The sequence below is a fragment of the Erpetoichthys calabaricus genome, chromosome 16 (assembly GCF_900747795.2).
Source record: "Erpetoichthys calabaricus chromosome 16, fErpCal1.3, whole genome shotgun sequence".
Lineage (NCBI taxonomy): Eukaryota > Metazoa > Chordata > Cladistia > Polypteriformes > Polypteridae > Erpetoichthys > Erpetoichthys calabaricus.
Window position 1 is genome coordinate 61,042,434 of NC_041409.2, and position 144,179 is coordinate 61,186,612.

The following is a 144,179-nucleotide window of genomic DNA, read 5'->3' on the forward strand; positions in this document are numbered from 1 at the left end:
GACCGGAGCAAACATCTTCATCTGAGGAGACTCTGGCTCCGGTGGCCCTCCAGGATTTCAGTTTGACACCTTCACTTTGGAACCTTTTGTTCTGCAGAGCCTGTTGCTACCAACCTATAGACTCTGTACGGTGTTTTTAGATTGATTTTCTAATTTAGGGGGTTGTGGGCAGTCAGATGGCAGAGACAGCAAAAGGACACCCTAGTGAATTACATACGATTACAGCAATGAGTCAGGACTGAAGAAGTGGTCAAAGCGGTTAAATGCAGAAAAACTGAAAACCGTCCAGACCTTGAAAAGGTGTATACACCAAGTTCCGAATCCTGCACAAATGGTAAAATGAAATTCTTATCATTCATTTCAGTGATCTACACCAAGCAAAGCGTCACCATCATCACATCCAAACCCACTGAATCCAATTCCAGTGTCACGGGGGACTGCAGTTTATTGGCTGTTAAGCCACAAAAAGCCTACAAGGTGCCAGTTCATCACAGGGCAAAATTTGAAATCACCAATCGATCTTTGGAGACACGGGAAGAATGTGCAAACGCCACATGAATACTCATCCCAATTAGAAGCAGCACAGGAGTTTTCATCAGGGGGCTGAATCTTTGAATAGATGCATCACAAGCAGATATACTTCAGTGGAGACCCTTCAAGTTATCTTGCAAGATGAAGCCAAAAAGCACCACAACCCCAACTACGCTACTGGTATCAATGTGCGCAGTGAGGTACATGCCAGTTCACAGCGGCGGGCCGGCTCGTGCCATCTTTCTGTATTTTTTAATAGGTAGGTGTGGTAATAGGAATGGCAAGAGACCAAGTCTACCACCCTCACAGAAAAGAATTGGGGATTAAGCAGTGATGAGTAAAAGAGCAGAGATTCAGTTTGCATACCGTGTCTCAAAATTGCCACTAAGATCCATTTCTCATGTGATGTTTGCAATTGTGGAACTCGCTAAAATGAGATTTCATAGAGTTTTCAAGTTTTTTTTTGGAAATTTCGCTTCCTAAGGGTTCCTCTGCAGTTGAAATCATCCTCACGTTCCTTGGCAGCTCCCACATGCCACGGCTCCCCACAATATCATCGCACGGCCTGCCTGCAATTTTTACGTTGCCAGTTCCACCTCACACCACTTATCTAGTGGCAGGTAACACCATCTGTGGCCCTCAATTTCTCCAGCTCTGTGAGCCGATCACTGGTGGCCACGTACTTAGACCAGTGCTTGCAGCCATGCTGCCCTTCATGCGCTTTACATTATAATAAACTCTTCCAGGCTTTTACACGAGGAGAATAAGGCAGGAGATTTGATGAAAATTTCATGCATCCATCCATAATCCAACCCGCTATATCCTAACTACAGGGTCACGGGGGTCTGCTGGAGCCAATCCCAGCCAACACAGGGAACAAGGCAGGAAACAAACCCCAGGCAGGACGTTGATGAAAATTTCACGGCTCAGATATTGTTTATGGCAAAGCATAATCTGATCTGAGAAAAGTATAATGAAGTAACTCTAATCGCTTTGCTCCTCATTAGAGTTAATGTGGTTTTGCACTCATAATCAGTTTGCTCAGTGCTGAGTGTCATGGTGGTGCAGCAGGTGATCATCTCCCGAGGTAAGCAATGCCACTCCGCGACAAGAGGGGGCACTCGCACTAACTGTCGCTCCTTTTCCATTCGCAGCTCCGAGAAGCCACTGAATGAGGGTAGCTGGCTTGGCCACAGTGTCCAGAGCTGGCCTTGTCAATAACATCAGTTGGTCCCTGGAGGACGGTGTGTCCTATTGGACCTGAAACCCATCCTGAAGCTCATTAGAGCTTCCAAATGTGACAAGCGATTCCATTTATTTGTTTAGTTTTACTTTATTAAACGAAGACACCCAGCTGGTGGCCCAACATTTCAAAGCGACTCGTGCAAGTCTGTCCTCCAGTCACATGAGTCAGGAGACAAGTAGTTGGTTTGCTTCAATCTGCAATTAGTTCATTTGCAGTCAAGTAAAGCAGAAGTGACGACAAAGACCCCGTTGTGGACGAAACAAGCATTTCCTGGGAAAAGACATCATGAGGGTCAACCCCTGTTGTGCTCAACTACATTTTCAAAAATTTACTGATCTCAATGCAGTGAGCAGGGCGCTTTACATCGGCGTCTGATCATTTTCATGAATTCTTCTAGTTAGGTGCTTCTTTGAATGCTATTGAAATAACACATTCAATCAGGGTGACGCCATAGAATTGGACAAGTTCCACCGAGAGCATAAGGGGATATGATTCAATTTCATTTGGGTAGTAAACATAATCGGGCGAAGGGCGGCATGGTGGCACTGCTGCTGCCCTGCAGTAAGGAGACCAGGGTTCACGGCCTGGGTCCTCCGTGTGTGGAGTTTATACATTCTCTGTGGGTTTTATCCCACAGACCAAAGACAAGCAGGTTAAGTGAATTGGTGATCCTAGATTGGCCCTAGTGTGTGGTTTGTGGGTGTGTGTGCTCTGCGATGGAATGGCACCCTATGCTAGCTGGGAGAGGGTCCAGCAGACTGTTCAGGACTAAGCAGGTTAGAAAATGACTGACATATCAGGGGAGTTTTGTTCCGCTATATTGATGTCGATTGCCTAATAACCGACTGCTATGGCAAAGCACATACAGTACATATTTTACCCATAATGCACAGTATTTCCCATACTAGATCGGTCTTGCATCAAATCACATTGGTAAACTTTAGAATTCACCCATAGTCTGCTGGTTATGGATGTTTTTGTCAACATCAGAGTGTGATTGGTGGGTTCAGACTAAATAAAACAGGCTCCACACGAAATCCACAACAACTTGGGTGGCGTATTAAGAGAGAGAAAAGGCAGTCGAGTTCCTGAATCTTCGCTTGGCACGCTGATCGGGCCTACCTGCATGCGTCTGGCTTCCATGAGCGAAATCACCAAAGCATTTTACGGAGCAGAATAGATGAGCACATCTCATCACATTTTCTCTCCTTTACTTTGTGAATACTTTATGAAAACCTTCGTAGCGCTGTGATGAGCTCCATGTTGGCCCATTTGAGGTGTTTTTATTAGCATTCCATCATTTTCCTTGCTTATAGAAAAGCTAATTAAGTACAACAAAAAAAAAAAAAAAAAAAAAGTGAAAATGAAGCAAAATGTGTGGAGAGTGGCAGGAAACCTCTGCACATGAAAAGGTGTGAAAATCATTTCCTGCAGAATTTCAACCCACACTGAGAGAACGTGGGCAGAGTCATGCTATGGAACTAAACCAGAGGATCGGTGAAGGAATCTGCAGGAGAAGACCAGGGCCGATTATATGGGCGCTCGTAGAATGAAGACAGATAAGGACGAGGCCAAAAAGAACCCATAAGGAACGCAAAAGGTGCAGGACCTGAATGAAAGGGAACATACTGTACGTTAACATCGTGGGTGTCTGTCTGGGTTCAGCCTGTACAACAAAGCACAGAGTGACCTAGAGGGCATAGACGGTGAGCGTCCATCCACTCATCCTTAAACCTGCTTAGTCCAAGCGAAGGCCCTGGAGTCTCGGTTAATCTTGGAAGGAATGAGGCACCAATCCACTTTAGAGCTCAACCAGTCAACAGTCTGATTAAACAAAATGGCTTCTTCAAGCTCCGCCAAATTACACAATTTTTTTCAGGGAACTTCAGTTGCAGATTGAGTTTATCAAATGTTAGCTAGTCGGAGGTAGTCTTGGCACCCTCCTGTGACCAGCAGGCATGTAGTCCAACATACCCAAATGGCTCAGTCCAACCAGTCTGTGACCCTCACAGATGAAATGAAAGAGGTAGAGGTGGGCTTGTGTGTGTGTATATATATATATATATATATATATATATATATAATTGTCCACACACAAGAGTGGACAACCACTGAGCACTCGGCCAGAAGCACAACGCATATAAAAGCAGTGATGAAGAACAGGAAACATTGGCGTTTCAGACTTGTCTGTCTGAGGTCCTGCGTTTTATGGACCACAACCAAATGGAAAAAACAAGAGAAAAGACTGTGGGCTGAACTTGCCATACCTGGAAAGCATTTGTTTGGCACTGGCATGGTCAGGTAGTACGTTATTAGGTGCGACAAAAAGGAGTGAGCTTGAGATATCTTGGAAAAAACGAAATTATGCATCACAGAGTCGCATAATGTAACATACCCTGCGATTTTGAGTCATCTACTCAAAACATCCAGAGGTGAGGAGGTCACCAACTTTAGTCATGTACGGCATCCCCTCCGACTAGAAGTTGGTGGCTTTAGGAATCAAATCTGGAATAGTGGCAGTGTTGTACGTGCCAAGTACAGCAACACCAGCACTAAACACATCACACCACTGTCTGGCACCAGGACAAACTGCATTTAACTGTACAGAAAACACAAACCCACTTACCAGACAGTTAGCTACTGTATGCTCCCAGTTCATGAAGCTTTATGTTAAAGCAGTGCAAGTAAAATCAAAACAAAAAGAAAAGAAAAACGTTCAAATACATCTAAAGTGGAGGTGCTCACAGCTGTACAAGCATGAAGGGAAGACATGCACATTTAAAAACAGTTACTCAACGAGTGCAGATTTGAGGAAGCAGTCAGAAAATCACAATGGTGGATGAACGCTGCCCATTTACTATCTCCTCAGGGGTTGCATTAGGTCAGAACATGTAGGGGAGCAACGAGAATGGCACAAACGCTGACAAATGGCAGGCAGTGTGGCACAGAGGTCAAGGCTGTGGACTTCAAACAGAGCTAGTGACACCCGTATGACCATGAGCAGGTCACTTCACCTGCCTGTACTCCAATTGAAAGAAAGAACGAAAGAAACGGAGCCAACGGTATCTCGAACGTTGTAAGCCACCTTGGGTAAAGGGGTCAGCCAAATACAAAATGGGTACATGCGGTTCTGGGTAATAATGACACGGGAGGCTTTTCGATAGCCCTCACTGGGCATCTTCAGAGCAGATCTGGTGGGCCGACCTCCATCCGAGTGCGACAGTGAGCACCGGTCGGCATTCCGGGTGAAGCCAAACCCAGCAAACGCATGCGTCCATCGCTCTCACGGTTAAACGCCACGGACCTCCGAACAGATCAGCACACGCAGGAGTGACATTGTTATAAAATGCTTTAATAAATATTTTTTCTTTTTCTGTTTGTTTTTTAAAAAGAATTTAAAGAACATTTCAAACAAAATACACTAAACGAACCAATGACTTCAAAAAAAAAAAAAAAAAAAAAAAAAAAAAAAGCAAGTATCTTTGTACAAAATAATTACAATTTTACACATTCAGTTTTCTTTACTATAAATTCCCATTTTTTGTTTTCAGTTTTTATGGGAAATTTGTTGAATCAGCGTTACTGCTTTGGGGGGGGGGGGGGGGGGGGGGGACAGGAGGAGGGAAGGAAGGAAAAAAAAAACAAAACAAAAAAAACACATTAGCTCTTTTATAGTGGTAATAAAAAAAAATATATTTTTATATAGATATTTATGTATAAAAAAAAGCAAACTCCATATCATTTCACTACCACTTCTTATGAGGTAGTTCATTTTTGAAGGATCCTGACCCAACTTCCTGCTATCAGAAAAAAAAAAAATAAATTAAAAAATAAAAACCGTTGAATGATTGTTCCCTTCATTATCAACAACAGTGATTTTCAAATACACAGTATCACATTTGACAAAGTCAACCACTTGCCCCTAAGCCCCCCCAACCATGCCCCCCCCCCCCACCTCCCCATACAACAACTTATCTATAAAAGTGAAGCAGGACTAGAACATGAGATATAAAGGCCAGTGTGAAACACACATCTGTGCGAGTCCTTATATAGTAAATATATAACCTCACACATACAGTCTTCCATGCACACGCACACCCTACAAATGGAATACAAAAAATGGCGGATCATTGATTATATGTAACAATAGCTTGCAAAATTGGTTTAACTGAACAAAGGGTAGAAGTACGGTTTAAATTCTCATAAAAACTTCCTTAACAAACATACATAAATAAAAAGGAATGACATTAAAAAAAGTGAATTGACTTAAGTTAGTAAATTCAAATATACACAGCGATTCCTTAAATATATACACATATATATATATATTTACACACACACATACATACTTGCACGCGCACACACACACACACTGGACCCCCCCACCCCCCCGCCCTTTGTTCTGTGATGAGGAAGGCAGTCGCTAGAGAAACTGTAAACCTCAAGGCACTTTGCTACAAGCATAAATACTGCGAGTTCTAGTCAGGAATAGCTCTTTTTGCTTTAAGAAAAAGAAATCAAAGGTCACTTTTGCTTCAAAAATGCAGTCTCCACTGTGGTCAGACTTCCAACAGGCACCCCACCATAAATAAGGCAAATCCAGTTAAAAGACAGTAAATACACAAAGTGCAACAAAACTGCTCTGAAGCTCTGAGGAGGTTTCAAGCTGCTATATATTTAATAAAAATATATATATTTATATATATATATATATGTATCTGTAAACAAAAATTGCAGGTTTAGTCTATACCGCAGGTTTCACGGCCCCTCTTTTCCGTTAGGATACATTGCGACATGAGGGGGAGGAAAAAAAAAAAAAAAAAAAAAAAAATTTCACACTTTACCTCAGCCTGTGAAAAATAAAAATAAAGGATGACCCCCTCATGGCCTCATCAACTAGTACAAATAAAAACAGACACTGAAGACTTGGATGGGGTACAGCAGTGAGCGGGCATGTCGGAAGTCCTCGAAGAACGGAGGCCATCTGCGGTGGGGCCTTCTTTTTCTTTTCTTTATATAAACAATTTTAGTAGGCACAGAGAAAGTTTGTGTCCCCCCCCCCCCATTTTTAACCCCCTTTCATACATAAATGTCTTTTACGTTGTCATTGACAGCTGCATTTACATTTTTACATCTATTGTCCTTGGAGCCGTAGGTGGTCCGATGGGGCTGCTTGACTGGGCTGCTGCTCGCAGTGTTCACCCCGTCCCCCTTTGACGGCAAAAAAGTCTTAGTGCATTTGTAGGGGGGGCACTTGTCAACCTGCACGCCCCCCAGCTGCTCCCCCTCTTCCTCCTCCTCCTCCTCGTCACCCTCTCCATCACAAGTTCTGTTCAGAGGGGACATGAGCTTTTTACATTCATGCTGAATGTCTAGGTTACTGCATGGCCCATCAAGTTGGTTCCTAATGGGATTCAATGCCGCCAATTGGTTGTTTGGACCCTCCTCCATCACTGGCGGCCTTCTATTCCTCTTTCTCCGTTTTCTGATCCACCAGATGCAGATTGCGATACAGAAGATGCACAGAATGCTGAAGACCACACAGAGTGCAGAAACCAAGTAATCTGGAAACAGGAAGACAAGAAAATGAAGGAAATGCCACAGGCCTGAGAACACAAATGACATTTAGGCTGCTAGATGTGTTCAGGTAAGCTATGGTCCAGCTCGATTTCTACAATACAAGGTGGTGTAAGAGCTTCCACCAAAACCCAAGCCAAGCATTGGGACTGCAGGAAAATTTGTGGCAGATAAATCCTCTACACCTTGGAAATGAAAATATTTGCAAGGCCCATCAGCTTAACAACTTGACCCTGGTACATGGTTAGATGCGTCCATAGAGACTTGAAATGCAGAATCACAGAGAAAGGCCATGGACACACAATTCTCATCAATGGCCCAAAAGGACAGCAGAAAACAAAGAGCTTTAAAAACAAGCCCCTTACTTGTTGAAGTCCCTTGGACCTGCGTCTCCACCTTCACCTCCACGATAGCCAGCATGACGGTGCTGTTTGGTCTTTTGGACAAGTTGTTGATGATGGTACTTGCGGCATCCTGAATGAGTGTGGGATCTTGCTCCTCGCTCTCAAAGGACTTGGGGTAAGCAAACACAAAGACAAGGGTCACGTTCAGCTTGTGTGGATACAAAACGCCAAACCACAAAATTTTTCCTTGGCGGCAATAAATAATAGACCTGATCTCAGGGTTGTCATGATAAGACAAACAGAGGTGCCACAAAATTGAGAAGCACACTTTGGTTTACTACAAGTTGGATACTTCGGAAAAAGTCCCACCACAAGAGTTAGCTCAAGACGACTTACTATGGCAACTTCAATGGCGTTCTCATTTGAGTGGGAGAGGTTACACAACATCAGCAGTGACTTCTCTGTAGCGAGCATCCTAGTTTCTGGCAGATATCGTAACTCTGTGCAGATGCCTTCCACAGTGGTGCCCTGTTTAAGACACAAAGGTCAACTATAGCAGTCCGGCCAGTGCTTGTCCTCAGCAGGCCCAGTGAGATATGAAGGAAGGCTTACCTGCGGAACCTTTTCCTTGTTGAAGATCAAAGTGATTCGTGCACAACTGTTGTCCAAGTAGCCAGTATTTGTGCGGCACTTTGTGTTTACGACATGAAAGGGGTCTGGAGCACTGCAGACACCCCAGTCATGGCACGGTGCAGAGAAGCAAACAGGAGCTGGTGACTCGAGGCATTCCTGACCCATGGGACACAACTGACTATCCTGTCCAGCTCGGAGGCGTAAAAGGCACGGCTTTCTCCCGCAGAGAACCTGGAGATGAATGCATGGAGGGAACATACTGAGGAAAAGAAAGGCACAAATGAAGGGTCACAAAGCTGCCCACACTTGTGCTTAAACCACTTTATGTTCACTTATCAAAATAATTGTGGTGGTTAAGAGTTTGGTGGGGACCAACAGGTTAAGAAATCGGCGACTGCTTTAAAAAAGTGTCTGGGCTCAGATTTAAACAACCAAGCTTTGGACTTCCATACAAATAAGCTTTCCAGTTTTTCAGGACCATGAAGCCTTCAAAGAGAGAGAGAGAGAGAGAGGAAAAAATAAATAAGTAAAAAGTATCAAGGCTTGCACCTCCTTCAGTCACCTGGACGGGAGAAACTGGGCACAGTCGTCCAGTGGTGAGACACCCTAAGTCTGCCTTCCTGCCTCTTCACGAATAAATCCAGTGACGCATGTCCAATTGCAGGCACAAACCTCAGTAACCACAGCGGCAGCAGTCTGAGGCGCCTTGTGAACAAGCCAAGGTGGGGGCCTACTATTTATCTGGCAGACGCCTTCACCCAAGGCGGTCTACAAGATTAGGATACATTTTAATTGTTAATATTTTTTGACATATGAAGTACAAGGTGGGGTGGGGGGGTTAAGTGATTGGCACAGGGTCACACAGACAGCTGGAAATAGGATTACAGCCACCACACCACAGTGCCAGCACAATATATAGGCTCCTTTGACTAGGAATTAAAACGCAGCTCTTCTACGTGGCAAGGGAGAATTAAACCACAAAACCACCAGTTCTAAATGGCCACTTGGCGGTACCTGAAAAATGGCTAGCAGTATCTGCAAGCCATTAGCTTTTTTCATATCGGTGCCAAGGCAGCACACACACACTTGTTCGTTATTTCATAAGGAGGGGCCCCTGATTTATCTCAAGCTCAGTAACTAATAAATACACACTTTGTAAAGCTGGCCAAAGCTGTCATAACCACCTTGGCACTCGGTCTTGTATGAACATGCCATCTATTCAGATCTTTTGTTTAACCCTTCAACGAGGGAAACCCACCCCCCAGAACACTCACACTCAAAGATTAAATTGTTTGGCTAACACTGTGGTGTCAACCACCGACAGAAATGGCACCCAAGCCAAGGTGATAATGGCTTTGTGTAAGGAGGTGACACAATGTTCTACAGAGCACTTCTCTGCCCTTAGTCAGAAGCAGAAGGCTATGATCAAGGCCTGGCCACAAAACATGTTCATTAACAGCGTTGACAACAGTACCAGTAAGTGACATCCTATTCTCATTGCCAGTGGACGACGACCCCCCCCCCCCCCCCCAAACTATAGCTCCACTACAGGGGAGTTGTGCAAGTACTACGAAAAGTCCAGTGCCACCTGCAAGAGGAAAATAAAGGCAGAAAGGCAAATCATAAAAGCAGCCGGCCCAAATAGGAGGAGAAGAGTTGCATGCTCTTTACATTTCCTGAAAGGGCACTACTCACCTTGGTGCAGGCCACATTGCCATTGCCGCACTTGCATGTGTTGCACTCCTGCTCCCACCAGCTACCATGGAGAAAGTGTAACCCAGCATACCAGCATGGCTTTCCCGTTTCAACAACTGCAAGAAAGGAAATTTTGGTCATAAATTTGAAGAGGGTGCGATTGTACTCATGTGTACTTCAGTGGAAATTAAGGTGAAGTGCATTTAAGCATGACCCCAGGAAGCACTACTTTACGAAAGAGTTCTGGGAATCTGAAACAAATTACCGAAACATGTAGTTGAAGCAGAAACCTTGACAACCTTTAAGAAGTGTCTGGATGAGATCATTTGGCAGCTTAGCTTTTTGCTAAACACTTGAGCCTGATGGACTGAATGGTCTCCCCTAGTTTGTCAAATTTCTTATGTTCACACACAAGCAAGGTGCTCTCACACTGTCCCACTCTGGCTGCTAAATGGATAATGAAGTTAAACTGACAAATTTAAATAAATAAAATAGCTTTATGGGTTTTGATGGTAGCAGCACCAATAGTGAAGCAAAAAGCTACTGAGACAATCTGGAAAAGCAAATTTAGTGGTTAGGAAAGAGAACTGTATCAGATTAAGTTGTATAGCTCTTTTTAAACTTTAGGTCACAAATTATTGCTCCATAATAAAATGTAATGTCTACATTGTCACTACTTGACCATTAGTGTTGACAAGGTCTAAAATTGAATACGTTTGTCCAAAGAAACACACACACACACACACACACACACACACACACACTTCAAGTAAATAAAACTCTGCTGGCCTGTTCATAGCCACAGGATCTAACCTTCTTGGCATCGAGGACCTGCTCTCCCAGGAGGACAGATGCATCTGAATCCATTTATTTCATCAATACAAGTGGCTCCTGTGCCACATGGTGAAGACTGACACTCATCAATATCTGGTAAAAACAGAAAAAAAAACTCATTTATTGAAACCAATGCGGCATGGTGGTGCAGTGGGTAGCACTGCTGCCTCGCAGTTGGGAGACCTGGGGACCCGGGTTCGCTTCCCGGGTCCTCCCTGTGTGGAGTTTGCATGTTCTCCCCGTGTCTGTGTGGGTTTCCTCCGGGCGCTCCGGTTTCCTCCCACAGTCCAAAGACATGCAGCTTAGGTGGATTGGCGATTCTAAATTGGCCCTAGTGTGTGCTTGGTGTGTGGGTGTGTTTGTGTGTGTCCTGCGGTGGGCTGGCACCCTGCCCGGGATTGGTTCCTGCCTTGTACCCTGTGTTGGCTGGGATTGGCTCCAGCAGACCCCCCGTGACCCTGTGTTCGGATTCAGCGGGTTGGAAAATGGATGGATGGATGGATGGATTGAAACCAACCTCAAAAGTTTTTGTGAAGCTCGGGCAAAACCACCTGCCGCACTGGTTCCTTAACTGGAAATGAAGAAGAACCCCCATTGAAGAGCATACTCATTCACATATTCTGGTATAATTTAGAAACACCAGTTAACTAAATACCGTATTTTTTGCACCATAAGACGCACTTTTTTTTACCCCAAAAGAAGGTTGGAAATGTCTGTGCGTCTTATGGAGCGAATATTGCGTCACAGACCATGATGTGTATTACCTGACAAAAGTCGACATCCAGGGGTAGAGGGCGACAAAACTCACTGTTACGTTACAGGCATTCCCTCTGTGCTTGGAGGAATGTTAGACTCATTGACTCGGCATCTAATCCTTGCGTGTGCGTGAGTTGTGAAATGTAAACAAATGTAAACAATGGCAAGATGGCATCGACATCTCACGAGGGAGCGAAGCGAGTGCAGAAAACAAATGTTTTGCGCATTATCACTGAGTCGGACTTTTGTTGAGAGTGATCAGGAGATCGAACAAGAGAGTGAGGAACTGGCATCAGCTGATCGGGACACAAGCCGATACCGCCCCAGCTGAGCGCATTCGTGCACCTATGGCAAGGTTCGTGTGGGAGGATTACCTAGACATTTATCTGTGGGAGCCAAACTGGCTACCGGATTTCACAAGACAGTATGGCTTGCTGTTGGACTCGACAGATTACCAGCCGCTGGACTACTTCAGGCTGTTCTTTCCTGAAGCTGCCTTTCAGCTACTGTCAGACAAGACAAACAGGTATGCAGAGCAATTTTTTGAATCAAGGGCTGTGATTGCACCACATTCTCGTTTTTCAAACTGGAAACCCACAACAAAAAACACGAGATGAAGGGCTTTGTGGCATTACAAATATAGATGGGACTAGACTGGCGATATAACTTCAGGAAGCATTGGTCCAAACGTGCTTTGTCCCCTGGTGGCTTTGGACAGGTTATGCCGCGTGATGATAGGTACGTGCTCCTGCAAAGTGATTGTGAGCAACTGAGCTTCATAAATTCTGACACTAGCGATGAGGAGTTCTTGGGGTTTCCATAAAACTAGAAGAGTGCTTGAACCTTAAAGTCTCTCCTTATTTGTTAATGACAGTGATGATGTTTCTTAATACCGCTGTTGAATTTACATGGTTGAAATATTATTCTGCTATATTTTATTAAACGGTGTATTAGTACACCATTTGGTTCAGAATATTTTTCTTCTCGTTTTCCTCCTCTAAACCTAGGTGCGTCTACTGGTCAGGTGCGTCTTATGGTGCAAAAAATGCGGAATGTACATTTTTGTGTTGTTGGAAGGAAACCCATGCAGTACCACAAATCGTATCAAGCTGGGATTTAAAGTCAGTGTCCTGGAGGTGCGAGGCAGCAGTGCTAACCACTGAGACAACCTTATTGACAACAAGCAAGTTTCACTCGGATGCTTCCTCCAATCCCCTGGACCATTTAAAAAAAAAAGCCACACACACTCTTCACATACCACCTTTCAAATGAAGGATAATAAATAAGTTTGCTTTGTAAACTTATGTACTGCAGAATACCTTCCATTGCAGCTCATTGTTTGCTTGTGTTATAGTTTTATATTATATATATATATATATATAATTTTTATTTATTTATTTTTAAATCAGAGCACCATGGAAGGTATCCTCTGTTATTCTGCAAGTGTGGTATACTAACCATACTGCTGCCAATCAGATATTTCTACATCGCGGTGGTGAAAGCAGCCCAGGGGGTCATTAGGACTGAACTGCCAAAACCTGGATGATGGGTACACTCACTGACTACGTAAGGCAGCTTGCATCGCCAAAAACCCAATACACCCTGGGCACTGTATGATGTTTGCTCCTTTGCCATCTGGCAGAGAGAGTACATCCTATATACGTAATATGCTGTCAGTGTGGTGTTGTGGCTGGTGGCCATCCACACTTCCACTCTATGCTCCCAAAATCATAAAGAACTTTGAATGTGCCTCATAATTCATCATCTTTCTTTCCAATGCTGTTAAGGATTGCTTAATGTGCATTTTATAGCGGAATAAGACCACAGAGTTTTATTATTTATTGTTATATTGGATTATATGCATTTTAGATTTATATTTCTTCTATATTTAGTATTTTATAACTATTTTATTTTGTATTGGAGTGTCTTCAATTTAGTATATTGTGTTTTACATTTTATTATTCTTTTAAAGGTCTGTTGTTGCATATTTTTGCACTATAATGCATTCGATGAAAATGTATCTATCTAAAAATAAATGAAGATGTGAAACTGCTGCACATCTCTAAGCACTTCATCAAACATGATGCATCTTTCTTCAACTGAGCCTAATGTAAGCCAATTACAAGTGGCTAACCACAAGGTAACTAAACCCACATTGCCAGGGGTCAAGCTTCACATTTCACCCTGTAACTAATGGGCTGTTTTTTGCTCAAATACTTTTTTTGGGTAAAAATTGTACACTTTGCACCTATGAACATTTCAGACCAGCTGGTCAACGTGATAACTTACTGATTCTACAGTCAGGGCCAGCAAATCCTGGAGCGCATTCACATCGAAACCAGTTTATGCCATCCACACAGATGCCACCATTGTAACTGCAAACAGAGAAGTGATTTCCGTTAGAAAGAGTGAAAGAGACACTGGCAATGTCTGCTAGCAAGTAAGAGCAACTGGATCACCGCTTGAAGGAGGTAGTACTATCATGATGACCACATCTCACACCAAGTCATTACATGTGTCCAAAGTGGACAGGGTGAAGATCAACTACACCCAACAGAGAGCGAACAGAACAGACTACTAGCAATTTAGGAGGAGGGGGTCCACTAAGCACATCACAGCTCTGATCCACAAAAATACACAAATGACTCTTAAGGATACATTTCAGGCATCTGCATTTCTAAATGACACTCGATACTTGACTTGAGCAGAGGCCATTCGTTTCTACAAATACAGCTGCATACCTACAGATATCTGCTCGCTCTCACATCAGAGTCAGCCACTACAAGCAGAAGGCTGCTTCTAAAATAAAGGTAATAAAGCTGTCCCAGATCTATTTTAAGGCAAAAACAACCAAAACACACACGTCGCTGTATTACAGAAGAAGCAACTTACCAAGGGTATGGATTGCAGTCATTGGTGTCTAGAAAAGAAAAGTGGAGAGTGATGTGAGTAGGGTGTAAAACAAAGGCAATCTAGACCATCATGGACAGTGGGGTTCAATGCAAATTTGAGAAAACAACAACTGCACCAATTAAAAAGAGCCTTAAGATGACAGTTAGAGGGTGTGTGCTGGGCCGTACTTTAGTGACTTGACAGCAGCAACATATTTACTCCTCTTGTTGCCTCATATCCTAAAAAAAGGTGGGTGGGAGGGGGTGGAGGGCAGAGATAGATTGCGGCTCCCGTCTCATCATGAATGACTGGTTGGAATAGAGCAGCTTTATATTAATCTCTGGTCACCTCCTTAGAATCAAGTTACCTTAATTGGCTTGAAACACTATTCCCATTTCACAATCTGCCCCTCACCCGTACGACTTAAATCCCTCCTGTAATTTAGTGCTGGTTTAATTACTTCACTGCACGATGAGCAGACAGACTTTAAGGAAAGGGACTCAACCTTCCTAATGTATGCTGTAATACAAATCTCCATTTCATTTTCCTTTTAAGGAGATGACCAAAGTCAAGAGCTCAAAATAAAAATGCATCCTTATCAAAAGTCAAAGGTGCTATGACAAGGGCCCATAAACACACCCTCAAGCAATCCCTGAAACACAATGCTGACTTCACAGCACATGTGGTGACGCATCTGCCTTGGACTATAAAATCACAAAGGGAGCCAATCGGACAGCTGTGCCACTGCTGAAACTGTGCGTTTTCACTGAATGTGACAGCTCAGTTGAGGGCTGGAAGGGAAGCTTTGCAGACAGTTTTCACAGGCTTGACACAAAAATAAGAACACTCCTTATTACTGGTTGGCAACACCAATCAAAAAGGGTGTAGGCATTACTGTATTTACAGTCTTTATGGAGGATGTGTATTTGAAGCATCTCCATCAGGTGATAAGGCAAATAATCGTTGCAGATACTTCAGTGTGACACACATAGGTTCTCCCCATTTTTTGTGGGTTTCTTTCACAGCACCCAAATATGATCAGAACCTCTATAGAATAAAATAAGACGGAACAAAGCTGTGCCAGTGATGGGCTGCTGTCCCATCCATAGCTGGGTTCTCAAGTTGTCTCACTGAGACAGTGATGCTGCACCAGAAACTACAAGCTCACAAAATAAAGTTAAAAAGAAGACTTCATGGTCTAGGCGTACATGCTCTACTGGATTTCTCTTTCTATTGCTCATCATAACACGAAGATCGCAGACACGTTTCCCGTTAAAAGATTTTCATGGCAATACACCATACATTAATTCAGAAGGTCAAAGCAGGAGTCTGCACTTATACTCATGCTGGTAGGCACCACTTTCAGTGGACATATACAACAATCACTGTCTGTAGAGACAAACCCACCATAGAAAGCAGGGTGAAGGTGAGCAAGCAGAAAGCAAAGGGGCCAAAAGGTAAAGACATGTCAAACTGCAAGAAACTGTCAAGGACTAGGAAGGTGGCCACTCAACACTAACAGACTGGATTTATATTATACTTCCTAACTCTAGCATACTGAAGTGTAATAAAAATCCCAAAACTTGAAGCCAAGACAGAAGGGACTCTTACTCTGAGTGCACGTCTGCCCTTCCCATCCTTCTTTGCAAATGCAGGTGAAGTTGTCGCCACCACCAACACACGTTCCATCATTGTGGCAAGGATTGGGCATGCAGCTGTTGTTCTTGGCTAATAAGAAAACAAAATTGGTGACATTTTAAAATAAATTCACAATGATCAATGACTTAAAGTGCTTAGTAAAGATATCTGCAAATTTAAATAAGGTGTACAAATGCCACTGTGAAACTGAAGTTGACAACCATTAACTTAAATAAAGACAGGAGAAAACCTTACCAATGTTACAAGTGCTCCCTCCCCACTCAGGGGGACAAGAGCAGCTGAAGGCATCACCCTCATCATAGCAGGTCCCACCATTGCTGCAAGTGGTAGCATCACACTGATTTTCACCTAAAAACAAGTGGAAGGTACCAGTAAGAGTTATAAAAGGCTCTTTACAGCAGGAAAATGCTACCATGCAAAAATATCCCGAGAGAGAGAGAGAAAACAGCATTTACTCACGAGAATGACAGGTTTTGCCTTTCCAGCCATTCTGACATTCACAATAGAAGCCATTCACCAAATCCAAGCATTTCCCATTGTTCTTGCACGGATTATGGCTGCAGTCATTCACATCTGTTGAGGTTAAACATGTAAGTAAAGGCTTTACGTTTCACACGACTTCACTCAAGAGGCAGTAAAGGCAAGTGTTCACTTACTGAGGTCACATAACACTCCTTCCCACCCATCAGGACAGAAGCACTGAAAGGAGTTGACACCATCGATGCACGTGCCTCCGTTCTTGCAGGGTCTTGAGATGCAGTCATCCACATCTGCAGAAAGTAGACAGAAGGTTAAGAAAAGCAGCAGCAGTAGAATTCGAGACCAGGCACTGTGCCCATCAGTTAAGCTCATTATGGTCACATATGTCTGTTAGCAAGTAGGTCAGCAAGAGAAAACAAGTTGACTCTAATGCGGTAGGCAGCTAGACACATCTACGGCCTGGTTTTACCGCTTCTGACCCTGCTTTTCAAACAACACACACAGTGGTCAAGGAGGAGAGGTTGGGGCACAAACAGCCACCACCCCCCATCAGCCTTCCCTGACTCACATTCCCCAAATGTTGCTCAGGGCACACGTTTGGCTGCTTACTCTCATGACAGTAGGTTCCAGTAAATCCTTTTGCACAAGCACAAGTGAAATTCCCTCCTGGCTGGCTGACGCAGCGTCCATGTGGCCCGCAGACACTAGATAAAATAAGACGTTGTCCATCCTCAGAACCGTTGGTTGTCACCGCTATGGTGCAACTGTCAATGACTACAAGACAGGGAGAGAGGAACATGATGGGAAAAAGGAAGAGGTTAGTTTTGTGTTAGCTGGGAAATGGTTATAAAAATGTCCAAGAATGGCAAAATCTATGGAACAAGCCAGAATGTGAGGAAACATGGCAGAAGGGCAGTAGGAGCATTGCTTCAAAAGGCACCATTTGTGCCTACATTTTATTCTAATTGCAACTTAAGAGTTATGAAAATAAGAGTATCTAAAGAACAGAAATTTAGTTTAAGCACTGATACTTGAACATGGGATTTTGTGTAAGCAAAAACAGACCCAGAAGTCATAAGGCAGTTAATGGATTCAGCAGCAAGTCTGACCTTTGGTTTAAGCAAATGTAACTAAAAATCAATCATTAAATGACCAAATAGAAAACAATGGCTATTAAACATGTATCTATACAATAATAAGTTAACATGATGAGTTAAATGTACAGTTGGATGGAAAAGGAGACTACAGACAGGAAAAGATTTTGTACAGAACAGGGATCACCAAAGACCTAGATGACAAAGAAAAGCAGCTAAAGGCAATGACAACATGTCATACCAGTACAGGATGATTCCTTTCTAAACTACATAGCACTCTATGGGACAAAAGGAAAGATCGTCAACACATGTGGGAGAGAGCTGCATACTTGGGTGGCGGCATGTAATCTCCTCCAAGATGCTACAAAGCAGGCAACTAAACAGGCTGGGGCATCTCATCTCCTAAGAAAGTGATGAACGCAAGAGTGGCTAAAAGACACAAGGGGCCTGACTGAAATATACAGCCATTATGCTCTCCCTCTGACGCTGCAGACAGCTAAGGAGTTGCTTTAGAGCTCTAGCCCTTAAAGACGCCAAAATACAGAGAAAGAGAGGTGGTTGAACAATATTTTCAAATAGGCCATCCCACCCGGTAGAGTTAAGCAAGAGGTGGTGGTTTTATATTCAGTTTTTTTACTTTCCATTTTTTTCCCACCCCAACCTTGTTATTTTGTAATGTATTTTTGCTTGCTTTGTTTAACTTGGTGGACATTCTGAGGAAGGCACCAATAACTCTGGAATAACAAGAAAATGTGCAAGTGTAACAAAAACTTTCTGTATAGTAATGTGTGAGGGATTTGAACCCTCCTACATCCTGAAAATGTGGTGAGCCCTCTAAATTTGAAACGCATCATTATATTCAAAAACAGTGTGTGGGGTTTGGGGGGTTTCATTTTGCATTCCCAACACACTGCCAATAAGCCATCAACACAACCACATTAACGGGAGTGGAAGAGCAAAAGAGAAAGAGCCTGGATTTAAGTGGTGTGAACCAATCAATGGGAAGAAAATCAAAACAAAATCTATCAATAGTCAAAATAACTGTTCAAAATAATAGTTTTTAAAAAATGTAACAATTGTATTTAGTCCGTGCAAGGACTTCCATCACTCTGCCTCCACCCGACTCCTAGCCTAAATCCAGGTATTAGCTGGCGTTTCCCTTCTAAACGTCTTTCAGGCATTCAAGATGTCAGAGTGGCCCTCACCTTCACATGGTGTGTTTTTACAGTGGTCTTTGAACTTGGAGCAGTTTTTCCCTTCATAATCATCTGTGCAGGCACAATAATAGTCCCCTTCAAGTTTCAAGCAGGATGCTCCATTCTTGCAGGGATTTGGGAGGCACCGGTCACGTCTCTCCTGTATCACAAAAAGCCCAACGGTTAGCTTTACAAATTACACACATTTTCTGCATGTACTTTGTGTACATGTGTTTGCTTTTATTTACCTTCCTGATGTACTGCTACTGAGAAAATGCCCACAAATATCAGAACTAAACGAACTCACTCGGATGTACAAGCACAGCACTTGAAAAGCTTTGTCCCATGTGGCCTGTGTGCCATTTTAATTATTCTACAAGTAAAAAGACCTCCTTTTGGGGAATGGTTTGGAATTACCCTCTTTCACCAGGCTAGACGCATACTGCCATATGCTTATTCAGTCAGACTCAGACACTGAAACACATGTAAGGCGGCACAGAGAAGGGCAGTCGGCCAAGCAACTCTCATAAAACCTTTACCTCCTGCAAGCTGAAGAAAAACCTTTGCAGGTCACCTCGTTAAAAAGACTACTTGTGTTACAGCCACAGATAAGTAGAATGTCTCTGTAGAGAAAACTAGTGGCAAGATGCCACCTTGAAAATGACACATACCGTAAATGTGAACAGGGAGGCCACAGATGACTAGATGTGCTTACTACTAGGTAGGACTGAACAGCTCAAACGTGTTTTATGTAGCTTTCAAAATAGATTGTTACCCAAAGGGACTATAGTCTATCAGGTGCAAGGCAGGCACAAACCTAGGATGGCAGAACAAAGCTATACACTACACTACCATTACACACTATGGAAGACTCTGATACCCTAAAGAAATCCACTGCTGACAAAAATGCGTGGACTCCAAAAACAGTGACCAGACTCTAGAGTTGGAAGGGATCACTGCTGATAGATGGATAGATAAATTAAGTTCTATCCAAAGGGGGAAACAAGGCTTTTAGTTGCAGTATTGTAACAAATGAGGTGTATACAAAGCGTGATTATTACAAGCGAAGTCAAAGAGATGAACAGTCTGACAACAACAACAACATTTATTTATATAGCACATTTTCATACAAAAAGTAGCTCAAAGTGCTTTACATAATGGAGAGAAGAAAAATAAAAGACAAAATAAGAAATTAAAATAAGACAACATTAATTAACATAGAAAGGAGTAAGGTCCGATGGCCAGGGTGGACAGAAAAAACAAAAAAAAACTCCAGAAGGCTGGAGAAAAAAATAAAATCTGTAGGGGTTCCAGGCCACGAGACCGCCCAGTCCCCTTTGGGCATTCTACCTAACATAAATGAAATAGTCCTCTTTGTAGTTCGGGTTTTTCACGGAGTCACTTGATGCTGACATTTCCAGATGAACATTATTACCCATACCTACTCATGCTCACACTGCCACAATAGCCTTCTATAGCATTTCTCAGTGCACATAACAGGACACCAAAATATTTTCCAATAGTCCAATGCAGGGTGATACTTGCTTCTGGACTGCAGCCTATTCAAGCAACATCACTTGTAATGCAGTAATCAATCCTGAACTAGCCACCATTCTGCTGCAAGGTTCACTCCCCCACATTCACACAGGGCCAATGTGGAATCACCTCTGAACATGAGAATATGGAGACTGCCGACAAACCACTGGGCATGGAAGTCGAACCTTTTATCCTTGAATAAATCTTAACAAGAACTCTTCTACAGAAGTGTTTTTCAGCCAGTGGGTCACGATTCACTTTCAAGTGATGGGCTGTTGCCGCTGGGTCATGAGTTGCTATTGTTTATAATGGATGATCTCACTTGAATCACCAAGGGAGACAAAGGCTCTGAAGATGAGGTTCAAATCATCAAGGGGTGGGGGACCTACCCGTTTGGACAACCGTGCTCAAATCACCAAGGAGGACAATCAGTAGGTCACAAAAACACTAGTGTTGTGACCCACTTTTTCCCTATATTAAAGGTTGTACAGTATATAGCAAAATGACCCAGCACACCATTTTGAGACCGGAACAACAACTTTTGCAAAGACCGTGCACCAGCAGGTGCTGGATAGTTAAGTGAATTGGATTGTGTTACAGATCCGCTGTTATTTGCTCAAGAGATAGGAATCTATCATGTTAAGTGGCTGGCAGGCACTTCATGAGCTGGGTTCTTTAAAGTAATGGGTGCGCAACACACTCAACTCATTAAGATATTTTAGACATAACCCCATTATTGGGTAACAATGAAAAGTGGTCATCCCAGTAATGAAGATTTAAGTGATCAGCCGTTGACATCTGTAAAGCACTCCTCGCCCACACTGCATAACAGACCACCTTCTTTGAGACCAACAGCCAATTTTACCGGGCATCTCTTACCTCACAGAGATGTCCCATGAAACCTTGGGGGCACTGACAGTGAAAGCCATCCTCGCTAATTAAGCAGTGCCCTCCGTTCAGACAAGGGCTCTCAGTGCATTGGTTGGTCTGGATCTCACAGTGCCTGCCAGCATATCCTGGAAGACAGAGGCAGTGATACCCATTCACTTCATCCTGCTAGAAAGGAGAAAAGGGTGTGGGAGAGAGCAAGGGGAACAGAAAGGGGGGAAAAAATATATATTTAGAGGGGGAAGAGAAAAAAAAAAAAAAGTTACACGATAGGTGGAGTGTCTACCACCAAAAAGCCAAAGGGAAATGGTGATCTTATTCATTTTAGCTGAGAGTCTATGCAACAATAGCCAAGAGTGAGGGGAATTTAATGAAAAGCAAAGAGTGAAAATCTAAAATTTGGGATAAGAAAATGTTTTGGGGAAGACAAACAATCCACTGCACACAACTTGCTGTCATACTACAAGTACACTGAAATGAATATAAAAAGCATGCGAGCTCCATTAAAGCCAATACTTGAGCAAGGCAGATAGAAGACTCCTGCATAAGGGGAAAAAAGAGCCGTGTCCCACCTAGCACCAACACAGAGTGGAAGGGGGCAGCATTTAGCTGGCACCCACCTAGTTAGACCCACATCACATTTCCCCAATACTATACTATAGCAGCTCTGATCTAGAGGGGGCCAGTTTTGTACATTTAAACTTCCAAATGTAACCTTTGCCTATCTGACGTCTCGGATCACAGACTCACCTCGCATGACCCTCCGTGCTGGCACTGGTTGTGGCAGATGTTAATGTCTAGGGAGAAAGTGAACAGAAAATACATGAAAGGTGTCATTTTATGAGGGCTTAAAACAAAAGAAAAAAAACACAAAGCCACACACAAAACACAAAAGCAATCTGTTTCAAGATGCAGGCCATCTGCAAATGTCACCATGCAAAGAAATGACCAAGAGAAAGCACGTCGGCTCTTAGTAAAAGTGGAGTATTTTAATATGGGTGACAAATTAATGAAAAAAAAAATTTTTAAATGTAAATGAAATGAATGGTGTTATCCAATGGTGAGAGAGAGGAAACTGACTCCCTACACCAGAAAGGAGGCGAGAGAGAGAGGAGAGTCCCGTCACCATATTAGGCAGAGTGTAAAGTGAGCTAGAAGGGTGATAGAGAGGACCCCTCCCAAAAAATGAAAGTGGGTTAACCACCCCACCAAAAACAAAAAAGGGGGTGGGGGGGGCTCAAAAAAGCACTTTCCAGCGAGCGGGAGAGACAGCAATACTAACTCAAGTCACAGTTGCGGCCGAACCATCCTTGAAAGCAGTCACAGTAATATCCACCAATAAAATTTTTGCATGAGTAAGCATTAAGGCAAGGTTTCCCCAAACATTCATTAGCATCTGTAAAGTGAGAGGATGAGAGAGACAGAGAGGGGAGGGGAATATTAGAGAGCAACCACCACCAAAACTGTCACTCGACATGCGTAAACAGACTCAAAAGGCACGGCCATGGCAGAACGTGCAGGGCACACCCTCTGGTCACGGCAAAACCCCAGGGAATTCACCCTCAGCCCCATGGATTTTCCCCCCAGCCTTCCTCCCACAGGCTCTGAATATTTCAGGAGAGGCTGTAATCATAGAGCTCTATCAATATGCAATGGGTGCTGCTGAAGTGCACCTGTGCTTAAAAGAAACTTAACCTTCTCCCTCAGACATTAATTAAAAAAAAAAAAAAAAACACACTGCCAACAGGGGGTGCGGCACTGGTGAAAGCCACCCTCCTCCAGCACAGCATTCACCCTGGAAACAGCAGCAGCCCCCCAGTCAGCAGCAGCACATTGCTCCTCAGAGTTACAAGGAAGTGGGCCAGGCTCACACAAGCCAGCGGCTTACATTATTCATACGTCTCCTCATGTCACTAGCATTGAGTTTCATTGCCTGTGTGGCTCTCCCTGTACACAAAGGCTCTGAAACCAAAAGCATACATGAGGGCATTTGCGTTTAGCACAAAAGTTGAAATATGCACATTGGAAGGGAGTAGGAAGAATCATGCAGGCCAACTCTATCATGAACTTAAAAAGGCTTAAGGTTCATAAATCAATGATGATGCCCCTCACTATGGAAGGAGCATACTCTGGCAGCTTATCTTCACAAGACTCTGGCGGAGAGGATTACCGATCAAGCAGGTCTTCCCGGTCCACTGAGCAGGGCACAAACATTCAAACCCACTCACACGGTCGATGCACCTTCCTCCATGGGCACAGGGGTTGGAGGCACATTCATTGATATCTGAGAAAAGAGAAAGGAAGAGGATGAAGATTTAAAAAAAAAACAAAAAACACTGGTGCCAATTGTTTGCAGAAAGCCCCCTTACTACTACCTACTCATCTTTAATGTCTAAACCATTCAGTGCTTCCCTACAGGCAAACTGTGCAGTTGACACATCAAAATGAAGTCATCTCTCAATGAGCTCAGGGGCAGCTAATTCCTGGCTGCTTGCGATGGCATGCCAGCATTCATCACAGGATATCCTTTCATGTGACGCTTATGTTTGAGGGCAGGTTACAGCAGTTAATGATAAAAACACCACTCACCAATGGCACACGTGGGTCCGCTCCAACCAGGTGGACAGCGACATTCGAATCCAGATGGAATTTCATGGCAAGTACCACCATTGGCGCAAGGGTTTGATACACAAGCGTGCTCCGCTTTAAAAAAAAAAAAATTCTGGTAAATTATCTGTCCATTTTTTAACCTGCTTTTGTCAATACAGCATTGCAAAGATATGGGGTGTAAGGCAAGAAGAAACACTGAACAGGATGCCAATCTTTCATTGGATTCAATTAAAAAAAAAAAATCTTTATCAAATACTACAAAATTCTGTGTAAACTTTTCGATTAGCATTGTTTAGCTTGGTTAGTGGTTAATAGGGGCTTCTAAATCAGCCCCGTCAGTGACTGGGCTCTGTAGAGCTACAAGTCCTGTCTTGTGCCCAGAATAAACTCGGAGAACATCATATAAATGTAATGAATTGATTAGCGGAAATGCAATGATGATGGGAGAGCAATACAAACAGGAATATTAACAGCTTTTCATTTTAATCTAAAAGTGAGAAACTGCAGTTTAATATGTTTAAAAAATAAAACAAAATACTGTGTCACACTTCAAAGAACACTAGCATACTAAAAACGCAGGACGCAGTGCAGCTGCCTTGGAATTAAGAAGGTGGGCTTAGTGTGTAGTAGAGTTCTACAAAAAGAGCAAAACAACAAAAATAAAAAACGCAGTGCAGCCTATGAATTATTGGGAAGGAAACGGCTAGGCTTAGGTGATGGGGTGGGGGGGGGGCCTCACTGCTCTTCAACTGTGTGTTGGTCTAAATCTTAAGAAATGAGCCTTCATTCAACAGATTTCAGGGCCTCACATCAGGTTAAAGGGTGCAGACAGAAGAGTTTGGACCATTCTGCAATTTAATCAAACCTGGGAAGTTTTATTTAAGATTTACAGGTCTGGCTGTTAGAATAGGCAATAAAGCAGATGTGTGTTTGTGGGTTGCGACACTATAAAATATACATACAGAGGTCATATACAGGGGATTATTTTAATGAGGTCCAGCACACTGCAAATTTAACGAAAGGAAATAATTACAAGGTAAGTTGCCAGAAAATCGTTTTTTTGGATGATCTCTCAGAACACAAACCCATCTTGACAACTAGATCTTGTTGAATGTGATGTTAACTGGCATTTCTAAAATGGCACCGTCTGTGGGCATAAGTGTGATACCTTGAGGTTGCATTTTATGAAGTGGAATCACTCTGGTTTTCATTCTTAATGAACAGCTCAGTGTTTGTTGCTGACCCCTACACCAGAAAGGAGGGGAAAGAGACTCCTATCACCATGCTTTTTGACAGGTGGCTACACTGCCATTTTCTAATATAATAATTCTTTACATTTATATTGCGCTTTTCTCACTACTCAAAGCGCTCTCCACACAGGGAGGACCCGGGAAGCAAACCCACAATCTCTTTACTACAAAGCAGCAGCACTACCATTGCACCACCTGTGAGGATGTGTGATTCAACTCTATTTCATATTCATACTGGATTTAGGAAAATCTACCTAGCCAACTTCATAATCAGGTATAGAGCTACAGGTGGAAGCTGCTGCACATTGGTGGTGGTTAAGATGGCTCCCCACTCTCTACGTAAAGAACAATATAAAAATAATTTCTTCTAAAAGAGGCGAGCCTATCCCAGCACAATCAATAAAATTCAATTTCTTTATAGCGCTCTTCACTAAGCACTACAGCACTTGGCACAAGACAGCAACCTAACCCAGATGGGCCACTAAACCCATCACAGGTACCACTAATACAGGACCTATTTACAGTTGTCAGTTAGTGCTCAAACACAGCAAAACTCATATTTTTATTAAATATACAGCAGTCTACAAGTCATCGTCTACAAGGTGAAGCAGGAATATTGATTACCAGGATAAAATTCACATGGATGTGAAGAGAACAAATCATAAAATTTAACATAGGTCAAGAAAAATGCTCTATTAGCCCCCTGATGATTGCCTAAAATGCAGGCATGCAAGAAAAACAGCCATTCTGTTCTGTTTGTTTGCCTTTTGCTATTCAGGACCGCCATACATACTGAACACTACAAGCAGAAGTCCAAAAATGGTGACCACTGGCATAGAGGTTTTCCAGTGCCTTCTCCTGAAGAGTCTACAGATGCTACCTTTTCCATTTGACTGAACAGATTATTTAGCCCACCATGTTCTTTGCAAGGTTCCATTTTGCATTTAAATCAAAATTTAAATTCTGGCCAGTCTCTTACCGATTTCGCAGTTCTTTCCAGAGTAGCTGTCCGGGCAGGCACACTGATATTCGTCAGGTTCAGTATTCATACACGTGCCTCCGTTCACACAGGGATGATGAGTCCCACAGTAGTTCAAATCTTGTCAAGAGATGGGGGAGAAGGAGGGAGACATTAATATCAAGTGAAGGGGAAAAAATGATGTGTGCACAGACAGACACTCTCAATCACAGAGAGCTCAAGCTGTCAGCACCAGGCTCGCCGGAGTGGAGACATAATGTAGTCAATGCTAAGTACGGGTGGCTCAAGTCTTTGGCAGCTACAGTCTTTCAAAAAATAAATAAAAATTGTTCTCTTAAACTTGGCAGGACCTTGCCTGACTACACAAATGTATCTATCTATCAATCCATCTTTATCCATCTATCTAAATTAACCCCAATCCCACCTCAGAACTGAACTGCATTTACCAAGAGGCACCTGGAATACCAGAAGCGCACACATACCTTTGTTGCACAGCAGGCCCCCCCAATTCTTCTCACAGTTGCACTGCCAGGGCTTTTCACAGGTCCCATGATCACAGCCTGGGTAAGGGAGACATTCATCACAGAATTGGCCTTGCCATCCATACTGGCACCTGCAGAGAGACAGCAAAGATCATAGTGGCTCAAAATAGCAGGTTCAGACTGGAAATACCACGCTGCCCCTTCAGTTCCAAAGTCGCCTGGGAGGTAGGTGGCTGGAGGTTAGCAAATTTGTTGTTGTAGGGCGGCAGACTGTTATTTCAAGGCCACAAGTGTTCAAAGTCACAGCTGCCCTTGTCAATTCTTCCTGGGTTATTTTAAGCCACCTTTCCCACAGAACAGAGCTATTCTGCTCCAGTTGTTGAAGAAAAAAAAAAAAAAAAACAGCAGCATTCAGAAGTCCACCATTCCAACAGCAGCAGCTTTAACTGCTTAAAGTGGTGCTTAAAAATGAGGCCGACACGGCAACCACCCAAAACTCACCACACACTGCAGATGCAGCAGGGAGTTCAGCCACTTGCCAAAATGGCAGATACATAAAGGACCAGTTTTTCACATTTGAGTAGATCGAATACCACCAGCCGGGATACACGTGTGGGAAGGCAAACAAGAAAATAATCATACAAGTCTTAGCCCACTCACCAGAGACCAGCTCCAGAAAGTGGTGGTGATCTCAACTCTTTACAGTACCTTTCATGATGCACACACCCTGAGATACTTCACAAACAATTCACATTAATGCACACGAGCAGGTGGCGAGGTTCAGCAGCCGTAGCGTTGGAACATAAAACCCCTTACTGTCACAGGTTCGGATTTCACTGCTCTCTCACTGTGACACACTGAGTAAGTCACTTCACCTGCCAAGATATTTACTTTGTGCAGTGATGCAGGAAGCAATTTACGATGGCATTCACAATGAAAGGCATTATTAAAACAACAACCTAAAGCCAGGGCGGGTTGAGGGATTTGCAGTGTGTGCCAGTGGGGAGGACTTCAGGTCGTCCCCATTAGACTTCACTGGAGCAAAATTGTAGTCTGGACACAGAGTGCTACTCTGCCCCAAGGTCTTTCCCTCAACCTGGGACAGTCGGAAGGCCGCCATTATCAATATTGCTACATAAACAGAATGAACTCATCCAAGATCCATTTTTAGCAACTGGCCTTTGGTCACTTCCTGCAAGGCCGGATGTCCTAGTGGCGGAAAGCTTGCTTCACCACAGGATTTCAATTTTGGATTTTAGTAAAATTAAGAAGAAAAAAAAAAAAACTAAAAAAAAAAATCTAAGCTGGCATATAACAAAACATCTACAAAATTCCCTTACATACTTAGATATTTACTCAAATGGACATGTCAGATGCAATGTTGCACACAATAAGGAATCTGTGACAGGTTCAGCATTGCTGCAGGTCACAGGGATTTGACAGTGGAGATCAGCATCATAGTCATTTGAAACTGGCCGCTAGGCCATAGATGGAGCGAATACATCTTCAGTGAGGTTCCTAAGGTGTTTCAGGTCCAGGTGACCCATCTGAGGTTGATTAGGTCTCCGCTTGTAACCAGGTAGCAAACAGGCTACTTCAGGCCCATAGATGTCCTCTCATGAACCAGCTACCTAGAGACTTTCTCAGCTGTTTGGCAATGTTGCAGACGGCTCTTCTCCTCCTCTCTTCTTCAAAGCCCCTTCATCCTACCACTACCAGTAAAGCACCTTGGTCTCCAGCCGTCTTATTTGCATTCGCAGTTCCATGTACTTGGCAAGTTTTCTTTCATAGGTCTCATCTACATGATCTTCCCACAGGGCTGTGAGCTCCAGTAGAACAACTTGTTTGGTGGCTTCTGATGCGAGGACAATATCTGGCCTCAAGTTAGTGAATGCTTTATGCTACAGCAGAGAAGAACTTATGAGGTCTTTAAGCACAAGAAGGGAAGACTTGCTCAGGTAGTCTTGGCAAGCATTAAACCAGCATCTGGGTAATTTACTGACCAAGCCATAGCCTCCAGGCCACATATGGTGCTTTTTTTTTTTTTTTTTTTTTTTTTTTTACGGTGACTGCCACCCACAGGCCCTTTATTGTACACATGAATAATTCATAGTGGGAGCACAGGATGGGTGTACTTGCCCACCTGTAAACTGAGTCTATAAGGAGGATTAAACAGAACTTTTTATGGTTAACAGTCTGCAAGCCCTAATCTTCACACCTTGGACAACTGACCCCACGTCTACCGGGTAGTAATCCTTATTAAATATGGACAGATCTTCTCTTACATGTATAGCAACTTTTAAAGGTCAGAAAAACAATTCATTTGAACATCACTGATAGGTCAGAGGCAGAAGGCAACTGTAGGGTTACACGGCATGAAAAAAATGTGCCCATGACATATTCCCAGGGGAATTCACCCCTTCAGCCAAGACAGTGTGTTTACTAGGTGGGATGCATGTTGACGTCCTGGGATTCAGCGGAAGGGCTGAATCTGGCCTTCCTGTGCAAGAGGAAGTCTTGTTGAATCCACGATTAACAGGTACTAAAACATCCAAGTTCATGCTTCCTGGCTGCAGTAGCTGCCGAGAAAGCAGACAACATTTATAGCTCAGAAGCAGGCAGTGACACCCCGCTGGCTCCCTGGGAACAGAGAGATGGGGTGGGGGAGGGAAGCAAGCGCATTGCCTGCACAACCATCTAGCTTGAACATCTCACTTTCAATATTTAATGATCAGCTCTCTTTGCCTGTTCCTTATTTCATTCTCTTGACCCAACAGGGATAGAAGAGGGGCTTGCGGGGAGAACACACCTGTTTGAAACCAAATAGATACAAACAAAATCTTCTGTAATGCCACCAAGGTTGAGTACATAAATGCTCAGACAACAATGCACGTCGTATGCTCATATAGCCGAGACAGAAGCCACCCACACACAATTTGCCGGTTACGCTGGCAGACTGCAGCAATTTCTTTTCTTCAGCCAGTCAGCTCTTATATACACACACACCAACTGGCAAACTAGCAGACATCAGTACATGCAGTTGGCGTCAGCCTCGTCTCCCTCATTTATACTCAGTCCATCACTGTATATCTTATACAGGGCACTATATGAGGCCTAATTAGTTCCTTTTAGTATCTCCATTACTAACTGCTTCTTCCCCATCACTCAGCTAACAGCCTTTAAAACTTGATGAGAACAACAACATTCTTAGGAGATCCGGAGATTAATTTATTTTGGAGAAACGCAAGATGTTCCACTCCTGACTGTACCCAGTTTACAAAGTTTAAAAAATAAATAAATAAATAAATAAATAAATAAATCCAGCAGCTGCTAGGAAAGATCACAGACTTTAAACATACAAGAATGTACAAAGTTCTTCCGGTCCATTAATAATAGGGACTTCCTCCCTTCAGGTCCGCCTCCAATCAAAGCAGAAGCCAAAATAATTGCAAGACAGGAAAAGAAAAAAGTTCAGACATGGAGATACAAAAGGAAGGCGAATGAGGGGAGGAGGGAAAATGTAAAGAATAAGAAACAAGAGATGGCTTGTGAAAACAAACAGAATGATGTCAGAGCACAATTTTTTTTTTTTTTAAATGGGCTGCATTTCTCCATTCAGGACCTTCCTCAATCAGTCGGACAAATTTAGTTTAGACACACAGCAGTCAATGAGATGAGGAGAAAGAGAGACTACACACAGCAGTCCAAGTCCTACTCAAAGGAGCTTACAGCACCATACAACACATCATGTCTCTGGCCCTCGAGTTAGCTGGGCAAGAACATCCCCTCAACTGTATTACTAGATAACTTCAAAAATATAAAATGCAAAGTAAAATGTGGCAATGCTTTCCTATCCCCACCACGGGGGACTTCATACAGAAACAAACAGCAGCAGCACATGCAGCTACCATGCAAATCTCTTTACTAAACCTGCATGACTAATAAGGAAACTAACTTGGAATGATGCATAAATTTGGGAAGTTGGGGGACCAGGTGGTGGTAAGGAAAATGCACTTTCTAGAACAGAGGACAACGCCCATGGAAGCACTACAAACTGCCTGAGCACCCTACAACTGCTACTACAGCCACCATTTTAATATTTTTTCTGCTTCACCATCTTTGTTACATACTCTGAATTCTCCTGTCCTTCATTAAAATTGACCAAAACAGTACAAACAAGAAGAAAGGCAGCGGAAACAGTCGACCCATCCAATTCACAATGCTACAGGAATTAGGACAAGCTCACCAGCAGGTGCTGTACCACTAACCACCACATGCAAATTACTGTATATTACCTGCTTCCAACACATTAAAGAGAGCCCAATTAATCAAATTCCTTTCCGAAGAATCAGAAACAGAAAGTAAACCCAAATTAACCATTCATTTTAAAAGAAAATAAGCAAACAACCAACCATTACTACACTTAGCTGCTTTATGCAGAGGTTGAGTAAGCCAACAACATGTAAAATTGCTTTCCATGCTTCAATAAACCCACCACAATTCTATGCTAGTCCAGCTAAGTTAATACCCAATCTGTCCACAAAGACCGGGCAAGCTGGAGACTCCACTGGAGACACTAGAAAAACACTACACACTTACGTGCACTCGCCAGGCTTGGCGCAGGAACCGTGCATCATGTTGCAGCCTTGCTTGCAAATTGCTAAAAGATAAGAAAACCAGAAGAGACAAAGGTTAGAATCTTTAAGTTTATAGCTGGAAATAGTTTGTGGAGGAGGAACACACTTAACCACTCCATAAAAAGACCCTTAAATGCCACTGAGCAGTGGAATCTAGTAGGCCACCTATACTTAAAAGTCAAAATTACCATGGAGGCTACCTGCACTTCAGAACAGGTAATCGACCTGAAGGTAAGCATGTGGAACTTATATGAGAGACCAACTAGGAAAGCTTGAATTGCTGCAGGTAGGGGTGTTGGCGAGCCCATCAGGGGCCACTTACCCTATGGTCTGGGGAGATCCCACTGTGCCATTACAGTGATGGGGACACTGTGCTGTAAAAACTGTAGTCATTTTTTAGATGAGAAGTAATACAGAGGTCCTGAACATCTGTGGCCATAAAGGATCCTTGGGCATCCTTCCAAAAAGAGTAGGGTGTACCCCAATGTCCTGGCTAAATTAGCAATACGCCCTTGTCCTTTCTGACCCCTAATTATCATTAGCCTCCAACTGGCTTCATCTCTCACTCCTTCATCATCTGACAGTTCATTTGTGGCACGTGTACTGGTGCATGAATGGCTGCTGTTGCAACATCGAAGTGGATGCTACAGAACGGTGGTGGTTGAAGTGGCTCCCCACCGTCTATGTAAAGCACTTTGAATAGCTACAAGTGCTACATAAATGCAAGTAGTTATTATTATGACATCTTTGGGAGTTGGCTTCAATGTACGCTGCCATTTCAAAACATTAAGCTACCATAATGCATTTACATGGGTGAAGACAAGAAAGAGAAACCGTGCGACACAGGTGGTGCCAGGAGTCAAGAGGAAGACAACTAACTCAAGGCTATTTAGGTGATTCTCGCACCCACACATTTCAAAATGGACTCCTACGTACTTTGAGAAGTGTATAGTGATGGTGAAATCTGAGCAGCACAATGTTATGAAGGAGTCAAATCTAGCAGGTAATAACAGAGCTTCTAAACAACACGAGACCAACAGGAATAGTGCAGAATGAAGAAGTGTCAGCAGAAATCCTGGTAATTTCTAGAAGGAATGGGCCATAGAAACAATTCAGTGTGCACTGTTAATTTGCTTTTGTAAGAGGCAAGAAAAACGTACCATATTAGAGGGGGCCTAGATGGAGACTGTCATATAAAGCAAAGACACAGTTGATATACATCGAACTAAACATCACTCCATGTGTATTACAATGGGTGGAATGCGAGGGAGAGGAGAAAGACACCACTTTACTCTAATCTGTGTCTTTTGCCACATTTAGCAGCATTAGCGGCTTTAGGGAGTGAACACAAGACAGATATAAAGAATCAAGCTCAAAGACTGCTCCATATTTTTGGTTCCCCTTACCTTGCTTGCAATCCTCGCCCATCCAGCCTTCCATGCAGGCTTTGTTTCCATTCAGGTCACAGACAAAATGGCCAAAATAATCATCCCTGGGCTTGCAGTGCTTTTTGCACTGAGATCCATAGTAAAACTCATCACACTTGACCCGAATTCTGTACTCAAAAGCAGCCACAGTTCCAGGGTGCCTTAAAGTATGCCCATCATCACCAGGGTTGATCATGCCTGTGTGGGAGGAACGCTCAATGAGGAGGTCTGGATCTATTAAAAAAAAAAAAAAAAAAGGTGAGACAGACGCATTAGAAGGTACCAAAACTAAGAAACACAGGAAAGGCCAAGGAGGTGAATAACGGCAACAGGGAGCGACTACACAAAAAAAAAAAAAAAGGTAACACACAAACTGGGCATCTCATCAATGGAGGAAAAACAGCAGTGGTAAGACCCTCCCCTGTAGTTAATAAGGAATAAAGTCAAAGATCTGAGAACATACTATATACTGGCAGATAGAACACCATTTAGGATATTATAAAATCTATACTTGTGTATATAGACAAAGATACAGCACACGATAGGACTACCTGTATACCACAAAAAGCATCCAATTATGAGAAGCAGGCATATTGAATCATCCTAGGGAGATGTTTTAAGGTTTAACTCTGAAAAATGTCAAATCTTAAATTTTAGTGCCCTCCACTTCTCACGTACTGAATGCCACTAGACACACATGATTCTGCACTTTCATCTCTCCTAAAGCAAGAAACCAACACAAATGTGAAAGCACAAGGCAAAAACTATTGATTACACAGAAGGAGCAAATTGTGGTATTAATGAGGACACAACCAGGCTGCCACCTTCTGGTACCCACGGTCTCCATCATAAAAACCTGTTTGTCCCTGCTGCCCCCCTAGGACTAACCCAAACTATCTGCATTTAAACAAAAGCAAAACTAAAACTCCTACATTATTTACCATGCCATAAGGGCAAGATGATAAAATTCTAAACTCCTGCCAACTGGTACCAGACTCCTTTATAGTGCCTTTTCACATGATCTTAAAATGCTTCTTTTCACTTTCTTGGCAACTACACTGTGACAAAAGTAACACACTGTATGGTACATTTTATTCCTTCTTCAAATCATGGGCAACATCAAAGAAGGGTCCCTTGGCAAACACTAAAAGGTCTGGACGGTCAAATTTACATGACAGCAGGGTAGAACAACAATCAAATACAGGAAGTAGATGAAGAGTAGCAACACAGATAACCAGCACTGTGTTCACAGATCTTCAAGCAATAAAACTGCTGTTTACGTCACAAAGTGTGCATGATCTTGAGGATTACAAAGTTCACACATTCAGAAACTACGGTTCTACAAAGCAAATTAAAACCATAGACACAAAGGGGTAGTAGACCAAGTAGAAAAACAAGGAGATGGCAGTGAAGCAATGAGCTGTGATGGCAGAAATCATGAAGGAAGACGCGAGTGTCAGAAAATATCCCAACTAACTTTAGTACAAGCTCCATATGGCAGTGAAAGAATAGACATTTACTGAGGTGCACATGCAGTCCTTAAGAGGATTTCAGAGACTTGGCCCTCCTAAGCACCATTTCATTATTTATCAACTAATGTGGTTGGATGTCTTCAAGATTCCATATTTAAAAGAGGTAACAACACCTAAAGTGGGGATGTTTTGTTATACAAATAAGGAACCTTCTTCTCGTAAGCTGGATCCATCCCCTCGGGTTAGGATTCCTAACCCATAGTCAATCCCAATTCAACTGATGAAGTAAGAACACACACAAACCGGCAACACTGTGGTAGGACAATGTGTGCCAAGCTGCATGTGGATTCTTTTCTCTTCGGCTGCACAGTGTAACCCCCCCACCCCACCAACAGTCCTTCCTGCCCTGTAAACAGTAACACAGACGTCTTCCTGCTCGTCGCCACATGCCGACTTACTTAATGGCTTCTGCACAATTCTAACTCCCTCTTGATTTAGAATAAAGAAGGATGCAACATCCAATACCATGGAGAAGAAATTTCACCTCAGAAAAACAAGCCAAAAAGAACAGGCAGTGGGAGGCACAGCAAGAGCAAAGTCCAACTTTCTTTAGTGCCATCCCACTACTAGAAGCAGACAGGGTGACATGTTCACTGCTATAGGGTGCATTACCAAAATAGTCCTTACTGGTGACAGAGTCCTGTGGCACTGCTTTTAGCATGAAATGTGCACTATGCTGACTGGATCAAGAGTGATAATGGGGTTTTGGACATCAGTACCTTGTTCACTCTAGGCAATTAGCATGTGCTACACCAGGAGTAGTTGTTATCAAATGCAAACAGCAAGGTTAAAGCAAAAAAAAAACAAACTATGGGTCCTGCTCACAAATACAAATGTTTGCTCTTGCTATAAGAAGGCAGCCCTCACATGTTGGTGCATTTCACAACCATGGCAACTGAAGTAGTTCCTCAACACAACACTAACTGGACACAATTCAAGTAAAGAACTCGCCAGATCTGTAAGCCATGCAGATACAAGTGCGCCACAGCAGACAGGCCGGACTGGATCCCCGGGGTAGAGGTGGGGCTAGTGGCTCCCAGAAGGAATTGCCCGTCTAGATTAACAAGCCAACGTGTTGACAAAGAAAACCAACTAGTGGTCGCCAAGGAGAAAATTGGTCACACCCTTTACCAGGGTCCCCAACAGTCAAAAGAGGATGATCCAGGTATTGCAGATGAGCCACTTCACAATAAATTCCACCCTTGACACCACCAAAAAATAATTCCAAGCTTCAGTTGACACCTGATACTCTCCTAACTGTTGCAAAGTTTCAAAACAGCAGCTACCTGTCGTATATACTGGAGGAGCCGATTATTTTTAGCTTTGAAAGCAGCTGCTGGTACTGAAGTAGTCTTAAACCCCCAACCCTTCAGAAACGAAGGACAGCAAATCAGACTCCCCTCCGTTTACACAGCCGTTACCATGGCAACATCAGAGAAGCACTTTTGTTAATGCAAACACCTGAGGCTGCCTATCAGAGGAGTGTGTCGCTCATTCACCAGGGAGGCGCTCCTCTTCAAAACAGGGAGGTCTGCATCTGCACCGTGCACGAGCCACAAGACTGCAGCACTAATTTTAGCATCTCTTTCAAGGCTAAAGGAAATCTGGGACACGGCAGACACAGCATATTTATGTTGTGCGCCAAGATGGGAGGGGAGAGGAGCTTCCCCTCAACTCCTATTACTAGCCATGTTTGTGGCGAGTCTCAGCTTTGGGTGGGGGCTGGAGGGGGTTATACTGTTGCTGGTGGGGACTAGGCAGAGATGGCAGCAAGCAGACATTAGTGGAACACCTAGGGAAGATGACAGTTTTCTCCAGAGCATAGCAGTAGCCCCTGTCCAAGCAGCTCATAGGCCACTTCTGTAATAAAGCAGGTGTATAAATCACAGGCCTCCCGGGCTTTCCCAGTTTCACCCTGGGGTGTGGCACAGCAACAAGTTAGCAGGCTAAATAGTTTTAAAATATTCACTTAGGAAACATCTAAAAAGCTACACAAGATCCACCGCAGATTACGGATTTCCAACGGTTTAAAGGATTTCCCCACCCCACTTCATGCCTATAACATTCGGGAGTGCCTCCAACCTGAAGGAGGATTAATCCTCATCCAAACAGTTGGCTAGAGTGAAGTCAGGTCAGCAGCTCCCATTACACAGGCAGCATACTAGGACGCTGTGCTAAAACTGATTGATGGCGAGGGCTGCAATTATTAAAGGAGGCCGCACACAGCCAAGCAAGAGCTTTAGTGTTAGGAGGTTCACAGGCCAAAAGGGTTCTCTGGGCTTTTAGAACAAGAGACGCAGTCTTGCAAAGCTCTTGTAACAGGTGAGCAGGTGAAGTGGTGGAAGGGATGTACGATGGGCAGATCCTCTGATAGCAGCTGGAAAGCCCACATCTCGCTTTGATATTAAAACTACTAAAAGTAGGCGACCCTTATGCAATCCTTCTGCAGTGACACTCATTCACAGACAGACCAGCTGTTGCATGTGGGGGCACCTGCTCTGCACTATTTTAAGCGTTTAAACGGAGAAGTCTAATCTTACAGAGACTGCTAGTTTCACCCAGCCAAGGTGTGGAGGATTTGCTAAAGCATACCTGGAACACTGCTAAAGAACAGAAATGAAGCTATACGCAAGCCACCAAAGCAACAAATAAAAATCGCTGTTGGGGGAAATTTCAAAGACCTCAATAGACCAAGTCAACATGATTGATGTACCCATCAATTTCTTAAACAGTATAATCTCAAGAAGCAGGAATCCACATCAGGGTAACCTTAGACACTCGCACTAGGCCGGTGAAGTCACCAATGAACAAATGATGCACTATGGAAGGAAAACTAGACCACACCAGGGGGGTGAGGAGGGTGGAGGAAAACGCTTCACAACAATAAAGACCCTTAAGGCCTAAACTGTCAACACTGCTCTGAACAAACTATACATTTTTCAAGAATCATCACATTCTTGATAGGCAAAAAGCAATGCGATACCACTGCCAATCATTAGTTCGCCTCCATTCAAAACATGGACACAACAGTACATTTTCCACTTCTAAAAATATTTTGTTGCCACTCTCATTTAGTGAGCACTGTAGCAAATGCACCTCAATGCACCAAAGCATCAAACTAGTAATTAACACCTTGCAAAAGATTTAAGTTGAAGCATGCAGTCCATTGGATCAAATGTTGTATCAGATCTGGCACATTTTCAAAATTGGTGCCCGTCATCAAATGATAAAGGGTTCTGCAGTAGTTTAAACTCCAGGAACATCAGCAAGGTCCTACAAATTGTATAAATGTCCAATGATTACAGGCAGTATTCCACCCACTGCAAACATCCTAGGGTTGAAATTTAAACTCTCGATGCCTCTGTCAAGTGAGAGTTTCCTGCTAGGTAAGGTGTCAGGCAAAAACACATTCAGTTAGATATTTGTAAAAGAGGTGCGTCTACAAGGTTTATTTAAGGAGACAGGACACATGCTGACCCAGCAGACTGCGCCCAACAATGGCCCGCCGCAAATCTACATTCATCTCATCCTATTCCAGCAGCATTAACAGTTAGAGGTCAGCAAGCAACCCAGTCTCATTCAGAGCAGCACCTGCGAACATCCAGTTACACGTGCTAAGCAGACGCCAGCACACAGTAACAGGGATGTTCTGAAATAACATATCGGGTATCAGGGATTCCACTGATGTAACACACACATCCCCCCCACAGTGATTTCTGTGTGCATATTTGCTGGAGTTGATAACACATCAGTTTAGTGCCATGATCACCAGAAGCTTTGCAATAACAATCAAACCAAGGAAAGACCAAGTGAAATGGTAAAAGGCCCTCACAAACTACATTTCTTAGACACTAGCATCGCACTGTACCAGATGGATCACCTGGGTACCAGTTAGAATGATTAGGGTACTTAAGTATTTGTACATCACAGGATGCAATGATGAACATGGACATTACAAACCAATTTCCACCCCTTTTCTAGTCCATTTACTCAAACTCTGAAGATGAGGAGTTGAAGCATATCCCAACAGGATTAGGAACAAAGCAGAAAACTCCGGATGGCACACCATTGCATCACAGGACACATGTACACATGACATTAGAACGTTACAAAAACAGTGACAAGAACAGACTATTCAGCCCAATAAGACTGTACATCCTATACACCTAGGTTGTCCAAAATAGTATCAAGTTGAGATTGGATGGTCCCCAAGTCCTACTTCTCTACCACGCTACTTGGGAACTTATTCCATGTGTCTATGGTTCTTTCTGTAAAGAAAAACTAACAGTTGTGTAATATCTGCCCTTAAGTTTCCATCTGTGTCCCAGTCCTCTTGATGCAGAGTTGATCTTTAAAGTAACTGGGATCTACTGTACCAATTTCGTCCATTATTTTAAAACTTCAATCATTTCCCCTCATAGTCTCCATTTGCTTAAACTGAAAAAGGTTCAACTTAGGCCCAGAATCAGCCTAGTCACCTTCTTTAGTGCTGCTGTAAGGGCTCGGTAGTATATTAGATAACGTAACCTCCCTTAATGTCTACAATACCCATTGTGATATACAACTAGGTATCCTATACATCATATAAATAAATAGTCAATACTACTACAACAACAATTCTACCTCCAAACTCATCCTCAAAACTACACCTATGCCATTTTGATTTCAGCTACCAGCCTAGCCCCACTTTCAAAAATGTGACAGTAAACCTGAGAAACCAAATCAGACAAGTGGATTGCATGCAAACTCTGTATAGTGGGCATCCTGAATTTTAAATTTTCTCCTCCTGAGACATGGCAACCCTAAGGTTAAATGTTGCATATCCAAGTGCCTTGTGAGCATACTTTTTTGCACTCCTTCCACTTTTCCTCCCACTAAGTTTACTATTGCTTATAACTACATTTGCAAGTTTTCACTCACTCACATAGTAAGAAGTTCTCATATTTCGTTCTATTCCCACACTGGAATCACTCATTGCAAAACATACACACTCTCAACTGAAATAGTAGGAGCATCCAGAATGTTACAACAGCGGTGGATAGTGGTTAACCACTCCGGTCTCAGTGTCATACCCAAGCCAAAATATCAACAGCAGGGCCCTGCAAGCTACTTGGAATAAACACTCGAGTGGGCAAACCTATTACGGTCTGGCTGCACAGCTTACTATCTATGGTCATATTTTGAGCCATTTATCCAAATAATTGGTTTTGGATGGTGGGCTCCTGGGGAACCACACCGCCTCAACATACATATAGGCTCTGCTACTTGGCATATTCCCAACACTTCCATGTCAGTCATTCCACATAGTGCAGCAACATAAACAAGCAACAACTACCCTCAATGCTCAAAAGTAAACCCAACGTAGTGCACTATCATGGCAAATACAAGAACTGAAGAAATCACCGACAAGCATACATTTCACAGGCTGGAAAAAGAAAGAAAAAAAAAAAAAACCTTCAGCTCTTCTCACATGACAAGCTTTACTCCACTCAAGAATGAGATTATATCATTTGTGTCACAACCACATCCACCACCTCTAACTTGGTTGTGGGCTACAGATTCAACCACCTTCACAAACAGGGAAGCATAGTGCCACACACACGTCCTGCTGTATATGTGACCATGCTATGTGTAAAGACAGAACAGAACTGTCATCTAAATCTTTTCATCTCTCCACCAGCTTCATAAAATATAAAAATCTTCCCCACCAAGAAAGATGTCTGCACCAGTCTGGGGCGTTGTACAGTCGCTGAATAGTGCACTATAAGCAATAAATCGCTAAAAATGTGTCAAATCTCCACCAAATAACTTTAAATATGCTGACATTCTGAACACACTATAAACTTTGGAAGGACTTGTTCAAGTTAGGACTCAAATGCTCATACAGATAGCAAAACTAAAAGACAGCAGGGAGGGACAGGCCTAAAAAACAAAAACAACCTAATCAAGGTCTTCACGATTTACTCTACATTCATAATGGCTGACACGGTACAACACCCTAGTACTACAAAAGACAACAACAAAGCTTCTGTACCAGAATTTATTTTTCCCCCAATTTAAACCAATATTCAAGGGCACCTAGTGGAAATCTATAGAACATTGCATTTAATACTGAAGGAGGAATCATATCCTTACAAAAAAAAAAAAAAAAAGGGTGTGGGAATCTGCAACAAACAAATGAGCTGCGAAGATGAAGCAAAAACACACAACTTGAAAAAGGAGGAGGAGGAGAAATTGGGACTATTAGCTAACCAAACACACACACACCAGACTGTATGGTCTCCTATTGCTGGTGAAACTTAATGCTACTTTCCATCTGACCGATGCTTTATCCAAGGCAATATACAAAAAAAAAAAAAGTTTCAACTTTCATTAAAGCCATACTTAAAACTGGTTTTCTCTGTGTGTGTGTGTGTGTGTGTGTGTGTGTATATATTATATTATATATATATATATATCTATATATATATATTCTGAACACTCACGTACAACAGCAAAACTAAAATTGACATACAATTTTTGTATTTGACAACAAAATGTAATGAATTTTGTAAGCACATTACACACACCCCATGCACACTTACTACATAATACAAACGCCACACTATTACTTTATGCACTTGCATCCGCATTGAAATGTGTACATGTGTGTATGTGAGGCATCATGTGGAACATTAACCACTCTTAACAGTACATATACTTTATGTATCTTAGACACATATACTGTACATTAAAATATTTACACTTTATAATGAAAAGCTCATATGCACAATCGAAACAAAGACTTTCTCCAATGAAACACATTGGCTGCATACGGAAACATCTACATTCAATACTGCCGTAAAACGGGGTATCCGAATACACACATGGGGTTTCGACAAACGTACAAGTCTGTTCTTGCCTTCTGTGGATTCCACCAAGAGCGACAGACCCAGAGACTAAAATCTCTCCTTGATGAGCTATAAGCGAGTACTAAAGCGTGATGAGTGACCAGGGAAAAGTGACAAATGATATGGGATATGGAAAAATGTTGATGATTCAAGACCGTGAATGTGAAAAGTGTCATAACTTGGAAGCCAGAAGTCTACATTTTACTGTTAGGTGTTTCACTATACAACACACACACACCTCAGTATACAGTATAGAAGACAAAAATCTCACTAAGCAAGTAAGAATTCCACTGTATAAATGTTCCTTGCAGACAATAATCAATACAAAACATCAGGCTCAAAGCAAAAGTGCAAACTTAAAATCTAAGAACCACAGCAAACAACACTAAACACAACATTACATACACTAGAATCACAGTAAACAAGACACTTCAACTGAGTGAACTATTACATAGAACAGACGAGTAGCCTTATTACCTGCAGGTAGAAACAATTCTTAAATCTCACAGTATGGGTGTTAATAGTGCTATAGCGCCTGCCCGATGGAAGGAGAGTGAGAACAGGGTGACCAGGGTTCTTTATGTATCATTTTGCCTTTCTTAGATAGTGCTCGGAAAATGTGTCCAGCAGAGATGGTATCCGGGTGAAAATGATAATCTGTGCAGTTTTCACCACTGCAAGCAAGGCCTTGTGGCCTTTAGCTAAATTGTTGCCATACCAGCACACTTTGCCACCTGTCAGGATGGCCTATATAGTACATTTATAAAAGCTGAGGAGTTGCTGCTGGTCATCAGATGCTTGAGGCAGCACAGTCGATGCTGAACCTCTTTGATAACCGCCATAGTGTGTTCTGTCCACTGAAGATAAGTGATGGAAACCTCTAGGAACATAAATGTTCACTTTTTTCACAGTCAAGCACAATATAAACAGGAGTGTGATTTACATGCTGCTTCCTGAAATCAATGATCATCATCTTCGTCTTGTGGGTATTCAAAGAGAGGTTACTGTCCCAGATTCGCTCTGACAGGAGCCTAATCTCCTTAATGGTAGATATCTCATCATTGTCCATGGTCAACCCTATGACTCTAGAATTGTCAGCAAACTTTATGATAGTGTTGGAGCTATATCTGGCCATAGAGTCATGGGTGGCCAGAGAGTAGAGCATGTATTTCAGCAGACCGTATGTGTGTAACAGTATAGTGTGTATGTACTGTTAGGAATGATTTAAGCCTCAGTCGGCATCACAGAGGAGCCTGTATATTTTATGTGTGTGTGTGTGTATATTTAAAACCCCATATTTTATATAAAGCGTTTATATTTGTATGTACAGACCACACACTTATGCACACACAAAAATACATATAAACTGTTTATGTATGATGAACACACACAAAAAACATGTAAAACTTGTCAATTGTTGAAGTCCGCACACAACATTGAGTGTATACCAAGTGTATAAAGAGAAAACTAGAAAAGCCAGCTTTAAAGACTGGGATGCTTTATGTTTCTTGTATTTTCTCAGGATCCTAATAGGGTGTGTGCTTTTTGCTGAAAGTTTTACTAGAGACCACAAAATAAATGCAAGCCTCTGCTTGTGGCATCAGCACTGTTTTATGTTAAGCTTTACATGCATTTATTTTTTTACTCTCATACCCATGAAAGAAAAAATAAAAATAAAATAAAGTGGTCCATTTATTGTTGTTGAAAATGTGTATGAAACATAGAATATTTATATTCATCAATATGCGGGAATGAAAAAGTGATGGATTATAGTCAGACACCTGATCACACTAGCGCAAATTCCTAATGGTGGAATAATGGAATGTGCTGGCAGACAAGACTGAAAACTGCCATTGAAGGATAAAAGCTAGTCAAGATACTATGGCTGGATTAATGGTTGGCTAGCATCTTCAAGTCATTAAATTATCCTGTGACATATTTTTGGTAGAACTGAATGCAGACTCAATAAGATGTACCCTTTTAAAAGTTAAAAATCATTGGTGCCTTCTTAGTATACAGCAGTGCTAGTGGGACATGAAGATCATCGACATCCTCAAAAAGCATGCAGTACATACATATCAATATGTAAGCGTATCAATTTAAAAGAAAAAAAGCCCCACAAACACATCAGATACAACAAGCAATAGAAACAAGGCGCTTAATGTCCATCCATCCATTATCCAACCCGCTATATCCTAACACAGGGTCACGGGGGTCTGCTGGGGCCAATCCCAGCCAACACAGGGCACAAGGTAGGAACAAATCCCGGGCAGGGCGCCAGCCCACCGCAGGACACACACACACACAGCAAGCACACACTAAGAACAATTTAGGTCCATATTTTGTTCATTCCATCACCTTAAAAGAACAGCAGCATGCAGAGAGTTGGTTTGCTGCGATATGCCAGGATGAAGGTTACTGTGAATTGCTATTCCTCAGAATTCACAAAAAAAAGAAATCTTCCAATTTTCCATTCCTTTTGCCAAGTAAACCCTTTGCCCAGAGCTGTTATGCCAGGGCTTAACCACTCAGTTTAAGAGTTTCATCGTTTTTTTTTTTTTTTTTTTTTTTTTTTGAGGCCATCACTTTTCTTTGTATCACAGGGATGGTACTGCCATATGTGATGCATTAGGGGATTTTTTTTGCTATGTAGACTACCATAGCTGCTCATCAACAAGGACGACATTTGTCAAAAGTCTTTTCTTACGAGTAAGCTCGCTCATGCAGACGTTTGCATGCACCCATCTTTTAAAACACTAATTTAAGCATGGCTGATAAACTGTGGCTCTGGCTTCTGGCATTCTGCACTGCAACACGAGCAGATGTCAGCATCTCCTCACACAACACTTTGTCTTTAGGGATGCCCAAGTGTGCAGTGACAAACCGGTGGCACATGGGACAGGCCTCAAGTGGCCCATTCTCAAGATAGCAGATTAGCAGGGGTGAGATTTGAGTGGGTGCGTGGTTGCGTGGTTGCCAACACAGCTGCACAACACCTCAGCAGAGGGAGAGAGGCAAAGAGAGACAGAAATACCAGAGAGGAGATATGGGACGCCTGGTTAAAATCAATTAAATCTGAATAATGGAGGGAGAGGTTGTATCTAAACCGAAGACACTTCATTTGTTGCCACTGCCATTCAGCACCTGACCTCCCAAGACCAATGACATTCTTAAACTTCAAACCTTCACCTTTTACTCCTACTCGACCCTGTTATTTGCACAACATCAAGCACCCCTTTGAAATTCACAATTTTTACAAGGCGTCCTAAACAGCAAGGCTGACTTGGTTTGTACAGTCTTTAAAATAATCTAAATAAATAAAAATTGTAAAAAAATTATTCAAACACCACCCCCTCCCACACACACGAGGAGTACTCACCATTCACAACTGTCCCGTTGATATAATCCAGGTCCCAGGCTTCCACAATTAAGGTGTACGCCCGCTGTGGAATACAAGAGGAGAATACATAAACTACAAATGCCAAAACTCCAAGTGGTTACCATGAGAGCAGGTGACATGCATGTGGTATGGTGGTGTCCAGTGGCACTTATGGCAAACTAGTACAAGACACCAAGAGTACCCACACTCACCCACCTGTAGCTAAACAAGATACCTCCTCTCTTCCTCTAGAGCCCGAGTAATAAGACCCCTTCATCTCATCTTACCTAAATTATGCTTGTACTTCTCAAAAAGGCGCATAAACTAGAATATTTGACGTAGTGCCTTTGAACCAACATCACAGGATTCTTTATAAAACAAATAGAGCTACACGGCATAAAGTAAAAGACCATTAGATAACAGAGTATCCAGTGAACACTTTCAACAGAAGGTGCTTGCCAAAGCCACGTTGCACTGGCACTCAAGCCCAATGCTAGGGCCACACTGACATCTAAGCATTTTATGTCAGACTACCAAAAACTGTTTTTTTTCTTCCCCTAAGCAAGTCTGCTCTGTTCTATGTCCACTGATAGAGTACAGCTGCCACCAACGCCTTATATTAGTTTAGAAAAGGCACCTACAAGTGTTTAAATTGGGGCACCATGACAGCTGGTGACCAATTTGTGGCCTTTCAAGTTAAATCATTAATGGAAAAATAAAGAGGTTTCACAACATTGACAGAAGGTACACATTGTCTGACACATTCCTCCACTAGATAGCTCAACAGCTCAAACTTCAGGACTATAAACAGGCGATTCATTCATACAAGATAGGCACAGACTTTCTCCCCTTGTCCAAAATATACCATTGAGGTGACCTACATGACTCCATTTCTTCAATCCCACATTCACATCTACTTAATATCAACAGACCACCATAAAATTAAGCCCGTTCTAAAAACTTGTAAATATTTGCATATTGTGCTTTTTTGGATTCAAATCATATCTGCCAGTGTTAGGACTGCGTAACAGATATCAAGTAACAGGTGGCCGAACATGCTATCAGACTAGTGGTGGATCTCCTATACAAAACATGCTAGAAGGAAGCCAATCTACAAGCCAAACCAATCACCAGTCAGGATGGACCATAAGTTCCACAGCCATCATGTTGAGCCTCTCATTCTCATATCATCTACCATGCACATCTGCACTCTGCATAACAGCAACTCTCAAAGGAAACAGCTTTAAATCTTACATCCCTCCTGCAAACAAAGCATCAACCATCAGTAGAAATATGCAAGCCATCTAGGTTTTCAGAGAAAAGAAACAACCTTATGAAATCTGAATTAACACATATTGTGAACTCATTTCTTAAAATGAAAGTACAGGAATCACAAAGTTTTGTGTCTGACTTGGTTTAGGGGCCAATGATGTCGGACTCATCTGGTCTTTTAAAGGACCTACATCTAAGTGTAAAGGGACAACATTTTAGGACAACACATGAACTAGGTAATCATCTATTCTAAAACTGGGGCAGACTTCTCTACTATATATCCTATACAAAAAAAAAATTATACATGCATATCAATACCATAAACATGTTACTTTTGGATATTTATAATTTTACAACCTACACTATGCAACAAGCAAATATTTTTAAAATTTATATATTATATATAAAAATTAAAAGGCTTGAGAAAGATTAGTGTCATTGCCAGCCTTTGCCACATTTGTAAAGATCAGAGGATAGTCTCACTCCATCCACCAACACAACTAACCACAATTAAAACAGCTAGGTGGAGAAAAACAAAAAACAAAAATTATTAAATAAACACTGTCCATTCCGATGTGAAGTGGGCTCAAGAAAACTGGGCAGCATGAGAGTTTATGCGAGTGTGTGAGTACGCACGTGCGTCTGGAGGAAACAGAGCTTTACTTTTTTGGTCTTCACTTGGCCATCACACTCCACAACCACCTACGTTAAGGGATCTCTGCTACAGATGCCTTGGACAGGAGTGAGCGAGATGCTCCAAGGGGCCGAACAAGCTGGTCTTTCCCTAGAACTGTTGGATTCTGTGCATAGCGGCTATTGTTTATTAAGTGCAAAAACGCTGAAGACTTGAATGCCCATGGTTGAGTACTCAAAAATCCAAAATCATGCCTCAAGTACCGAGTGTTACTGCAAGAGCTCCTCTGGTCACACCTGAGATAACAAATGGGTACAAACCTGTTGCTTTCTTATCTTAGGCATGTCAAGCAACCCATCAGCACCAGAATTCCAAAAACTCCTTTGTGGCCTTAAAATGTTCTCCATTTGTATATTAACATTTGGAAAAACCTAGGGTCTTCCAAAGCTCTCTCTCCAAGTCTACAAAAGCCACACACATTCCCCTACCACACAATACAAGTCCCCACAAACCAATTTGTTAATCTTAACTAAGAATTTAAGGATATTCCCGACTCTCTCTTCAGCTACCCTCTGAACAACTTGAGAATTCCTTGTTATTTTGCCATAATGGCACCTACAGGCAATCCAACTACCCCTGCAAACAATTTTATACTCAATTTTCAAACCAACATGTAGACTTTCCCTGTTGTAATCGTAACTGTATTCTCACAGACCCTTAAAGAAAAAAGAAAAAGAAAAAAAACATCCAATCCCTGTAACAATGAAGGCCTATTACAGCATACTCACGCGTGTGGTAGAAAGCTGCGACACTATCCTGTAAGAGATTTCAAAGCTTAATCTGAAAAACACACAGCAGATGTCCTCACTAACAGAATGTGAGCTACTGGGATTTAACGAAAAAATGGAACAAAGGGCCAGTTGCTCAAGATACTTGGATGAACACACCAAAGAGAAGATTCCTTTTTAAAAGTAAAGAAAAAAAAATCTGGTATCCTGAAAGATGAGTAAAATGAGCTGGGGTTTTAATCCCATCTCCCTGGAAATGGAGGCTAATCTTTAAGGGCTGTGATCACAGTGACTGCACAGTCAACAATTCTCAACTCTGTCGATTCCCAAGACTAGCTAGTGCCTTAACCACATGCTAGGTACCACTGTGATTGTTGGATTTACAATATTTTCAGCTAGTTCCTTAATTACAAGAGAATTCACTGCATGATGGGAACAAATATGCACTTGGCTAGCAACAATTACTGGCTAACTTCCAAACACAAAACTTTGTAAAAGGTGTTCAACCCCCCCCCCCCAAAAAAAAAAAAGTGTTCTTGGATCAAAGAAGATGCTTGCGCAACTCCTCGTCATTATTGCTGATGAAAAATGACAGTGAAAATCTGAACGTCAAAGATGGATTATCTGTTGTTTTCACAGGTATTCAGATGCATGAAACCCTGGTAAAAGCAACCCAGTCTTCACAAATCTCTGGTGACAATGCAAATTTAAAGGAAAGGTAAGGACGCGAAGTCTAAAAACAATGTCCTTAAGGAAATCCGAAAGTTTAAATGAGCTGTTTTTCCTAAACTACTCAGAAGTCAGTGAAAGTTTGGGTCTGCTTTGAGCGGTTTGCCATGAAAAAAAGGAAACTTCCAAACAACGCCTAGAAAAGGATGTTCCTCAGTACTCAGCATCCAACCAAGGACGAGAGCTGTGGTATCACCTTGTAAGACCTACAGATTTCAGGGGCTGAGAGCGGAGTAAAGAGCAGACCTGTATGAGCGTGCATATATCCACACATCACTTAAGGCCAGGCTGGGGTCTGTGCAATGGTAAACCTCATGCAGACCATGCTCTGTAATGCACTGCCCTTACAGTTACAGTTGGTGGTTGCAGTGAAGGTGTGGCAAATGCTTATCTACAAGGACCCTTACAGCAGAAAGGAAAATGGATGGAGCATTGTCATGGAAAATAAAGGCGAGCTTATTTCATCCAGCTAAAAGTTGAAGTTTGAGCATAGGCCAAGGAGTCTAAGCAGAGGGTCAGTGAATCACTAATGAAGCAAAGAAGAGTTTTTTTTTTTTTTTTTTTAAATATAAAAACACCACAACCCAACACCACCACCAAGGCAATAATTTCAAAAAGTATGCTTAATAAAATCCAGGAAGTTGTATATTTGAAGCAGAAACCTCAGCAAGACTTTAGCTGGAGGAGTTCGCTATCAGACTCCTTATCTGATTGGTTCTTATCGGACCTGTCAAGCTCTTGAAATCAAAAGTCCTTCAGCAACACAAAGTTCTGCCCACATCCTACCAAAACTCTTAGTTTAAAAATACCCGTGCATACAGTAAGCATGGTGTTAGAAGGCTGAACCTGTCAAGATAAATGGGCTAAAGTCACTCCTGATGAGTAGTAGACCTCAATCTGGAACACTTAAAAGGTGCGACTATGGCTCAACTAAATATGAAAGTGTGGGTCCCGAAGTCGTGGGCAGTTTTAGACTTGATTCTTGCTGAAAAATTATCTCTCTGGTCTGCAATCAAAAAGACAGTTTGGAACAAGCAGTAATAAAACCATTTTTCATGTTAAAGCGATATGGAAGGTTTTGCACAGTTGTAGATTTATACAATGTTGGGTGTACAATTTTTGATTTCATAGAGTATCTTTTCTGCAGAAAGAGCCTTCCTAAGGTGCTTTATAGGTACAGAACTTGAGTATAACCTTCAGAATAACAAGCGGCATTCCTCAAGCTACTTGGCCTAATGACACAAAGTTAATAGCACCACTGTTGGCTTCCTTGTTAACTGGCAGCTGGTGAAACCATTAAGGGCTTTGACTCTTTACAAGCAAGTGAATGGAAATGAAACAAGACTGAACACCAGCCTCAGGGGTACCGAGGCCCTGGTCTGCTTACAGAGAAGTAAAACCCATACTGCTGGTAATCTATCCTTCCAGTCTGCACTTTCAGAACACATCACGTGGATCAGCGAAGCTTTCAATGAGGCTACATAACCTGCCAGTGAGTCATAAAGAAAAATTCCATTTTTAAAAGTTTTACATGTTGGTGTTAAATGTACTATAGTACTCAACATGCAATTAAGAAGAGAGGCTAGCTTCTCCATAAGACAGAATGAAAGTCTACTACCACTGTCATTCTACCCCAGAGATCAGGGAGGGACAGGCGCGGGGCGGGGGGTTATTGCAAGAGTGAGCCCTCCTGTCCTTGCCTTAGAAGTGACTGAAGATGGTATAGATGCTGGAAACACTTCAACAGCTTGGCAAGGTAGGCACTGCGCAGAGCACAAGCAGCAACAAGCGCTATTTTCTGTACCGTGTGAACTTTTACGATAAGGATTACAGCAAATCCCTAAACCCCTGGCAGAGAGGCAGAGAGAGAGAGAGAGAGAGAGACTGCCAAATCTATTAGTGGGTGTCTCTGAGGATACCTTATCAGCCGACTAGAGTCGAGAACCTGACCAACACAGATAAGTGGATTTCTTTCTTGCCTCCAAGTGGCCATCACCAGAGGCAGAAAAACAACACTTTGACAAGTCGCTGCCCCAGTGGCCCACTTAAATGAACAAGCCTTCACAGATGTGGGTCTCCTTTCAAGTTTCCATTACAGTAAAGTCTGGCATGTACTGGACTATCGCCTAGTCCATCAGTGACTAGAACACTAGAATGGTGTAAGCCTAGCTCTTTGCAGTATGATGGATTTGCCAATTAGGGTAGGACACAAGTCATACCTACATATTACATTGAAATACTCCAGGGCTGTGAATTAAAAGTGCTAAACACTACGCCACTAAGCTGCCCATCTGTGTGGATTATGAATATTCTCCCTAGACCAGGGGTAGGCAACGTCGGTCCTGGAGTGCCACAGTATGTGCAGGTTTTTGTTCCAACCCAGTTCCTTAACGAGAACTCAATTATTGCTGATGAAGCACATATTGCTTAAGTGACATTTTGATGCTTCATTTTAGTGGTCTCGCTTGTTAAGGTTCTCCAACCTTAATTGCTTATTTCAATCTTAAACTGCTGCATTCAGTGTTTTAATTGGTCCTTATTAGCAATAAGATGTAAAAGACAAAGCAGCCAGCAGTTCTCCAGCTAGCTTTTTTCCAATTACATCTGTGTGTGTTCATCATGCACTGTTTGATTTAATAAAACACTTAATAGAAAAATGTGACAGACTGAAAATGATCTGTTTTAGGCTTCAAATCATTTGGATGATATCCTTGGAGAGGAAAAAAATCTACGACATAAGAGCCTTTCATTGCACAGACTAACAAGCCATAAAATTAAATAAGGTCTGAGATTGGCAATGATTGGTTTCTAATTAAGCAATTGGGTTGGAATGAAAACCTGTAGCCACTGCGGCTCACCAGGACCGACATTGCCTACCCCTGCCCTAGACACTCACTTCCTCTCACATATCCAAGATGCTCCCATTGGGTTAAGTGGCAACTTTCAACTGGCCAAGTGTTAATGAAGGCCACACAACCAAGAAATGTTGTTTTTCCCCCTTTGTGGAAAGAAGTAAGGGTTAATTCCATTCTGGACCAGTGTTTTTGAGCTCTGCAGAAGACTGGTACCTTGGCTAGGCCCATTTCTCATTTTTTGTCCAATGCTAAAAGGACAGGATTCTGACAAATCAGTGACCCATGACTGGATTAAGACAGACTGACAATGGATAGATTGACACACCGGTTTCCATGATGCACTTCTAAATGTTCTGAAGTAACCCTAGAAGTCACAAGGCACAGCAAGACACTCTTAAATCGAGCCAATTAGTAATTATTCCTACAAACGCATACGAGATATCATGTGGCAGGTTAAGAGAGGAAAAAAAAAAAATGGCTTTTTATCACCAAAACTTTGATGTAAAGATTAAGGAGGGACCTCACTTAAGAAACTGAGCCAAGCTTCAAAAGGCAAACCTACGTACAGACCTTTACAACAGAGCAACTCCTCGAAGAGAAAAATCACAAGGAGGATGTATAATGTTTTTTTTTTTTTAAGGTTCAGATGGAATTTTAATTTTCCTATGCAATCACAGTTTCAGAATCCAAACTGGACTTTAATCCCTTTAGCAGGAGGGCATACATCTCAAAACAAGATGGACAGTTATGCGCCAGTCTACTGGGGACTTCTAAAAATTCCAGAAGCACACAGCGCGGGACTTGGGAGGATCATCTGCACAGGAGCCAGCGCCAGGAAGGCTTCTCTTTCCGCAGATTGTCATGTACTAGCTCGTTTGGCCGACTGAGGTATTTGCTCTACATTTTTTGATTTACATCAACTTGAGACTTTTTTTTCCCCACCTCTCAGGTCTGCCTTTAAGAGAGAAGGCATATGTCAAATGGCAATCCAGTTACCCTGTAGCATATCAATTCTGGGGCTTACACTAATGGTTGAAAATTTGGAATCACACAATTAAGTATTGTTTATAGAAATTGGTCCTTTTTATATATTTAAAAAAAAAAAAAAAAAAAAAACACATCAAGGTTCTATTAAATTTATCATATAGCCAAAGCATTACTAGTTTTGCAAATGGCTATTATTGCTTGAAATTTGTAATTTGTTCACATATGACTGCAAGCCCAATTTTCATTTATTTATGACTTCAGTGCCCTAATCATTTAGCTAACCCTTAATTCTGTTTAAATGCTAACTGGTTATTAGAGAAACCCTTTTAATTGTATTAGCCCAGTTAAAACCCATTATCATGTTCAATAAAGCAAGTAAATGGTCTTTCCTTTGATTGTAAAGTACCAGCATTCCTAAAGTTTAGCTCGGAGTTCAAAAATGCCCAAAACAAAACAGCCGTCTGAACAAACATTAGTTGTCTGTTTTGTCTCTCTTTTTTTTGTAGAATGAAGATTATTTCATGTGACGCACTGAAAGAAACTGAAGATTTCATAAATTAGAGGATGAGGACATCAGAGTCTGTTTGACAAAGAGACATTACAGGTGCTCAGCTGGCTGCATTCGAAAATAGTTCACTCGAAATGCAGGTGTCATCTGCAACAGTGAAAAGACGAGTCTGGGATGCTGGCTTTAGAGGTGGCTCCTTTACTGAAGCTCTACATCTGAAACTTGCAAATAAAAGGAAACTGTCACAATGGGCAAAAGTTTAGAATCACCCAGAAATCCCCCACACCAAAGTCTGCATTAATTTTGCCCACGGAGGACCTATAAGAAGTGTCTTTGTCAAACTACACTCTGATGTTCTTAACCACTTGTGCAGTTACACACCCGCACCTTCCCCTTTTTTTTCCTACCCTGGTCAGGTCCAGTTTGCTCTCTTCTCTCAAGACTGCACTAGACACCTTTGCATGAAATATTCAAGTAATTGGCAATCTGCTGTAAGGAATACGAATCATTTCATAAAAATTGAACAGACTGACATGGTTCCTGGAAAACAGTTTTATTTTGACCAATTTTGAACCCAGAACTGAGCTTCGGGAATGCCAGTACTGTGTAACCCAGGAGAAAAACACTTTATTGAATAGAATAATAACCGGTTTCAGCGGTGCTAACACAATCACAAAGGTTCCTCTAATAACCAGTTAGCATTTAAACAATTAAGGATGAACTAAGAGATTAGGACACTGAAACCATGGCTCAATGAAAATGGGGCTTTGCAGTCATATGTGAATTTTCAAGCAGTAATAGCCACTTGCAATGTGTTTAAATCATTTTAATGGTAAGCAACAATTTCTATCAAATGCATGAAAATGTCTGGAGTGATCAAAACCTTTGAACACTAGTGTGTACAAATATATGAGCATCCCCAAGACTTCATGGAAAGCTGAACTCACACACAATTACTTTTATCCAGACATCCATAAAGAAAAAAGCCCCTAAAAAATATTGAGAGGCAAGACAAACAGCAGAGACAATTTGCTGACAAAGTTTGCTATTGGCTGGATTGCATCATGCAGGTTTAGGTTCCTAGCTAAGCCACTCCTGGGGAAATCAAAAAGACTGGATTTGTGTTGGAGGAGAAACGTACAGAATTTCTGTGGGAGGATCACACTGCGTTACCATTTTATACAGTGCTTTGGTGCACAGGTTTTAAAATGTGCAAAAAAATAAAAATAAAATACAAAAGTAACCCTTTCTTGTTTAAACAATTTATTGTAATTTATCTATCCATGTTCTAAACTTGTGGTCCTCAGTAAAGGACCACGAGGACCTGAAGTATAACATAAAAGGCAGAACCAAAGCCTTAATGGGTCTCCAGTACATCAGAAGGAACATTCACATCTATATTCCAATCAACCTAACCCATGAACATATATGCTACCTTGGAGGCAACCAAAAGTACGTACACATCCATCCATATCCTGAACCCAGTCAGTCAAATTATAGCACAGTAGATACCCAAAACCTATCCTGGGAGCACTGGACAAAAACAGACACCAACCCTATGGGAGCACAAACTCACTTTTCAAGGAGGAGAAGCAGCTGAAAAGTGTCAAACCCCCTTTACCGTCCACCGCACCCCCACACATAAATACAGGCATAAGTCCACATTCCTGAAAGCCAATTCAGCCCTTAGCAGTGGCCAATCATGATAAACAAACCTGGCTGGCATCCATAAGATTGACTCTCCATCGCCGAATCTCTGCACAAGTGACCTCACTGCTACACAAGCTCTCGTTTTAGAAATGCTCAGTTAGAGAACTTCAAGACGATGTTCACATTATATCTGACTTGGAGAGTCCGGACATGGAATGTGAAATACCAATATTCTTCTCCAGTCCTTACTACTTAATACCAAAACAGTCTCTCCAAGATAAAGATCAATTTGTGGAGGCAGCATGGCATATTCAGATTGGACTAAACGCTACCTATTGGCATTTCCTTCAGATAAAATATAAGCTGGCAGTGCAAGACAAACCGATCTCTGCAAAAAACGCCACCCTGCAGGTTCACAGCTCATTTAATACACTTGCACTTTATGGCGTCATTGGGACCTTGCATAAAAAGGTCATGGGAGCTGACCAACAGAGGGGGACTGATGGCATTTCTAGATATCTACAGTATCGCAGATCTGATTTAAGCAAAGCATGAGCCAAAGTCTGCTGCCTTAACTCGGCTAGTCAGTTCCCCAAACCTGCAACGACAATTGCAAGCAATGTGCAAATGCATTCTTTTTTTGTCCGAGTATGTCAATGCATTATACAAATTTACATGCACACACACTAGATTTTAAACTTGCCTTACAGTGTATATACAGTGTTTAACTGTACACATGATCGCTATCATTATTATTATTATTATATATATTAATTATATACACACACACAGAAACAAAACATACTACATTTTACACATCCTACAACAGTATGACATAAAATATACGTACACAATAAGAAACCAGGCAATGCTTGGATGCTCATCACCACTGGGGTAGGGACTCTGATCCTAACACTCACCAGACCCCTAAGCGACCCAAGCAGCCACAGTCTAGACATTAGCATGGTCATCCTGTGCGAGGGCAGCATGGTCACTACATTATAATAGGCTGGCAAGCATGAAGACCATCAGGCCTTTCGAAACCTATGACCAGAGATCAAATTACATTAGTTTAAGGGTGGGATCCCAAACAGAAAATGGGACCCTCCAAACTCAAAACAAACCTCCAAGGCCCCTGAGTCAGGTATAACTGAAGCTGGCAGTCACTTTGTGCTTGCTTTACACACATGCCATTCAAGTTTTCTCAAGTCCAATTATATAGACACTGGCGGCACAGACACCATCAAAGTGGGGCAGACCAACCATGTGCCTGCAGATTTCCTTATAGCCCCAAAGATTTGACTCAAGCGGCTGTACATCCAACATACAAGAGAACTGGCTGTTCACAAAGCAAATGTCATCACAGGTTTTAATCTCACTTTGCCTAGCCTCAGTTTCACTCGCCCAAAACTCAATTTCACTGTCTTGGCAGCAGCAAAAAATAATTATTAAAAAAAAAAAAAAAATCCATAAAAATCACACATGCTCCATTTCAAAGTGGAGGAAGAACAAAAAAGGCTTGTACATGAATAATTTCTGTCAAATTGGCTATGCAAGGGTGGCATCGGAAGGAAAGAGGAAGCAGAAAATGTATCCAATGTGATCTGTAAAGGATCCGACTGCAATGGGCTGCTTTTCCCAAGGTTACCCTGTCAGGATTTTTGCATGTGCAATTTTGCTGCCCTAGGCTTTCGCAGCTAGCAGCCTACTGCGCCGAGTTGCTCCCACAAGTATCGAATGACACTTCTTCTCCCTAGCGAGCCCTGGAAGAAAGAGGATGCTTTAATGTTGCGGAGGCTCTTGCTGCCCTTTCCTTTTTTCCTGTCTGGTGCTCTCACTTCAGAGACCCGACTCCATTACCTTGCCAGCAACAAAAAAAAAAAAAGCCCTGTATGCTTACATTAGAATGGACAATGAAGCATGGCTTTCACTGTCACCACAGGCCAAACTATTGTGGAGATTTTTGGAATCCCCAACTGACAACCAACTCTGACACTCAAGGTGCCCCAGAAATCCTTCCATCTATCAGGACAAGTTGGGGACTTTTTTAAAAACCATGCCAGTTGCCAAGGACATAGATGTCTACTGAGGGCACAGCTGAGCAAGTCTGCCAGTCTTAGCCCCCTGGTTTAACACTTCACAGCAACAGGGAAAAAATGACAAAAAGGGACAATCTGGCCCTCCAGTCTGGAAAGTTAACCAAGAGATTGCACATTACAGAAGTCAGCTACTACAACAAACATTCCAAAAGTGAGCGGAATTGGTGGAGGATAGCTCTGTATGGGGTGTGCATGTTCTCCACACGTCCGTGTGGGGTTTTAATCCAAGCAGTCTATTGTTCCTCCTAAATCCATAGCACGTACAGTTTAGCTTAACTGGCAATATTATAGTGGTTTTGTATAAGCGACAGTGGTGGTGTGCCAGTGACGGATGGGTGCGCTGATCCCTACGATTGACTCCTGTGCTTCATAACCTTAGGGAGGATTAAATAAATAAATAAATGGATGGATGGATAACTGGATGCAAAAAAATGACAAGCTTACAGATGAGACAACAGGACTCTGCACTTCTGTTCTAAACTCTGCCACAACTATGAACACATTGTTTTCTATTTTAGCCCCACTGCAAAGTCTCTACACACACCCACAGTGTGTGCTCATATACAAAGAGGCTCATTTGTATAAAATATTCTAAAAAGGGGCATTTTGATCTGCGCCATCGACAGTTAAGGATTTGTTTAATCAATCAAACCTAAAAAATACACACAACAAAAGGATGGTGCATTTCAAATGCAGATGGAGCTGACCTCTCAGTGCTTCACATGGGAACATCGGCAGCGGGGACAAGAGACGAGCTCCAATACCAGGGGCCCAGTCAAGCAGGACAGCTCTGTTCAAGGCAGACAAGTGACGGCTTGGTCACTGCACAGACGGCCAAACAAAAAGCCACGGCAGACACGTTGACACTCTTATCCAGGCCAACACTATTTTGTACCGAGGGCTAGGCTAAGCTTCAACCAACCACAACTTGTGCCATAAAAGAGCGACGGGAGCGTCACAGTTTCACGCGACACCTGCCATCTACAGCAGCAAATTTCACGCGACTTGGAAAATTTCCAAACCTGACAAGTGGGCAGAAACGGCCGACTATGTTTTCTACCATCATTGATTGGAGGGGGGAATATTACAGGACAAAAGAGATGGGGGGGAGAAAGAGACAAGGACATTTAAGATTGCATATCGAAATGCTTTATTTAAAACAAAGGCCCGGTCTTTTTATTTTTAAGTTTGGATTGGCAATGGAGACCAGAATGCCAAACAGTAGATAATCGCCTAGGGTCAAAATAGATTTCTGGAATTTACAGGGAAACGTATGGGGGCGGGTTGGGGGGGGGGGGGGGGGGGGGGGGGGGGGGGGTGAGCAGCAAAATGGAGCTCAGCAACCCTGTGCAGAAGTGTGGAGACCAAATAAACTGGCTGAAGTGAGGCCTGGCATTAGATAGGTGCTGCTGGGATTATAAAGATGGAGAACAAATCCATCCCTCTCCCTCTCTCACCCCCACCCACTCCTCCCCTTTTCCATTATTCTTCATCTGGTTTAAAGACTAGATTATACCTTTTGTTCAGACTGATCTTCCCAGGATCAGAATTTACAAAAGAAAGCCAGTTGGGGGGACAGGGTGAGGTGAGGGGAGGGGTGGTGGGGGCAAAAAGGGATTTGTGGAGAACACTCTTATCCTTGTACTTGGTGATATTGGGGGGGGGGGGGGGGTGAATTCAATTTTAGCTGTTCAATCGCATGTAGTAAAGTGGTCAAAGTAACACCATTCCCAACAAGGCACTATATACACTGGCTTACAGCAAACTGCACTCCAGGACTACATTAACTTCAGAAGCAATCCCTCACCCTTAATCGGATGTTTTTTTTCCAGATACATCATTATGCAAGGGGCTATACAGAAGGGGGGAAAAAAAAGTCACGTGAAGGGCTCCATGATGCTGCTCACAATACACTGTATCAAGTCTCTCCTTCTAAATGCTGCCTCGGGATGGAGGAGCACGTAGAACAAGCACAAAGTGGTCTGTGACCGGGCATGGCACCTCCACAAAGAGATGAAAAGAAGCTAAAAGGCTTACTCTTTTGGACATTCACCGCATTCAGCCTAAAAACTCTAGGGTGAGTGAACACAGCTTTGGCTTGTGCCAGCACACGACAACAAGAGGGTAAGTTCGTCTCATGTGGTCCCCCGCACCCCCCCACCTCCGAGCCGCACGCAAAGCGGGATCAGATGTCAGCAGACCTATTTTTAACCCGTTTTCTCCGAAGCGCTGACTTCCCAACATTTTGGTCCAATTAAAATCTGGCTGCTTCTCTCACAGAAACAAGTGGCAAATGGGCTCTAAAGAATATGCCAAGTGGGGTGTTGGTAAAAATAAATAAATATGTTTCACTTGAGGTGCCTCTTCACCCATCTACCCACTCGCCACGCTACGCACCCTCGCACAGAATGTTCTGTTACCAGGTGAATAAGACAGGACAAGCACAGTGTTTGCTTTTAAAAGTTTCACAAACAAATGAAAACGCCAAGACAGGGCAGCGTCAACTATGGGTCAAGAGCCCCTCCCATGGAGTAAGGCACAACAGAACACCCTCACAAATGGATTGAGAACAGAACCTAAGACTGTCTAAAGGGTCATATAGCACCTTACATTGGAATAGCCACCACCGAAGCACAAGGTGCTCAAAAATTTGCTCCTTGCTGGGTGCAAGCATAACTTACCATGTGGCGTGTCCCTTTCCCCTCACATGCTGCTGGCTACACCTGCTTTTTATGCATTTGGTCCCTTGTAATGCATTCTTGACCACACTGCTGCCATGCCAACCAGAAGAAATTAACATAATACAAGTGGCAACTCCTGCCTGTGCTGCAGCTGACTAACTGAAGAGCGCAAACTGCACCGAAGAGTGCACTGCTTTATTGAGCTTGAGCTTTTATCTTGAAAATTTGGGGGCTAAATACATGCCACATTAGTCCGTTTTCTCATTGCCTGTAGGCCTAAGAGCTGCCAGCTCACTTACCAGGCACAGCACCTTATCAGACCGTCCTTACCTTTACCCGTAAGTACACGTACAGCTACACTTCTTCAGACGCTTTAGCCCGAATGTCTGAAAGAAAAAGTGCACCTCTCCCAGTACCCAAGATGGAGCAAAAGCGGGACAAACAGCATACCCGCTTATTCAGCTACTGTGCTGGTAAACTCGATTAATAATCATGGCTCTTACTAACTAACAAAGATTACTCCTTAACAAGAGGTGCTATTAGTTTAAACATACATAGAAGGAAACATAGGCATCTAAATGTAGGATGCATCATCCCATTTCAGTGTCCTCCGCTTCAAGACCGAGATGCTACCTTGTCATCATCGCTTCACCCAATCTTTGGTAAAGGAGAATCTCCACAAATGGTGGCCCAAGTCAGTCCCTTAAATATACTAAAATTAGGCTAAAATGTACCCGTTAACATTTCATGAAAACATGATCTTAACACATCTCAATAGTTCTTAGGAATTCTGCACTTTAAAGAATAATGTTGTTTAGTGTCCCATCCTTTGTTTTATTAATTCTCTGCCACCTAAATAGTTCAAGGTGTCCGTTTCCTTTGCTGTTAACCAGTCCATAAGCATATACCTGGAGTCCTCGCTTCACCCCTGTGGCCTTGTCACGTTTCAGCTCATCTCTGTAGCCTCAACCGTCATAATGCTGTAGCTCTGAGCTAAGCAGTGGGCCAGTCAGCTATGCATTTATATTCTATAATCACTAGACGTGGAATCTGAGAACACATTTTCATGCAGAGCAACCTACACTCCATAAAATAGGCCAGGATTTAATGAATGTCAATGCCAAAAATGGCACATCTCTGGAATTGCTAGAAACATATTTCAATAATTCACAGCTGCCAGGAACCTTAAAATGGGGACCTCAGATTGGATATAAAATCCATGGCAGTAAGAGGTCACTGCCAATGAAAGCGGTGGTTTCACCTAGGTTATGAGAAATATGGATAAGACTGAACCCTGCACAAGCTCTCTCATCCAGTCTATTCCAGGTCATTTTCTAATGGGGGGGGGAAATAGGGTGGAACATATCTCATATTCAAGAAGTCCTTCGATAAAGGTTTGGGTGCAAGCATGGAGTGTTAAAATGCAAGGTGGTAGTGAAGGAAGTAGGTCGTTTATTGGCCCATCAGGGTTTGAAATGCCAAGTTGCTGGAACAAGTCCGAGACTGCTCTCTCTGACTCGAGTCCCCCACCTGTGCCAGTGTATCGCAACTCTCCCCATATCTAGCGGTTTCCTTCCAAATAAACCCAAAAACAGTGGACGAATTCTTTACTAGTGTTGCACAAGACAGAAAATGTCCCCACCACAGGGCACCCCCTTCAGGCCATATGTGGACTGAGTAGGTTTTTTCACGTATCAATAGCAGCCTACCGGGGTCTGCACATTCTCAAACAGTCTGTGCAAGTTATCTTGAGGTATTTTGGTATCGTCAAACATCTAAAAAAAATGAGGTGTTCATTTAAAATCAGCATGGTATGAGAAAATGGGCACATATACCTTGGCATCAAATGTAGAATTGGTTACTGGGATGCACACTGTGATGCTACTTCACTATGGCTATGTAATAAAGTTCATACAACAGATGGCACCCTAAACTTTCCATTGCTCAACTAATTAAATGGCAAAATCGACAGTACAGCCAACTAAAGAAGACATAAAGGGAGTAGGGTAAAGAATTTAGCTCTATCAATCCATCTTCTGAACCCAAAGAATGGAATTCACAGCCAGGGAAAGCTGGAGCCTACCGCAGAAGACAGAGTAGCTCTCACTCCACAAAACTGTCCAGGAAATTTATCCTGGATGGAGTGCCAGTATATCACAGGGCACACTCTTGCCTTGATGGCTGTAGGCCACTTGTCTTTAGGATGTGAGAAGGAAGTCCACGTAGATAGTGAGCAAGCCAAGGTTAACTAACAACCTCTTGTAGAAGTGCGGCTAGCATGCTGAACTGAAGTGTTTAAGTTTACATGAGAAAACATGAAATGGGCCTTCCCAGTTGTATCCAAAATTGACTACACAAGAAATGAAAAAATATATATATATTATATTCAGAAACATTTCAACCCTTTAAAAACTACTATTTGATAGCTAGTTCTGACAACTTAAAATACTTACTGTATAGGTTAAAACTTTACAGCAAAACAAATGACAGAAGAAACATACAATAGGTAAGACTGCTGTTATTGCCAAATTAAGTGGAGCTCATTTTGTGTCTCACATACATACCCCTCCGCATAGCATGCCATTTACTTTCTGTTACACTTTACATTATGTATAGGGCACCATCAAGGCAATTGTTTTTCTTGTTCTTGTGCATGAGAAACACAAAAATCAGCACAATGCCACATCTGTAACCAACACAAGAAACTCAACAGTGGGAAGAGGTAAGAGGCACGTCTGTGTGTGAAAACGTGACTTTAAAAGAAGAGATGACAACCCCCCATGAGTGACTGTACAGGGCTCGGATGTACCCACAGTCCCCTGGGTGTTTGTTTCCAGCCTTGTTCCTTTCTAATTTCAAACAAGTTCAGCGGTCAAGTGGGAATTAAACTAGCCATGTAATAATGTACTTTAATTATCACTCTCAGCCGCTGAACACCTGCACTCATACAGAGGCGCGGGCATGATGAAGAAAAAAATCTTAAACACGGCATTATTAGTGTATGACTATTAATAAAAAAATTAAAAAAAAGAAAAACTCCCCACCACACACGTGAATAAGCTGCATATGTTGGACGAACAACAAAAAGGTAGTGCTGAAAATAAGAGCGCGGGAGAGATGGACACACTGGCTTATTAGGCACATGGGACACACATCAAGAGGCTACCTTCTACCCTGAAAACGTATCCCATCTGTGTGCAGAAGGGCTTTAGCATCCGTCTGTTTCACAGGGGATGGCATAAGGGCCGGTTCTAATTAGTCAATACAATTGCACTCACCGGCACACAGCTGGCAGGCACGAGGCCAGAGTGCTTACCCAATAGGAGACATGTTTTCGGAAGCCAAGAAAACATATGCTTGGTGATTTCATTTGTCAGAAAGAGGGTCTGCCTGATTAGCGTCTGAACACTTACTCATGGCCTGTAGGCAAAGTCAACACAATCCAGCAACACATTGAAGGTAAGAAAGAGTGAAGTTTCACGACTTTAGCCATGAGAAAAATAGACCACATTAAGAGTATGCTATTGTAGTCACAAAGCTGTATGTTATTATCCAAGGCCAGTATCATGCTATGGACTTTAAACTATAAAAACACAAGTTCAAATCAACACCCACCCCTGAGATAGCTATTTAACTGGCCCAGCATCAACTTGAAGAAATATGACCATCGCTGGGCACTTTTGACTTGTATAATGCTTTGGACAAAAAAAAAAAAAAGCATCAAATAAACTGAATGCCAACATAAAATCCAAACCAGCATTTGTCCAAGGCTGAGCACTTCCCACTTCCTCCTCTACATTATAAAAGGTTTTTTTTTTTTTGTCCAATCCTAGCAGGAGTTATTGGAGAGGTTGGGGGAATTGTTCTGCAATATCTAACCGCACTTTCGCCCTTTCACTCACACATATCTAGCGATGTGTACATAATTGCATCACATCATCACATCCATTTCTGCAGTCATGGAGCCACAGAGTAACACAGAATACATCACGATGTCAGACACGAAGACGGATGCCAAAGGAACACAGGAAATCCAGTGCTGACCCAACTGGTACAGCAGTAAAGGCGCTTCCCCAACGAGGAAGGAGGACGAGTGTCATTTCCTGCACCTCAAAAATGCCTCAAGTTAGCCCAAGCCAAAAAGCATATGATCCAAACCAAAGGGCTTTCATGTATTAAACACAGCTTTCTCACCTCAGGAAACACTGAAATTAGCCAGTTACAAATTCCATCCAAAATGAAGCTACTACATGCTCACTGTTTCCACATTTCAACAAGTGCCTCAGTGCTCTAAGGGGGGCACAAGAACATAGATGATGAAATGAGGAAATTGTGGCAGATTCCCAGTTGGCATGGAACAGTTAACTTTTTAGAAAGCGAGACCAGTCGGCTGGCACACAATAGGTCATGTGGTTTCCTGCAGTTTGATTTACATGAGGCAAGAAGTCCAACGGCACTCGCTAGGTTACACCAACATCGTCCAGCCATTCTAAGCCCTAGGCGACTTCGTACCGTACTGGGGTGTGCCAAATGTAAGCCTGTCCTAACACACACACACACACACACACTTTGGGAGGTGGGAGGGTGACATGGTGAGGCGCCATTCTGGCCAGGGTGTACCAATTCCCATAGGCTTAGGAACATCTAAAAATGCCCAAATGTGCCCATGCCAACTCCAAAGCAGCATTCTAGATTAATGTTCAGTTGAGTAATGGCTCCACCAAAGAGGGGCATATTGTCACAGGACAGAGCTGTTGCCGCAATGGCACGGAATATGAGGAAACCAAAGTGGTTCTCCGCAGCTTATAAGAAGGCTGGGGTGGCACGAGCCAATATGACAAGATGTAAATGGGCTTTCAAAATTAGACTGAAATCCAGAAAACTCTGCAGCTGCCTGTGCTCCAGCGGCCACCTTAATGACATACTGACTGCAACTGAAGCGAAGCCTGCCAGACAAATTCCAATTTGTTGGCACATCTCTCCAGGTGAGTGGGGTATGAGTGGCCACCTAGAAACTCCCCAGCCCCAATTCCCCTTCCCTGGCTAGACTAAGGTCAGTTTAAAATATTTCACCACAAAATGCTGGAACATGAAGTAACAACATAAGTTTCATCTATGTGGTTTACACTAGTTTAAAATAAAATTACATTTACTCACAACAAAGATGGAGAAAGGGGGTCATCTAATTTGCTTTACCACTGCAGCTGCAACATGATGGGAGTATTTATAAACGCAAACATGTCCAACTCATCAAACCCAAGTCCCAGAGGACACCTTGCAAAAAGTACCTCCCACCTAAAATTTGGGGGTTGCACATAATTGGTTACTAAAGGAACATTAATCTGTTTCCTAGCAACCTCCTACTATCCTCCAATAAAGTATGACTGAAGCTGTCATTTAGCCTTGAAGTACTATGCGGCTCCATCTAATGCAAGGCTCAAACTGCTATTACTGCCAGCAAAAGGGTAATTTTCACAGATAAAGTGTATGCTGCCGAGAAACACTTCCAATTGTAGACAATAGTGCCAGAAGGAGCCCTTTACTTGGACAGTGCTGTAAAGATAATAAAATAAGCAGAAAGCATTCATCAGTTGCAGTAGTATCGAATGATGCTTCAGAGCAGTCACCTTTAGGAAACTGGAGGTAAATAGACATTTTAAAAATATGCTGTAGTGCTTAAGGGATATGGAAAAGGCATGATCAATGCGAAAGGGAACATTCAAGCAATATAGGTGTCGTATTACTGGATGTCGGAGGGAGAAAAAAAAAAAAAAAAAAAGTGCCGACTATTGTAATAAGAGGGAGAGAGGCTTGAAATGCCCCCTTCATCGGAATGCCACAGTATTTACAGTTAGCCGACAGCACGTCACCCAACAAGAGCCACACTCATCACTTGGGGCCATTTCTCACTTGTCTAATTGAAAGTTGCATTTTACGCATACAATGGTGTGCATAGGCACCAACAGGCTGGTCAACAAAGGCGAAAAACAAAACACAAAAGGGAGGTGAATATGCGAGGTGTCCTGTAGCACACGTACGCAAAGTGTTCGCCTGTGGCATACTTCGCTCCCACATTAAACAAGCCAGCTCACAGAGCACTAAAACAGAATGGAGCAGCCTACCACAGCACTGCCACCACTTTAATATTCAAATCAAAATATTAGTAAATGTTCACAAACATGAAAACAAGCAAAATATTACAAAAGCAGATTTAAACTACAATGACCCATAAAAGAGTTAAACGGAGGAAAGAGATACAGAAACAAAACAAACTAGGTAGAGTAATCACAAACATGTTTAAAGGTGTATTCTGAACCAATAGTCAAGGGCAAGAGGAGACAGCCAAAGCAAAAAATACAGTTAAACTCAATGTAAAACTAAACTTATGGGAAAGGGCAGCAGAGTGACACAGTCTGCAGCAGTCCTGCCTCAAGAGCGAAGGCCTAGACAGCACGAGGACAGAGTCCCCCCCTTCTGTTGATTAGTTCAGTTTCTTTCCAAAATGTCAAAGACCAGTTCACCATTTACCATAAGCTGGTAAGGTATACCACCACAACATCTAGGATGGGATGTTGCCTTGAGCTAAATGCTGCTAGGAAAGCCACAGCTCCAAAAGGGCAATGTAACAAATTAAGTGTGACCTGGAAAAAAGCAACTCTCCCATAAATTCTAGCTGTTAAAAGATAGATATAGATAGATACGTTATTAATCCCAAGGGGAAATTCACATTCTAATTCTAATGCATTCTAAAAGCCAATTTAATAAAGAAATATAAAAATAACCCACTACCACACCAAAACATCATGATGAGTTGAAAATCTCAATTTGCACACTGCTGAATAAAGGCAAGGGCAATGCTGCCAGTTGTGCTATCCACCTAAGCCGATTACTATATATGACCTGTGAGAGATCCCCACCCTCGTAACGGAAACACGCACATCTCTCCCAATACACACCTTCAAGTCCATAATCCAATTATGTTCAAGCATCTGACCCCACCCCAGAGGTGCTGGGTATTAGCCCTACATCAAGTCGCAAAATGTCAAGAGTCAGGGCTTCCACAAGCAAGGTTACCCAAAGAGGTCTTCATTCCCAACATCTACTAGGGTACTTTACATTTCAGGGACAAGCCCACGTCTAGCTGCACACTACGCCATGTAAACCAACTCCCCATTTCTTCCCGTCAGGATTCATGGAGGAATTTTTCCATCAGCCAAGGCTATAATGTTTCCTTCCACACCACACTAGCCTGCATGTTCTCAATCACTCGACGCACTCTGAAAACGTGCATACTGGTGTAGTTTCAGGGCCTGAAGTTTATTTAGATCTGAAGAATGCAATTCTAAAACCCGAACCTGATGCAAAGAGAGGAGCAGTCTGCACAAACCAGCCACTATGCAGCAATTCCCAGACAGTCAACTAGGCAGCAGTGCTAGAGCACACACTAGCATGCCGAAGTCAAGCTTCTCCAATGCCTTTGAACACAGACGTGGCCGAGCAGCACTTTCAGGAGCTGCATGCTCTTACTGCATTGGTAATAGGCTGATGACAGGACAAGACAAGCAGCTCAAACTCTGGCATATTAAATATGAGAAACGGGACCAAAAAGAAATGACACCTCTTGAAAAGTAAAACTGTCCACTCGTACAGTCAGACAGGAAAAGGCACAAGGACAGGCAAGTATCCAAAGAAAAAAAAAGAGCTTAAGAAAGACACTAAACAATAAATATGGAAGACCTCCAGACAGACTAAAAAATTATATGCATGATTGCCAGCCAATAAAGACAGGAAAATAAACAAAAAGCATGCATATGATTATAGAAGTAAAACAAGAGTCCAAAACACTTTTGTTTTTTGTTTAAAGCTAGGACATACAGCATATCTGTGCAGTGGAGTTGGCAAAACCCACAAACATCTTTTGAACATTGCCATAGCTGTTGACCGCAGAAACCTTAATACAGGGGCGGGCAAATTCAGCCCAGGCTACAGGTTTTACTCCAGCCAATCAAATGACCCCATGCTAAACTAACCCATTGCTCAGTGCTCTTTTAAAGTCTTCTACAAGTGAGTGCAGAGAAGTCATCCTGTAGAGATCACTCGTATGTTTTAGTCTTTGCAGTTCATGGCTCAAATGAAATAGTACACTATGATGTTCACCACAAAACGTATGGACAACATGAGCAGCCCTAGCATGTCTAAAATAATACAAATGTAAACAATATTTTAGAGCATTCCAAATGTTCTTTTATAGGAGGCACTGAAAAAACAAAAGTAGAAATATCGTATGTATGGAGTTCCATCACAAGGTCAGCATAGCTGGAAACTATCAGACTGGCATTAGAGGCTCTCTGGGAAAGAGTCTGCACAGCCTTACCCTAACAAAACCAGATGCGGCTCACCAGTCTAGCCAGACTGGAGATGAAGCGGGAAGTGGTGAGAATAAGCTGGACCTGTATTCCTGAACCAGGAAGATAAGCAATTATCATTAATAAGGGCCAGTCTAAACCAAAATTGAAATCGCAACATAAAAAGGCTGGGATCACAAAGCAGCTATTAAAAGCATCTCTTACTGCATACAGGAAAAGCCATGAAAAGCTGAAAAACAATGTCTGACTTCTATTTCTGGTCAGGTCAGGATATGATAAACAAACAGAAAAGCTAAAGCTGCCTATTCTCACCAGCAGGTTCGAGTCAACACAGATAGTTACTGCACAAGCTCACCCATCCGTGTGCACACATGCAACTGTGACCTACGTCCCTGTGCTCCGACTGTGTAGGAATAAAGTTGAAAGTCTGATTAACTTAGAACAGTGTAGCATGGATTTCCATTAGGCGGCAGTGCTCCTCCACATGCAGTAATCCCACAGAATACTTCGTAAGACATACAAGTGTGATTCAGAAGTGGCAAGAGACCTCAAATTGGCATGGCTTCCCCCAATACGAGAGGCCTTAACAGCCCACCAACTATCCACTACTCTAAGATAATTTTGATTGTTCAATATTGCTGTACTTGGAAAACAGACAAATTCTACACCTTTGCAGGCAGTGTGGTTTTTTAAATCCGGCCCCTAACAAATACAGGTATTAAATAAAATGTAACTGTATATACATTTTTTGCATTATAAACAACAAAACAAGCAAAGGGCAGTAATATGAAGCCATTTTACAGAATAAAGGAGCAGCACTGCCTTCTTTTCAGGCGACTAGTACAATGTCAGATTTCTAGCTGGAACCACTGACCATCTTCCTTGAGCATTGTACAGCCATCAGTACCACAGTCCTGTTCACTTCGTTTTCCAGGGTAGACTACTGCACCTCCTCAACCCAGTTGGGTCCAGGGATTCCCATATTATTGGATCTGTAGCTCTTACCAGACGGGAAGTGTATATGTGCACGCTATACAGTAACTGGACACATCTGGCTAAACTCCTGCAAATATTCTCCAAACTCCAACTCGAACTACACGCATTAGACATTAATTGTACGGAATTGGAAACCCCAAAGTCAACACCCGGAAAAATCGGTTTAGCATGAACGACTACAACATTCTTTGTATGCTCATTCAAAGGAAACCAAATTGAGCACAGTAACTCGGCACGGTTTAAGATACATGGGAAGCACTCACCGGCCAGGCAAACTGGAACGGGATGACGACCTTGCCAGCTTCGGCAGCCTTGTTCTGCAGGTGTCTGCTGCCGACGCCGCTGCTCTTTAATGAAATAGTATTCCCACCAATAACTTGAGTAGATCCCGACCCGAAGGTGCACGGGCCGTCGGTGGCGACATTCGCCTGGTATTCCTTGAGACAGACCTTGATGTAGGTGTCGCACTCGTCGCGGGTGCAGCGGCCCTCCAGGGAACTCCGCTCTCCGTCGCAACATTCTCCGCTTGCCAGCTCGCCGTTCTCATTGATCACGCTGATCATCTGCAGCTCGAAATAACCAGCGCACTGGGCCACCTGGAAAGACAAGGCAGCACAATATAAAAGGTTGGCCCCAAACACAAACTGACAGAAACCCGTGATTGGTTTATTTTGCCCTAGTCCCTCAACATTTGAAATGCAGTTGGAAAACGAAAGAGGCGAGCATTGCGGAGGAGCAAGCAGTGAAATCCAAAAATGTGTTCACGGAAAAAAAAAATCTTAACGTACACAAATATAAGCACGTATTCTGTGCGAAAATATAACGAAGCAGTAGATCAACCCCAAACTGACCGGTCTGAGGCAATTACTACACAAGCAAAAGTGTCGCCGTCCCATCCAGAGCTGGCTCTTGACTTGCGCCCGTACCCGTCGATTAAGCTCCAGAAAAACCGGACTACGAAAATGACAGATTCGTTTCTCAGCGGCTAGCATTTTATAAACTGCAGCTTTATAGTCTACTGTAGATACAAAAAAAAAAACTGAACCAAAATAATAGCATAGACAGTTAAGACGACGGACTCTACGAAAGAACTGAAATATCGTGTTTACCATACAGCGCCAGTAAAGACAGGCTGTAAGAGCGCACTTGTCTGGGAATGAAGCTGCGGGATTAGAAAAAAGGAAAGAAATGGAAAAAAACAAGTCTCCTAAGTTAACTACAGTGAAGGAAAACAGAAAACAAGTAATTATCTCCGACATAAATTGTATCCCTGAATGTTTTTAGCACACAAGCCAATTTGGACTAAAGGGGAAGTTCAATAAGGAATGAGATATTTCGCAAATCTTACAAAAAAAAAAAAAAACTTCCGAACACAATAGTGTTGCTGTTTAAAGGTACGCGTGTCTCGTGAAATTGGACTTGCACGCAAAATGAAATCGCGTTACTCCTACAACCTACACACGTCAAAGGGTACTGCGCTCTTCCAAGTGGATCAGCTTTCAGGTTTCTTATTAAAAAGGGCAGGAGAAATATCCAAGGCAAACGAAGTTTCCCATTAAGGTAAAAAAGTGAATGCCAAGGAAATGGAACTCTGAATGAGGATGACGGTTTGAGACTAAATGCCGCATACGAATAAATAAATAAAAAAAAAAATTACTGTTCGTGACATTTGCTGCAATGTTTAAAAGCAACGTCAAAAACAAACGCTGTGTTGAAGCGCTGGCAAAGAAGTGAAAAGGAAACCAGTGTCGCGTAAATAAAATATGCATTTACTTTTTTAATATTTAAAAGACTAGTGTCACTCGCTGTGCTGGTGCAACTGGACAGAATGTTCTTCATATTAAATATTAAAATGTAATTAAAGTTAGAACGGGGGTTCCAGGCAGACAGATATCGCTAAGAACGAGCTTCCCAATTTCACTTGATGCGTGCAGATGGCTTGAGCGGACAGCAGGACGGCAGCCTGCTCAAGTATCCACAACCTGCCGACCACCTTCTTCCACGCGAACTGTTTGTCAAGACGATGCAAGCTTGGCTCGACACAAAGTTGCCGTGGCTGCAGAAACCGCCGCGACGTCTGACGCTAGAAAGTTGCGGTTCACGTTGCACGAGGTGCGCTTCTCTTGCTTACCTGGCCCCACAAAGAAAACAGCGAGCACACGATTAGGAGGCAATTAACCCAGATACAATTCCACATGCCTCCGCTTTATTAGTGGGTCATCAGAAACAAGTGAAGGGGTGCAGCACTGCCGTGGAGCGCCGACAGTCTCCTGTGCTCCGGACATGCAAGGTTCAACAACTCCGTCCGTGTCTCAGTCGTAGAGCCAAACAGAAGATGCCAACAGAAAAAAAAGAAGCAGCGACAGCAACACCCCAAAGAGAACAGCAGTGGTCCAGAGCCGCAGCCGTCAAATCGCTGCACAGCAACTGAAGAGCGCCTAGCTGCTATGCGTCACCTGAAGGCAAGAGTGCCGGGAATAGACAGCCCATCCAACCATTCAGCGGTCGAAGTGCCTCGTACATGTTAATGAGACGGTTGGGAGCCAATGAGCAACGCTTGTGGGCGGATCCGCTCGGATCAGCAGGCTCTTTGTGAGTGAGTATGTGTGTGTGTGTGTATAATTGTATATATGTATATGTGAGTCCCTGTCCTCGCGCTCTCGTTAGCTCAGAGCACGCAAGTTATTTTACCAACTGAAATTAAAGCTAAAGGACGCCGAAAAAAGAAGAACGGGACATGCGACCAGAAGTAGGTGTCGATTTGCTGCACGCAGTCTATCCGTTTTCAAAAGGACGAAGCTAATGTGCCAATACATTCACAATTTTGTCCTTTCACTAACACCGTTTCAAGGACACACTAATTCACAATTTGAATTGTTATCGCCCATGGGTGCAAACGATTTCCAATAGGTACGCTTATTCTGTGGAAACTGCACTTGTTAAAAATATCATTACCACCCAGGGCATGTGTACTGTAAATTTAATCTCGCGCTTGCAATATACGCGCATATGAAGTCTGTTTTGAGTCCTTAGAACTGCGACTAACTAAGGGAAGCTATACTGGGTTAATGTACACCTATTGACCCGAATAAAGCCTGTGTTTCATCCATTAAATAAATAAATACGAGAATAATATGTTGTGTTTTGTTTGTTTGTTTGAACTAACATAATGCGTTTGCTGATCATTTTTTGTTGTAATATTCATGTAACCGAGCTCATATGTATTTGTGCTGCAAGATTGCGGCTTGAAAAGCAAAAGAAAGCAGCGTATCAGACGCATTCTTGACTCGGAATTGTTGAGCTCCTCTTTGCAAAATATGTGGACCACAGACACGCTCCTATAGCTATCACATAAAGAGAGACTATTCAATAACGCGTACGTTCGTAATGATCTGTAGAGTTTAAGGCACAATTATGTAAGCTATGAAATGCGTAGTTATTCCAGATCCACAGTGCCCCCTACAGTACAGTTAAAACAAATGACCGCACATTGTAGCAAATAAGCCTCACAATTTTCTTGAATTTTTACACGGGCAAAGGCGGCGTATAGTATTACTGTTATTACTTAGTTCATAGCTCCTTTAGACGACAGTCGATTGCCGGTCAGTTCATTCTTAAAGCAGGATTAACACATTCTCTTCGTCTGCCCTTGAATTTACGTCTTCACTCTCCAATTTACTTTTTTCTCACATGTCTGGAAGCATTTTTAGAAAGAGGTTCAAAACTGTTACGACAACTTAAGCATATTATCATACCAGGGATTCCTTACTGTATATTTTGTTTGTTTTGTAAGTAGCGTTGGATAAAGGCGTCAGCTAAATAAATAATAATTTTCGAACCCAGTTAACCAATTTTAGTTCAATGGAGGAAGGAATCTGTTGGGAGCAAACCAAAAACCAACCCTCCAATGAGATTTCAGTCTACCACAGAACATACCTGTGCACCATTATTTGCGTTACTTTAAAGGCGTTCGAAAATATGAAGACATGTGGAGGCAGAAAGAAAGGAATATAATGGAGTAGGAAGCGAACGTTAATCATTACGCCACCTCACCGTTCAAAAAGTCTATCAAAGGTTAACCATGCTAGGTCTGAAAATGGATGAATGAACGGAGAATTAAAAGGAGTTTCAAACTGTGTCCACGTTCTTTATTGGATTTAGATATTATAAATTGCAATTGTTATACTACTCTCATTAAAGGGTCGCAGGCAGCATTACGTGCAGTGGAGCTCCATTTTCACGGGATGCCAGTTCCTGATTCACAGACTCGCCATTAGAGTTGCGCATACAATCCTAATACACAAGTCTCTGGGACGCAGTAAGAATATGGAGCAGCCAAGGTACATAAGGAGAACACGGATCGTCCAGAGAGTCTGGGGGTTGAACCCCTGTCCACGGAGCAGCACTACACCATCGTTTATTTGCACAACTGCAGCTTCATTCTTCATTTATGAAGTTTCACTATGAAGTAATAACAGCAATAAGAGCCTCCATTACTTTGATGGCGACAACTAAATTATTTTATTACCAGCGGCTGCTGACGGCTTTTATGATGTATGATCGTTTTATCACTCCATGGGGAAAAAGGTTCATTTCTTCAGGGTCGCGCAACATTGCCTGTTAGTTTCAGGCGCCTATGAGAGGAGACTGTTGGTATCTGTATAGCGTTAACGCCAATTAATAGGTTGCATAATATCCATCCATCCATCCATTTTCCAACCCGCTGAATCCGAACACAGGGTCACGGGGGTCTGCTGGAGCCAATCCCAGCCAACACAGGGCACAAGGCAGGAACCAATCCAGGGGAGGGTGCAAACCCACCGCAGGACACACACAAACACCAAGCACACACTTGGGCCAATGTAGAATCGCCAATCCACCTAACCTGCATGTCTTTGGACTGTGGGAGGAAACCGGAGCGCCCGGAGGAAACCCATGCAGACACGGGGAGAACATGCAAACTCCACCCAGGGAGGACCCGGGAAGCGAACGCAGGTCCCCAGGTCTCCCAACTGCGAGGCAGCAGCGCTACCCACTGCGCCACCATGCCGCCCGGTTGCATAATATAATAATAATAATAATAATAGTAATGGGGCACATGGCTGAGCTGTGACTGGTGATGCACTCTGCAGATTTTGCCCGTTTGCCCATTATCCTCATTGGCTTCCTTCACATCTGCTTGGCGACTCTAAACTCGCCTGCGTGTGTACGTGAGCGGGTGGCCGGCCAGTCCACCGCTGGCTCCAGCCTTGCAATCCACGCTTCCGCTCGATTCTTGGCTTGTATTATTCGGATCCAGCAAGCGGATGAATGAATAACAATACTACTTTCAAATAACAAGAATAAATACCACAGTCATAGTGCCATGTTCACATTCTTTAACGTCTGCTTATCCGGTTACTTCCAGTCACTTTCTTCAAGTGTCACTCCTGGCACGATGATTGGCGACTTGCTCTAAACCGGCAAGTGCGATGTTCTACGGAGAGGCGATCCCGGCCGGGCTGACTGATGTCGTACGCGTGATCGGCCCGGAGAGGTGGCAGTTTCCTCTGTATAGAGGGAATCTGGTTTAGAAAAGGGATTGATTTTCATTTTTGCTCTTAAATCGCTTATAGTTTACTCTGTTTATAAACGAAATGAGGTACTTTTGTATTTTTATGATTAAAACCCAGCTTCTTAGTTAAAATGCCTAGTTAAACACTTGAATGTTCTGTGGATTATCGACGCCCAGGATCGGCGCGGCGCTTTAAAGTGTCAACGGGTAACTAATGCCGAATGTTAAGCTGACTTTTTATGCTCGTGATGAAAAACTTATGAAGGTTTCTTCGGTTGATATACCGATTACCCTTCTTATGTTCTTCATAGTACTCATTGTCGAGTTACAACAGACAGTGAAGAAATACTTCCAAAATCGAACAAAACCTCCAACACTCAGGCGATGATGCTTCGTTAGAGCCAAAATCCCAAAAGAATAAGGTCACCCACACTCTTAAAAATGAAGGTGCCACTGCGATTCTTTGGAGGGACGTCACAGGGGAATTGTTTTTAGTTCTTGCAAACAACCGTCCACAGTCATGATGGTTCAAAAAGGAACCAGTATTTATTTATTTAGATATGTAAAAGTCTCTATAAATAGTCTAATACAATCTGATGATAACAGATTTTACGAAATACCAATGCGTTCCTGGTTGTAAATTAAATAAAATAACAGACTCGCTGAGGTGGGCTGGCGCCCAACCCGGGATTTGTTCCTGCCTTGCGCCCTGTGCTGGTTGGGATTGGCTCCAGCAGACCCCCGTGACCCTGTGTTAGGATATAGCGGGTTGGATAATGACTGACTGGCACAGACAGGTTTTCGTGATCTGTTAGTATCCTGTAGCCTACTATACATTAAAGATTTCTATTTTGCCCACATAACATTTTCAACGCCCAAAGAACACATTTTGTATGCAAAGAGCCCTTCCCAGAATGAAGTGGTTCTTTATCAAGCAGTGTTTTACCAGGAACCACACAGCCCAGTAACGGGTCATTCGAGAACATCTGTGTGTGTGTATAGTTATTATTTATGTATTTACTGTATTTATTCTTTAAGAGTTCACTGTCTTGAAAGTAGCATTTCGTGAAGTAATTTATTATTTGTTCTTTCCCATTGCAGTCTAGGAATTGCCAGATAATATATATGTAGAAAAAAACCCTAATACCCTCCACCTTCCTCAGGGCTTCCACTGTCTAACTACAGGTATTAGGTGAGTCCGGAGAGGAGAGCCCTCTGAGTCGCCAGTATTGCAGGATGTCAGTTTTGGTGGCCATCCCACAATGCTGATTGGGGGTATGGTCAACATTTTTTTTAAAACATTACAGACCCAATGCATAAGTACATGGACACAATACAACACTAAAGGGAACCCCCACCTGAACCTGCCACTCTTCGGTATATTGTACATTTATCATTACGCTCAAAAAACACCAAAGGGGGACCAATACCACCCCATAACCTATACCACACACTCATATTTATCACCACACTCAGAACACTCAGGCCTGCCAACCACTCTTTGATATCACATACTGTAAATATAACTGGCCTCAAAACTCCAAGATACAATAAGGTTTGGAAGCCTCAACAGCTAAGCCAGCACTAATGGCAGAATGGGTCCCACAAAAACAGGGAGAAACTAAAAGTGAAGTCAAGTTAACTGTGTCTCAGTTTGCTCTTTCAAAGTGGTGGGGTCTGCTTTGACATATTTGGAACATGCAGTGTGTGTCATTAGAAGTCAAACTGCCTTAAGGTGGTACGATGCTGGATGGCCCGAGTCATATTGATTTGTGGATTTGAACCCGTGCACAAACCCCTCCAATATTTCAACTAATGCATATGTGCATTCTTGGAAGTGGGCTTTCTTGGTGGTCTTACTGGAGAAATAAGAATAAGGAGAGCGAATGTTGGTGGGTATTTTTGGAGTGGCTTCACTCAAGTCATGTCCTATTCCTTCTTATAACGTATAGACATTTTGGGCCTGTTTTAAATACAGATTTGATAAACACAGTGGTGGACACATCTGCAGTGCATTCAGTTATGATCTTTGCTGATGGTGCCTTTTCGTTATTAAAACTGGTCCAAGCTACGCAGCATGCAGTAGTGTCCTTCACCCTCTTATTTTGTTGGCTCTGTAGGTTTCTCCAGAATATCCAATTCCAAAATGAAAAGTATATGCCAGGGAGCACAATAATATTGGACTACAGCCACTTGGCTGTACCTCAGTTTTTGACATCCCATGCAGACACACGCCTGCCAGCTGCTTTAAATGTGGTTGGACACACTAATTTCATTAAAAAAAAAAAAAATCCTTGACATATTCATCCAAAAGTCTACTGCTGCCTGTTCGAGGCTGCGGATTAATGCGCCTGCCCGACACATCACAGCACATCTCCTGCACACCACTAACTGAGATGTTTACCTCATATTTCCATGTAATTTTATCAGCCTGATAGAACTTGTGAAATGAAGAAAAGATTGTATTGTGTTTAATAGGGGAGCAGAGGAGGACAGCAGAGAAAGGGAGGTTCATAGTCAAAGACCAGAAATGACAACAAGAAACGCTGGCAGACATCTTAATTGAACCTTTCTTAGGATGAGACAGTTCTCTGCGTTCACCAAAAAGGCTGTAGATTTGTGTAATATTCATCCTTAAAACATTAAGTTTTAAAACAAAAGTACCCTCTGCCTGGTGTAGATGCCTCAAAGGACAGTTGGGTGTCCAGCCCAGGACAGAGGTGGAGTCCTTATCCCATAATGGAAGGATGGACTAAATGGAGGCAATATTGGCTCAGGATGCCTTAGAATCCCCGTCCTGGGTTGGATTCCCAAAGATTATAAGAACTGGCAGGAATGCACAGCAGGGGGCAGTTCATCCCCCACTTTATTAGGTGGCAGTGTCCCTCATATAGAGTCCCAGTTTGGACACCCAGAGTTATGCATGGGAGTTGGAGTCAAGAGGTGCAGCCCTGTTGGGATCCCTGGTGGATGGTAGAAGGTGCTGCTAGGTGGTTTGGGATCTCCCTGGGTTTATCTTAACCCGGAAGTGCTTCCAAGTGTCTACGTCAAATAGGTCCTCAATTAAACAGACCACACTGCCTCGCCCAGGTGAATTGAAGCTGGGAGTGGAGATGGGCAACACTCGACTCGTTTTTGCACACCTGAGGATTCCTCGAGCCTATAGTAGCATCACAGGGTGCAAAGTAAGAAAAGGGCACACCATACCCACCCTCACTTACTAGAGGACAATTAGGAGTCAACAGAAAGACAAGAAAATCTGTGGAGATGGAGTAAGCATGTAGACTCCAAGGAGAAGGCGACCAGGGTAAGTACTAAACAACATTACCGACTGGTGCGCCACCATGGCGCCCATACTGAAACTTGATATTTTCATTTTACCTTAGTGTTGGATCTGTAAGACAGGACACATAATCGATCGATTCATATTGCATTACTATTTATATTATAAAAAATTAAGAAAAAAAATTTAAAAATGACAATTACTTTGTTACAATAAGACACAGGAAAAATCAAAGGTTTGGGGCAGCCACCTGTATAATATCCCTGGCTGCAAAATGGCTATTTTCTTGTGAGTTGTGAATGGTACAATGTCCAAAACATAACTGATTTGAGTTTGGTAAAATGGCGGCTTTAAAGGAAGTAACGTCAGCTGGCCCAGAACCGGAAGTGCTGTCGTCAAAACTTCGGCTAAGCTCTCCTTCTCAGGGGTGAGGTTTGATTTGTCTTCAATTTTGTTTGGTTATAAATTGATCTATTTGTATGGAATGATTACAATAAAAATTAATAAAAAAAAAAACTGGAAGTGATGTCATCCGGAGCACCGGTGCCAGCAGTGGTGTCTTCTGAACTGGAAATGAAGTCATCAATGGCGCCGGTACCTAATGGGATTTCCTGAGGATAGTCTGCAGAGAACGGAGAAAGAAAGTTAGTGCAGCTTACCACCCCCTGGTCTAGCATGGTACTACTATTATTTAAGCCCTCTGTCAATCTCCCATACGCACGTTTGTGACAACTTCAAACATTTCTTAAAAATCTCTGTTTGAAGCCATCCTTCCATTTCCAGCTTATTCCTGGTTATGTCATTTGCAGTTGTGTCAATGTCTGTTCCACCACAGTGGAACGCAAGGGAAGAAGCCATGCCTGGATATGATTGAGTGACAATGCCGGGAACAGTTTTAGGAAGAAGCACGACTGGACAAAGAACATGCCATCTCCACATAGAAGACATTCCCGTCTGGCAGGGACCTGCCACCTTTACTTAAAATTGTTTTCAGCTTGTTGTCAGTGAGGATGGGACACTTCTGTCTCTGTGAGAGTTTGCCAGTGCTTGAAAATGTTAATGCATAACCTGAACAGCAATATGATCAAGAGCCCAGGGACTAGTTTTACATTAACACAATGGAAGGGGCCACCCAACCTGTCACCATTTTAACTAATAAGGCCATCTAGGTAAGCTTAATATTTTAAGACTGGCGACTCATCACAATGAGTTAAATGACCATCACAGCCATGTAGACACCTTGGCCCTCCAATTTCTAATGTGAAATTCCCATTGCCGCTTGGGGTCTGATCTCTGCTTATGTCCCCACGCAGTCCCCTCTGTTTGAGACTCAGCAGGTTTAATTCTCGGAGTCTGTTGGAGTTCGACATGCTGTTAGATCTTGTGATACATTTGGTTGTTCTCCTTTGCAGAGCTTCAAGTGCTGCTATGTCTTTCTTGTAGTGTGGTGATCAGAAATGCACACAGTACTCCAGATGTGGTCTCGCTAGTACATGATATAGCTGGAGCATAACATTCCCCAATTTATATTCAGCCGTTTTTTAAGATACAGCCTGACATTTTATTTGCCTTTTTAGTAGCTTATAATAGTTATAAATATAATCATAATCTTTGTCATCATCAGCAGTAGTATCACCGTGATCGTAATCCTCCTTGACTTCATTTTTGGCATCATCAGCATCAGCAGCATCTTGGTTATCATAATTATAATCTTCTTTAGCACCATAATTATAATAATCAGCATAATCATTACTAGCAGAAGAAAAGTCATTGTGATCATCACTATCATAACAATAATAATTATTGCTATCATCACCATCATCAGTACATTCAGTATCAGAGTCATCATCATCATCCTTTCCATCATCATCACAATCATCAGCACTAGCAGTGAGTTTAGAATTGGCTTTGTCATCGTTATCATCATCATCCTCTTTTCCTTCCTCACTATCATCATCATCATGAGCATTATGATCAGCAGAAACACATTCATAACTGCCACCAGCCCAGAGCTTCTAGCGATGGACCAGTGAAGCAGTGTCCATCAGAGGTTTGAAAATCTCAGTGACACAACTTGAATGAGGCTGTATGTCATCCTTCAATGTGATTTACTGTACTTCACTCATGTTCTGACACTTCTCAGACCTGGCCAGATCACAGCTTGGTTGTATGAACTTAATGCCCTCTTCACTAAGCTGCCAGCCTCCCTTCCATAAATGCCAACCATGCATGGGTTTCCTTCAGATGTCCTACCCCAAGTTGTGTATTTCTGAGTAATTGACCCTATGGTGGATTGGTGCCTCATCCTTGTGTTCAGTGCTACTGGAATAGGCACCAGACCCCATGACCGAGTACTGGAATTGTACTATCTATCTCTATCATCACTCTCATCATCACCATCATCAACAGTAGCAGCAAGTTTAGAATTGGCTTCATCTTCATCATCTTAACCCTCTTCCTCTTCATCACTATCATCATCATGATCAGCAGCAGTACATTCATAACCACCACCAGTCTCAAGCTTTCTGAACAAATAGTCCATTAGCCAATAATACTTAGCTACACCCGATGTCTGAACCTTCATCTGGACCAGAGTCCCTCCAAATGTGTCCCTCATTCCGTATGTACTTGTATTTCAGCAGTAGCTCTTCCTGAATTTGTAGACCTAACTGCTACTTTCAATTTTTCCTCTAGTTCTTGGCCTACTCTCTTTTCATCTACTAACTGATAACTACTTCATTTTTGTGGAAAACTCCCACACAGATTGTGAAAGATTCCCTCCAGGAATTAGCTGTGAAGCGAGCCATTGTTGGAGCCGTCCTCAGTCCCTCGTCACCTTAAAGCAGCGTGGCCCAGTTTAACTTCTGCTCTCTGTCGCTTTATCGTCGGTGGGTGGAGTTCATTTCATAATTTACTCCAAGTTTACGTTTCACCTTTTTGGCTCACTGCCTTTCCCAGCCTTAACGGCCAACCGCCTTTTCTTTCTTATTTTTTTAACAATGGACAAATTAAACAGTGGCCATCTGTGGCTGGAAAATGTCAGCTTTTGTGTGTGCTGAGTGTCATCCTTCAATGTGATTTACTGCACTTCACACATGTTCTGCCAGTTCTCAGACCTGGCCGGAGCTCAGCTGGGGTGTATGGACTCAATGCCCTCATCACCAAGCTGCCAGCTTCCCTTCCATAAATGTCAACCATGCCACTTTCATCATCAGTGCTGCAGGTCACATTGCTTGCTGAGATTTGCACCCTGTGTACAGAAAGCTCTCTGGCTGGCCCTGACTCAGTGTGTCATGGAGGAATTTTACCGTAAATATGTATTTCAATTGTTCAAGCAGTCATCAATAACACTCATTGAATGGAATGGCATGTCTGCAGTGCACTTGAATTGTAAGTGAACTATTTATCAAAGCTAGAGCGCCATAATAATAATAATTATAACGATGCGCTTGGAGGCATCTTTTTACATTGCACAGGTGCTATATCGTTGTAAAGGAGGTGCAAAATTCAGTTGAGTTGCCTTCAGCCAACACAAGGTGACTTTGACACGGAATTTCATGTTTGTTCTTGGGACGGCACCCATGTGCATTTCTTTCATGTAACAGAAAATGCCTGTGAGCAACACACATCTGAGTCGGTACGACATGAAACACAGCCGAACCTCCGCCCTGTGCCACCCCATGTTGGTGTGTGTGCCCTACACCTTCTCACCACAAAGTCACCAAGGCCTTTAGGTTGCTCTGACTTGCTATGCAAAAACAGAAATGAACTTTAACTAGAAAAGAGGCAACATATTTATGTGGCGTATGAATGGTCGATTTTAGGAACAGGTTGTCATTCTTATCCCCTGTTTTTTTCTTATTCATAACCATATCCCATAATGTACATTGTGGCGGACGGCTGGGGCTCATGCCAAGTTTGGACGCCTGGAAGATAGAAGGACCGGGAGAGGAGCAGTACCTCCCTTGGAACACAAGAAGGCAGCCACCCTGGTGGGTGTTGGGGCCACCGCCAGGGGCGCCTGGATGGCTCAGAAGCCATGGTATGCAGCACTTCTGCCACACCAGGAAGTGCTGCTGGAAGGTCATCAGGGAGCACCTGGAGCACATCTGGGTGCATTATAAAAGGGGCCACCTCACTCCATTCAGAGAGCCGAAGAGGATGGAGGTCTCCATGAAGCTAACCTGAAAGTCTTTGGAATGTGGACACGGGGAGAACGTACAAACTCCACACGGGCAAACACTGGTTTCCAGGATTTCAACGTGTCACCCTCATTTTCTTCACAGTTTTTTTTTTGGTGGAGGGTGGCATGGAGGCTTCTACCTCTTAAAATTTTCATCCCAATCCAATTTTAAATATCGACTGTATAATAGGAAAAAGGTTTTCTGACAACCCAGTCCCTGTCTCCATCATAAGTGTATTTCTGCTTTTTAAAATGAAGGAGTTCACTTCCAGTAAGCTGGTATGGCAACATGTTATTAGTCCCAGACTGAAGGCACGTCAGCCCATACGAGTCTTAGAAAAATGTGAAAGCACACCACAAAGCTGCTGGAGAGTAACTTCAACCTGGTGTTGCATTCTTAACATACAACAAAACTCGAGGAAATCAAAATTGACAGCCGAGCTGAAACACAGGCCTGTGGCCCGTTTTGTGGCCAATGCTGCCAGGCTACGTTTTGACTTCCTTCAACCTTTATCTGGCTAAGCAGGTTAGGAAATGGATGAAGTTTAGAAAGAGGAAAATGAGATGTCTGATTAAAAATGGAGTCCAAGGACAACCAAGAGCAGAAACTCTGGGAACTGAGGTCATCAAGTTTAGTCCATAAAGGGGCTCTTATATCCAGATCACGCAGGGCTGCCATGTCTGAAAGCTAATTCATCTGTCTTTTGGTATTTAACGTTTCTTTAGATTAGTCATTGTTGCCTCATAGTTCCGGTGTCCTCACTCCAAATTACGCACTCAGTCGTTGTCTCCCAGAGTCAACATGGGTGTCCTGCCCCAAGTTGTGCATGTCATGTTAATTGACATTATGATGGACTGGTGCCACATCCTTGTGTTCAGAGCTATTGCCATGACCGAGAACTGGATTTGTCCTATCTGTCTCGAAGACTGGAGATAGTATTTTAAATGAGAAAGGACTAGGAGATGAATGTGATACAGGATTTGGGCTCATTTTGTTAACAGGAGATCAAAATGATCTTTGAAAAGAAAGAAAGACAAAATGTTTAAAAACTCTGTTGAAACACAAAAATAACCCTCAGATTTGGAATCTCTGCTTGGCAAAAGCCCATTGGCTAGAACCTCTGCTGGAATTTGCTTTTAAAAATCAGAGATCATAAAAGGAAAAAGTAGCCATCACAAGTGGATGGATGGAAACAACAGCAGGGCACGTTGGGTAAAAATAAAGTGTCTTAAAATAAAGAGAAAATGAAGATCCATGAGATCAACGAGTACAGCTTAAAATGTTTCAGCCAAGAACACCATTTGAGCCCACAGACTGAGAAGGTTCAAGTCATCAAGAACTAAAATGAGAGCAAACACAAAGATGTCTCCCGCGCTGGGCCCTTGATCCTGAAGGTATGTCTTTGAGATGTTTGAGGGAAATGTCTATGGAGACAATGGCTGTGCCTAAACTCTCTATTGATGTCATCCAGTTTTAAAGAGAGGACTACTTTTTTCACTATTGTTGTAGTTTGCCTTTCTGAATGAATAGACATCTGCAGAAGAACCAACAAAGCAAATCCCAAAAGCTCCCCACACTCGGTCTTACTACCATCTCACAATTGAAGAATCCTGACTACAGATCCCTGGCCTGGTCTCTGTCTGTGTGGTGCTGGCATTTGCCCTTTGGAGTTTTCCTGCTACTGTCCCAAGATGTGGGTTATAGCTGAAATTAAATTGTCCCGGAGCTACAGTATGCCATGTGGGCAAGATAGACACCAACTTCTTGTGACCTTAAACTTGATAAGCGGGTATGAGTTCTTAGCGTAGCACACCTTAGGGGGCACCTGAGTTCAGTTGTCAGCTGGGTACTTTGTGAATGCTGCATATTCTCTTCATGTCCTTTTGCCTTGCGTGACAGAAGATGTGCCGACTAGGATCACTGTCACTTCTAAATGTGGATTTTTGAGGACCATCCCATCCCAAGTTGGCTCCTACATTGCTCCTAAATCTCTTAAGATAAGCTGCAGCTCTCTTTGATCCTATAATAGAAAAAGTAGAATAAGAAATTGAAAAAGGCTGAGTACAGTTAGACCAGCATTACCCAGGGGCACAAGGGGTTATGGAAACTAAAAAAAAAATGTTGAGATCTACCACAGAAAGGTGGGTCATAGAAAAGCCAGTGGGGTGATATGACAGTTACACCCACATAAATTAATTGGAGATGTTGTGGAAGGGTTCAGTATTCAAGGAATGCTAATTCCTGAAGGGTCCAGGATTCTATAAATATTTTGATTTTCTTTTTCTTCAAGGATCGGATGCTCTCAATGCTACCCTCTAATGACATGCACTATTATATCGTCCTCCCCACGCCACTCCCATCTACTGATGACAAACGTGGTTGTGCACCGATACAAAATATACAAAATATGCTAGTCCTCCATTTCTTGCTTTCTGGCGACGCCTCCAGTCAGCGCCCTGCTGGATGACTCGTCCCCCTCTAATTAGTGTCAAGTGCCCACCGGTTGCCCCTCAGGCCAATGTCAGTTGCCAATCAAAGTAAAACACAAATTAAGAGTTAAAGAAGAAAGGCCAGGCACCGGAGCACACACCTCTCTGTCTCCTCGTCGACATTACATTACTCACATGCACACACATTTTCTGTTGAGTTTACATTCTTGTCCCCGAGCCTAAGACACGAGTCACAGGTCAGTGAAAACAATCAGAGAAACTCGCTGACTCCACTTGTGCCAAAGTGCTTGGAAACGGCGGCTCCCGTGTTGATACTTATGAAAAATGCACAGGGCTGCTCCTTCTCAGATTTCACTGAGCGCCTGATGGCCCATGTGCAATGAGTCTTGCTGTGGCGTTTTTTGGAGCACAATCCCTGGGCTGAGCTAAGCCCCGCTGGGCTGTCACACTGTGGGAGTGTGAGTGAGTGAGCCAATCCTGAGCGGGGCTGCTTGCTTCAAGAACATCAAGGGATGCTGCCCAGAGTAAGTCTCGAGTCTTCTGGGGATCAGCCGTTTCAGCTGGCACCTGATGTCCTCTCCTGTTAGAGCCATCATGACATAATCTATACCAAGAAGAATTGACATAAAGAAGCAAATACACGCAAAGCCAGTTTCTGATCCTGGTCTGTGTGCTCCCCTGGCTGAATGGTTAGGAGCTGTTGTGCGATTTGGGAGTAGTGGTCACTTTAAAAGGGCTGGGCAGCTATTTCTAAAAAGACTTTGGCTTAGTGGGGAGTGCAGTGGATTGTAAAGTGTTCGCTCACTTGTTCTATTCCCAACACCAAACGCAGACTATGAATGGTGTTTTAATGAATTTTCTGTGGGAAACATTTCTTTCAAAAAATTCATTGTGGCCAGGTGCAGGAATAACAGCTCCACGAACTGAAAAAATTGGGGGCACCTACTGGGTCGGCACGTTTATTATCCAAGACAACACAAAGAATATCAATCACCCTTTGGCCTGCATGTCCCACTAAACAGGAGATCAAAATCAAAACAAGGCATTTAGGCTGGTTAGCCAGTAGTCAGGTCACTTTGGCAGTGGAGCTCTGTATGGCGGGTTGCTCTTGCCAGAAATGACGCTTCCTTCTGGGAAGCTCAGGCTTTTATAGAGGCTGAACAGGAAGAGGTGGAGTCAATTGCCCTCACTGGACGATTTCTCAACACCGTGGAGAGAGGAGATGACACTGTTAGCGATAACGCCCCCCTCTTATCCTGGCATGTTATTACATATCTTGACAAAGCCTGCATGGAGGTACATGTGAGACAGTGCCCATTTGTTTTTTTTTTTCTCACCTGAAGCAATTCACATCTGATGCTACTTTTCATTCAGAAGGTGTTCCTAAAAACATTTTTGCATTTTCGGTGAGTTGTGGTGAAGTGTGAACTGAGCCAAAACACCAGGCTCTCAGCTTACTGGTTGAGCTATATGTCTGTCCTCACCAATGGTCACGATCTTCTGGGAGTGACCGAAAGAACTAGATCACGGACCCAAAGCAGCAAAAATGAGTCTCCTTTGCAGGGTGTCTGGACTCAGCTTCAGATAGGGTGACAAGCTCAGACATTCTGGAGGAGCTCAGAGTAGGTTGAGGTGGTTTGGGTATCTGATTAGGATGCCTCCTGGACGGCTCCCTGAGGTGGTGTTTGAGGCATGTGCAATGAGGAGGAGACCTCGGGGAAGCCCCAAGACACATTGTAGAGATTATAACTCTCAGCTGGCCTGGGAACACCTCCTGGAGCAGTTGGAGCAACTGGTGGGAAAAAAGGGATATCTTGGCATCTTTGCTTAGACTGATGCCCCTGTGAGCAGATAAGTGGCAGAAAATTGATGGCTAAGTGGATGGATAATGGATGGGTGGATTATTTGCACTTTACCTCAACACCATGCGGCACTCCTGTTTTCTGAAGTTTGCTTTGTTGTTGGCATAGTAACCTTCCCTGGGATCCCACAGGACGCATGTCTTGTGACATCATCAGCACAACAATATAAAGGTCAATACATGTGTTTCCGTATTATCCAAGACTGTGATATAATTTGTGTTAACAGACAGTTTAGAGTACACTTTGGTGTTTCTCAGACGTTTTTCTGAAATAAGACATTTCGATTTTTTGGTTAGTGTATTGAGCCTTCACAAAAGATCGGTTTGACTTATATATATAGTGATGGACAGCTGGGATGCCTTTATAATGGAAGTCTCAGGGGAAGAAGCTTGCATGGGGCAATACCTCCCCTGGGATGACAGAGGTAGCCCCTAGTTGACTGTAACGCTACAGGGTTGGAGCATGGAAATTCAACACTCTCGGGCCCATAGCCACTGACAGCGAGTGCATGGAGAACAGGTGAGCCCTCCTCTGCAGGGCTGTCACCACACCTGGAAGTGCAGCCAAAAGGAGATTGTGGAACATCTGGAGCACTTCCAGGTGCTCTATAAAAAGGGTTGCCTCTCTCCATTTGGGAAGCCACAGTCGCGAGGAAGTGGACAAAGCTTAAGGGAGGAGTGGAGGTCGAAGAGAAGAGACAAGAAGAAGGAAGAGACTGTGTATTTGGTGTATTGGTACTTATTGGTACTGCGCTGGAGTGGTGGGAAACGAGGGAAAAATCTTTCCCACTCTTAATAAATGTGTGTTGTGTGCTGGACTTGTACTCTGTTTCACCCCCTGGTGGTTGAGGGTGGGCAATCATGCTTGGGCACAGTATGGAACAAACAAGCCTATTGTGAGTACATCCTTAAGCTTTGACAGAGGATACAAACAATTGCTACAGGTGTCCCAACTTTCATGGATTACTTACAAACCCTCTGTCTGTATGCAAGCAGTGGTGGGACAAACTGTGTTGCTACACCCTCTTAAGTATTATGTGGCTAATATTACACTGCATATTGCTATCATAATGGCGAGAAAAAGGAAATTAACAAAGGAAGACAGACAGACCATTATAACCCTTAGAAGTTTAAGTCTTTCCTTTAGAGAAACTATAAAAAGGCCAAAGTGAGTACAGTTTCCTACACCATCAAAAGGAACTTGGAAACTGGAGGAAACTCTGACAGGAACAGCTTTGGCAGATCCAAAGCCACAACAAAATCAGAACACACGTTTGTGAGAGTAAACAGCTTGCATGGCAGGCACCTCACAGGACAAGAGCTTCAAGTACGGCTAAACAGTGGTCGAAGTAAGCAAGTGTCATTGTCAACTGTGAAGAGAAGACTTTGAGCTACAGGTTTGACAGGTCAAGTGACAGTATGAAAGGCATTGGTAAAACTGCAAAACAAGAAAATTAGGCTTGTCTGGGCCAGGAGTCACTACCACTCTCAAACTGAAGCATAGAACAAATGAAGAGATACTGCAGAAGTGCTAAGCTATCCTTGAAGCTGTTGTCCTGTTCCGAGCTGTCCACTCTCAATCTATGTTTTTATAGTTCCATTCTATCTCTGTCCACAGTAAAATTCTCACATCAATTGTAACATGTACAACACATATGTCCAAAAACATGGCAGACATAAACATCTGCCTATATGTGCATTTGTGCATTGGTGGAAAAATCCTTGAAAAGATGGTGACACCACTGGCCATGAGATTTATCACAAAACTGAAGCAGCTGGTAAATTATTTGCCTTTTGTACATGTATGCAGCATTCAAGCTTTACGAATCATATTTTAGATGCATGCAGGTAAGCAACACAACAAACGCCATGGAAAGCAACTCCTCGATGTCAGGGAATGAGACAATGTAACGAGCAGGATCCAATCAGGGAAGAACTACATAATGAGCACGGACCAATCAGAGTCTGCGTTTTCATAAATCTATGCTTTCTTCTGACCACATTTCAACACAGAATATACGGCTCTGTAGAACATGTTCAAAAGTCTCCACAGACTAATGCACAAAAGCATGGGAAGTGTCTTATGGCGGCACAAAGAACAGTTGGGGAGAGTGGAACAGTTACTCATGCTGTTTCTCAGGATGAGGACTGATGTCACTTCCTCTTCTCTTCCAGCTCCGCCGCTTCTAGGTCAAGGAGGATAAAACCAGCTCACTTCTGGACAGCAGCCTCATTTGACCACCAGGTGACATGGCATGCAAGAGGCTCGAACTATGGCTTAGCATTTAATTGAACAGGCCATTTGTTGACTTGGCTTTATTTGTTTGTTCTTCTTTCTGAAGCTTAAACAAGCCCCCCAGCCAAAGTCCTAACCTTTTAATGTCTTCTTGCCTTCTACCTAATTTTTATTAGATGGGTCTGCATTTTTAATTAAAATGTTGGGTGGGTGGATGGATGGATGGATGATAAGTATTTAAACTTACTGGAGCAACCACTCACATAATCAAGACTTGCAGTGCATAATTATTTTATGTGTAACCAAGTTTTGAAAAATATTTATTTCAAAATTAATTTAGATTTATTTTTTCTTCATGAGGAATGACTTCTTGCCTTTTACCAGGATTTCTTCCAGCACCATGGAAAATGAACTTGAACCCAAATACATTTCTGGACTCTATGGAGTGAAAATTAGTATGGATTACGAAATCTAAAAGGCTCCTCTATTTCATTGCCCTTTGAGGGGGACCTTTAACGGGGCACTCTGGGAAAGGCAGGCTGCCAAGATAAGCTCAGCATTAAATTACAATAAAAGAGTACATAAAATGGATGGAGGGGTAGGTGGGATGGAGAAACAGAACAATGGTGATACCATCATTGTACATTTTAATGCTCATGAGTGTTGTTGCATTTATAATTTTGGTCAATTTATATTCTGTCTACTTTCTAATTGAGATCTAAGTGCTAGGATCAAAGCCCAGCCTTAGAAGTTTACATGTCCTGCTCGCCTTGGGGTGGGATGTTCTCCAAACATTTAAGGTTCCTTTCACATCTGAAGCCTGAGCACATTACACTGAATGGAGAGTCCTGTGTCATTGTATGAATGTGCATGTCCTGCACTGGACTGGCAACTCACCCACACCAGTCAAGTTGTGGACCCCCATGTGACCCCGAATTGGAGTAACTGGCTTCAGAATGTAAATGAATGGAAGGAATTTTTAAAAGATGTTCATTTATCTTAAAGAGGGTAGTGGATATAAGGTGATGAAAGAGCTGCTCATGTGCAGGATACGGCATATTTACACTTTATCCATCCATCCATCCATCTATTCAACCAACGCCATCACATTTGGTCAACTGTCCTAAACAGAAAGAGTGGTATTAACAAGTGAAAGAATGAAACTATGACTATATCTCCATTTTTTCAACCCACTGAGTCTGTTACAGGACCATCGGCAACTTGCATCTACTGTATCTAGGAAGGAACAAGTTCAGAATGCAACATTTGAAAATCCCTAGTTACCCATGCTGGACCAACTGTAAGTCCCCAATGAACCTCATCTGCACAGTTCTGAGATATGAGAGGAAACGACAGTAAGCAAAGACCAGCATGTTGACAAGGGGACAACAAGTAAACTCCACACAAATATTTAGACCAGGGATCAAAACCTGGCTCCATAAGTGCTGACCACTGTCCATCACTGAGGACTACTCACATAGACTACATCCACTATATTCAAAATACACAATGGGTAGCTACTTTAAGATGTATAATGTATATAGTGTTAAGGGCTCCATGTGACTTAGTGGGTCCAACGTGATAAAGCTGTTGGATCAAACCCATTTGTGGATCACTGTGAGGGTCACTTAACCTGCCTGTAAACAACTGTGTGCACCCATTGGGCACCTTGGGATGATAATCAATATGGAAAGACACTATATGAAAGGCCACATAGGACTTGAGGACAACTAGTGGCTGTGGCTTCGGACATTAAGACACAAGACTGGCGGTTCAGTTATCAGTTATTGCTGCTGATAGACAGTGTCACTTATCTCATAGATAGTGTACCCTGTGATGGTGTTTACTAGGTGCTATATAAATAAAAATGTTTTTGTTTATTTGTTTGTTCAGAAATCAAATTAAATTTGACTGTGGCACTCCTAAGGCCCTGTCCACACGACTACATTTTCATAGTCTCCATGTTCGCCTGTTATTCGTATTACCCCAGTGCTTTGAACCCATGAAAATGAAGACTTTTGAAAACGCTCACTAGAGCCGTATGCTTCTGAAATCACAGCCTCAGCATTGTGATGTGGACTGGCGAAAACAAAGAGTTTTTAAAATACAGACAAAAAAAATGAAAGGAACACTTAAATCACAAATCAAATCATGATGAACAAGATATTCAAGAGGGAAATCCTTTCTGAGTAATATTGTGTAATTTGTGGAGAACAAAATAATGTAACAATGGTCAATGGAAACCAAATTGACCCATTGAGGGCTGGATTCAACATCACGCTAAAAATAAAAGACAAAAATTGAAATCAGAGGCTGTTCCAACTTGAGTGAATTTGATCACGGCAACTGTTAATGAGACTCAGTAATGTGTATGGCCCCCACGTGCCTGTATGCACTCCCAGCAATGTCTGAGTGTGCTCTTGATGAAATGGTGGATGGTGTCCTGGGGAATCTCCTCCCAGACCTGGATCAGAGCATCAGTGAGCTCCTCGACAGTCTATGGCACTACTTGGCAACATCAGATGCACTAATACATATCATCCAAGAGGTTCTCAATTGGATTCAGGTCTGGGAAACATAAGGGCCAGTCAATGGCATCACTACCTTCATCATCCAGGAACTGCCTACACACTCTGGCCACACAAGGCCAGGCATTGTCCTTCACAAGGAGGAACCCAGGGCCCACTGCACCATCATAAGGTCTGACAATGGCTCTGTTGGATTTCATCCCAGTACTTAACTGTAGTCTGGGTACCATTGCCTAGCATGTGGAGGTCTGTTTGACTCCCCCCAGACCACACGCCGCCAAACCAGTCATGCTGGGTGATACTGCAGACTGCATAATGTTCACCATGGTATCTCTAAACTCCTTCACGTGTGTCATATGTGATCAGTGTGAACTTGTTCTCATCTGTGAAGAGAAAAGGGCACCAATGGCAAAGCTGCTAATTCTCTGGTGAATGTGAGTGGCATGGTGATGCGCTGCCAGCACAAGTCTCCATGTCACCCTCATGAAGTCTGTTTCTGACAGTTTGGTCAAAAACATGCACACCAGTATCCAGCTGGAGGTCATTTTGTAGGGCTCTAGCAGTGCTGCTCTTGTTCCTCCTCACACTAAGGAGCAGATACTGGTCCCGTTGTTGGGTCGATGCCCTTCTGTGGCCCAGTCCAGATCTCCTTGTGTAATGGCCCATCTTATTGTGTCTCCTCCATACTCTTGAGACTGTGCTAGGAGGCACAGCAAATCTTCTTGTGACCACACGTATGCATGTGCCATCCTGGAGGAACTGGACTACATGTGCAACCTGAATCAGCTGCAGATACCGCCTTATGCGACCAGTTGTGACAAGAACACTAGAAAAATGCAAAAGTAAAAAGAACCAATCAGGAAGGATAAAGAGAGAGCAATTGTCTTCGGCTAACACCTACAAAACCATTCCCTTTTCAGGGTTGTCTTGCTGTTGTCTCTCCAGAGCACCTGTTGTCACTTCACAATTGCTTTTGCTTCCTAACTGGACAGACTGATATCCCTGAAACTTAGCTGAACTGATGTTATGCTGTGATGATTAAGTGTCCCCTTTATTTTGCGAGCAGTGTACTTTCATAAACAACATGAAAACCCAAGAGAGGACAGAGATCATTTTGGTTTAAAAAAACACTTTTTAAATAAAAATGTAGTAGTTGTGAATGTAGCCTAAGACTATCTGCTGACACCTCTTCATCCATGTATACATTATTCAAAGTTATTGTCTGTTTTTACCTGCATTTTTATTACTCTTTAATTTAATTTGGTTTAGGGTCACAAATCAGATTAAGCCTGGATGGGATGCCAGTCTTCAACAGGTCACATTCCTTTGTACTGGGCCTGAGTCGTCCATTAATATTTTATGTCTGGATCTCAAACTCCATAAAGCATGCTCAAGATATCAGGCGCATCTCACTGACTTTAGACGTGATTCCTTCAAGTGTGTTTGGTGAAGCACCCTCTTTGATTGGCTGATGCTGATCACCATCCCCTCAGATGTTTCTCTTAACATCACCTCTTTCATCTGATTGGCTGATATCTGCTGCCCTGCAGCCCTCAGTGGGTTACAAGACTCACACCAACATGATATCATTGCCCTGACCGCATTGACCATCCATCAACTATCAAGCAGGAAGAGAGCTTCTGGGAAGTCACGGACAGGCCTCATTATTGTATGCATCACGCGATCACGCGGAGCCCAGGACTGAGGAACCAAAGGGCATATCTGAGTGGCTCCCTTGACTCCACAGCCATCAGTCTAGTGACTTGCATTCCGGTTACTGTGGCATTGCATTGCAGAAAAGCTCGCTAGGCCAGCTCTTAAGAAATCTTCATCGACTGCCAGCTGCACCCCTGAGTCCTCAGCAATCTCAGCACTGCTAAATATTTAGCTGCAGGGCCTTGTGGATTCAATGCTATCAGTAATGAATAAGCTGTTGCAGCAAGTGCTGTTTGTCCTGCAGGGTTTTCAGGCTGATGAGGCGAGCGAAACTCGACATTGGACCTGCGTCTTATGAAAGAGCAGTGACTTGTGCATTAATTCATTATAATTGTTGGAGGTGTTTGCTAAAGGTTTAAGGAGCTGATGACAGCACAAAAGGAAAAGTAAATAGTGCAGCCGGGGCAGGTATGTGTGTGTGTGTGTGTGTGTGTGTGCAGGCGCGTGTCTACACACTGGCGGCAGGCTTTGCTTTACCTCGCAAGTTGTACGCCCCACTTGCCCCACCCAGCACCACTCCCCCCATTCATCAAAATGATTATTTATATCAGGCCATCTCATGGAATTTGTGGGAAGTGCCACCTTGCCCAGCTGGATTTAACCCTGTGGTAGTCGGCCCTTCTGGTCCCACTGCACGTTAAAAACTGCCACGAAACTGTAGCCTTCATTTTGGCGGCTTATTTGGTCCAGGGTGATTTTATCTTTATTCTTCATCCTGGCCTATTGGGGACATTTTACTGATGTCCATCCACATTTAGTTCTTGCCCTGAGCCCAATTTTACTTTATTGTATTTGGCTTCCTGTCCCTGACCCTCAATTGGATGAACCAGGTTGTTTTACACTCTTCAAGATCACATAAACTAACTCTGAAAGAAAAGAAAGAAATCGTTGCCATATTGGATCAGAGACAATTAGGATCACATTTTCACAGAAAGGTAAATTACTGAGCAAGGTGTTCTCTCATTGATGGGCTCCTTGTTCTCTAGCCACCTAACACTGAATGAATTGTTGAGTCTGGGAACACAGGGGTCAAGCTTCATGTGGGGCCATGAACTGAGGGCAGCTTTATGTCCAGTTGGTCTTCTGTACTTCTGGCTCATGATGGTGTCACACATGGGACCTCTCTGGATTATGATGGCACTCTGTTGTCATTCATGTCTCTAGTGACTCTTCCTATGAAGTCATGTAGACGGATTGGGAGAGCATGGGGGGTGATGAGATCGTTGGAAAGGGGTGTGTGGCGCTATATCCTTCCAAAAGGACAAAGGTCCAAGTGTTTAGAGTCCTAGTGCCTCCTGTCTTACTATATAGTTCTGAGACATGGACACTATCTGGTGACCTGAGATGAAGACTGGACTCTTTTGGTACTGTGTCTCTTTGGAGAATCATTGGGTACCGCTGGTTTGATTTTGTAACAAATGAGTAGTTGTTCACAGAGTCCCAAATGAAGCACATTAGCTGCATTGTGAGGGAGTGTCAGTTGCTGCACTACAGCCTCGTGGCGAAGGTGAGGGTGATCTGGCTCACAGAATCTTCATTGTTGATGACCAAAGTGGCTGGACCAGCCCAAGGGGACGACAGCCACGTAACACCTGGCTGCAGCAGATAGATGGTCATTTCTGGAGAGTGGGACTGCACTTGCCAACCAGGATTCCGAGCTGTTTCGTTGTGAGGTGGGTGCAGCAACGCACTGTACCAGTGCATGTTCCCCAACCTGACCTGACCTGTTAAACATATAATCTAGCGGACATGTCCTATGACAGATGACAGTCTCCTGTTTAAACATGTTATTCATCCATGGATTATGATGACCTCCATTAGATATAAATGTTACAGATTTAGGCTTCTGAGGTTTCCAGTGAAAACATGTACTGCTTACCTTAAATCAAGATGGTTTCCAGTGCACACACAAAATGCATCTCTGGAATTTGATAGCTTCCCATACACACACTGTGAACAGTTCCACTCTGTAGTGGTTTCCAGAACTGCTTGAAGATAAAGTGCATTCCCTTTTCGACCCTAGGTACATTTCCTTTATTATGACGACTTCTTGTAGACGTAAATGTTCAAAGTGCAGACCACTGTGCTTTGCAGTGAACATGTCACACCTGATTTAATGGGACACCAGGAGCACTGGAGAGAACCTTACACTTTCTACACCAACGGTTTTCATTTACATTCCCATCACTCAGGAAGTCCTGTCTAAAGACATCTGATGTCAAGTACAGTCCCTCTTTACTCCTCTCCTTTAGCTCCATAAAAAGAGCATGATTACAGTAAGTAGACGTCATTCGAATGGCAGCATCCTTACGGGACAACGTTCTCTTGTCCATGCAGTATTCATTTTGAAGGTGTCAAAAAGAAAAAAACAGTGCAGCAATGAAATGTGAGATCCCATCTCTTTTCATGCTTCTCATTTGAATTCATTATACAACGTGTACTGCTGACATAAACAGTGGTAGTTTACCACAGATACATGTGGCATAATTCTTGATTATGATAACTTCCTGAAGAGATACATGCTAAAGATCTGGACAATGATGGTCCCTGTGCACATGTATGGGACATTTCTGGAATAAAATGGCTTTCTGTAGACACACTCGGTACAGTTCTAGTCTGTGTTGGTTTCCAGGGAACCCTTTAAACATTAGGATGGATTTCCGTTGTGGCCACTGGTACAATTTGTGACTATAATGATTGCTTGCAGATATAAATGCTCAAAATGTTGACGGTTGTGTTTCTAGTGAACCTGTCTGCTGACATAAAAGGTGGTGACTCAACTTGCACTCACAATATGTGATGACTTCAACCATGTGATTTGGAAGGAATGATGACAAATTTTCATCAGTTTGTATCAACATAAAATCATAAAATACTTATATTAAATATAATGTATATACTCACATTTAAATCGGGTCTTGAAACCCGAAAAATCGATCATAAAATCAGACCCCAAATTATACACCCGTTCAAAAATGTGACTTAATTTTTTTTTTTTACATCTGCTTGCCTCCTCCAATCTCACATCAGTTTCTCAGGTGCATCAAAGTTTGTTGCAGCAGCACAGTTACCAATTTCTTTCGCTGCTTCAAAGACATTTAATTTAAAACCAGCTTCATATTTTCTTCTGATCGAACGCTCCATCGTAGATAAGGGATGCTCTTACGATAAAGGTGTATGAGGGTGTGAGATACAAAAAACACAAATCAGTGCAAACATCGCTTTGGAATAGTTTGGGTATTACCGTGTGGTCATGTAGGTACAATATATAGAATAAAAAGGCAGTGTGCTCCGTGGTTACTCTCTCGGGTGGGCGTTAGCATATCATAATCTCTTGGACCAATAGTGGGAGTTTTCCACATTCAACTTATATGACCGACATTATAAAATACCAAAAATTATACGGTAAAATCAAGCCCTGACTTATCCGCGGGAGAACTTATCCACGTGTATATACAGTATTTATGACATATGTCACTCTGTTTTATGTTCCATGAGCCCCTACTGTATGTAAATTCACATACTTATTACATACCTGTTTGTCTCATCACTCATAAGCTGAAATGCACTTTCTGGAAAAAAAAAACAAAAAGAAGCTTGAAGTAGTCGGGTGCCTGGTAATCCATGGTGTTTTCTACCACGTGGTGTCGTTTGATGAAGTCCACTTGCCAGCTTGCCATCGATCTATGTCTTTGTAGTCCTCCCAGGGCAAACATTGCTGTAGGCACATCAGCTACACATGTGTGTTCAGCACTATGATCAGCTGATGCAGGTACCTGTCTTTCGCTTTCAATCTCCAGATCACTTGCATCAAAATCAGAGTTTGATAAGTCAGAGTCTGATTCAGCAATAATATGCAAATAAATACATAAAACGAGTATTTTGCTTTGCGCATTCACTTCACTCTCTCACCTGATGTCAATGCCATTCTAGACCTACGCTACTCATGCACATGCAGGGATTCAATGTCAAGTCAATGAGTATAACAGTCCTCCTAGTAAAGAGGGTCTACCTCTAATGTAATGGTGAATTTTACAGACTTTTACAGCTTTTTTTTCACCCTCTACCCCTAGATCTGGACTTTATTCAACATCCACCCTCAACCCCTTGTGTCGACAAAAGTCGATATCCACCCAAAAAGAGTTAAATATTAAAGATGCCTTTAAGTGTAAACTATTGCCAGCTTTGGACATATCTGACCACAAACTGATTTATCTTATTCCCAGCTACAAGCCTGTTATTAGACAGAAAACTGTTACCATCAGAATCATGATGAAGTGGAGCCTGGAGGCTGAAATGGCCCTGATTGACTATTTCCAAATGGCAGACCAGGAAACTCTATCACTGCCTCACTGACTATTTTAACTTTTGTGTTGACACAGTGGTGTCCACAAATATCAAACAACAAACCTTAAGGAGCTAGACAGTCTCCTGAATGAGAAAAAGAGAGCATTCGAACCTGTGAAGGAAAGAAAGCTTACAAAGCTATAACAGAAAACAAACTCACTGAGAATAACATGAACGATGTCTGGAAAGGACTGGGCATAATTACTGCCACACCACCCCTACCACATCAACATTTCCTACCACCTCAGCAGGAATGGCTAGTGTCAGATTCACCTCTGACCATCAGTGTGGACTGTCCATAACTAGAGACCAAGTGATGAGACCACTGAGGAAGCTACACACAGGAAAAGCTACAGCACCAGATGTATTCAGTCCTTGAGTTCTTAAGGCCTGTGCTGACTAGCTTTGTGGTGTCCTCTGCCACCTGTTCCATCCCTAAGGCTTCATAAAGTGACACTGTTTCTTTTTGCAAAAAAAAAGCAGATGACTCTTCACCTACTGAATACAGAGCAGTGGCACTTACTGTACGTCTTACATCATGAAGATCTTTGAGAGGCTGGTCCTGGACTATATGAGTCCTCTTGTGGTAGACCACCAGGACCACTGAAGATTACCTGTTGGACAAAGATCGGAGTGCAAGATGCAATAATCTGTCTTCTCCACCAGGCTTATTCTCACCTGGACAAAGCTGACAGCACTGTGAGGATTTGGTGTTTGATTTCTCCAGTGCCTTAAATTCCATCCAGCCATCTCTGTTAAGGGGTAAACTCAGAGATATGTCTGAAATTTAACATCAGCAAAACCAAGGAACTCATCCATCCATCCTCTTCCGCTAATCCGAGGTCGGGTCGCGGGGGCAGCAGCTTGAGCAGAGATGTCCAGACTTCCCTCTCCCCGGCCACTTCTTCTAGCTCTTCCGGGAGAATCCCGAGGCGTTCCCAGGCCAGCTGGGTGACATAGTCCCTCCAGCGTGTCCTGGGTCTTCCCTGGGGCCTCCTCCCGGTTGGATGTGCCCGGAACACCTCACCAGGGAGGCGTCCAGGAGGCATCCTGATCAGATGCCCGACCCACCTCATCTGACTCCTCTCGATGCGGAGGAGCAGCGGCTCTACTCTGAGCCCCTCCCGGATGACTGAGCTTCTCACCCTGTCTTTAAGGGTGAGCCCAGACACCCTGCAGAGGAAACTCATTTCAGCCGCTTGTATTCGCGATCTCGTTCTTTTGGTCACTACACATAGCTCATGACCATAGGTGAGGGTAGGAACGTAGATCGACCGGTAAATTGAGAGCTTTGCCTTACGGCTCAGCTCCTTTTTCACCACGACAGACCGATGCAGAGCCCGCATCATTGTGGACGCCGCACCGATCCGCCTGTCGATCTCACGCTCCATTCTTCCCTCACTCGTGAACAAGACCCTGAGATACTTGAACTCCTCCACTTGAGGCAGGATCTCGCTCCCAACCCTGAGAGGGCACTCCACCCTTTTCCGGCTGAGGACCATGGTCTCGGATTTGGAGGTGCTGATTCCCATCCCAGACGCTTCACATTCAGCTGCGAACCGATCCAGAGTGAGCTGAAGATCACGGCCTGATGAAGCAAACAGGACAACATCATCTGCAAAAAGCAGTGACCCAATCCTGAATCCACCAAACCGGACCCCCTCAACACCCTGGCTGCATCTAGAAATTCTGTCCATAAAAGTTATGAACAGAATCGGTGACAAAGGGCAGCCCTGGTGGAGTCCAACTCTCACTGGAAACGGGTTCGACTTACTTCTGGCAATGCGGACCAAGCTCTGACACCGGTTATACAGGGACCGAGCAGCCCTTATCAGGGGGTCCGGTACACCATACTCCGAAGAACCCCCAACAGGATTCCCCGAGGGACACGGTCGAACGCCTTTTCCAAGTCCACAAAACACATGTAGACTGGTTGGGCGAACTCCCATGCACCCTCCAGGACTCTGCTAAGGGTGTAGAGCTGGTCCACTGTTCCGCAACTAGGACGAAAACCACACTGCTCCTCCTGAATCTGAGGTTCTACCAAGAACCAAGGAACTAGTTATTGATTTTCACTGCAACAAAAACGAAGGATATTAACATATATGATTCAGATTAAGAGTGTAGTGATTTCTAATGGGCGCATTTAGAACTGCATCACACCATGATGACTTCCACTAAAATCTCATGAAGATGCAGAGATCAACTCACTGAATGTCCTGCGAATATAAAGTAGCTACTGGAACACAGAGTCATGATAATTTTATTTCAAGGTGTGTGATCCAGCTATGTTTATTATATTGACTGGCAGCACAATAAATACACAACTTTCGCAACTTCTGATTTTCTCCATGGCTCTTAACCTAATTCTAAAAGACCACATCCCTCTGCTAGTGTTTACCTGTCTTGTGAGGCAAGTGCACCTCTTAATGGTGGTCTAGTCCTTCATTTGATGCATCCATCCTCTACTCATTCATGGTGGAGTAACTATCTGTATGTGTCAAGAAAGGGGATGAATATACCAACAGTGACCATCCTGTCCGCATACAAATTAATTCCGTTTTTTGTTATTTTTTTCCCATAGGTCTGAACTAAACTGGGTAAGACACTTCCTATGAATAACACGAACATCCTTGTAAAGCAAAAGCAGGATCAAGAGAGTGTCATGGGAGATACGTCACGGTTTAATCCTAGTCTTTGTTTTCTTTAGCTGTTTATTTTGTTGTTTTTTTCTCAGTGTTAATGTTTTTGATAAGTGCTGGAGTTTGTTGCTTTCTTGTAATGGCTTTGAAATATTGTGCTTTTGTAGTTTATCTTAATTGTATTAATCACCTTCCTTGTCTTTTATATACTGAGCCTTAGGGGGTGAGGCCCCTTGATGCTGCACATCTGGCAGGGGCCAAGGGGCCTCACCACCCTCACCCTATATAAAGGCCTGAAACACCTCAGCCTACTGCTTATGTTTTGTCAGCTGTTATTCTTGGATCTTTGGGCGTTGGATTCTTTGTAAGTTCTCACTGTGATTTCTTAACTTTATCTCTTGTTTCTGGATTAGATTTTTGGTTTATGGCTTTGGATTTGTTAATTTTCAGCTTGCCTCTTGGGGTGACATTTTGTATTTATCCTTTCTTATTTTAATTCTCTTGTTGTGTAGATTTGGAAAAAAATTTAAATAACAGTAACACCACATCAATAATAATAATATACTGTAACCTAGATGCTGTGCAAAAGGCAATGCCACCCTATTTATAAGAACTATTGCAGAATATCCATCCATCCATTTTCCAACCCGCTGAATCCGAACACAGGGTCACGGGGGTCTGCTGGAGCCAATCCCAGCCAACACAGGGCACAAGGCAGGGAACCAATCCCGGGCAGGGTGCCAACCCACCGCAGATTGCAGAATATTTCCTTTCATATTTACTTCTGCATACTGCATTAACTAGTGGGGTCACTTAAATTATTACCACAAGGCTTCACAGAGGCAACATGGGTAACATTCAAACTGGCTTTTAGCACCTAGTTAACATGGGGTACCGTTAGACCAGTACCTGCATCACAAGTCTCTTGTGCACCCCGAGTAATGGGCTGGGGTCTGTGTTAATAGACCACCTTATTAGTTAGCTTTGCTGTCAGACAAAACAGACTGAAACTGACTAGGGCAAAAATCACACTTTGCAGCTTATTGCTGTCCCTCTGCCCATGGGCACCACATGACTTTGTCGGGAATGGCTGACTTCTTAGCCCCATTATTAAAGCACTAAGCAATCTTGCATGACAAGGAACAAAAGTTTTCTTGTTACCAACAAGACACCCACACCAAGCTAAATTAACGGAAAAAGTCTACATATTATTACCTGACTGACGCCTTTATCCAAGTCAAATTACAATATTGAAGATACAAATGGTTACATTTCTTTTGTTTTTTCCAGATGGAAAACAAACAGGTGAAACGACTTGCTCATGGTCACACTGTGTCACAAGTAGGATCTGAATCTGCAACTTCGGGTTATGAAGTCCAAAGTCAAGAGTCTTAACCACTATGCCACACTGCCTGTGTAGGAAGCTCTCAACACGAGCAGAATTCATTTTCAGAAACAGAGCAACAGAACTGCCAGGATACCCTCAACTGCACAGCCTGCATGGTTGTCATCAGAGCTGATGAAATAAACAGCCAAGTCTCTGAACTTGTGTTCCAACTATGAGAACTTTAAAATGTCCTCACTGACTGGTGTTAGACAGAGTGGCCTCACCAAGACCTCCCAGCGCAGCTTATCCAGGCTGCTGCTGCAACTGAACCCAGATCCCTGTAACAGTAAATTTAAATTAATCACATTTATATTTTATTATGTGTATTTCACTCTTCCTCCTAGATCCTAGATAAATTCCGGTTAAACCCTGAAACGAGTGATTGTACCCCACAAAGGACTAGATTGGCACCCCATACAGCATGATGCCCTGCTTTGCTCTTAATGCTGCCCTGGATGTGGCAGATTTGATTACGGAGAAGTTAGTCAGGCAAGGGATGAAAATGGAGGGAAAGTTTGAGGAATAATAGCAGTAATAAAGCAGCACCACGCTGTCCTCATACAACCCCCCAGCCCCCCCTCCAAATGATCGATGAGCAATCTGCCTGCCCGCGTCTAATGACCTCAGCCTTCCTCCAGTCACAAGTGAATTTCCAACTTCGCGCAGCACATACGGACTTTGCCCGGTGATAAAGCTGCGGTGTGAGAGCGCCGGCCGGGAGCGGAGGAGCAGCAGCAGCAGGTGTTGCAGTGGAGGTGTTTGAGAAAAAAGAGCGCCGTCCGTTTATGATACGGTGGGGGCGTGGCCTAAAGCGCGCCTTAGGAGAAGATAAGGAGCAAGGGAGCAAAAGCCAGGGCGCCTGAGTCCGTTTAGTTTTAATTGTTTTAATTCTGGTTTTACGTTAAATTTGTGGGTCATTGCTGTATATATATATATATATATATATATATATATATATATATGTGTGTGTGTGTGTGTGTGTGTGTGTGTGCATGCGTTTTTGTGTGTGTGCGTGCGTGCGTGTGTATATAGAGGACTGTTGCCGGGATACAAGTAATCATTAATAATCGCTTTAATGCGTCCGTGACAAATAAACTTGTGCAAATTTGGTTGTTTGCAACGTGAGTAAAATGTAGGAAAATAGAACAAAAAAAAAAATACTTCGGTCCATCCATTTTCGAAATCCGACTGGCTCGAGGGAGTGTGAATTGAGGTGTGAATTCATTCAGTTCTTCCTCGCAACTTGTTAGAACAATCCAACCTCCGTGAAGACGTCTTAATTCCGCCCGTGCAGCTTTGTTGCTGCCGATTCCTTACCGGGGCGCATTTTTCTTCTTCGTTTCTTTTTTTTTTCGTTTTATTTTAGCGTGCCACTATCAGCAGTGTGCAGCTTGCCGAACAGGTACGTCAAGCCCGTCAGCTTCAAGAATGTCGGAGTCCCCGCAATAAAAAGGCCAAAAAAAAAGGGTGCAGCGCAGTGATCCCGAGGAATAAGTGACAGCTTCGAGATAAGGAGCTTTGCTAAATAATAATAGTAATAATAATAATACATGAATAGAAGTAATAATTAAACCATTATTAGAAAATCCTTAGATAATCAGTAAGATGAAACTTCTAAAGTTATAAAGCTTTAATACCTCCAGGGAATCCATCAACAGCTCGACTTTTCTGGGAAGTGAGGATGGGTACTTCAACATTTCTGGTGGAAAACTGGATGACTCTTTACAGCGAAATTGATTTTGGCAACACACAGTTACATTTGCACATGTCGTCAACATTTTGTGACAGACATATATATATATAAGGATGACAAGAGAGGTGGGTGAGCACAAGCACGTGGGCATGGCATAAAGTCACATAACAGAATTCATGGTGACACTCACATTTCTCTGGGTTCTCCACGTTTAAAGGATTGCCAAGGGCATAACATGGCTTTGTAACAGACACACGCCACATGCATACACTGTATATTATTGTTAACTTGCCCAGCATGAGTGTCTGCAGATGTGTGCCCAAGTGTGCAGTGGACTTTCATTTGGCAAAGTGTCGGTTTCTTCTTTGCACCAGCACTGCCACTCCAACTTTCTGGCCACTCTACTGGATTATGTGGGTTAAACAATGGATTTCACTGCATTTGTACTTTTGATAACACAAGCACCTTAATGCTTACACATAGAAGGGGTTGAGTGACCAAGTGGACTGTGACTATCTGACTTGGTCTTGGTCTTTCTATCTTACAATCGACCATGGCGTCCCCAGAGGTTTATTTTTGCCAGCGATGCTGCTGACTGGTGTTTATGTTTTCTTTTACTTCATTGTCAGCAATTAATTTACAAACAGATATTGCTGGGCTTCATTTACAGAGGATTCAGAAAGTATTTGGACCCCTTAACTATTTCTATATTTTGTGACCTTGTGCTAAAATCATTTAAATTCAAGGCAGGAACTGCATTTTAGAATATTATTCACATTTATTAAAAATCTAAAACTGAAATCTCACATTGATACAAATATTCTGACCGTTTACTCAGTACTTAGTTGAAGCCCCTTTGGCTGTGATTACAGTCCTGGAGTCTTCTTGGGTCTGACGCAACAAGCTTTGCCCAGCTGGGTTTGAAGATTTTCTGCCCTTCTTCTCTGCTGATCCTCTCAGGCTCTGTCAGGTTGAATGGAGACCATCAGTGGACAGCTATGTTTAGCTCTCTCCAGAGATGTTCAATGGGGTTCAAGTATGGGCTCTGGCTGGGCAACTCAAGGATATTCCCAGAGTTGTGCCCTGCACCACTTCTGTGTTGTCTTTGCCTTGTGTTTAGGGTCATTGCCCTGTTGGAAGGTGAACCTTTGGACCAATCTGAGGTCCACAGATCTCTGTAGCAGATTTTCATTCTTGACATCTCTGTACTTTGCTTGACCCTCTGTCTAGTCTGCCAGTCCCTGCTACTGGTAAACAACCCAAGAGCAAGATACTGCCACCATCATGCTTCACTGTTGGAATGGATTTGCACAAGTGATGAGTGGTGCCTGGTTTCCTCCACACATGACACTAATCTTGGTTTCACCAGGCCAGGGAATCTTGTTTATCAAAGTCTGAGTGTACTTTAGGTGCCTTTGTGCACACTCCAAATGGGCTTCCATGTATTTTTACTAAGGAGAGGCTTCCACCTGGCCACTTTGTCATAAGGCCCAGATCTGTGGAATTTTGCAGTGATGGCTGTCCTTCTGGATGTTTCTCCCATTCCCACATAAGTTCTCTGGAGCTTATTGACCATTTGGATTTTGGTCAACTCTCTTACCACTGCCCTTCTGCCATGATTACTCAGTTTGCTCTAGGAAAAGTTGTGATTGTTCCAAACTTCTTCCATTTAAGAATTATGGAGGCCACTGTGCTCTTGGGAACCTTCAATGCTGCAGAAAGCTATTTGCAGCCTTCCCAGATCTGTGCCTTGACACAGTCGCATCTCTAAGCTCTGCAGGCAATTCTTTTGACATCATGTTATGGTTGATACACACTGTCAGCTGTGGGACCTTCTATAGATAGGAGTTCGCCTCACCCAAACGTGTGTAATCCATTGAACTGACCTCAGGTGGGCTCCAAACAAGGTGTAGGAACTTCTCAACAATGATCAATAGACTGGGTTGTACCTGAGCCAAATTTCAAAGCTTCTGAATACTTCAGTTCAGTAATATTTCAGTCTTTTCTTAATAAATTTGCAAAAACTTATTACAAAAAATCCTATTTTTGCTTTGTCATTCTGAGATATTGAGTGTTGCTTGATGTGGGATAAAATGAATTTAAATGATTCTAGCACAAGGCTGAAACAACAAAAATCTGTGAAGGGGTCTAAATATTTTGTGAATCCACTGCATGTTAATTAATTTCAAAGTATTTTGTTTTCTTGCCTGTTTGATTAAATCTGTATCATTATGTGTTTAATTTGTAATTTATAAAGTTTTCATTTTACCTGATAACTTGTCGCAGTGCTGTACGCGACAGGCGCTCAGCAGGCTCCTATCAATTATGGAGAATCCACTGCATCCACTAAACAGTGTCATCTCCAGACAGAAGAGCAGCTTCAGCAACAGACTGCTGTCACTGTCCTGCTCCACTGACAGACTGAGGAGATCGTTCCTCCCCCAAACTATGCGACTCTTCAATTCCACCCGGTTTGGATAAACGTTAACATCATACAAAGTTATTGTCTGTTTTTACCTGCATTATTATCAATCTTTAATTTAATATTGTTTTTTGTATCAGTAAGGTGTTGCTGGAGTATGTGAATTTCCCCTTGGGATTAATAAAGTATCTATCTATCTATCTATCTATCTATCTATCTATCTATCTATCTATCTATCTATCTATCTATCTATCTATCTATCTATCTATCTATCTATCTATCTACACCTGCACCCAGTGAAGAGTGCACTACAAAAATAAACAGAATTGAATTGAATAGACGCATACTGTACATGCATAAATTTTACAGCATCTGTCCATGGTGAGCTCCTTCCCCAGGAACTTTACTAGTATGGTACAACTGGAGAATTATCAAGTGTGACCTGTAGGAGGCACACCAGCTCCCCAAACCCAACAGACACAAGGCACAAGTCCGGCACAGCACTGGCTTTTAGTTGGCTGTGAGAAACTCTTCCCAAATCTTTTCCCATGCCTGCACAATCTAAGGCACAACACAGCACACAGCAATGCCTATCTCTTCTCCATCTCTGTCTCTTCTTCTCTCTTGCTCTCTGTTTGCCTCCACTCCTCCTCCAGCAAGCTTTATCACTTTCCTCCCAACTCTAGAGTAGTGGCTAGCAACTCCTTTTAAGTAATCGCTGGAAGTACTTCTGGTGTCCGGGTAAGGCTATTCAAAGTAGGGCTCTCCAATCCCCACAGAACCCCCTGGTGGCAACCGTGGGCTGAGTCAAAGAATTCCAATTCCCATGATGCCCTGTTGGAAATTGTGGTGCTGCCCCAACCAAGGGGACTGCCATCTAGCAATCTGAAGGAGATAATGTTCTGTGCATGCTCTTTCCACTAATCCTTCCAATATAGAGGCATCCCCGACCCTGGCCATCTCTCACACAGGTTATGTTACACAGGGAGTCAATGGTGGAGATTGAACCAGCAAATTTGTGCTTTGCAGTTACACATAATAACCATTAGGGGGCCACAGTGAAGCCAGCAGTGCTTTGAATTTACTGTATATACTCACGTATAAGTCGGGTCTTGAAACCTGAAAAATCGATCATAAAATCAGACCCCGACTTATACGCCCTGTGGGGTACAGCCCGGACACAGACAGGTAGATAAGATGGTTTCACCACACACACGTTTATTTTCACACATATTTACACTATAGTGAGCACAACCCAGTGCCGCAGCACCAATCACCCCTTAAGTCCTGGCCAACACAATGCCTTTCCTTTCTTCTGGGCCGCCTCTTTCCTCTCCTCCTGAACTCAGTCCACTTCCACCCAACTCTTGCTCCCGAATTATTCACACCCGGATGGGTTCCAGGTGTTCCCGACACTCCTCCGCTAACACTCCCCTGTGTGGCAGAAGTGCCGGCTGTGCACCCGGACGGACTCCGGGTGTCCCCGATCCTCTTCCCCCCAGCACTTCCGGGTGTGGCGGAAGTGCTGAGGTCCAGGGTTCCCAAGGCAGCGGGGTGCCCCCTGGCAGTGACTACGGGTCCCTACAGGGTTGAGCTTTCCAGCTCTATACCTGTGGCCCCCAACACAACCAGGGCGGTCGCCCCCTCGTGGTCTGGAGGAGGCACAAGCCCTCCTCCGGTCCTTCTGGGCATCCCGGCTGGGTACCACCCCCAGCCGTGTGCCACAACCCGTTCAAAAATGCGACACTTAATTTTTTTTTTTTACATCTGCTTGCCTCCTCCAATCTCACATCAGTTTCTCAGATGCATCGAATTTTGTTGCAGCAGTGCAGTTACCAATTTCTTTCACTACTTCAACAACATTTAATTTAAAACCATCTTCATATTTTATTCTGATTGAACGCTCCATCGTAGATAAGGGATGCTCTTACGATGAAGGTGTATGAGGGTGTGAGATACACAAAACACAAAACAGTGCAAACGTCGCTTCGGAATAGTTTGGGTATTACCATGTGGTCACGTAGGCACAATAGAGAGAAAGGTTAGGAGCACACACTGATACAGCGCATTGAAAAACACATAGAAAAAAAGGCAGTGTGCTCCGTGGTTCCTCTCTCAGGTGGGTGTTAGCATATCATAATCTCTTGGACTAATAGCGTGAGTTTTCCATATTCGACTTATATGACCGACATTATAAAATAATGGAAATTATACAGTAAAATCAAGCCCTGACTTATCCGTTTAAGAACTTATCCACGAGTATATATTGTAGTTTGCCTGTAATATGACATCAGGCTCAGGCTGAAGCCTTCAGATCATGAAAAGCACTTCATGAGTTAACTAAGAATTTTTTCAACTTTTCTTGATATTTTGGAACATCCTGATTATGATGCTATAAAAAATAAAACAAACAATTATTTTGTCTTTGTCCACCATTAAGAAAATTTAAAAGGCCTGCATAGTTCAAATGAGGCAATTGGTGCTGTACGTACGCCACATTTCCAATGTGCAGTGTATTCATTTGCTGGGCACCAGTCCCTTTAAGTAGACCAGACTGGTAGTCATTTTTAAAGATGGAGAGCAGGGCACACCTCCCCACAGTTTAAATCAATTATTGGCATTTTACTGGCATCTTGTGTTTGATCATGAAATCATGGAGTCAAAACAAATACAGGGAGATGTGATGCCTTCTTCTGTTTTGTTTTACAGCTCTGGGGAAGAGAAGCTCCTGCTTTGAGCATGGAGGGCCATCCTTGATTACTTCCTAGGGAGGCGGGCGGTGTTAGCTGGTGACAGGATTCTCCATGCGTGTTTTTAAGGAGGGCGCCACCCTGGCCGAGGCCTCACTCTGCACAGAGAGCCATAGCAGGTTCCGAAAACAAGTTGGTTGGGCTTGTCGAAGGGCGCCAGCAGGAAGTCCTTAAGGTTAGCTTCAAAGTTCCTCAGACAAGCGTTACTTGATCTTATCCGCACAATGGACTTCAGGATTGGCAATCGCGGCCCTCCAGATTGATTCCAATTTCCTCTGGTCTGATCAAACAAAACTCTTTTCCCAGATATGGAAACATGAGACAGAGCTGAAGAGTCCCGGGTGACGCACTGCTCGCAGACTGACCTCCTGGCCAGGGTCAGTGCAACCAGCGGGAGACAGGAAGCACAGCTTCCTCCGCGGGGACAGATAACCTGCCTGCAAAAGGTTCAGCGCCGCAGCCGTGCCTGGAATAGTCGGCAAAACATTGTGTTACTAAGGCCGCAACTCTGCATTGTTCCTAGCGATGTGACCTTTGATTTTCCCTATATTTAGATCCAACATTGCCACACTCCAAAGATCCCACTAACAACAATGCCACTGCCTTCCCAGGCGTCGCTTTCAAATGCAATCAGATCTTCTGCATCTTCATGTGTAACTAAGACCTCGGTGCACATGAGTGGCTCTCACGCCAGCTCTACCTCATCAGCCGCCTCAACCTCCACTCCCAAGCAGGGAGCCTTCTGAGGACACTGGCAACACTTGCCAGCAACAAGGTCACAAGGAGTCTAGCAGTAAGTGCACTACTAGACTGTGGTGGTCTAGCTTGTTTCAGAACGTTGTGCAGTTGACCACCTACAAGAAGGAGCTCTGCTAGAGTGACCATAGATGATGACTGGGCCATGGAGCTGTGCGCCTGTCATCTCTGCTTATAGAAACATTCAGTCCATGGATAGGGGAGTCCATAAGTATCATGGGACACACATGGAACAGGGGACTGCCAGCCTTAATGTTTGGGACAATCAAGGTGGGAGTTTCTAAATGTTTCTATTATCCTTCAGACTCAATTTATTTAGGGCATTTAACAACATACACCATCACAAGACACTTTATGTATTGATAAAGAGATTGATTAATAATTCAATCAATCAGTATTTATTGTATAGTTGCATAACAGCATGAACCATCACAAAGCACATAACAGATTCATCCATACTTACTCTATTTAATTGGGCCACCAAATATGTGATTGTCACAAGATACTTTACAAGTCAATCAATCAATCAATCAATCAATCAATCTTTTATGTAGTGCCATTATGCACCATCAAAGAACACTTTGCAGATCAGTCCATCCTTACATTTGGCTGTCCACTGATCAATATATATTTTATTTATGGAGTGTCATTAACAGTATGGACCATCCCAGGAATGCTTACAGATCAATCAATCAATCAATCAATCAATCAATCAATCAATTTATGAATTATTAATTTATATAGTGCAAGTAACAGCAAGCACACAACACTTTACAGACCAATCAGTCAATCAGTCATGACTTTATGGAGTGCCATTAATGGTATACGTTATCAATGAGCACTTAGCTTATTCAGTTCTACTGATCAATCAATATTTAATTTGTAAAGTGGCATTAACAACATCCCAGGAAAGCTTACAGATCATTCAATCCACTAATTATTATCTTATATAGCGCCAGTAACAGCATGCACAGGACACTATACAGATCGATCAACCATATCAATCAATCAGTCTTCATCTTCCAGTGGTTAGTAATCACATGAACCATCATAAGTATGGTGACCAGAAGTAAAAAGGCAAGAGGAAAGGGGATTACAAAACTGGAAAACAGAGAATCGTTTAGGGGCACACTACAGAGAGTCAATAGTGACATCACCAATAAAGTCTGTAAGAAGCCCTTCAACAAAACCAAAACAAAGTCCATAAATCAAAGTCAAATTAGCAAGGCAGAAAGGGAACCCCAACTAAACATTCCTTTCCCTAACTATAAAATATTTTATAAAGAATTGCATTAAAAGTTTGTTCATCCAAATGTTTGAAAGCTCAGCAGTTTGGCCCACCATCTTAAATAGTGTTGCAGTGATGACATCAGATACAATGTCAGCATCAGACCTCAGGCTTATCAACTACCCAGCTACTGTAAACAGTGTGGCCGTGATTGTGAGAAATATCTAAAATGGTGACATGATAGCATAAGTAGTATAAGAAAGAATTAAAAAAATAACCTGAACAAACATGATCAAATAATTCAAAAGTAAACAAAATTAATTCTGCAGATTCATAAGCCATGATTACATTCAGATATAAATAAATCAGCCCCTCAATATTTGACTTATAAAGGACCAGTAACCCTGTGTACCATCACACAGAGTGTTGTGGGGTTACCATACAGTAAAAAATAAACAAATTAGTTAGTGTAATAAAATCAGAAAAAAGCAAACATGAGTGAAAACAAGAACTGTAGCAAAGCCAGACACCAGGAGGAGCTTGGGTAACTACATGGCAAACCTCAAAAGGAGATTCAGCAGTCACAGGTATGGAACACAACTGACAAAGATTAGGTGTGGCCAAATTGACACATAATGTTCTCCATGTTGGGTAGATATCTAACACTTATCAGTCCAGATGAATGCAGAGAATTCCAATCAGAGAGAAGAGCAGAGACCATTGGCACAGGTAAATAAAGAGAGGGCCAGTTGATGAGTCCAAGGGCACATGGGGGTGCTCTTTGTACTTCTCATCCTTGGGGTTAGGTGATGGTATTCCAGATGAAATGATACTCTGTGCCATGGCACTGAGTATCTGATAGACTGAATCACAGGGACTCGATGTCTATCCCATACACATGGAGTTCTGTAATTCCCACTCGGAGACATAATCCATGAGGGGTGTTATTCTTCTTATAAGGGCACTGTCTCATGATAACAGCAGTCTGTTATTATTTCCATGTGGAGTTAGGATTTAATCCACTTTATTTACAGGAAACACCAGACCTGTCCCAAGGATTTTAAAGCCTGCCACTCCCACCTTGTGATGTATTCCATGCAATTCTAACTCACAGTAACACTTTATCCATGGATATGGGCATCTGACCGACTGGATTACATGGTCTGTCCATGGTGAGAGTATCTACTGTTCCTATACACATGAGATATTTCATTCATTAGAGGAGGGGATCAGTTATTCCTGAAGTTGGGGCCTTGCAGGAGCCACAAAGATCAATAGAGCCATTGTCCATGGAGGTCTGCTAGTCCTGCTCAGTCACATTGCTGTTGGATAGGACTCCAGCATTCTTGTTCAGAGCAACATTTTGTCCCATGTAGGTGATGTGAAAGGTAAGTGAACACAAATCATGGGAGCACACAGTTGTTTCATGCTCTGTTACCCCTGATCAGACACACTGAAGGTGGATGTCTGTTATCTTTTCTGTTCAGGCCAGTGCTGCACCTCTGTTGTAACTCATTGGTGTCACGTTGGAATGTTCCGGTACATTTTTTGAAGATAGTTTCAGTTGGTTATTTAAAAGGGGATGACAATAGCAGAGATATGTCACTCTCAGGACTGCATCAGTATCTTGTCTGCAGTTATGTTTTAATTGTTCCTCAGTTCCCTACCATTTTTCAGATACATTATATGTTTTTTGTTTCCCCTCAGTTGTGTTTTTATGGCTAAGTGCTCATTTTGGATTGAGACTCTCAGGTGCTGCAGTTATTAGGGCTGCAGTTACCAGAGAGGACCATTCAAGACTTTCACTTTGTTATAGCATGTAATGGAGACACCTAGCACATTGGTGACTTCTGTATTTTGCAGAATCTCTTTAATGCTTAAGGGTCTTGTTCAGATTCCTTTGGAGACTTTTAGTCTTAGTTTAGTGTGTCTCTTTGGAGATTTTGGTTATTTCTTAGCCTAGACATGTTCCCAGGTTTAAGAATGTTCTCCTCTTTTGTCCTTCCAGTTGTTTTTGTTATTATGCAGTTTTTCTTTAGACTGATCTGTTTAAATATTACTTAGTGGTTATATGTTGTGTATGGGTATCTCACGGCTACATTCCCTTGGGTTTTATGGGTGGGATGTAATAAGAAAGGGCCACCATGACGTCATTGCTGAAGAACCAGCCTTTACATTCAGGTTGAGGAGACAAGTCTAACAGAGATCCACCAAAGGCTGTGCTTTACGGCGTCACGTTCTTTACTGCAAGTACTTTTCTTTTTCTTTTTGTATTGTGGATTTTTGCTTTACCTTTGGTTTCTGTTTATTGGATCACTTACTTGACTAACTTTGGGTTACCCTTTCTCCCATTGTACTTTGCTTTGTCATTATATTGTTTAATACATTCTTTAATATTTGAAAACAGACTGAAAAATAGGTCAACTTCGAACAATCCTGGAGCATTTCATTGTGCTGTCTGTGTTAAGCTGTCCAAAAAAGCTGAGGATCATTCCGTCCACACAAGCCGAGAAAAAAGGGCATCTTTTTAAAAAGGCAGTTGGAGAAAAAGGACTGGGAGATGAAAGGCATGATAAAGAATGATCAAACCAGTCAGGTGGTCGTCAACAAAAAGGACAAAGAGATTGAATATTAGAGTCAAAATCAAAGTCAAAAAGCACTAATAAAGGGGTCAGTGCCAAAAAGGGCAATAAAAAAATGAAATGTGAGTAAAGCAGCTAGGAAATGACCTGCAGCACACCACCACCAACGTGACGTCACGCATCACGAGACTTGTGACCAGCAACCACCGAGACAATTGTAAGCAATATGGTGATATCTGTAATCAGATAATATATAAATACATAACACATGTGTATGTACAGTATATGAATACATAAATAATAAGACATTACTTTGACAGTAAGAATTCAAAATGCCACACTTGCAATGACTTGGTTACAAATATAATTTTACGATGCATTTCTACTGCTTTTGGAGAGCCCTTAGCAGGTTTTAGAACATGAGGATTTCAAATCTTCTTTCTTTTTATTTAATAAAATGTATTTAAAGTGGTGGATTTATTTTTGCATTGTTTTTGTTGCCATTTCTTTTATATTTGCCCAGTGGGATGCTGGGTGGTCTAATGGCCTTGGAACCCCTAAAGATTTTTGTTTGTTTGTTTTTACTGTCCTCCCGACTCTCTGACCTGATCACCTGACTCATCTTTAGAGATTTACAATAAAATATTGTATATAAGGACGCTACCCTCTGACTATGTTTTAAGAGATTGTATAGATTTATTATTTTCTTTGTTACTTCTTTATTAATTTTCTTACCTAATGTTAATTATTTATTTTTTCTTTTCTTTTAACTTTCTCATTGACATTTTGTAAAGCACTTTGAGTTTCTATGACGCGCGTGTGCTCAGGGGACAGCGTAAGTGCTCCAGTAGCGGTAATTCCCCACCATTCCACGGTGTACTAACACTCTTTCTCTTCCTCCTCTGCAGACCAGAAGACTGACGGCTTAAACGCTGATGACGTCACTTCCGGTGTCTGTCCACCTGGACCTGCCTCTTCCGCCTAGAAGTACTCAAAAATGAAGGCAGCGCCATCTTAGTGAGTCTCTGTTAAGACTCCTGTCTGAAAAGACGTAAGTTTGCAATGTCATTTGTACATTGTATGGAGTTTGCCTTCGGGTGCCCCAACACTTGACGAGTCCCGTCTCTCTCTTTGTTAGAATACATTCATTGTATAAAATTGTATGATATAAATAAATGTTGTTGTAGTTGGTATAGAGGTTTTTTATGGAGTGTTTCTTACTGCATTGCTGAATAATTGACCTGGAAGTGTGTGGCCAGTGACAACATCTCCCTGTACGTATAAAAGAGATGATGTGCACTTTCCATTCATCTGAGTTTAATGGATAAATAACTAAAAGATTAGGGTGTACTTACCCTAATTTAGTTGGTATTCCTGGTAAGACGACATTTTTTCAGCAATGATTTACGGGTGTTGATTATTGGTATCAATCTGACTTACCAGTTATGAATCTTTGCTTGCTCACATCTCTTCTTCTGTGGTAGAATAACATTAAAAACAAAGCAGCAAAAAGAATCAAAGTAAAGAATACTGTAAAAAGACAAAAGAAGAATGTAAAGAATGTCAAGGGATTAAAGAATCTCAACGGTAAGCTCTGTGACACTTCTGACTGATTTAAATGTAAAAACACAAGCATACAATGCTAAAGGAAATAGTAATTCTGGGTAAAAATGGGACAAACTGCACTCATGTGTCAGATGAGATTCCTCAGTCGTCAGGTGACACACGCTGTGTGTAATGACAGAAATAATGAGAAGATTACAAGAACTGTTTACATTGGGCTATGAAGTTTAGTGAAAAAATGACAATTTACCTGCATTAGTTACCTACAGGATATTTGTAAATTCTAATAAATATATTAATTTGAACTCATCCATTCAGATACTGGATACAAATTCAACAATTCAGTTAATGATTATTCAGGGTTTGTCACGACTGACTTAGCCATTCAACTAAGCAATGCATAGTGAAGATGACAGTACAAATATTTCATGTGTAACAACATACCTTCTTATATACGTCATCATCATTTGCATTTTTTAGTAATAATAGGTTTTCACTCCACCATTTTGTATTTAGCTTTGATTTCCACTTGCCATCACGATGCAGATAGCTGGTCACATGATCCATCCCTCTGTTCACCGTGTCTATTTTTGCAGTGTTTCACAGTATGTCGTAGTCCTCTTATCATAAAGGAAGGGCAACATGGCCTCTATAGTTTCGAAAAAATGTGCCACAAAGCCGCGAGAACCCCTTAAATAAAAAAGGAAGAGAAACTGACCGAATCACATTTACAGATAGGTCAATGCACGATGATGTGTGATGAATGCAGGCTGGTGATCTGATGACTGTGAAGGAGATGAATTCACAAAAAGATGTGCTTCCTGTCACACACGTGTGCATGGGAGCCAGCTACAGGGACCAAAAGAAGGGAATTCCATGCTCGGCCGGGGGGTGGCGGGGTCAACTCAACCCTTTTATTTTGTCCCCGCATACCAGACACGGGAAATTCTGCCTGAGTGAGAAGACGTATCTTCCACCTCGCCTCTGAGGACATCACTTCCTGTCCTGGCTCCAAGGACAACATCACTTCCTGTCCCAGCCCGAGGACGACATCACTTCCTGTCCCAGCTCCAAGGATGACATCACTTCCTTAAATCTCCCAACTTCCTTCCTCCATTGATCAGTTCTGTTTTGGACTCAGACTGATTCACAATTGTACTGAAATTTTGCCTTTTGCAGCGAAGGTCAAGTACACGGGTGGCTGCCCCAAACCTTTGTCTTGTATCGAGGCTCATCTTTTCACACTCCATACTAAAATATTCAACAATCACCAAAATTCTGTGCAACTGATGTATTGTTGTGTGCACTTATTGAAGTAAGGAGCTCAAAGATGTCAGAGCTAAGCTAGATGATACTGCGCTCCTCCTATTAGAAGCAAGCGTCTCTCCAACACGGCAGGACAGACTTACCTCTTCTTGTCTCCATGGTAAATAATCAACATGTCTCAAATTACACAAGGAGGAGAAAAACGTGTCTGCACTAAATTGATAGCCCTCTACAGGTAAGTAGTGGAACTGCAGACTTCCCATGCTGAAATTACATGCAGCCTCCAGCACACATTATTTGGTGAAGACAACATTGTAAATGCCTCTTTAATTAATTCTCTTCTGTTTTGGTAGAGCTAGGGTTTCACATGTTCAGAATAATAAAAGTAAGAATCTTTTTTTTTTTGCTTTTTTGTGTTTTTCTCCTTTGTATTCATTTTGAAGAAAATGGTTGTATCTATTATGTTGTTATTTTACTTATTTATTTATTTGGCTGATGCCTTTATCCAAGATGACAAATTATTATACCTTTGATTGTGTAGCATGCCATTGTAATGTTTGGGTTTTTGAAAATAAAATATATTTTAAAAAAGAATAAGAAAAGAAATAAAAGCAAACAAGGGGAAGAATTAGCTAAAAGTTGAAGATTTCCAAAATACAGAAAGGGAAAGGAAACTCCAGGGTAATTGTAGAGTCTTTCAATGCCAGCCTGAGTTGTCGTGCTGCACTGCCCAACCATATTTCATGGGTTCATAATCCATTAGGGGCGGCACGGTGGCGCAGTGGGTAGCGCTGCTGCCTCGCAGTTGGGAGACCTGGGGACCTGGGTTCGATTCCCGGGTCCTCCCTGCGTGGAGTTTGCATGTTCTCCCCGTGTCTGCGTGGGTTTCCTCCGGGCGCTCCGGTTTCCTCCCACATTCCAAAGACATGCAGCTTAGGTGGATTGGCGATTCTAAATTGGCCCTAGTGTGTGCTTGGTGTGTGGGTGTGTTTGTGTGTGTCCTGCGGTGGGTTGGCACCCTGCCCAGGATTGTTTCCTGCCTTGTGCCCTGTGTTGGCTGGGATTGGCTCCAGCAGACCCCCGTGACCCTGTGTTTGGATTCAGCGGGTTGGACAATGGATGGATGGATAATCCATTAGGATTTGGCTGAGGCTCCAACAGTTGTGAAAGGACTTTGTTTTATTATATTTTGTAAATGCCACATGGGTTGGACAGGCATTCCGACTAGAAGTGGGGATGGTTCCTTACTCAGACAGGAGGTTCCTAGCAGGCAGTCAAGCATCCCGGCCAGAGGAGAAAAAGGTTCCATACCTGGAAGTGATGGCCAGAAGGGATGGATAGACAGCCAACTGAAGGAAGAAGATGTCGCTGGGGACTCTTTATTCCCCCAGGACACTAGATGAGAGTGGCCCCGGATATTGGTGACCATTACGGAACTAGTAGGGCATGCTGGGAGTTGTAGTCCAGCAACGCAGCCTCGCTGGGGTCCGTAAGTACCGCAAAGGGGGCGCTGCAGGAAGATGCACTCCTCAATATGTGGGACTTCTATATAACAATTGGGCAGTAGCCCTGACACCAGAAGTACACTCAGGTCTTCAATAAAAGGGGCTGCACTCTCTTATCCAGGCGAGTCAGAGCTGGGAGGACGGAGAACAACAATCAACTGGAGGAGGGCAGTACAGTGATGAGAGGAGAGGTACTCTTGAGTGAATTGTGGAAAAGAGAGATAACTTTGTGCTTGGTAACTTTTGGAGGTTTTTTGGTTAATAAACCATCCTTTATTTAAACCCGGGACTGCCTTTGTGTGATCATGTTGTGGTTTGGTGCTCAAAGGTGCCCGGTTCCATCACAATTTTTATGCAGTTATTTCTATAAATGTAGTGATTTTTGTTTATAATTAAATGTTTTTGGGTCAAGGAATCAATTTTAAATGTTAGTTTTGCATAATAACATGTAGATATCCATCCATCCATCTATCCATCCATTATCGAACCCGCTATATCCTAACTACAAGGTCACGGGGGTCTGCTGGCGCCAATCCCAGCCAACACAGGGCGCAAGGCAGGAAACAAACCCCGGGCAGGGCGCCAGCCCACCGCAGGGCAAACATGTAGATAAGTTTTTGTAAATAGTTTGTCCTGTTCTAGTTGCTATATTGCTTATTACGATCACTGCCATTTTGTTTCACTTGTTGGGGGTGTGTCCTCAGAGGTCATGAACCTATTGTTGTGATGCAATAAGTTTAAAGGTTAGCTTCCTTATGCCAGAAGGGTGTATTCCTGCACTCTTTATTGCATCGTTCCTCTTGCTTATAAAAAAATCTAGATTTTGGTTTTCACTTTTGAATATGATTCTTGATTTCACTTTTGGTTTGATGACAGATCTCTAGTTCTCTCAGTTGTTTGACCTCAGCTCTAGTTTACTTTACATCTCTTCTCCCGATCCTTCTCTTGTAGTACAACACCACCCCATCCAGATCTTCGGCCTGCAATTTGGCCCCCTTAGGCCCACCCATCCGTATCTGTGGCATTGCAGGGACCTGACGGGAGGGCCAAGAGAAATAAGGGACAATCTGACAAAGGGTCCTCAGTCTTCAGATTTTGAAATCTGCTCTCCTTGGGTTTTTGTGTTTTGAGTTTTGTGCTACTTGACCTTTTGCCTAATTTGTGGACTTTGCCTCATGTTTTTAAAAGTTTTGGTTGCACTTGTTTTGCTCTTTTGTGTTTAATTATCTGCCTGCCTACTTCTGATGGCTTTTATGGATTGCAGACTTTTTGTGTTTTATACTAAGCTATTTACTTGGTCTGCGGTGGGTTGGCACCCTGCCCGGGATTGGTTCCCTGCCTTGTGCCCTGTGTTGGCTGGGATTGGCTCCAGCAGACCCCCATGACCCTGTGTTCAGATTCAGCGGGTTGGAAAATGGATGGATGGATGGATATTTACTTGGTTTACTTTTCTTCTGCCTTCTCCACTGTAAGGGTCAGTGTGACATACTGCTGTCCAGCAGCTTGGTCTTCCTGCAGGATGCTACACCATATTCCCACATTTGTACTGTAGGTGAGTCTTGTCAGAGTACTTCACAAATTCTATGTCCTGATCCAGTTGCCGGACTAACAGTGGCCTTAGTATGTCTCTTATGCCAACTCCCTGAAGCACACTATGCTGGTGGATTAGTCAGATAAGCCATTTGAGGTCAATGTGTCCTTTGCTTGGCTCCCGATGACGTGGAGTTGAGCGAAGGCTGTAGTTACCCACCCTGGCCTGCCCAACTGCTTATCTCTCTGGTCCACCAGCTCTGATTTCCTTCCAGTCCCCTACATTTTAAAGGATTCCAGTTTTTTTTTTGTTGGAGCAGGACTTTATGTGTGGATTTCTACCTTGTTATGTAATTTCCTCTTTGGGCTTAACTCTCCTGCAGGCAGCAAGTCATACCTGAGGTTTGGTTAAAGTTAACAAGAACACAAATCAGGCCCATATTTATCAAATGTCTCAGAATTAACTCTTAGCAATTGCACTAAAAGTCACACTAGGAGAATTTGTCCTACCTCAGAGTTTATAAAATACCCTACAGCCATAATAAGGAAGAATATTGTGCTAAACTGCATGTAATTGTTGCCACAACATAAAGAATAATAAAGAACGAGCACCAAGATGGGAAGACTGAATGAGTGTAGAACCCAAAATCTGGCCCATGTATTTAACAATGAATGCTCCATGGATTGCTCCTGCCGCATGCCAGTTTGGTTGGTGGGTGTCTTTCAGTTTTCTAGGTTACAGCAACTGCAGTGGCACCAGGGACTAGAATGGCAGTGCCCAGAGGTGCAACCTGGCCAGAAAGAGAGAGGTGATGATATCCTTGATTGGTTTCAGGGTAGTGTGGGAAATGAGTTCAAGAGTTTTACGCAGAGTCATGTCAATAAAGCTGAAGTACCTGGGATTGGCAAGGCAAATAGGAGGACTCGAGCATTTGCATGTTGAAGGCTAGCCATGGCCCAGGTCTCTGAACCACAGAGCAGGATTGTTTGAACAAAGGTTTCATAACTTCTAGTCTTGGTGTTGAGATGTTGATCTTAATACTCTGCTAGCACAGGAGTTTTTGTATCAACCTCAAGGCAGAAGCAGAAAGGCCAATTCTACCTATGATGTCCCAACAGGTTTGTGAACTCTGAGACCTACTCCACATACTAACTCATACCCGGTGATGTCATCTGTGTTGTTTATGATCCCTGAACTCTGTAGTTTGGTTTTCTGCCAGGACTCATGCAAACCCAGGCAGGATATTTCTGATTCAAATTTTCCGGTTAGGTCTGTAAGTTTGCAAGCAATGCATTCAGGAATGCAACACCACCTGAATAATCAAGGTCGTTAAAGTGGTGTTCTGGCATGGTGACACCATTGTTCTGGACAAAGCGCTCAAGAACCCAGACCTGTCAAAGAGTGCATAAGCCAGGACACAGCTCTGTCTGAATCCAGAGGAGGTCAGAAGACTCTGGAAGAGGTTATTCATCCTCAGCCTGGCAGTGGTTCCTTCATATTGGTCTTTGATTAGGTTGGGGAGGAATATCAGAACACCAGTTCCTCACAAGGCTTTCATTGGTGAGGGCTTGTCACTGTTGCCAGTAGCCTAATACACCGCTAAATAAAATGTCTCTGCCATGAGGGTAACCAGAGGTTGTCTCTTTCCTTGACTACTTTTGAACTCAACTGCCATTACTCTGATCTTCTATGGCTCCTTTCATGATGCTCTTTTCTCTGCCACATACCACTACCTGCACATTCACACCACCAGTTCAGCCTTAAACTGCTTACTTGGTATCAGAGGCAACACCATCTGCACTCCCTTTCCCAACTCCATGAGCTGATCCAAGTCAGGATCATCAGCGACCATATTTCATAAGTCAATGGATATAATCAGAGAAGCGGGTTTCGTATGTCCTGCTCTTTAAGTATTTGACTACGACGTCAGTCTCTGTGAGTCTCTCACTCACATGCCCATGGCACAGCTTCTCAGGATAGCTCCACCCATTCAGGCAAACTCTCTCTCTCTCTTAGTCTCAGGTCTGTGGGATCCACAAGAATTGTCAGGCTGAAAGTGCCACTGGGTGAGTCAATGAAAAAAAACAAAACAAGGAAGGTGGACGATATATTGCATACAAAATCGAATTTCCTGAGCAATGGAGACCCACTCATGCCTCTCAAACTCATCTCATGGCGTAAGGCATAATTATAACTTCCAAAACTAAAAATGACATGAAACTCTCTGCCCTGTGCCACTTTAGTACCAGAGACTCGGCCAGTTTCAGATAGGCAGATGTATGCAAGTCTGCTCTTGTGTTTACTGTGAATATTAAACTGAATAAAATCTGCCGGCCTATCGAACATGTAATAGACAGGCACACTAAATGAAGTTTCATCAATTTGCGCTTGTCACATCTCTAGCTATGGATCACAGAGGGGTGTCCTTTGAAGTTTCTTGTCAGTGTCTGCCCTCATTTCCACACAGATGGCCAGCAGAGCACTGCACAGCAACACAATCACACCGAGTAAGGTTTCTATCCCCCTTGGCTCTCGTCACATCCCCAGATGTGAGCTCCATGTCAATAGCTATGCTGCTCATGAAAAGGCGGTCACACCTGTGTTAAAGGCAGCAAAACAGGGACAGGCTAACGCAAGGGGGAACACGGCCTCTGGACGCCAACACAGATGGTGCACCGTGAATGGAAACTGGGCAAACTATTATTAGAGAATGTGTCGAATTACACATGAAAGTAAAGTGCGCGCTCGGCTAAGCCCAGGCACCAAGATGAACAATGCCTGGCTCCTGCCCTGCGTTGAATAAACCGAGGGATCTGCTTTCTTCAGTGGCGGAACAGAGGGACAGGACGTGGCATAGACAAAATGTGCGAGTTAACTGAGGGAGTGAGAAACAGTAGCAAATCTGGTGTCACCTTCTACCAATTCCCCAACTCAAGATTTGACTCTAATTTTGAACAGGGAGCTGTTATTAAAGACAAGGTCCTCTAGAATTGGCTAGTGTGAGACTAAGCCAATGCCCTTTGAGGATCTAAACTGGCATGATTCCACTGGCAGACTGTCATTGAGTGAGATGTTCCACCCGGCTAGTAAGGTGGCTTCCTCCCTCCTTAATGGAAAGTAACCTGCCAGTCCAAAGGAGAAGGCTCCTATCAGCAGCCATGCCCCATATCTGGGAGTATCGAGAGTCCTTGCCAAGCCAATAATAGCCCCAAAAACGTTTATATTGACCACTTTTGTTAAAGGCAACAATTCTGCATTACCAGAGTGGCTGATTCTGCAGCTCCACCGTCCTTGAGATATTCCTAATGGGGCTGTTTTCTGCCTCCCATTTCTTTCCCACAGGCCTCACTAGTATGTACCGCTTGGTTAAAATAGCTGCCTGGCTCGAGGACGATTATTCTGGGCCCGAGTGGCCTTACTGGTCAACAGATGTCCAGATGACCGCTCTCCTCTCCTACATACCAACTAGGGTGAGTGTTAAATTTGGAGGCGGCCGTCTGTGCCACTTGCCGATTTGATGAAGAGCTCGCCTTGAGGTTACAGCTGTCGGAAACGCGATTCCCCTACTCAGGTCACATCCACGCTGCTCTGTCTGTTTTCAGGGTGCACCAATACAGGGGTCACTCGTGTTTGTACAAGGGAATCAATGCACACCGTCATGTTTTGGTGACCTCAGGCCAAACATCGTGACACCAAAATAAACAGGGCAATGAAAAACGTGATGAGCTTCAATGACAGCAACTCCTGGTCGGTGGAAGATGACAGCTGTTGCCCTCTGCAGGCATGTTGAGCTGAAGGGAAAGAGATGATGGGATGTTTCAGTCTGTTAATTACTTGAATCATTGATCATACAGAATGAGGCCGAGCAGCGGGTCTAAAGTTAGGTCCAATTATTAATAGGAGAGCACAAAAAAGTCAGCAAGAGTTGTTAAACCCCGATGACTGACTCATGTTGCACCAAAACCAAAGAAGTAATTGTCCAAGTCTGCAGACAGGAGTGATCCTCAAGTCACACTCAATACATCAGATTTATGCGGACAACCAGCCAGAGCATGCAGCATGACAGGTCACCTCATGTCACCTGACAGAGAGCAGGAGAAATGTACAAGTTTGAAGACTTTGCCATCATGGACATGGATTAGAGTGCAGGGGGGTTAAACAGTGGGAGTTTTGACATAAAACTTCATTACAGCGCTGATGTGAGCACATGTTGTTCATACTCCAAAATTTTTTTTGTTTTTGTTTTTTATTTCTGTTGCTTATACACAGAAATAAACTTCTATAAGCTTAAAGTGGATGTTCATCCTTTTTATAACTTGGCTCATTAAGCACTCGCCTTGACGTCGATGTCCTAAACTGTTTTTATATCCATTGCTTAGATTCTTAGCATGCAACACGTTTTAGGTGCCGCATGTGTGTGACAGAAGCCACAGGCAGAAAAACAAAAGTGACATGGCAGGACACCCCCATTTATGATGCACCCACCAGACGTGGCCCGAGAGCAGCTGTAGCAGTAAAACCTTCTGTTAAGGCTGATCCACGAGGACGGACACCATCATTTAATAACACAAATATTCCATAATTACAACACCAATGGACGCGACACACTTGTCAAGGCTCAAAGAGACACAGCTGTATGGTTTAGTGTACATATCAACCCAAAAAAAAAGAGTGTCCTCCAGTGGCCAGGCCTCAGCGGGGGGCAGCAGCACTGAGTCAAGGATTCCTCCTCCTACAGCCCATGTTTGGAGACCTTCGACTCAATTAGACCAAAGAATCTCTTAAGCACTTCTAACAATTATTGCAAATGTGTTGTGATCAAAAGATTCCGTTAGTTTAACGTTTACTTCTTTGGAATGTGGGTGGAAAAATGGAAAATCCGGAGAAGAATCCATGCGTGCGTATGGGAGAATGTAAGGAGATCTGCACACAGCCAGGGACTTCATGTTCTATTCTGTTCTATTATATACCGTAGCTTTATAAAGTGATCGCTGTTACGTACATGCTAATTAACATTCAATGCTTCACCACTCTCTGGCACCATGATTAATAAATACATCTGCCTGTCTTTTTTACCTGATTTTTTTTCAATAACAGTTTAAGGAAACTTTAACTGTATATATTACATGATAAACAAGTATATATTAAAATGAACAACTTAATTCTGATTAATAGAACACAATAAATCATCTTACCTGAGGTACAGTACTTCTTACTCCTGTTTATAATGCATTCCCACAGTGAACAAAATCCCAAGACACTATACGCTTATTGTATATCAGTCTCCATATCATCTGTCCTAGACCTAAACCCCTCTAGGACCTCCTTAAATGTACAAGTCAATTGAAACTTTGGTACAATGCAGGGAAGCCTAATTTAGTCAAAACTCCTTCACTCGCCATCATTAGAATAGAATACTCCCTCTTGTATGTATTCTGGATGTATTTATTTGTTTACAGAGTTATGTATTTATTTGTTTAAAGAGTTTCTGTGAAAGCCAAGTTTCCCCCTGGGAACAAATAAGTTCTAGAGTAAAGTAAAAATAAAGTTGTACAACAGAATATAGTATAGTATAGTACAGTAGAACAGAATATAGTATTGCAGATTAGAACATAGTATAGTATAGAATATAGTATTGGAGATTATAGTATAGTATAGTAGAATAGAATATAGTATAGTATAGTACAGTAGAACAGAATATAGTATTGCAGATTAGAGCTTAGTATAGTATAGTATAGTATAGTATAGTATAGTATAGTATAGTATAGTATAGTATAGTATAGTAGAACAGAATATAGTATTGCAGATTATAGTATAGTATAGTATAGTATAGTATAGTATAGTATAGTATAGTATAGTATAGTATAGTATAGTATAGTATAGTATTACAGATTAGAGCATAGTATAGTATAGTATCGTATCATATATTATCGTATCGTATAGAACAGAATAGTCCCTCTGGTGTATTCAGACCTAAGTCTGTCTGTGTGTATTTATTGATTTATTTTTTGAGCTTCTGTAAAAAGCCAAATTCCCCCTTGGGAACAAATAAAGTTCTAAAGAAAAGTAAAAGTAAAATAGAAGAATGGAATATAGTATAGCAGAATAGAGCATAGTGTAATATAGTATAGTATAGCATAGCATAGTATAGTAGAATATAGTACAGCATAGTAGAGTATAGTAGAAATAGATCATAGTATAGTATAGTATAGTATAGTATAGTATAGTATAGTATAGTATAGTATAGTATAGTATAGTATAGTGCAGGGATGGGCAGATTCAGTCCTGGAGGGCCACAGTGGCTGCAGGTTTTTGCTCCAACCCAATTGCTTAATAAGAAGCACTTATTGCTCAAGTAACACTTCAGCTTCACTTTAGTTGTCTCGCTCGTTAAGATGTTGAACCCTTATTGCTTATTTTAGTCTTAAACAGCTGTAGTCTTGGTTTTTAATTACTCTTAATTAGCAATAAGATGCAAATGACAAAATAAATCAGCATTTCTCCATTTAGCTTGTTACCATTTACCCCTGTGTGTATTTATCGTGCACCATTTGGTTTAATTAAATGCTTGCAAGGAAAGTGAAGAGTAAAAAGTCAAGCACTGAGAATTACTCATCTGTTTTAGACTTCAAATCATTTGAATGATATCCTTACAAAAGAAAAAAAAACTAGGATATGAGAATGAGCTGACATGGTAGAGTTAAAGCACCAACAAGACATGAAATTAAATAATTGACAAGGATTGTTTTTTAAATAAGCAACTATGTTGGAACAAAAACCTGCAACCACTGTGGCCCTCCAGGACTGACTTTGCCCACCTGTGGAATAGAATAGAACAGAACAGAACAGAACAGAACAGCGCTTCAGAAACCTTTGTTTGACAGAGCTGGTGTGGCACTGTCTGTGTGGGGTTCCACCTTCAGCAGCTTGGCATGACATTCCCCAAAATGCATGACTGAATTCAGGGTTGTGCAAGGACAGAACTCAGCATTACTGAGGGCCATTCTCTCACACACACATAACCCCTAAAGGGGCCCATATGATTTTGCCATTTAACCTCCACATCTTTGGGATAATAACACATTACACCCGCAACTCCATTTTTTGCCTGTTGTTAGGCCATTGCTAGGTAGGATGACCTGGAGTGTGTGATGCATGACATCATAACTGAGATTGTATAAAGTCTGTGTCGAGCACTTCCTGGTTACCCACGCCTTTGTGTATTCTTTCAAAACTTTTTATGCAGTTAGAGAAATTTCAAGTCTTGGTTTCCTGGTTACAAATCCTTTTTGATCTTAGCAATGTTTTATGAAGTGTACAGTACAGATAAGAGCAGAATCCTCCACATGGAATGAGGTCATTAATGGAGTCCCTCGGGGGTCTGTCATTGGACCATTACAGTTTCTGGTTTATATCAATGACATTGATTCTGGTGTAGTAAGTAAACTTGTGAAATTCACAAATGACACTAAAACTGAAGGAATGGCAGATCCTAAGGAGGCAGCAATAAAAATTCAAAACTACCTAGACAAGCTCCAGAACTGGACGAACACTTGAGAAATGCAGTTTAATGTAGAAAAGTGCAAAGCACTCCATGTGGGCAAAAAAACACATCAGTTATAAATACAAGATGAGAGATGTAATGCACAGAAGCAATTAAAAAGGTAAACAAAATGTTAGATGTTATCACAAAAACTGTTGAATGTAAATTGAGGATGTTACAGTCAGATCAATGCACTAGTAAGACCACATCTGGAGTGCAGTTCTGATCACCGCGGTACAAGAAAGACCTAGCGGCACTGGAAGCTGTGCAGAGGAGAACAACCAAATGTATCCCTGGATTACTGTGACAGACTCAGAGAAGTAAACCTGTTTAGTCTTGAGCAGAGGAGACTGTGTGGGGACATCTTCCAGGTATTTAGAATTCTTAAAGACACTGATAAAGTAGATCCAGCAGCATTCTTTTGGCTTAAGGGTGAATCAAACTACCGAGTCATGGAGTTGAAAATTTGACATTTAAGAAGAATCAGAATGAGGTTCTGGGACAGCTTAGCTAAACAAACGGGTCTGATGGAGTGAATGGTTTCTTCTGATTTCTGAAATGTTTTCAGAGTTTAGGATGACATCTTTTGCTTCAGCTTTGGTTACATGCACTTTCCTGGCTTCTGGCCCTCTCGCTCAGTGTATTTTTAAATCATTTCTTCTGTCTTGTGTTCTTAGCTTTATTTTTAAAGATTCCTGCATTTTAGGTCACCAAGTTGGCTCTTTCTTTGGTACTTTCTGCTTTCTGATGCACAAATGAAACCTTTAGGCTGTGGTGTTTCTGTACAGCCATTGCACTAACCAAGTATCCAACTGATTTTGAGGATGTAGACTAAAAGATGAGCCCTGCTGGCAGCTCGGTTAAAGCCCCCTGTAGTGTGTACTGCCCCTGTCTTTGGTGGTCCTGTAGGGTCTGCATCCAGGCCCATGTTGACTTCCTCCTGAACCACTTCTGCATATGCTGAGCTGGATTGGGCTGTTGCCCTCTTAGGTTGTGCTGATCATTCACACTTATTTATCAGGCATTGTGTGCTCTGTGCCATAGGAATCTTTCCTGGCAGCATTACAAGGAAGGATGTTAAAAAATTTAGTACAAATTATTGAAAAAGTAATAATGCCTTTACTGTATTATCCATGCATAACATCGGGATTGGACCAACACTCTAAGGAAGACCTCAAAGATGGACGGAGTACAAGCATACTCCTCAAGGAGTAGGACTTAGCACTGGACCCTGGGGCACTGCTTCCATGTAACTGGGGGTCGCGACTGAATGAGGAGGCTCCAACTAAGTATCTCCTTCACACATCTCCTTCTGTGCAGTTGGTGCTGTCATCGCCTCTCCATCCATTTGTAATTCACCCTCATTCATTACCCCACCTTTCCAGCCAGTCATACTCCCGTCCATCCCTTTGCCCCCCCCATCTGTCAGCCCGTCTCCGAAAGTTTTTTCACGAATTTCTACTTTTGTTTTTTTTACTCTTTCTGCCTTCCCTCACATTTTTGTTGTTGTTGTTGTTTTTTTACCACACATCTAAAGCATTTCACTCAATCTGGCCAGGCTATAATTTGATTTTAGGTTTATTTTGCACAATAAGAAAGAAAAACAGAGGAGTTTATTTTATCTCACAGGGAGATTTGAAAGCTTCTGGCATTTCTGGCCTATATTTTATGAAGCTTACCATCTGACTCATAGGCCGGAGAATGAGAGGAAAGACTCATTGGCTTGGCACACATGCCAAGGATGTGTGTGCCTGGTTCCAGGGCCAGCTGGGGGCGGGAGGGGGGAACTGGGAATGCCTTCAAACTGGTGTTGGATTTGTGCCGATGTTTTGTGCCAACGCCTGTGCCCAGCAGGGTCGGCCTTTCACTTATTTTTAACCACTACAGAGTCTGTGCATTTTGTTGAAAACCACTGAAAGAAGTCGGTTCTTTCTTACCCTTTTCCAGTATTTGTTGGTGCTTCTGACAAAGATGGGCAAATAGAGGGTACCAGGGCAGGGTAAATTTGTGGATTCTCAAATCAGGCTGCTTTTCAGCTACAACATCAGGGTAAAGCACACCTGCTGCCCACTGGGAACAGGAAAGGTGGACTAAACTACAAGCGCTGCTGTTAAAAGAGTTTCACAGTGAAGAACTGCCACAGCAAGAAGAAACCCCCAAAACATACACAGTGTATAAAAAAGCAAATGAGAACAAACAGAAAAGAATTTATTCAACTGCCCAATCAAAGTGGCATCCTTCTGTGACACATGTCTGGCATCATTTTGAAACTGGTTCTCGTTTACCCAGTGGCTTTAACTGTGGCACTCTGATTAAACCTCTGCATTGTCAACCCCGCCTGCCTAGTTGTGCCATTCTGTTTGACATCTTGTGCCCACATTACACTACTACTTAATTAAAGGGGCATCTAAATTGTCGCCTTAAGTAAGCCCAGTCAGACCGACCTATAATAACAACATCTAGAAATAAATGTGTCCAGTCAAAATGGCATCCTGGTCAAGATGACAGTAGACAATGATAATAACAAAAGTGATAGTGGTGAGACGTTAAAGCACCGCTGGAGGAGACCCTATAAAAAGTACTCAACCCTTTGAACGTTTTCACATTATTTTGTTCTATGACATTGAACCGCAGAGCAGTTATTTGGCCAATCAACAGAAAAAGACTCTTTAATGTCACAGTGAAAGCGATCTCTGACAAGTGGTCTAAATTAATTACAAGCGTAAAACACAGAATAACTGATCACATAAGCAATCACCCCCTGTAATCTGACACCCCTAAGTCATCACTGGTGTAGCCAACTGCTTTTAGAAGTCCCAGAATTAGATCAGTGAAGATCACCTGTCTGGGGTTTCCATTGACTGAGGTCTACATGCATCTTATCTGGAAGATCCAGCTTGTGGTGAGTCACTATGGTGGGCTAACCTACACAATGAAGACAAAAGAACACTCCGAGCAAACCTGTGAAAAGGGCATTGAAAAACACAAGTCCGGGAATGAGACAAGAACATTTCCAAGTCATTAGAACAATCTAGACGAGAACAGGCCATTCAGCCCAACAAAGCTCGCCCATCCTAGCCACCTAAATCTTCTAAGCAAACATCAAGTCGAGTTTTGAAAGCTCCTAAAGTCTTACTGTCTACCGTGCTACTTGGTAGCTTATTCCAAGTGTATGTGGATCTAAGTCACAGCACATACAGTTAAATCAAACATGAAGAAATGGAAAGAGTCTGTCAGACATGTGAATCTGCTAGAGCAGGCTGTCCACAAACTTAGTGACCAGCAAGAGGGAGGGAGGCCACCAGGAGACCTGGGAGAACTCTGAAGGAGTTGCAAGCCACAGTAGCTCAAATTGAAGAGACTGTGCTTGGGGGATTCTACAGTTGCAGCTTTAAGGAAGAGTGACAAAGAGAAAGCCACTGTTTACAAAACATCATGGCCGAAGACACATGGGAGACCCCAGCATCAGTTGAATGAAGCTTCTATGGTCTGATGAGGCAAAAATTGAGTTTATTGGCCATCAAGACTAAATGTGTTTTTATGCTGCACAATATCAAGAACACAGCATCCTCACCATGAAGTACAGTAGTTGCAGCTTCAGGCTGTGGGGATGCTTCTCTGGCAGAAGGCCCTGAAAGGCTTGTGAGGTTGGAAGGTAAAATGAATCCAGCAAGATGCAGGGAACCTGATGCAGTCTGCAAGAAACCTGCAGCTTGGGAGAAGATTTGCTTTCCAAATTGACAACCTCAATGATAAAGCCAAAGCTACTCAGGAATGGCTAACAACAACAACGTTAGTGTCAGAGAGCGGTCAGATTTCAGTTCTTAATACCATTGAGAAACTGTGGACTTGAAGAAGGCTCGTCATTCTTGAACTCCATGCAGTTTGACTGAGCTTGAGATGTTTCACAAAGATGAAGAATGGAAGGATTGTGGCAGAGTCCAGATGTGCAAAGCTGACCTGAGAGAGAGACCTGTGCACACAGACTGCCAAATCTACTGAACGTGGACTTGAAGGGGTTGAACCCTTGTGTTTTATATTTGTCATTACCTTGGACATCTTTGCAAAGAGAGATCTGTTTTCACTTTGACATAAAAGAGCCTATGCCTGCTGATCCGTGTGAAAAACGTCAAACTCAGTCGACTGCAATTCCATCTTGTTGACTAATAAAATGTCAAAACTGCCAAGGGGGTGGACACTTTTTGTAGGCAGAGTAAAAAGTACCTGGCACTCTGATCACACTTGTGCCCACCCTTGTATTATCTGGACCTGGTCAATCCACCATCCAGAGTGCGCCCATCCAGTCTAGCAACCTGGACCCTGATGAGAGTGGCCCCCAGGTGTTTTTATGTCCATTCATGTATTTGCTCACCCTGGCAGCACAACAACACTGATGTTCAGTTAAACTAATACCTGGCACCCCATAATAATAACTCCCAGTGAAAGCTGCATCCTTATATTATCTGTTCCTACTAAATTATTCATACTCCACGTGCCCATTCACTCTGATGATAACAGGATGCAGTCAAAGTGGCGCCCATAGATATTTGCAGCCCCTCACAGTGGCATCAAGACACTGTGATGTTATGATATCTGCATTGCTGTACCAGTCTGACTAATTGTGCCTTGCACCTTCATTATATCTATAGCTGATTAAAGTGACACTCCAGTCGTCAAATCTGTGCTGGCCATTAATATGTCCTAGTTGCCCTTGCAGTCTGATTACACCAGTGCCCACTCCTGGTGGCATCATTATGCCACTTGTGCCTGGTTATCCTGTCTGTCAACTTGCACTCAGGCATACTGATCTCTGGCTACCTGGTGATACCTCCACTCAATCATAGGGGCACCCAGTGCCGTTTGTGCCCAATCAAAGTGGCATCCTGATGATATGTAAGCCTAGCCTCACCGGCACCATAAAGATAATGGAGTTCAATAAAACTGCTCTCCTTAAGACAGCTGTGCTCAGTCATGTAGTTTGTTTTATCTTAAGGGAAAAACAGTGAAGGACAGAAGGGTGGGTCCAGGAGGGCCAGGCCCTTGAACTCAAACAGGGAAGTGAGATCTCTTTGATCCAGATACCCTTGAAGGCCATCACTCACAATGCCAGACTACTGCCCGCCTTCGGATTTCTCTTATTCGCTTTACATTCCCAGATCTCGAGCTCCATTCAATACCCATTGTGGGACGGGAATTTCCCAAACTTAAATTATGCTCAGCTGTAGCCTCATTTCATCAGCACAAGGACAGTCTGGCAAAAGTTCCATTTGTATCCAAGTGCCCAAATAAAGGGGTAGAGGTGCCAGGGGCGACTCCATTTTCCTTTTACTTTGCTTAACACTTCCATGGCTCCAAGCAGGTGAACTTTACGATTGCCTTGTTTTCTAGTCTAACGCATGTTTGCCTTCCCTGCAAGTTTCTCAAAAGCCACGTGGGTTGGCACAAAGGCAGACAGATTCCTTTACTCTCACAGGCGTTCATTCATTCTGACTTCAATACCTTTGAGCCATCGGGCAATAACCAAGATAAGGAGGACATTAAGCCTTTTATCTGCCCAAGGACTTTCTGTTGACTCTCATTATATGGCACCTCAAAGATCTGATCTTCATTCCCGTGAAACCGAGCAGGTGCTGCATGTGGAGATGAAAGAGAGTTATTTGTTTGCCAATATTTATTATGTAAAAAAGGAAAATCTGCTTCATTCCTTCACTGAGGCAAATACTTGGCCAGGAAATATGGCTTCCAGGTTTCTTTTTTTTTTTTGTTTTCCATTGGACTGTCTGTGGGAGTCGATTAACAAAGTGACTGTGCCGCTAATCTCACAGCATCCCCACACACCATCCAAATCCAAGGGTCTCATTGTTTGCTGGTGGAACATGGTGCTTCAGCCGCTGTGCAAATGTCAGGATATTATAAATTCTCTTCCCAGTTTCAGAATGGAGACTTTGCTGTTATCTCAATGGCATTTAGCAGCACTGCAGAGGAGCCCAGGAGGACAGTTGGGGGGATTGGGGCAAAGGACCTCAACCAGCCAGCCAGCTCACCCCACTCAGTGGTGTAGGCCTCAGCTAAGAGTCTACAGAAGAGTTCTAGAATGGTCACTGAGGTCTGGGAAACAAACTCACTGTAGGGTTCAAGAGAACATCACAAGTTTTGGGGGCCAGGTTCACCATTAATGGTCTTAACCAGCAATGCACTTACCGACAGATTGTGAACCCGCATTACCGGACTCAAGGAGGAGTAAAGAAAACGTCATCGAGCCGAGATATTACATCAGTCTGAAAAAATTCACACAATTCAGTGTGGTTTGAGATTAAAAAATCAAAGGCCCCGGGGCAACTGAAACAAATTAACATGAGCGTCTGTGGTGTGCATCAGTCTGATAAAACTCAACAGCAGCTGACTCACTGAGGCCAAAGGCCACATCTAAAAACACCCAACTGTATCCTGAACCAGCATCCCAGTACTCACTGAACTGGGGCAACATTCACCACGGTGTGAGCCAACAGCACACAAAACACAGAGATCTGAGCTTACCTTACACAACAAACCGGCCAGACCCTCTAAGCCAATGTCACACACCTCTTTAGGGTCTGACGAATACTACAAAAGAATGCATGAACCAAACCTATACTCCATGAATCAGCTCTGTCTCAGGCAAATTACACAACTCTTTGAGGAAAACATCTCATTGTCTTGTTTGGCCAGAGGCAAATTCTGGATAAGTCATGGCAATCCCCCTACTCACTGGGTCTTAAGTAACGTTACAACATTACCAACATTTCACAAATGACTGAGATCTGCAGGAATATCACATGAGTTAGTCAGGTCTGAAAAAGATGGTAGATGTTGAGGAGGCAGCAAGAGAGGCATTTATGATGACACGTTATCATCATCTAGCAAATGTGCAGAAGCAATTAAAAAGGCAAATATCATTGACTAAAAATCGGGTGATATCGTGCTGACATTATATGGCACTAGTAAGACCACATGTGGAGTACTGTGTGCAGTTCTGGTCACTATGCTACAAGAAAGACATAGCAGTACTTGAAGCTGTGCAGAGGAGAGCAATCAGGTGCATCCTAAGGCACTTTGTATTTGGTGATATCATAAATTGAGAAGTGTTACCCGTAGACTATGTAATGTACTGGTGAGGCTGTATCTGGAGTATTGTATGCAGTTCTGATCACCACGCTACAAGAAAGACCTAGCAGCACTTGAAGGCTCTGCAGAGGAGAACAACCAAGTGCATCCCAGGACTGTGACAGACCCCTAGAATTAAACCTATTTCGTCTCGAACAGAGGAGACTACGTGGTGACCTAACCCAAGTCTTTAAATTCCTCAAGGGCTCTGATAAAGTAGACCCAGCAACATTCTTTTGGCTTAAGGGTGAATCAGTGGAAATTTAGGGGAAGTGCATTGAGAACTGAAGCCAAGGAGCAGTTGTGGGACTCTGGAACAAACTATTGAAACATGTAGTTGAAGTAGAAGCCTTTAAGAAGAATCTGGGCTTACTGTAGCTATTAGCTAAACAAACAAGCCCAATGGATTGAATGGTCTCATCTCGTCTGTTAAATTTCTTATGTTCTTCCTACATTCTTATGTCACAACATTGACTTGATACCATTTTAGAAAATGAACAGAGTTTGGAACGTTTTCTGTTTGACAAAAGATCAGACAGACCTTTTGTTAATAGCTTAAGTTGGACAACTCGTCTTGACATTTTTTCTCCCAGTCACCTACGTTCCTTTCTTCATACCTTAACCTTGCTTTTGGCATAAACGTTCAATATGATCTGAATCAACATCCCACCAGTCACTGGGGTTTGAACGAATGTTTTAACATTCAGGAAAGTCTGAACTAACATTCTGCTTGTACTCGATTCACACCATTCTTGGAATTAATATCACAAAATTCATCAAGGAGAAGATATTCATTCTGAAAACTCACTGCAGTCTGAACCAATTTCACTCAGTTCTCTGGGACAGAAACCCATGTTAGATAATTTAAAGCAGTGTGAACTGATCTTACATTAACCCATTGTGTCTGAACCCAATTCAGCCAGTGTTTTTTGTAAAGATTAGACCTCAAGCAGTCGGGTACCTGGTAACAGGGAAGGACAGAAATGACCACGAGATGAACAGACTTGCAAAGGGAGAGACAGCGTCTAAAACAGATAAAAGTCAGAAGACAGAGTGGAGCAGATCAGCAAAACCAAAAGTGCAAATTGAGAGATACAAGCAAAGATCCAAACCCTTGGAGGAGCCTTAGGCGTCCTTTAATGCTAAAGAGAGTGAGAAGGACAGAGGGAGGGAGAGTGACAAAAGCCAAGGCGCTTGAAGCTGTGTGCATCTTATACAGGCGGAGCTTGATGGCACAACATGTCACATGGCTTCCTGATCACAGGACCTGCAACAGGAAACGATATGGCCATGGCCTGCTAGGATCATCAAAGCAAATAAACAAAATGGCATCACTAGATTAAAAAAAATATATTAACATAAAGAAAGACATTATTGACACACTAGCATAGTGAAAAGCCCACTTATTAAAACGGGCTTAGTGTTACTGCAGCTGAGCTAGATGTTTATTTTTTGGTCTATAGTACAGGGTGGCACAGGCAAACAGGAAATTTTAGAACTAGGTGTTGGTGACCCTGGGGTGTTGGCGGTTGTTTGGGACCAATGCAACCTTATTTAGAAGCCCTTACTATCTATATATATAATTCACTAAGCCGCCGCCAGCGCAAGCAAGACACCCATGGAAGCACGCAGGATGGAGCCATGCCCACCAACTCTAAGACCACTGGATACAACGACAACTCGCAGAGCCACGCCCACCAACTCGGACGCAGCAACTCACAAAACAGGGCATCATTCGCGTTCGTCTCTGCTATACTCCACATGCACCTCTGAGCCACGTTGACTTTTCATTATTCTTTTCGGTTATGACGCACGACCGCGTCCACCATCGCAAACTGTTTTACATGCCATGGTCTTAGAGTTGGTGGGCGGGTCTCTGTGAGTTGTTCTTGCGAGCGGGCACATGACCAGGTGGTGTGTATGCTTCAAGAATGAGGGTGGACGCGGCAGGACCATGTAAGAAGAGGCATGTTTGTCGCAGATGTGAATCGCTGTATGCAACATGTAAAACAGATTGCGAGAGGTATCCCATGGTCTTAGAGTTGGTGGGCATGTCTCTGTGAGTTGCTCTTGTGACCGGGCATATGACCAGGCAGTGTGTATGCTTCGAGTGCGAGGGTGGAGGCGACAGGACCGTCTAAGAAAAATCATGCTTGTCGCGGATGTGAATCGATGTATGCAGCGTGTAAAACAGTTTGTTTGTCGTGGATGTGTATCGCTGTATGTGGCATGTAAAACAGTTTGCGAGGGGTATCTCATGGTCTTACAGTTGGTGGGCGGGTCTCTGTTAGTTGCTCTTGCGAGCGGGCACATGACCAGGCAGTGTGTATGCTTTGAGAGCGAGGGTGGACGCGACAGCACCATCTAAGAAGAATCATATTTGTCGCGGATGTGTTACGCCCTCCGCGCACGCCCGCCGTCCAGCCCCATCCCTCAGTCTGGGAGGTAGGGGCGTGGCACTGGTCCTCCAGTTTTCAGTCACGGACAATTGTATGTTGCTCTCTCCAGAGTTCCCTTACAGTCGTATCCTCAAACCCACCCCATAAAAAGAAGAATGTTTGTCGTGGATATGAATCACTGTATGCAGCGTGTAAAACAGTTTGTTTGTCGCGGATGTGCATCGTTGTATACAGCGTGTAGAACAGTTTGTGAGGGGTATCCCATGGTCTTACAGTTGGTGGGCAAGTCTCTGTTAGTTGCTCTTGCGAAGGGGCACAAGACCAGGCAGTGTGTATGCTTCGAGAGCAAGGGTGGACGTGACCGCTCCATCTAAGAAGAATCATATTTGTCGTGGATGTGAATCGCTGTATGCAGCGTGTAAAACAATTTGTTTGTCACAGATGTGAATCGCTGTATACAGCATGTAAAACAGTTTGCGAGGGGTATCCCATGGTCTTAGCAGTGTCTATGTTTCGATGTGAATCGCTGTATGTAGCGTGTAAAACGCTGTATTGTATGTTGCCCTCTCCAGAGTTACATCTTTTCATTCACCTACAGTCGCATCCTCAAAACCAACCTCATTTGGACAACTGTGTCTTTCAGGAAGTGTTCATCCATCAATACATAATTATGCGGTGTAAGCTACGCCGCAGGTTGGCTAGTTAGTTATAATAGAGCAGTGGAGTGGAGCTGTGGAAGCCTTTTATAAGAATGGTGATAGTGTAACTGCTGCGCAAAGGGAATTTCGGTGTCATTACCAGTTAGGACATCATGATTGTGTCCCCTCTGCTCATACCATTACAACATGGGTGTGTAATTTCAAAGAAATGGGTTCAGCCTTCAAAAAGAAGTCCCCAGGTGGGGCCACTTTGCATACTGCCTAACAATCGATGGCAGCTATTCGACAATCATTTGGAAGGCGCATCATTTCACACAACAGTGACATTCCATGGCCTCCGAGATCCCCAAATCTCACTGTTTGTAATTTTTTTCTGTGTGGACATCTTAAAAACTAAATGTACCGCACACGTCCTACAACCATTACTGAACTAAAAAGGAGGATTGAAGAGGAAATCCCTGGCATTCCACTTGACATGTTACATCGAGCAATGCAGAATTTCCACAATAGGCTGTCAGAATGTGTACAGAGAAATGGACAACACCTTCATGAAGTTTTCTTCAAAATATAAAATGAATATTGAATGAATATTGATTACCATCATTAATTGCATATCCTGTACAATATATTTCATTATTAAATGCATTTTGTAATGTGTTTATCCATGCATTGAATGTCAATTGAAAATTTCCTAGCGCCTCCCTGCATTTTGACTACTATTTTTGATTCCCCTGCATTGCTGACTACTTTTTGTCTTGTCCTTCTGGTCATTATTTGGGTTTGCGGTCAACACAAGAGTTCCCCCCGATACTCCACAAAGTATTGCCCTCTAACAGAAAAACAGAATGAGGATAATAAAGCCTGAAGTGGGCTGCCTTGCGCCCTGTGTTGGCTGAGATAGGCCCCAGCAGACCCATGTGACCCTGTAGTTAGGATATAGCAGGTTGGATAATGAATGGATGGATGGATAACAAAGCTGACAGGACAGCTTCAACCTCTCTGCAATCCTGACTTGAGTAACGGATTGACAAATTGTGCTTCCAGTCCAAACTGAAGCGCTGATCCAGAATCAGTTGAGACGATCAAGAAGTCTCAGTGGAAAGCTGCATTTCAAGAGAATGAAAATGGTGAGTACAATGTGGTACATTGATTGGCACTATCACAGTCCGGTGGACTGCTCAGTGAAAACCTGACCCTTTGGGATGGCAGTGTGCCACCTGAAAGAGAAAAGAACTAATGGAGGTGACCAGGAGAAGAAATACCAGGAAATACAAGCAGAAATACTAAGAGCCAGCCCTATCGTTAATCACAACCTAATCACTACCCAGAAATCAAAGATAAGCCAAAAAGAGTCTTTAGCATTGTTCATACGCTTGCTTTTCTTTTCCTTTATTTTGCATTTTGAATGTGAATTGGAGACTTTGGATTTATATTATTTCGTTTTTACTACTCAGGTGAACACAATCGCTTCATGTATGATTAAATTTCACTGTGTGACCAGGGTTTTTGAGGATTTCCCTCCCCTTTGGCACTCACAGAACACAAATGAAATACAAATGAGCCCGATGAACTGAATGGTCTCCTCTTACTCGTTAAGCGTCTCGTGTTCTTATGACCGAGTCTCTTCTTCACGAGAGATGTGCATAAAGTAAATAAAGTTAGAAGTCTACATGTGCCAGGATGTTTTTGTTAAACAGATTGTCAGATTTAAAGTAATCTAGTGCAATCTGTGGTGCACGGATACAGACGACAGCTGAGCTGCTGACTCCGCCAGGTAAACTTACAAGCGCGGCTCGGGCTGCTGTGGGCTTTGGTGCCACTGAGGTGAAAGCCTGTCGCAAGCACTAAGCGATTCTCTGAAGTACCGTGAAATCCAGACGGCAGACTGGTAATCGGCCTTTGAAGTTCATTATCTGATGAACACAACTGTAAAGTATCGGTCACAGCTTCCATATACACTTTGGCTCCTGTTACAGTCCTTCCCCTAAACGGTGCATTGGAACAACACAGGCAGACATCAAAGAGCACAGGATTAGGAAGGGAGTGCGGCTGCTTCTGAAGTAGTAGAGGTGACTGGGAGATGGGGAATCTTTTGGAAACGCTGCCCCAGTAATTGCACGGCCAGATCAGGCGGAGATACGGCTCGGCTATAAACTGAGATGGCCTTCTGCTGTCACACTGCCAGGCCAGTGCTTAACTCAGCTCACACCAGAAAGATTTGAAGTAGCATAGCAGAAGACTCGCAGGCCGTGTGTGGTGGCACCCATTCAACGCTTGGTCACAGACTCGCTCTTTGTTCTCTAGCCAACGAACAAAGCAGCTCGGTGTGCAAGTTGGCATCAGGTGCCATTTAAGGCAGTGAATTTCCTCTAGTCAGGCTATTGTATGGTGCCCTTTCGAGTGGATTCCATCCTGGAGCAGCTTACATTACAGAAAGAGCAGTAGGTGGAGAGTCACACAGTGAGTCAGCGGTGGGATCTGAACTGGCAACCTGAGGTTCTGAAACCACTAATAACACATTGCCGGCCAGTGATGTTTGAATACGAGTTAGAGCCCAGACATGGCAACGACCACCAGAGCGGGAACTGTGCCATGCAACTGAATGCATGGGGTTTTGGGTCTGAGCCACAAACTAAGAATGGCTTTACCTGCCACATTTCCCCAGATGCCGACTAATAAGCAACACTGCATCCGCCTGGCATTTTAGCGGTGTGAGCAAGCGGGCTTGATAAACATCGAAAAGTGTGCAATCAGTAAGGCCTGTGATTGGGAAGTGGCGTCTTCTTCAGGGGATAATTATTACATTTGTGTGACTGCCGGCTTTGAAATGAGGAGCCTCCCTGTCGACTCTTCCCAGCTTCTCATCTTCCTCCCAAGGGGCCGCAGAGCCGCAAGTGATGTGTGTGTTACAGCAGAGGATGCTTTCACACACCTCTTCTAAAGGCAAGCCACCAAACTTCTTCTTTTTTTTCTTGGAATTGGCCACCCAACCCACTAATTGCATTCAAAACATTCAAAACTCTTTGGCACCAGCAGTAAATAAAAAAGGGAAGAAAACAGACTTGCCTCAAATCGAGTTTATCTTCCTCCTGTTGCCATGACATCTTTTTTTTTTTGCACTTTTAACTGTGAAGTACATTTACTCATCCAAAAACAAATCCGTTATTCTCCATGGAGACCTGCTTCTCTTTACCTTTCGACTCTGTCCCAGCCGGGAAACGAGTTGTTTGAGCCTACTGAATGGTGCTAACAGGAACCAAGTAAGTTTGGTTCATTTCAGAGTATAGCGCCCTTCACTGAGTGCACAAGTGTCACAAGGTCACAGGTGAAATCCAAATGACAGGCTTTAAAATTTGGGAGACCCTCCTACACTTGCCGGACTGAGGCTTAAGCATCAGGGAATCACATGGACAGGGTCGTCTTAACAGCATTATAGGCCCCCGCGCAAAGCAGCACAACCACTCACAGGAATAAAAATCGATAAAATTAAACATATATTTATTGTATTGGTACTTCAGTGTTTAAACATTGTGAAGCACATGAAGACACAGAGAAAAGATTAAAGGTTGGGGAAACCGTCCCCGTATAGTGAGCACAGCTCAGGCCAAGCAGTAGCGCTGAGGTACCAGTCGTATAGCGAGCTGTCTAGTAGTCTCCTCCTGTCGTTTCCTATGCTCTGTCGAGCCCGTTGGCAGCCCCCTACTCGCTTGTGTGTGACAACATTAAAAAACATGCTGTACAGCAAAGATTAATCAACAAGTCATAATATACTGTAGCAAATAAGCCCTTTGTCCACCTCTTGAACCCTCAGGTACCACTCTGATGACCAGGTGAAAGTATAATAACTTTTTATTTTGTTATTAAACTGTGCACAAAGCACTCCACACACCACACGTTTATTTACCCTATATACAATGTCCAATTATGCACACAGTTCAAATATGCACAGCTACTCATATAACTCACAATACTCTCTCTCTAAACCAATCCTCCTCACCCAGACACTTCGCCACCCTACCTTCCAGCTCAGCTCAGTGTCTGGGCTTTCCCACAGTCCTTTTATATCTCCCGACCCGGAAGTGGTTCCTGGCACAACCCACAAGTCCATTTCCTTCCGGGTCAGGGCAAACAGTCCTCTTCTTCATCCCGGGAGCACGTCGTTTCCTCCGGTCACATGACTGTGACGCACTCCCGGGTTATAGGGCATGCAAGAGCCCACTAGCCCCCCTACAGCGACTCCCGGTGGTCCCCAAGGTATCCAGCAGGGCTGTGTATACAAACTACAAGTCCATGAGGCCCTGCTGGAACTCGGGGCACCATCATGCTGTCCGGAGGGCTCCTCCTGGCGGCCTGGGAGTGGCGACTGGAGTCTGTAGCCGGTCGTCCATCACAATACATAGATTAGCATGGGGCATCCGGGCAACTGCCCAGCATGCCCATGTGTTAAGACGGCCCTGCACATGGAGAAGAGCTGCTTTGTTTATTGGATGGTTTATAAATGAAACGGGTGTAATGAGAGATGACTAAAGTGTTAGGGACCTACCAGTACCCCTTTTTAACTGAAACACTAGGGGGCTTTGCCCCCTGCTCACTTCACTCGCCAACCCCACCGGCCCGCACTACGTGCCAGCCACTTCACGTCTGTGCCGCTCGAGTATGTGGATTTGACTTTCACCAAACAACAAATCTTTTAATTCTCGCGGTTACACCTCTTCATTGGGAAGAAACACTACTTTTCCCTGATGGCAACACGAATTAGACGATCTACAAGTTTCCGACTTAAAGTTTAAATCCAAACAATATATCTGATCTCTTTTCACTGTTCCGTTATTTCACCAAGTGATCATTTTCGTTTGCTTGCGCTAATGCAATCTTTACTATCATTTTTTTAAGACTTTTGAATTTCATTATCTCTAGCCTGCTCTGCATGTGTATCATGCCAACCTTTTTGAATTCTTTACGACGTTCTACTTTGTCATCTAGTCTTTGTCTTTTATTTCCGGCCCTGAGTGTGGTTAAATCTCTTGACACAAAGTCTCGTCTCGCGGGACATGAAAGTGTCTCTCTGAAAAAGTCATGTCTCATCCCAGGCTAAAAAGTCTCGTCTCGTCCCAGGATTTTTTTTATTATAATAGAGAGAAAGAAAACTAAAACATCAGTCCAGTTACATGGACATTATGCGTCCTCTAATGCCACTCTGTTGAGGTTTCTAGGGGTGCCTTCATTTGCGGAGCTCCACGTTCTTCTTTCTCCAGTTGACAAATGAACACCTGCTTCCAGCAAGATAGTTCTTTAAATACCCAGCTGGGTGGAAGAGGTGGGTTTTTCGGGGCCAAGTTGGAAGTGAGGTTAGTGGACTTCATCCACTGAGTTGCGGGCGAAAGGAGAGAGACAATTAGTGATCGCGTTTCTTGTGTTTCTCCCATTTCTACCATCCTAGACATGTTGGAAGGATTTTGTCTCTCAACTAGTCAAGGAATTCTCCAGTAGGAGGTGAAGGAAGTTGTTGGAATAAGGTGGCCTGGTCAATCCAACTCAGCATTGTGAAGTTAATCTGGAGAGTAGTACCTTCCTTGACCACCAGAGAATGCTACTGTCACAATAGGGGGTCATTCAAGATCTCGTAGCTGGTAATATTAGTCCAATTGTGGGGTTTTAAGTTTCTCAAGCCACTAGAGGGGCTTACAAGGGTACTTGGGAGGACAACCATTATGGCCCTCTCGAGCACACCACTTCGGTACAGCTAACTTACAGGGACACCTAGTACCACTAGGGAGAAGTCTAGCAATACAACACCAGAAAATAATGTTAGCCAGCACCCGGGAATTGCTTATTAGTGGGGTACCTGGAAGGACTTTGGGTGACAATATACAAGGACCTTCATTCTTCTGGTCCATTGTGTTAAGGGTTGGGAGGCAGCTGGAAGGGGCTAAAGCTGACCAGAGGTGAGTAGGAAGGACAGGTCAAAGAGTAGTCAGGGGTCACTACTGCATAGTAGGGCTCAGAGGGCAGAGGTGTTTGTTAGTTTTTATTCTATAGTATTTTGTTGCCCCCTGTAAATTCGAGTTAGAGGACAGACACGGCAACGATCATCAGAGTGAGAGCTGTGCCATGCAGTTGGGGGCATAGGGGCTTCGGCAACAAACTAAGAATGTCTTTATCTGATACATTTCCCCAGATACCGCTAATAAGTACACTGCACAGTGTGAGCAAGCGGGCTTGATAAACATCAAAACTTGTGAAATCAGTATGGCCTGTGATTGGGAAGTGGAATCTTCTTCATTCATTTATTTGTTTTTCAATAATGACACCCCTTTTCTTTAGTTGCTCCAGTCTTTCTTGTCAATTGGGTTGAGGGTCAACATATGAGTTCCTGCTACACTCAACAGCGTATTACCATCATCAACCTGCACCCAGAAAAGCGGAATGAGGAAGATGATGGGATGGGTCCAACCTCTCTGCAACCCTGATTTGGGTTATGGATTGAACAGAAGCACTGACCTGGGGTCAGTTGAGATGATCCAGAAGTCTAGGGAGAAAGACGCATTTTGAGAGAATGAAAGTGTTCGGTGCAACACAATATACAGACTGGCACCAACACAGTCCTGCGGCCCGAACATCTGACCCTTTGGAACTGAAGCGTGCCTCCCATTTTGGTGTAGCTGAAACAGTCAGTCATGTCATAACAAACAACCAGTTTAGACTCGATAATTCTTTAAATTCCATAATTTCTCAATTTTGTCTATTCACAAGTAGCCATATTCTTTGTCGACAGGCTGAGGATACACACTGGGACAAAATACTAGAAGCACTCAAAATCAGCGGTCCAATGGACAAAAAAACTGGTGCAGGTGGTTGTCAGGGTCGTGCTGGTAAATGGCTAGACTGGGATGTTTGCTACACTCATGGCCTCCCACTAGAAGGCTGAACTTTGGGCTCAGTGTAGCGAGATGTTAGGCCAGATCTGTTATGAGCATCTGTGGAGTGCCTTAAAATTATTGTGAGGTAAATAACCAGGAGATGAAACGAAAAGCTGAGGACGTGGTCTGGAATGGAAGGAATTCTCAATGGGCTTGTCTCCTGGCTTGCACACGACCCCCTCCAGTTTCATCATTATTGCTCTCTTGTTTATATTCTGTATGTATATAAAATGCTAAGGGTGGTCTTTCTACACATAAAAACTTGCACTCCCTTGGCCTTTGAAGCTTGATCTTGTCTTAATTGATAGCTTATGGAATGAAAAGCACAACAACACCCAACAACTGTTGTCTGTGAGTCCTTCTCATGACCACCATGCATCACCTGAAAGGAAATGACATGAAAATTACAAGGACATGGCATGTCAGACACAAAAACCAAAATGGAGGCACATGAGCGCAAACAACACTTTACAAAGGGCCACTTTGGGAAAGGCACAGCAACCTCATCGCAAAACACAGTAAAGCACACCATCAGCCCAAGAAGAGGAACTACACTCACAACCGACCGCTGCTGTCAGTGAAACAGATGCCACACACCAATCACACGCATGTCGACTGCGTGACACACACAGATGGCTACCTGCTCAAACTTACACTCCACCTGCAAAACAAAGTTATAGATACCATTTGACCCTGAAAAACAACACGATCTGCAAAGTCAAGTCAGCGTCGGCCTTGAGGAGACGGTATGACAGTGCCGTACATAATCCTCCAGGACATGGTGAAAAGCTTGACGACTGGGTACATTCAACTCTGCTGCATTACCATCTGCTGAGCGTCATGAACAAGATACCAACTTCACTCAAAACAGCGTGATATCCTTCTTCTTCTTTCGGCTGCTCCCATTAGGGGTTGCCACAGCGGATCATCTTCTTCCATATCTTTCTGTCCTCTGCATCTTGTTCTGTTACACCCATCACCTGCATGTCCTCTCTCACCACATCCATAAACCTTCTCTTGGGCCTTCCTCTTTTCCTCTTCCCTGGCAGCTCTATCCTTAACATCCTTCTCTCAATATACCCAGCATCTCTCCTCTGCACATGTCCAAACCAACGCAATCTCGCCTCTCTGACTTTGTCTCCCAACCGTCCAACTTGAGCTGACCCTCTAATGTCCTCATTTCTAATCCTATCCATCCTCGTCACACCCAATGCAAATCTTAGCATCTTTAACTCTGCCACCTTCAGCTCTGTCTCCTGCTTTCTAGTCAGTGCCGCCATCTCCAACCCATATAACATAGCTGGTCTCACTACCGTCCTGCACTGTCATAAAAGGAACTACACTCATAGCCGCAATCCATTTTACTTTAATGTGTCCTCACCTTCTGGCATTTCTTCATCTTTGTGCTCTTTTCTTTTAATCAGTAAAATATTTCTTTCGCTTTGGACATCCACGTTACATCACCCTGGCCTGCGTTTTCCATTCCTTCTCATTTGAGGACCACAGAAACACATATACCATGCCAACAACTCCTTAGCTTTGCCATCCACGAGAGCCTCTATTGATAATCCCCCAGTACATGGTGCCAACATGTTCAGAGTTCACAATGATGTTAATTTATTAAATTGGCGGCCTTCACACCCTTCAATTTCCTTTTATTTGAAGACTGGAGATCTGCCTGTTCCACTAATAATAAGAAAAATAATGAAATATAATAAAAATAAGATATAGCAGTAATTTGTAAGCAGAATGGCATCACAATGCACAAGGTGGGCTTTAGGTGTGAGTCGCCAAATGTGTTTTCATTGACCTGAATCTCTGCTTAACTGTTTTGGCTTGGTGATTTATTTAGAGATGGGTTGGCATGGGTGTGGGTGTTGGGGTGGGTGGGGGGTCTTCTTGGCTCTCATATCACCTTG

General features: G+C 43.0%; 1 protein-coding gene across 3 annotated transcripts; it reads right to left on the reverse strand.

Moving 5' to 3' along the window:
* Positions 1 to 6,836: 6,836 nt before the first annotated feature.
* On the reverse strand, positions 6,837 to 70,614 carry jag2b (jagged canonical Notch ligand 2b). 3 transcript variants are annotated; one of them, XM_028822261.2, is made up of 26 exons: positions 70,244 to 70,612; positions 68,376 to 68,708; positions 44,548 to 44,611; positions 32,726 to 32,980; positions 31,282 to 31,342; positions 26,683 to 26,813; positions 26,201 to 26,320; positions 23,951 to 24,064; positions 23,532 to 23,645; positions 22,644 to 22,757; positions 22,112 to 22,158; positions 21,353 to 21,529; positions 18,947 to 19,097; positions 17,257 to 17,421; positions 16,824 to 16,937; positions 16,627 to 16,740; positions 16,402 to 16,515; positions 16,120 to 16,236; positions 14,509 to 14,536; positions 13,906 to 13,991; positions 10,840 to 10,953; positions 10,027 to 10,142; positions 8,311 to 8,562; positions 8,095 to 8,226; positions 7,720 to 7,867; positions 6,837 to 7,341 (listed from the first exon to the last, which is right to left on the reverse strand). In XM_028822261.2, exons 1-26 carry the CDS (start codon positions 70,307 to 70,309, stop codon positions 6,857 to 6,859), a joined length of 3,732 nt encoding a protein of 1,243 aa, XP_028678094.1. In that variant the 5' UTR covers positions 70,310 to 70,612; the 3' UTR covers positions 6,837 to 6,856. The 3 variants fall into 3 exon arrangements, with proteins under 3 accessions (XP_028678094.1, XP_051775911.1, XP_028678097.1); XM_051919951.1 differs by lacking the exon at positions 17,257 to 17,421 and having other exon boundaries at positions 70,244 to 70,614; XM_028822264.2 differs by lacking the exon at positions 22,644 to 22,757 and having other exon boundaries at positions 70,244 to 70,610.
* Positions 70,615 to 144,179: the final 73,565 nt, after the last annotated feature.

Bases quoted from the DNA above. Each gene is read 5' to 3' on its own strand.
- jag2b (XM_028822261.2), bottom strand. From the start codon at position 70,309: ATGTGGAATTGTATCTGGGTTAATTGCCTCCTAATCGTGTGCTCGCTG. The intron at 24,065-26,200 runs GTAAGAGACTGG...TTTTTTTTAAAG, and splicing joins TGGAAAGAACTGCGAAATCG to CGGAGCACGCTTGTGTATCA. The intron at 13,992-14,508 runs GTAAGTTGCTTC...CTCTGTTTGCAG, and splicing joins GACTGCAATCCATACCCTTG to TTACAATGGTGGCATCTGTG.